Below are 144,179 nucleotides of genomic sequence, written 5' to 3'. Positions count from 1 at the left end.
ACAGCTTGTACCTGGGGTGACCACCCAATGGAACCTCCTGTGACCATCTCTCACATATACTGAGCGCATTTGCCGAGTATGGGATAATTATCTCGGGACAGGTGGCATGAGGTTCCCTGGTTGCCATACCACGCCTGGAGTCCCCTCAGCTCTGGGATTCCACGAGTCTCTGTGAGTCTGTGTGTGATCTCCTGGGAACCCCTCCTTCAGCCCCCTCAGCACGTGGTACCAAGGCCACCAGGGATCTTGTGAGGGAGACTGGGTGGCATCGTTCCTCTCAGGCACTCACTTTTCACACCCCTCGTGTGAGCACTCCAGTCCCCCTCAGGGAGCCTGGAAGCTCTGCATGTTTTCTGCGGGTGAGGATCGAGGGGCCACAATTCCGTGGCCTCACCAGCAGTTCCCAGAGCCCCTCACAAGCCCATCACACTTTCTGCCTCACACTTCAGGCTCCTGGGGGAGAGTGTGCCATGTTCCATATTCTTTCAACACTACTCATGTATCCTTTCTCCTTAGTGCTATGTCCTTTTAAATAGAAATGTGGATGTTGATCTCTGTTTCCTCAAATTACATTTTGTTATGGACTGAATTGTGTCCTCCCAAAATTCATATGTTGAAGCCTAACCCCCAGTGTGACTGTATTTGGAGATGGGGCCTCCAGGGAGGTAATTAAGGATAAATGAGGTCATAAGTGTGGGGCCTTAATCTGATAGGACTGGGGAAGAGGAAGAGACACCAGACACTGGTCTCTCTTTGTGTGTACGGAAGAAAGGCCACCCGAGGACATAGCAAGAAGGTGGCCGTCTACCAGCCAGGAAGAGAGGCCTCACCAGAAACCAACCCTGTCGGCACCTGGTTTCCAGAACAGTGAGAAATAAATCCCTGTTGTTAAAGCCCCCCAGTCTGTGGTGTGTTGTTACAGCAGCCTGAGCTGACTAATACACCTCTCATTTACTACTGACCACAGCCTGAAAAGTTTAACTCCTCCTTCCCCTGCCCCATGCTGGGGAAACTTTCCTGGTTTCTCAAAAACATTTTTTTTTTTTTTTGGTGAGGAAGATTAGCCCTGAGCTAACATCTGTTGCCAATCCTCTTCTTTTTGCTGAAGAAGATTGGCCCTGGGCTAACATCTGTGCCCATCTTCCTCTACTTTATATGGGATGCCTGCCACAGCATGGCTTGATAAGCGGTGCATATGTCCGCGCCCGGGATCCGAACCTCTGAACCCTGGGCCACCAAAGCGGAGTGTGTGAACATAACCACTATGCCACCAGGCTGGCCCCTCTCAAAAACATTTTTTATTTTACAAAGCACATCAAGTCCACTGCCTACAGAATCTCCCAAGGGGAGCAGAATGAAGTGGAACTTCAGTTGTTGTGCCTGCATGCACACACCATACACACCCCCCCACACACATACCTACCAAACACAAACACACCACACATCTCACAACCCCTTCCCCACGTCACACACACTCCCTGCACGGCCCTCTCACACACCCCCATGTACACATACCACACCCTTGTGCACACACGTGCATGTCCAACCCCACGTATATATCCCCACAACTGTGGCTTGGCATGTGTGTTCGGGATATGGTCATGATTAGTGACTGAGAATTTGCTTTCCTTTTTGGAATCACAGGTGTGGGGACTGGACTGCTCAGGGAAAGCTCTGTCCGTGGGCACCACTGACAGCCACCTGGTCTCACGCACTCACCTTTCTGAGCGCAGGAAGCACTCATTGCCATAGTGCTTGTAGATTCCTTCCTGGGCTGTTCCTTCACTCAGTCATGCCTGTAGAGGGTTGAATTGTGTCCCCCCAAAAGGATATGTGGAAGTCCTAACCCCTGGTACCTATGAATGTGGCCTTATTTGGAAATAGGGTCTTTGCAGATGTAAGTAAGTAAAGATGAGGTCATACTGGAATAAGGTTGGCCCTGAATCCAATGACTGGTGTCCTTAAAAGAGGATGGGGAGGGAGGTTTGGATGTGGAGACTCAGAGGGAAGAAGGCCAGTGCAGACGGAGGCAGAGGTTGGCCTGATGCAGCTATAACGGAGGCCAAGGATTGCTGGCAGCCACCAGAAGCTGCAGAGGGGCCTGGAATGGATTCCCCCTCAGAGCCTCAGAAGGAACCAACTCTGCCAATGCCTTGCCTTTGGACTTCTGGCCTCCCGAACTGTGAGAGAACACATTTCTGGTGTTTTAAGCCACCTCGCTTGTGGTGCTTTGTTACGGCAGCCCTGGGAAACTAATTCAGTTCCATAAGCATTTCTTGAGAGCCAGCCAAGTAGCGGCCACTGCCCTGGGTGCTGGGCGAATAGGACAGACCTGGTCCTGCCCTCCTGGGACTTGCAGCTCAGTGACCTAAAAAAAGATAAGAAGATAGAAGGTAAAAGTATCTCGCTGGTTGTCACCTGGGCCCCAGATGAGGGGTCTCCACTGCGTGCCCATGTGGATTCTGGCTTACTGGGTGATGTGTTCCAGGGCCTATGGATCTTGTGAGGAGAGGACTTTTCCAGAACAATCTAGAAGACCGGGGATGGGGGAGAGTAGACGGATGGCTGCCTATGTGAAGGCCCAGAGGAGTGAAAGGGCATAGTTTAGGGTTCAAGTTTGATGACATCATCCTGGGCATGCTGAATCAACTTTCAAATGGCACTGGCTCCTGGGTGCTCCCTGGGGGCCTGGTTTATGTTCAAGAGCCCCCCAGCCTTGCCTCCCTCAGCTGCACCTCTGTGTTGTACCTCGACCCACACATTCCGGCATCTTTCCAAAAGTTGCTTCTAATTAGCCTCACCTTTGGCCTGTGTGGCCGGAGGCCTGAGGTGGAGTCCACATTCTTATAAAGTGTTTAGAATTATTCAAAAACTGGAGAGGCTGCCCTTCGATCATAGTTTGGATTTGTTATTGTGTTCTGGGAATCATCAGTCTTGACAATCTTCTCCTCCTTCCCATCTGCTCCCTACCTCCCCCAGCCAGTGAACCCTGCCCCCTCAGAAAGTCCTGGATGGAGGGCCTGTGACCTCAGCCCACGTGGCTCCTGTCACAGGACTCGCTCCAGTCCATTCTCACCGGGGCCGTGGCGACTGTGTGCGGTTTTCAAGAGAACATTACTTTCCACTTGCACTGACTCCTCCTTGGCAGGACCTATCCCCCAGGCAGTAACTGTTAGAACTGTTCTGGTTCCTCTCAAAGGAAAAATGCATCAATTGCCAGCGGTGTTTTCTAGAAGGACTTTGAAATGAGGAGTTCTTCTGCCCCAGGGTTGATTCCCATCTGAATGGTGTGACCCTCCCTGGCTGAGCCCATGATGGGACTTGTGCAGATGCAGGAGCCTTGGACTGTTCTCTGATTCCAATATCCTCTGCCCCTGCTCCTTGGTGGAAGCAGGAGGGGTGTGAATAATGAACCAACGAATGATGGGTGGATAGGTGAAGGAATGAAACTTCTTCAAAGCCTTTGACCGGATGGGTTGGGGAGACTCTGGATGGGCAGCTGGGTGTGTTTTTTTTTTTTTGTGAGGAAGATCAGCCCTGTGCTAACATCTGCCAATCTTCCGCTTTTTGCGGAGGAAGACTGGCCCTGAACTAACATCTGTGCCCATCTTCCTCTACTTTATATGGGACGCTGCCACAGCATGGCCTGACAAGTGGTGCGTTGGTTTTGCGCCCGGGATCTGAACCGGTGAACCCTGGGCCGCCGCAGTGCCACCGGGCCGGCCCCCGGCTGGGCGTTTTTAGGCCCCTCCACTTCGTTCTCACAGCCTGCAGCCTTGCCTTGACTGACATTCTCCAAAAGTCTCAAACCCCTCCTGCTGCGCTGGGCGATTTAAAAAGTGTGCTGTCTTGGGTGACCCAAGTGTAAGTGATGTGGTGTGGTCAGGCTCTCAGAGCTCCCTGAACCCTCCAGAAAGCAGGAATGACATGCTGGAGGCACCTGGCGGGTGCCCATCTTGGGCGCTGTCCTCGCAGCCCACAGCCAGGAAGGCAGACGGCCCTGGCAACATGGTCCTCTCGTGCTCCCACCCAGGCCTCCTGACCCGCGTGCATGTGGGGCCGTCCTCAGCCTGCTCCCAGGCCCTGTGTCTGCCCTCTGGCTCATCTCTCCTTCAGGATACTGGAGCCCTCTTTCTTTTGGGCAGGATGTTCCTGGTATTTTCTGCCTCCTCCTCCCTCTGCAGTTGCCTGGTCCAACCGTTTGTGGTTGGACGGGCATCGGTGTGTGCCAGGTCCTGCTCTAGGCACTGGGACGTGCTGGGCCCTCAGGGAGCCCAAAGGCTGGTGGGGACACCGAGGTGGAAAAGGTGCCCCCATGTCTGATGTCCCTGTGATCCGGACCGTTCTTCTGTGAGGCTGGCAGCCGGCAGACAAGAGCTTCTCTGGTCCGTCAGCCTGCCCTTAACTGACACCTGGGGCCTGGACGAATCCTCGTCTATGTCTGACAGGGGAAGGGAGGCAGCCTCCATCTCCGGGAGCTCTCCAGGGACCCACGAGCACCCCCCAGCTGCCCCAGGCCTCCCCAAAGAATCTGCGGGGCCAGGGCACAACCCAAGGGCACTCTGGGCCACCAGCAATGAGCCTGCCAGAGTGGAGAAGGTCCCAGTCTCCATGAGCTTGCAGCTCCCATGGGGTGCTCCCTCCCCATTCACAGGGGCTGTCATTGCCTCGAGCGCTTGTCCCCACTGCAGATCTGCCCACTTGAAGCTCCTTGGCTGTATTCTGGGATATTTATTCATGTGTACCTCTTGGAAGTTGGCTTTCTGTGGTGTGCGTGTGTGTGCATGTGTATGTGTGTGTGTGTGTCACTCTGTTCGATAAAGAAAACAAAAGTGGTTTTGAAGAAATGAAAGTAGCTGAATAAAAAACTTTGAATATGACTTGAATGCTTCCAGAGCAGTGATTCTCAATTGGGGTGACTTTGCCCCCCAGGGGACGAGGTCATGGCTGGAGGCATTTTTGGTTGCTACAACTGCAGAGGTTGTATCCAGTGGGTAGGGGCCAGGGATGCTGTTCAATGCCCTGCAATGTACAGGACAGCCCTCAACAAGGGATGACCAGCCCAAATGTCAACAGTGTCACTGCCGAGAAGCCTGGTCTGGAGCGAGACACTTTGGAAACAGGCAGTGGGGATCTTGTGGAAGGTGTTTGCTTTTTTTCTCCTCGGTTTCTCTCTGAGGAGCAGGCAGTGCTGCCGGAGATCTCATTGGCCGGAAGTGCACATCCACACTAGGAAGGGCCCATGCCTTCTTTTCAGGCCCTCCATTCTGTCCTCTCTGCAGACCCTCCCCAGAAAGGCTCAGACGGGATTCAGGGTCTCCTCCCCAGGGAGCAGCACTTCAGAGGTACACAGGGTGGAATCCTTGTGCCTACAGACACACCTTCTTTGGCTGGCCTTCTTAGGTTCTCTTTTCTCTTGGCATTGTTCCTCTCTCTAGGAGCCTGAGCTGTTGGCATGGAACAGCAGGCCTGGCCTTCCACTCCACTGCCCTGGCGCCCAAAATGGCCTGGGACAGACCACTTAGGGGGCTTCTGCTCTTTGCTTATGTATTAACCACGTTTTCTAGTTTCTGTGTCTGATGTTTTCACCTTGTTGACTCAGGAGAGACTGTCCCTTCCACATTAGTCAATTCTAGCAAGCTCCTCACTGGTGAGCACAGCTCTGACATGCAAACCAGCCAATCAGGAGCCCATGCCCCTACTCGGTCTGCTTTATCTGGGCTCTTACACTTATGGGACACTAACCCTGTCCCCTCCCTAATCTATCAGTCAGGCATCAGACAACTAGGGGCAGCCCCTACAGAGCCCGCTAAAATTATTCAATCCAGCCAATCCTAACCTGGTCAGCCCCTTTCTTCTCACCCATTCCTTCCCTCCAAAACCCCAATAAAGATGTTCCCATAATTCCTTTCTCTCTCTCTCTGCCTGTGACTGACCTCGGTGTTCTCTCTTGTGGCCCCATGTGGCACGGTATGCCCCCTTCTCTTGAGAACTCTGAGTAATAAACTATCTTTTCAATGGCAATCACCTCCTGGTCTGTGGGCCTCCCCATGGCTGAGTAAAACCAAAATCCCAGATCATTTTAATGCAGCTTAGAGAGGAATGTTCTCTTGTGCCGTGGCGCTTTTCTCCTGAGCTTATTTGTACCTCTGTCTTCTCACTATCCTTCCTTCCTTCTTTCCATCCATCCACCCATCCACTCACCCACCCATCCACCATCCATCCATCCATCCATCCACAACTCTATGCTGGGCATGTGCTGGGCCCTGGATCCAGTAGAAAACAAGATAGGCAGGTCCTCTCCTCAGGAGCTTACATTCTAGGACACCCTAGTGCCCCTGTGGACCCCAACCACCTCACAACAGACCTCAGCAGGTGAGTGGCCATGCAGCCCCTGGGTGTGTGCATTTGCCTGGTGTGTTCTCAGTGTCTGGAGGCCCCCTGGGGACCAGTGGGGTGGTGGCCACAGTGGGAGGTGGTTCTGACAATGGCAACCTCACAGACATAGCTCACATTTGGAGTGGTAATTTTCTGGAAGTGCCAGGAAATATGATGTTTCGGTTCTCCAGGTCTCAGATGCCAGGACAGGCTCAGAGAGCTTTACCCTGAGGACGAGTAGATAGAGCCAGGGTGGATGAGGGGTGGGCAGGGGATGAGGCAAGGGCTGAAACCCTGCAGCACCATCGTATCTTTGCATTTCTGCCCTCTCCCAACTCTCCGGTCCGTCACACATCTCTTGAGGGTGTGTTTCCCAGTGACTTCGTGATTCACTTTCTCCTCTTCAGATTGGGTGCTCTCTATTTCTGGGGTTTGAGGGAGGATTGGTCAGCCCTCCCTCCCCTCCGGATTCTGAACCAATTGAGAAGTAGACAAAGGAGTCAGATGCGGATCAACATATCACCCTAACCACTTGTAGAGATGGACTGGAGAAACCAGTTGGGCTTTCTGCCTCTTCCCACTGGGACAGCTGTAGAGGCCCGTGGAGGAGAGGGGCTGCCCTGGCCGCAGGGAGGAGAGAGACAGGGACTGGGACCAAAGGGCAGAGCACAACCAACACCACGAGCCGAGGCCGGCCCTGGGACAAGGAAGAGATGGCTCACCCTGCAGCTGACCTGGAGGCCTCAGTCAGCCCTGCATCTGAATGGAACCTTCACCCCAGGAGCCCGTGCTGCTGTGTGGCCCAGGCCCCTCCCCTTCTCCTAGGACGGGTGGAGTTTTCGCCAGGCATCTGAGACCTCCATTACCGTGCTCAGGAGACGCTCAGATCCACGTCCCCAGAACACCTCACGCTCCACGGCCCAGGCACCGAAAACTCCACAAGCCCAAAACAGATCTCTAGGATGCCCCTCCCCCACCCAAACCTGGAGTTGTTCTGGATTCCTGGCACAGTCAGACCATCAGCAGTCCCTGACAATTTCACCTGCACCCTCAAGATCTCCTACCCTCTTCTCCCTGGCATCCCAGTCCAAGCTGCATCATCTGTCACTGGTCCCTCTTGCCCTGGCCAATACCTTCTGAAACCAAAGCACAAATCAGATGTTGTCATCCTCCTGCCTAAAAGCCTGTCCAGGTCCCTGTGGCCCTGAGGGTAGAACCCAGCCCACAAGGCCCTGCCTGCGTCTTCACCCTGACCTGCCTCTCCACGCTGACCCTCTCTGGGCTTCAGCCACAGTGACCTTTCCGTTCCCCAAACTCACCACGATGCCCGTGACCAGCAAGTTAAAGCAGGAGACATGGAGGACATGCTTTCCCTTCCCCCAAAGCCTCAAGCCTTTGGCCTCACTGTGGATTTGAAATCCTCTTCTGGTTGCCAGAAAATGAGCATCAGTCTCCTCTGTTAAAATTCCTGCTTAATCGTCCTGACTTTACGCATCACCCTCACCCACCACAGGGTAAGAAGATCATGAAGATAATTCTTAAAATAAGCCTTGTTAATGGGTTGGAGCCTCTCTCAGGGGTGCTGGGCTATTGATGCTGGGCATCCACCAGCTCGAGGGGCTCCAGCCAAAGGACCCCTCTCCAGCCCCATCAGCTCATGAGTCTCAGGCTCCCACGCCGGCCCAGGATTCTGAGCAGGGTAAGACCAAGCTGACAGAGGGGGCGGGAAGGGATCACCCAGCCTGTGGGAGGAGGCCAGTCCTGGCTTGGCGAGTGCCCTCTCAGCAGGGATCAGTGCTTCTGGCCAGAGGGAAGGCTTCTTCACTGCCGGAGCTCGGCTATTCCGTGCCCTCACAAACCAGCTCTGGGTAAAGGGTGTCCCCAACACCACACTCAGGCTCCGTGGTTCACTAGAAGGACTCAGGATTCAGAAATAGCTGTTATACTCAGGGCTATGGTTTATTACGATGAAAGGATACAGATTTAAATCAGCAAAGGGCGAAGTCCAGGAGAGACCAGGTGTGAGCCTCCAGATGTCCTCTCCCAGTGGATTCACACAGACATGCTTAATTTTCCCAGCAAGCTATGTGGGACAATACGGGTGTTGCCACTCAGGGAAGCTCACTTGAGTGCTGGTGTCAGTTAGTGGGGGTCAGTCACGTAGGCATGTAACGACGGTGTACCCGACCTCGGCTGCTTAGACCCCAGCCCCTAGAGAAAGACAGGCATTCACCATAGATCACATTGTTGTCATTAACCATCTGGTCACCTGGTACAAGCTCTGGACATTCCACTCCATGCTCACCTGCTCCTCTCATCTCCTACATCTGAAATCTTGTCTTCAGACCGTGTCATCAGTCCAGCCTGGGATGCTTCAAGATTTAGCATTCTCTCTCAGCTTGCCTCTAAAAGTTCAGATTCATTTTGTCCCCCTGGCCCCAATCTGCTGTCTGAATTCTGGAGTTATGGAAAGTGGATCACCTTTCTGATGGCAAGGCAGTCATCTTGTTTCATACACAAGCCAGTTGGTGGTTGGGGGAACCACTAACTGGGCTCACCCAAGACCCTGGGCCCTTTCTCTTTCCCTCAGAGGAGGCCCCCTGCCCTCCAGCTTCCCATGTCCCAGGACCTCCTCTCCTCATGGTTACACTGGAATCCCTTCAGGACACCTATGCCTCACATGTCCCCCTTCCTACTCTTAACTGTGGGGGATTGACTCTAGCTTATTCTCCCATTCTTGTCCTTCTTTTGGACTATGAGTCCACCTCCCCACCACAGTGGTACCTGCACAGCTGTCGCTCACTATCTGTGGGGGATTGGTTCCAGGACCCCCTGCTGATACCAAAATCCATGCATGCTCAAGTCTCTCATACACAATGGTGTAGTATTTACATATAACCTGCACGCATCCTCCCATATACTTTAAATCATCTCTAGATTACTTATAATACATAATACAATGTAAACGCTAGGTAAATAGTGGTTATACTGTAATGTTTAGGGAATAATAACAAGAAAATAAGTCTGTGCAAGTTCAGTACATATAGAACCATCTTAGGCCTTTCAGACTGCGATTGGTTGAATCCGCGGTTGTGGAACCCGCGGATATGGAGGGCCGACTGCATTCAGTCTGACCACGCCCTGATCCCCCGCCTTGGCCTCAACTGAGGGGTTCATGAACGTACAGTGTCAGGTCAGCCTCAACAAGGCCAGAGAGGAACTACTGGTAGTGATTGGTTAATACAAGGCTCAGGCAGGAGAGAGGATGATATGGAGCCCAAAGTCTCCTTTCCATGGTTATCCATTCATTCCCCAGCCAGTCTCAGCATCTTAGAAGAGGGGGCAATTTCAGATCATCCCAGTCACATGTTTCCCAGGTGACATTCAGGAAGAGGAATATGGTTTCCCATGTGGTTGTAAGAGGTGGTGGAAATGACAGCCCATTGCCAGGAAAGGGGGGTCAGCCCAGCAATGTGAGCTGCCTCTCCTGGTGAGGAGGGGCTGGATGAGCCCCTAGGGTGCAGATTTTGACCTTTAGTACAGTGTGGGTGTGAGGACTGCTGTATTGGATGCCGCATTTCGGACTGGTCAGACAGGGGCTGACCATGTCCCTCCCTGCTAAACTAGATCAAGTATGAAAACCTCACCTCTCTTTATGTCCCTTGACTATACCCCATTTATAATATCATTGTTTTAAATATTTCCTCTAAATATATTTAATGTCACATCACACAGTGTTATAATTTTGTTTCAATCATCAAACATAATTTAGAGAGAAATCTTGGCACTCAAGAGGAGAAGGAAAGCCTACTGTAATTCTCCATATCTTTTTCTTATGTGTGTCTTTCTTCCTTTCTGATGTTCCAAATTTCCTTCTTTTACTGTTTCCTTTCTGTGTAGAGAACTTCCTTAATCATTCTTTAGGGCAGGTCTGCTGGTGACAAATTCTCTTAGTTTTCCTTCATCTGAGAATGTCTTGATTTCCCCTTCATTTCTGGAGGATATTTTCCCTGGATATAACATTCTGGGCAGAAAGTCCTTTCTTTTTTCAGCTCTTGAAAAATATGGTGCTACTTTCTTCTGGCCTCCTTGGTTTGTTATGAGAAATCTGCTGTCATTCTAATTGTTTTTTCTCTATAGTAAGATGTTATTTTTCTCTGGCTCCTTGCAAGGTCTTTTCTTTGTCTTGAGTTTTCAGACACTTAATTAACATGTGTCTTGGCACAGATTTCTTTGGGTTTATCCTGTTTGGAGTTTGCGCTGCTTCTTGAGACTGGAGGTTTGTCTTTTACCAAATTGGTGAAGTTTTCAGCCATTATATCTTTGAATATTTTTCAGTCCCTCCCATTTTCTCTTCTCCTTCTGGGACTCTGATGACATAAACATTTGATCTTTTGTTATAATCCCATAGGTCTCTGAGACTCTTTATTATTTTTTTTTTCAGAACATTTTCTCTCCGTGTTCAGTCTGGATGATGGCTGTTGTTCTGTCTCCTGGTTCACTGAGTCTTTCCTCTGTCCTCTCCATTCTGCTGTTGAGCTTATCCACTGAGGTTTATATTTCACTTATTGAACTTTTTAGTTCTTAAATTTCCATTTAAAAATATATATTCTATTTCTTATTTGACACTTTCTATTTCCTTGCTGAGGCTTTCATTTTTTTTCGTTTGTTTCAAACATATTCGTAATTGCTTGTTAAAGCATTTTTATCATGGCTGCTTTAAAATCGTCAGATAATTCTAACATCTCAGCTATTTCATTGTTGACATCTATTGATTGTCTTTTTCATTGCTTGAGATCTTCCTTCTTGGTACGATGAGTGCTTTTCAGTTGAAGCTTGTGACACTGCTCTGGCAGGGAAGGGGTGCTGCCTCTTTACTGTGGTGGAAGTAGAAATCTGGGCTCCCCACTCAGCCTTTGCTGTCATGGGTGAAGGAGGGACCAGTTTTCTCTGTGGTGTTTGGCTGGTGCAGAGCAGTTATAGTCTAAAAGTTTTCTGTCCTGCTAGACTGCCTCTTTTCTGGTCTGTTGGCTAGAGAGAGCATGCTTTTGTTGGGGCTTTTTTGGGTCTTTGCCCATTGACCTTCCTGGGTTGAAGTCTTATTCATCTCCAAATCTGGAATATATGAGGCAAAAGAAAAGCCAGGGAAGCCCCCACTGTGTCATCCTTCGGGTCCTGAATTCCCTAGCTGGTCTACCGTCTTCTCTCCACCTTTCAGGGTGTTTTTTGTTTGTTTTGCGTATAATGTCCAGGGTTTTTAGCTGTACTTAGTGGGAGAAATAGGGAAAGGTAGATCTACTTCATCTTCCTGGAAGCAGAAGGAACATGAGTTCCTTTTATAATCAGAATAAATAAAATGCAATAGTGTTTCGTCAAGCATAGCATGTTAATTGGGTTGAGAGATTGGAGAATGAACAGAAAGCTGCCTTCAAGCAGAAATAAATCTTCTGAGAGAAAACTCAAGGGGCTGGTCATAACAGAACTGGATAATAAAATCACTCTTTTGCTCATAAACTTTTCTACTTAAATATTGTGACCAGAATTGCCAGTGAAGTTTTGTGTGTTTACATTCACGCATGACAAAGGAAGGTGGATGCCAGGAGAGATCGCAGCCCTGTGTAGTCCATAAAATTAATACCCGGGAAATTGAACTTTTGCTTCCCCATTCTTATTTTGCTCAGCTTTTAGCTGAAACAATGATTGTTTTTCATACCAGAAGTACTTCCTAAAAGGTCTACTTAAGTGTTCGAGCAGATCGGGAAAGCAGCAGAGGGGGGCACGCGGGCGATTTCAGCCTGTGACTGTGCCCGTGGGCTCCTCTCTCCGCTCTTCTAACCCAAACCATTTCCTCCCTCGGAAAGGGGAGCAGGAATGAGGTTTCCAGATTCCAAAGGAGGCTGAAAACGACCTCACCCATTTTATGGCACTTCCTTTCTGGGCAGCACCTGAGGGGAGAGCCAGTGTGTTCTGAGGACAGACCGGGAATGCGGCGAGCCCTGAAATGCCCCTGAGTCCCCGTCCTCTCTTCATGTTCTGGTGTTCTCACCCTGTTCCCTCCATTCCCATCTGCAACCCAGGCCATATCTACAGAGTAGAGAGAAGGATTCTTGTTTGTTCTCTTCTCATTATGGTGGTCACAAGGATAATTAGCGCCATTTGGCTCTAGGGGACAATGATATAGTTCAGGTTCTTGGATGCTCTGACTACATTCATTCATTCATTTGTTCGTTCCTCAAACATGTACAGAGTGTAGACCAACTGTGTCCACCCAGCTGATAGTCCTCACAGGACTCTGATCACACTTCTGGTGATAGCTTCATGGGGAAACACATAACCGCCCACTTAATATTCACACGGTGGGGCTTTTCATAGCTGGTGGTCAAGAGGAGGCAGAGACTAGATGTAGTGACATAAAAAGACCAGGTGAGCACCTGCTTGGAATGGCTTTTCCAGGGAGAATTGGCTTCATTCATGCACTACGCAGAGTCTTCACCTCCTGGTTTATTGTCACATCACATCTTTCAAAACTGCAAGTAGGTGCCTGGTCATATTCCTCCCTCACATCTATATAAATCGAAGAGCTAGGTTATATTTTGCTTTGAAAGATGTTCTCTTTCACTTCCTCCGCCTTCCCCTCTGTCTTCTCCTCCTCCAAGATGAACAAAAGCAGATGAGTGTATCACCTTCCATTTTCTTCCATCCTTCTTTGCCACTACATGACTTAAAAACCCGATAAGCTAGGGGAAAAAAGTGAATCACCCTGAACCCTGGTTGTAATTTCTACTCTGCCATGAGCCAGCTGTGCCACCTGGGGAAAGTCACTCCCCTTTCCTGAGCTTCAGTTTCCTAACTGTCACAATGGAAGGGCTGGGTCCTGTGGCAGCCCATCAAAAGGGCACTCAGTTTAGATGTCAGTTCGAATCTTGTTCTTTTCACCAGTACTCAGTTTGAAAAGTTAGAAGACCCTTTTCTTGAGCATAAAGTATCTTTTGATCACTTATATTCACTTCAAACAGGCTTTAAGAACGTTGGCTTCTATGGCTCCAAAGGGAGGTGGTGGGAATCAGCAAAGCCAGAAACGTCGGTTCTACTTAGGAGGCATGAGATGTATGGATGGAAGGTGCCAGAACTTGTGCCTCAGGCGTGTTCTTACTGGCTGGTTTCTTGCAGGAAACATTCTCTTCTCCACTTCTATGCCCCAGATTCCTGGGGCAATCTGCTCTTAGCAAGGAGGACTCTCAAATAAGACAAGTCTTATTGATATAGTCAGTTCCTGACCTTGAGATAGTGAGAGACTTTTTTCTTCTTCAGAAACAAACTAAACACGTGCACTTTAATCTCTGAGGGTGAATGGGGGCCTCACAGGATGGTGTAACCCCAAAAGTGCCAGGTCCTTTACTATTTAGATGGGTCTCCCTGATGATACTATGGGAGGAGGCTCTGAAGGGAGGGGAGAGGCGCAGACTGTTGTAGTCTGGGTGAGAGCTAGTGAGGGTTTGGTTAGGGCAACACAAGGAGAGGCGGATGCGGGATTCAAGAAGCATTTAGAAGTTAAGTGAGCAGGACTTGGACACTGGCTGTGTGAGGGGCTGAGAGGGGTTGAGGATGAGAGGCTTCTAGTCTGGATGACAAAGCAGATGGGAAGACTGAGATATAGGATGCTGGTGAGGAACAGATTTGGGGCACGATGGAGGAGTGCGTTCTGGTGCTGCTGAGGAGCAATGAAAAACGGGCCAAGGACAAGCACCAAGACTGTCCCTGAGAGGGGCAACAGCTGCAGCCTTGCTGGAGCTGGGTCTTGGGCACCAGGCCCACCCAGGCCAATGTTCAGTTGAGGGGGTTTCTGGCTTTCTGGACCAAGTCACCAGCCAAGGCAGATGTTCTCCATTGGGCTGGTGAGGCCACTGCTCAGGAGGATGGAGATAAGCAGTGAATGGGACTGTCTAAGACAGCGTTGGACACCACACTTGCAATGTGGGCCACTACCTCTGTGGCTAATTCTACTTGTTTCTTCTTACTTCTTTTTAATGTGGCCACTAGAAAGTTTAACATTACATCTGTGCCACGTTAAAACAGTAAAAAGAAACAGGTGATAGTCATTTTAATAATATATTTTATTTAACCCTCTCTCTTTAAAATATTATTTCACCCTGTTATCCATATAAAAACCATCAATGAAATGTTGTATGTCCTTTTTTGGTACCGAGTCTTCAACACCAATTTGTGTTTGATACTTACCGCACATCTCAATGGCCTCATGTGGCCAGTGGCCACCATTTTGGATGGCGCAGGTCTAAAAGGTAGGATGGGGCTTGGTGCTTGGGTGGCTCTGTGAGAGGGTCAGGTTGCCCTGAAAGGATGGAGAGTCTCCCTTGGGCGGATTCTCCTCTCAAAGAGGAGCCGATGGACAGGAAGATGAGTGGGAGGACACTGCATCTGACTAGGAGGGGCCTCCTCCTGGTCTAGTTAGCTACAGGGTCACATTTCCTCATTCTCTGCAGAGGATGGCAGAGCATGAGGGAGACACCTCAGTGACCCCCAGACTCCAGTGACTCTACCCCAGCGACTCCCCACAGCTTCTTGGAGAGCCCCTCCCCATTGGGACTGGGCTCCTGGATGAGGGTTCTGGCACACCCTCCGTGGCTCTGGTCAGCATGTTTTGGGAAAAAAATGGATCTCCTTTTGCTCCTGCAGGGAGCAGAGAAGGCTAGTTAGTTATGAAGGTGGGGTCAGGGTGAAGGCCCAGTGTCAGGGACAGAAGTTCCACTCCCCAAATAAAGACACTTGGACTCTGTCTGTAAGTCATGGACTCCCAACACCACCAACTCCTGCATTGCTGGTGGATGTCTGAATATTTAATTTACACTGTTCACATATGATAATCAAAAGTTGCTATTTTTCTACCAAAACCCAGTAACAGACCCCCTGTCAGCTTGGTAGCTTTGGTAAGCTCATGTTTCGTCTTTAAATACCAGTCATATTTTTATTGGTGAGCCATCACTCTAAAGTCTGGCTCCCTGCAAACCTTACTTGCAAGTCAAGTTTCTTTACTCAGTGCTTTGTCTCTGTCTTCCTTTGGCATAATCAGGGGCGCAGCAAGGACAGAATATCACAGCCCAATAGGGTGGCCAGCACAGCTGGGAAGCACAGGAGGGGACCTGACCACACGAGTGTGCCCGGCCCCTGTGGGCCTCGACATGTCCTGGGAACAGGGAATGGGGTGGCCTCGCTGTCCCACCCTGGAAGTGGAATGCTCCCGAGCCCAGGCCCACCTCGGGGACCTTGGGGTCAGCTCTCGGCAGGGTAGAGGCTGTGGCAGGAGGGCCAGCCTGGGAGGTGGGAGCATCCTACAGAGGCCCCCAGGGCGCAGTGAATGGGCCATTTGTGTGTTATGGACGGCCGGTATCACAGGAATGCAGCCAGTCCCACAGCAGGGGAAAGAACCAAGCCGAGAGCCGAGAAATCATAATAAAATACCACTCCCGGGAAACCACTTAAATGAATCACTGCTAAGGTAATAATAACCCTTTTGGCAAATGCGTTTTCTCTGCGTCAAGCCAAAATATATCCAGTCCTACAAAGGTCCCTGTGACAGGCACTGGGGCAGGCCCGCCAAGTGGAGGTTCTTGAAGCTCTTAAATTCTGTTCTTTTCACAGGGCTGAGCCTGACGAGGAATTTAGAGGACTCTGATGCTTAATGAAACGTTCTGGGGCTGTATTCATTTAACAGATACACGTATTTATTGGAGTCCTACTCAGAATAAAATAAGATTTTAAAAATAACTTTATATCAATCTCGTTTATAGTTTCATATTAAGTGATTTTTTGGGGCCAAGAGAATTGAAAATACTCTGAAGAATGCTATGTTGGCAGCCCGGCTAGGTTGAGGATATTGGAAGAGTTATTGATCATTTCCTCCCTGTTAAACTCAGCTCTATGCAGTAGGGTAGCTACTGGCTGGTGGAAAGGCCGAGGGCTAACAAAATCAGTTCCGCTCTTTTGCATGCGCCCAGTTCAGATTCGAGGTGCATGTAGCAGTCTGGGGGTGGCAGGGGCACTTCCCTGCAGCTGCCACCCCCAGCTAAGCGACAGGCCCCGAGCCTCACTCGTCTGCTGCAGGGAGACCTGCCTGGAGGTCGTTCTGATGACCAGCGTCGTGCCACACACTCTCCCCTCTTTCCTGACTGAAACCAAACTGGGGTCACCTTGAGGGCCTCACTCTCCTCTCTGGCCTGGGCTCCTTAGGGGAAGGGCTATTGAGGCCAACAAGTGTGAAGCCCCCTACTGCCACTGCCCCTTCCATGCCCAGGTCAGACACCATCGATCTATTAGCAACACCCCCTGCACGGAGGACAGACGGGCCTCAGGGTTGCCATCGACAGACCACCATAGGCCACCAGCTCAGGTGGTCAGGAGATGAATCTATTGGCCGTCAGGACACTGGGTCATTCATTCATTCATTCACACAGTCACTTCTATGACTTCATTACTGTACACTCAGTGCTGTGGGGGTAAAGGTCACACAGGGCTTCTAGCCTCAGGTTGTTAAGTTAGAGAGTATTAGAAGTAAGAAGAAAATATGTGAAGAAGTTTCAGATTAGTAAAGCATGCAATTACAGTGCAGGACTCTATGTCCTGGAGCCTTATCAGAAGGAATAAAATAATGATGGACAGAGTATATTATTCATTTACTTATTTAACAAATAGCTCTTGTTTGCCTATGGTGTGCAAGGCCCTCTTCTGGGCTCTGTAAGAAACATGAGTGTGGATTACGTGTGGACAGTGCTTACCCCGAGGGTGTGTGTGCGTCTCTGTGTGTGCTCTTGCATTTACGCACATGTGCCTGGGGGTGCAGATTGGGAGCAGATCATGTATGGAGCCCCGTCAGCTGGGCCCCGGGCCGGGGTCCTCACGTGCATTGTTTCATTGAAAGATGGTAGTCTATCGCCCTGGTTTCCAGAAGAGGAAACTGAGGCATAGAGAGGTTAAGTAATCCCCTGTGGTCATGCGGCAAGTGGCCAGTAGAGCCGAGATGAAGCCCCACTCTGCTTTGACTCCAAGGCTGGGACCTCTCCCACCTCGCAGTTTATAAATAACTTCAGCGTGCACCATTTCATCACAAGGAACGCCATGGAAGGTGCGATCCAGTGCGTGCATTTCAGAGAAGGAGAGAAGGTTGTAGACCGTCTGGGGATGGGGTTTCTAGAAGGTCTTTCTAGCGGCCCTTTTCTGAGTCTCCCGGGGTGGGAAGGCTTGGGTGGCAGAGGCTGTTTTAGGTTTTGTAAAGTGTGTCCTGAAGGCTGGGGCTGCTCTGGATTTCTGGTGGGGGGGGGGTGTTTGCAAACATGGGGACATGTGGGGAGGATGGCAGACCCTTCTCCACTCCCACAGCAGAGCTGGTGCTCCTCAGGGTGGCCCGTGGTCCATGTGCTCTCCTGCATGCAGGGGCTCAGGGGTGGGGGTTAGTACAGGCAATGCCGGTCAGAGGTAGGCAGGGGACATGGGGCGCCTTCCCAGAAACACTGTGAGGATCTTCCTAATTTTTCCACCACTTCTTATGCTGAGTGGTGTTTATCAATTGCTGCTTAAAAAGAAGCACAGGTGGTTGAACTACTCGACTATAATATAAAATACACGTATAGGATGGCATGACATTAGCCTTAAAAATATGAGTGAGTGCGAGTGTGTGTACAGTGTGTGTATAGTCTATCTACATATACACACATACATATATGATTTAATTTTTCTGATAGTAATTGCAATGCCTTTTCATTGTAGAAAATTTGGCAAACAGAAAATATCGAGAAGAAAATATCAATCTATCATCTGAGCGACTTTGTGAATATTCGATGCATTTCTTCCAGCCCCTGTGGCACACACACTCAAACAGTCGTGTCCCGTGGGGGCTCTGTGGTCTGGGCTTCTCCCCTACTGTCCAAGGGCCAGGGGTCCTCAGGATGTCTGGGGCTCTCCCAGGAAGATCTGCAAACCACCAGTCGTCCAGGACCGCATTGCTTGTTCTCTGCGCAGCCCAGGGAGTGTTGAGGCCACTCCACCCCTGTGTCCCTGAGCCGGCATCCTCTGCCCTGTCTCCTTGGTGGCTCCCCTCATCGCCTCGCTTTCTTAGTGTGCTGGCCGGCAGTGGGCCCCGACAGAGGTGTATTTCCTCCACGTCCAGGGTGGACCCAGGTTGCTGGGGTTGGCCGGCTATATAATTTGCAGGCCTCAGTGCCAAATGAAAACACAGAGCCCCTTGTTCAAAAAGCAGGAAAAAATCTTTTCCTGTGGCTTCCTTCTTGACCTGGGATGGTGTTTTTTATTTGCTATTTAACGTTGTGCAAGTGCAGACCCTCACAGGAGCTGGGGTCCACCCTGTGACTTGGCACCGGCCCCCAACCCTGTCCCCGCCTGCCCCCAGCCCTCCCACACAGGTTGCTGGGCTGGGGAGCTGGCATGCTCCATTGTCCCACCAAACTTCATTGACAAAACACAAATGCAAAGGAAAGTATGAAGACTCTCAAGACAGTGACAGCAGAGTATTTATCACGAAGCACAGGGCCCCCTCCGAGTGTGGAGTGCCATGTGACTGTGCTGGTTACACGCCCAGGGAGCCGGCCCAGTGGCTGAGGAGGTACACTGCCACGCGGAACTCAGGTCATGAGGGTGCCACCCCATTTGGGCCCAAATACTGTTGTGGGCTCAGGCCTTGGGCCTGGAGGGAAGACCCCCAAGGCCCCTGCAAGCCAGGCTTCCGTCATTGACCTGAGCAAAGCCCGGTCTAATACGGTGCCTGAGAAAAATCAATTTCTCTAAAACACGTGGGTTTGCCTGCTGATCATTTTATTCTGCTATTCTGTCCTTTTATTACCTTTTTTTAAAAATCACTTTTGCGAAACTGTAGAGTATAATTCTGGAATGCAGGGTGGGTGAAGTTTGGTGTAAATCTCTCACTTGGTCTGCAGACAGTCGTGTTATTCTTGCTCGTCATCTGCAGTGGGAGTTGGAAATAGTGATGGTTGCAAATACTTAACCCTGGGGTTCCGACACTCCCTGTCAGAGGAGCCCTCCTGCTCAGTCTGCTGTATTTAGAAGACCCAAGAGGGAGCTGCCCCAGGAGGCGCCTAGCTGGGCCCCAGGACCTGCATGGTCACCCCAAAGCTGTTTAAGGAAAAGGCCTCGGGCGCACCTCGCTCCTAGGAGGAGAGCGGCCAACAGCGTGAATGTAGCACGAGGGATGTATAGATAGGAAACACCTGTTCTCACTGCGCTGAGACTGGCCAGGCATTGTTTTATATTTGTGTGTTTTCCTTTCAGTTCATTCAAACTCAATATAGCGGTGAAATTAAGTACATCATCAACCTGAAGCCACCAAACCAAATACATAAATGGTAGGATTTAAAAAATATGTCGTGGCGGGTGAGCCTGGCCTCTGGCCAACCCGGGCTCGTGTACAATGGGGGCAGTGTGCACTCTTGACCCTGCGAGCACTCCAAGACCACAGGCAGGAGGGCAAGTTTCCACCCCGGGTGGCCTGGCCCGGGGATCAAGTCCGAGGAGGGCTCTGGTGGGGCCCGAGGGAACAGGAGGGCTGCGGAGGGCTCTAACCTGCAGACGTGAGCCCCCCAAGCCTGCTGTCGTCAAGGGGGCCCAGGGTGAGCAATGCAGTGTGGGGAACAGGCGGCCGAGACGTGGAGGGGAAGGTGTGGAAATCTGACACAAATGCAAATGTTTTACCTTCTAAATCACCTTGGTCTTCGCAGTGGAAATTCATCCTGAACTTCCCACCTCCAATGTCTCATGGCGGGGGGAGCCCGGGCTGCTTCTCGCTTTCCAGACTCACAAGTCGTAATTCTTTCTCCCTGCCACAGTCAGTCACAGGCTGAGCTCCGAATGCGCTGCTGAGATGGTGTGCAAATCCCCAAGAATATCCTGGGACCTGCCACCTCCACCGGCTCTCTGCAGAGAAGGACCGAGCCTCAGGCGGAGTTTCCAAGGCAGGTCTGGTCGGGGTGCTGCATTTCTAGGGTTCTCTTCAGCCCTGATAGCCTGAGGCTTGTCTCACCTCGATGTGGTCCCCTGACCACCTTCAACCCTACAGGCTGGCGTGTTGACCAAGGCCATGCAGACAGAGTCCTGCTCACCTCTGCCAGCCTGTGCAGTGCCCTGTCCATGCTGAGGGGACTTGGGCTTCCAAGGAGCCAGTCTCAAGCATGTTGTCAGATGTCCTAGAGGCCTGGACATTCCCTGGTGGACTCAGGGGCCGAGACACATGACCCTGCTCGGCAGTGCCCACTGGGGCACCTCCCGGTCTCCGGGGACTTACGAATCAGAACCACCCATGGACACTGGTCCCGTCCAGCCTCTCTCCTGGTTTCTTCTCTGTTCTCAGTCCTCTTCTTAAGGTCCCACGTCAACTGAAGGAAGGCTGCATCCCAGGAGTGGTGCATTAGTCCCTAGGGCTGCTGTGACAAATGACATTAATCACATATTAGTCACAGCCCATTCTGTATTGGCTGCTTGACATGTGTATTTCCAATCTCTGTACGTCTCTTGAATCACAGGGCCAGACTAATGACCCAAGAGGTTTATGTCTTCACTGCAAACTAGCTTTCATGGGCCCGTGATAGTCATGTCATAATTCCACTGACCACTGACCCCACAGGGGCGTCTCCACCTGGTTACTCCCCGCCACTGTAGTCAGAAAGGCGCGATCCCAGTTTTCCTCTGACGTCTGCTTCCTGTAGGTGACTCTGTTGTGACAAGCTTTGCGTGCCCAGTGTGCCGTGCTGTGCCTTGTCTCCAGGGAACTGGGAGTATGAAAAACCTTCTTTCAAATGGCATTAACCTTTCTGTGTCAGCACTCAGTTTCTGTTATAAATTAAGACCTGGGCACAATACACAAACTGCCACAAACTCAATGGCTTGCAATAACAGATTTATTCTCGCACAGTTCTGGAGGTCAGAAGTCCAAAATGGATCCTTCTCGGGGCTCTGAGGGGCAGGTACATTTCCTGGCCTTTTCCAGCTTCTGGAGGCTGCGTGCATTCCCTGGTTTGTGGCCCCTTCCTCATGTCACTCTGACCTCTTGCTTAGATTGTCATGCCTCCTACTACCAGACTGTGGAGGGCTGAATAATGGCCCCCGAAGACATCCATGTCCTAATCCTTGGAACCTGTGAATGTCACCTTATGTGGCAAACGGGTCTTTGCAGATGTGATTAAGTTAAGGATCTTGGGATGGGGACAGTATCCTGGATTATCCTGAATGTAGGCGGCCTCTCAGTGGCCAGAACAGAGTCTCCCCTGGAGCCTCCAGAAGGAACGCAGCCCTGCCGACACCTTGATTTTAGCCTAGCGAGACTAATTTTGGATTTCTGAGCTCCAGACTGTAAGATAATCAATTTGTGTTGTTTTAAGACACTAAATTTGTGATAATTTGTTACAGCAGAAATAGGAAACTAATACAGGTGGCCTCAGAATTTGGGGGAGGCAGTTTAGTTAAGATGGGCGAGGGATGAGGGGATTTGGCTTGAAGCTGCCTATCCTGAACACACAAACCGTTTTTACCTAGAATTGGTATTAATTCAGGGTCCCTGGGCTAGGTGCGCATGAGATATTCGGGGTGTTTGCGTAGGGCTGATGCTGGCCCCGACACAGCCGGCGCCCTGCCTCCAGGGCCTTTGCATCTTCACGCTGGGTGTTTACTAGCAATTGCTGAAAATCCTCAATTTCTACTCTTGCTCTAGCTTGACACTTTCCTAGATTTAAAAAAAAACCTTTATTTCTTAAAAAATTTAGTTGTTCTTTCTATTAGTTATACATGCAGAGAATTTAGAGTCAAATAGGCAAAGCAGCCCTTCCTCAGGGCAGCCCTTCCTCCAGGCTGTCCCACAATTCGTCTCTCTGAAGGCAAAGGCTTTCACTTTTCCAGCCAATTCTGTTGGTATTGACCCCGATATTGTTGAAGATCACGTTTCTATGGCTACTTCCCAATTTTTCAAATCTGTTGACTTCCCACCATGGGGGGCTCCAGCTCTCTCTGAACCTCTCACTCACGTCCTGTCCCCACTGCTCACGGGCACACACACACACACACACACACTTCCTGTCCCTCCATCTTCCCATTATGGCCGTCATAATTTCACTAAATGAGTAGCCTGTGTTTACTATTCGCAGCTAAGCCATGTGGAAAAATGAGATTACTTCTTGCCTGAATAACTTGTTGTTTTCTCTGGGGTTGGTGATTACTTTGTTTTTTGTGTATTTACCACTGTGCAATCCCAAGCTCTCCCTGAGTTGTATAAACACCATTTCTCAATTTTGTCCTCTGAGAGAAAGCTCTCTTGGACCTGTGGGCACTGCTCAGGGCAGAGTCATCTGTCGGGCAGTGGTCTTGGGGTCTCCCTGCACCCCTACTCTGTCTCTCTGTGCCTTGTCTTGGCCCACAAGGCCTCTGTCCTGCTCCCAAGTCTCCTCTTGGCTCATTTACAGCTGGGACACATCAGTGGAACACATCCTCCAGGAACTCTTGAGAGAGGGCACGTAGGTGGTAAATTGGGAAGATCCTGCAATTCTGAAAACCTCTTTATTTTACGTAGTGTGATACTTTGAGCTTAGAATTCTAGGTTGAAAACCATTTTCCTCAGAATTTTGATGGCACTGCTCCTTTTCTTCTTGCTTCTGAGGTTGTGATTGAGAAGTCCCAGTGCCATTCTGATTCTTGATCTTTTATATAAAATCTGCCTGTTTTCTCTGGAAATTTCTAGATTTTTCTCTTTGCCCCTGGTGTTCTGAATTATCATATGGTGTGTCTCTGTATGGGTCTCCTTTCATGCCAGTACTGCACATTCATTGAGCTCTTTTATGCTAAAAACTCAGATTTCCTCAACTTTATCTTCCAGCTTTCTCTTCCTTCTAAGTTGCATCCCCCTTCCCTATTCCCCCTCAGAGGCCTTCCTCAAAAGTTGGGTGATCTTTGACTGTCTGCTTATATCTAAGATGGAGATGTTAAAGAACAGTTTATAAGCTGTATGTGTGTGTGTGTGTGTGTGTGTGTTAGAGTGTGGGTAAAGTTGCCAGATTTAACAAATAAAAGTACCTTGAGTGCCTTCAGATCTTTCTTTTCAGGCTGCGACTTCTAGGCTTTAAGCTGGAGGGTAGGTCTGGCACCACCACTTGGCAGCCACTGGGAAGAAGGCTGCAGGTCTCTGCATGGGGACCTGTGTTTACTCCACGGTGTTCAGTGTGGTGCCCTCTCCCTCTGCCCTGTCCCTCAACCCGAGACCCTCTCCAGGGAGTAAGACATATCGTCTGCTGCGGCAGAGGAGGAGGACGTAGAGCTCTCCACACTTCTTATAGACTTGCAACCACTCTCCCATTGGGCCCCTTCCCCAACTTCCAGAGACAGCCATGCCGCCTGCGTTTGTACCTTCTGGGTGTTCGGTGGGGTTGACTGGTCTGCTTCCGGGCTCCTGGCTGAGGATTCAGCTTCCTTGGATCTGCCGTGCTAGTTCCACTTGTCCATCCCCGTTGTTCTTGTGGTGGCCTCTCCCGGTTCTCTTTGTCTTTGTGGATTTATGCCATTAAGAAAACCCTCTGCCGCCATCCGTGTCAGGCTTTGGAGGAGGTGGGTTAAATGCTTCTGTTTGTTATGTCACCTTTGACAATTTCATTTCTCAGGTGATCTGCCCCTTCAACGAGTGTGTTTTGTCAGCTGCGTTTCCACCACGCAACAGTTAATGGGTTATTCATCATACAGTAACTGTCATTGCTACCAGGCTCTGTCCTGGGCACTCGGCACACGCTCTAGATGCCTTCACTTTGCTCAGCCACCCTGGGAGGTGGGGCCTAGGTCCCCAGTTTTTAGATAAAAGTGGCTTCAGTGAGTTAGGGGCTTAGGTGCCCTGCCTAGGTCCCGCAGCTACTGAGTGGGCAGAGCTGGGCCCTGCGCTGGCTTCCGGCAGGCTGCGGCTCTGGGGACCTCTGTTTACCCGCTCTGGTCGGAGCAGTGGAATCCCCTCCTCTCAGTAATTCTGGCTGACAGAGCTGAGAGTGGTTGCACGGCACCTCCCCAGCAAGCAGAGGCTCGCTGGGGAGGGTGCTGGAGGGTGAGCACCCACTTGCCCGATTAGAAGGGGGTCCTGGAGGCTGGGAGGTGGGAGAGCAGAGGGCTGCCTCCGCGGTCCACCTCCAGCCACTTCCGAGGCCCTTCTCTGCCACTCCCTCCTGGGGGGGGGGGGCCTGTATGTGTTTTCTCTTAATTTCTTTTTTTTTGTGGGGAGTCTAAATATGTTTTTAAAAAAATAAGTTTTGTATCTTTTCACTGTTTGGATGCCACAAGATGGGTAGAGTATTAAAAAAAACACAAACTCTCCAAACAATAGCTTTCATGCACACGCTGGAGAAGACTGATTTTCAGAACTGAGTGGGTGATTTTGTGTTTCGTGCCCTCAGGATAAACACACTGAACGGTCTGAGCAAACTGAGGGCTCCTGTGTCCTCTATTTATGTCCCACCCTGACGGTTTTGTGGAAAAGCTCCGTTTTTACGATTCTGAAGTACCCACTTCTTTCCCTCTGTGTAAAATTTAATCACATCTTATTTATTGCACTGGGTATTAACACTCATGGTTTATTAAGGAATTTTCTCCAGGGCTTGTTGAACACGAGGGGTTGTGAAAGGAGGCCTCAGGGGACGGAAGGTTGTATTAACGTCCAGACAAGAATGCAGGGAACAAAACATGACCTGGAATCTGGGGGCCACATTCGCTCCCCGGCCCCATGGTCCCCGTCCAGACCTCACCTTCCTAAAGTTGGGATCCCAAGACGACCGATTTCATTTTCCCAGCTTGAAGAATGAGGTGGGAACTCAGAGCTGTTTCTTTTCTGGCCTTGGCCCTGTGGGAAGCGTCCGAGTGAGACGTATACGGGCTGTCCCTGCGGCACGGGGACCGAGCTCAGGCCAGAGAGTGGGAAGTCCACCCGGCTGCGTTCAGAAGGGACAGCACCTGAAGGAGGGCCAAGCCGATCCCTCGCCCTGGGGGTAGGAGACCCACGGGGGTCAGCTCCACACTCGTGGTAATGAGCAGCTTCTCTCCGAGGCCGGCCAGGCCCTCGGAGGAGCTCTGGCAGGGAGAGGGGACAATGGGTGACTGCGACGTCAGGATGGCCCTCCTGGAAAGTGGCAGGACCCCCGATCCTGGTGTCCAGGGCAGTGGTGAGGGCAGACCCACTGTGGCTGTTGTTTCAGGAGCTGGAGCCCACGGGCATGGGGAAGCTGTTGGGCAGGTGGGGGCGTGGCTGGAGTCCCGGTTCTCTTGATTCTGAAGCCAGACCCCAGGCAGCGATGTGGACATTAGTGGGGGGCCGGGCAGGTGTTCTCCACCTGGAACTGGGAGGACCTGGGCGGGCAGAGGGCACCCTTCTCTGTGGCGGGAGTGCTGACAACTCCACCGGAGCCAGGTGGGGTCTGATCCCTGGGCACGTCAGGGTTGAGGGGCCCCTGGCTGGCCCTGGGTCGGCTTCAGGGCTTTTCTGTTGACGCCGGCACAGGGAAGCGAGGAGGGGCAGGCGAGGCTCCAGAGCTCTGCCAGGATGTCCTAACGACCATCTCGGAGAGGGGCCCCTTGTGCAGGCAGGTGGCCACCCTATCCAGGCGTCAGGACCCAGGTGCCCACCTCCTCTGGGCGGTGGGTGGGCAGCTGCTTCGGGTAGTCGGTGAGTGATTGTGGACTGTGGGCTGCACGCCGTCCTCTGCTTGAGGTCCCGCTGCTGTGCACACGCTGCTCTGCTATGCACAGATGGCCCCACGTGACATGTGCCGTCCTAACACCCGGGACGTGAGGACGTGGCTCTCGAGAAAGGGTCTCTGCAGATGTCATTAAGTTAAGGATCTTCAGATGAGATCATCCTCGGTTAACTGGGTTGCCTTAATCCATGACAAGTGTCCTCATATGAGACAGAAGAGGAGAGACACAGACACACAGAGGAGAAGGGGAGGTGAAGACAGTGCCAGAGACAGGAACGATGCGGCTGCAAGCCCAGGACGCCAACAACCATCAGAAGCTGAGAGAGACAAGGAGAGACGCTCCCCTAGAACCTGTGGAGGCAGCATGGCCCAGCTCAGAACTGTGAGAGAGTGCATTTCTGTTGCTTTAAGTCACTTTGTTTATGGTACTTTGCTATGGTAGCCCTAAGACACTAAGACGACAGGCAGGAGAAGCAGTTGGGGTGATGCCATGTCGGGGCCACACGGTGGCTGTGGTGGTGGTGGGGTGTGTGTGTGTTTGTGTACATGTGTGCATGTATGCATGTACACGTGAGTGTGTGAGAGTGTGTGAAGGTGCACATGTGCACACACGTGTGTGTATATGTGCATATGTGAGTGTGCGCACATGTGTCTAATGTGTGTTAGTGTGTATATGTGTTTGTGTGTGTGCTCACACATGCACGTGCAGGGAGTGGGCATTCATGTTCCCGGGTGTCTGAGAGATTTGCAGGAAGGATGGTGCATCTGTGGTGGTCATGGTTTCGGAAGCCTTGGCTGTGGCTGCAGTTGGGATGTCCAGGGCAGGAGATGGACCACAGCCCATGACTGCCTGAGCTTCCTACAGCCATGGCGCTTGATCCCAGAAAGCTCCCCCCTCCTCATTCCTTGAACCTTTGGGTTCCTCAGCCATGACTTGTGGCCATGAGATCCCAGAAAAGGTCACGCAGGATCCCATTTTGCCTTGTTCCATCTGAGGCTGGGCAGAGCGGTTTAGGATTCTCATATCCAGCGTGATTCACGCGAAGGCTGGGCTGAGGTTACATTAGGGTTAGAGATGTGGGGATGTTAATCATGGGTACATCTGGAGATGAGCTATACCCTTTGCATAACACCTGACACAGTCAGTCTTCGAGGAGGGGCCCCTAATGAAGGAGTTGGGACCAATGGAGAAACAGCTCAGCTTGAGGCACCAATCAGACACCGAAAGAACAAAGGGAAGGCAGCTCTGCCCAGCTGCGGCCTGTCCCACGCCCGGGAGCCTGCAGCAAGGCCCATGGGCACCCTCTGTGACCCACTCAGCTCCTGGCAACAGCTGGGTGGCAGCTGTCTTTCTCCACCGTAGTCCTCTGTTCATATATCTCAGCCAAAACCAAGGACAGCCTGACGCTGAGGGGGACTGATTGCACAGAAGATGGGCACGCAGTTGACAAAGAGAACAACCGGCTCTGCGGAAAGCAGAACAGCTCAGGGAACGTTAAAAAGTGTTTAAATTAAATTATAGTTGAAAAAATTTTGTAACTATGTATGGGGATGGATGTTAACTAGACTTATTGTGGGGATCATTTCACAATGTAAACAAATATCAAATCATTATGTTGTACACCTGAAACTAATACAATGTCATATGTCAATTATTCCTCAATAAAAAAAATATGCAAGAACAAAAAAATAAATTATAATTAAAAATTAGAATGAGTTTAAATTAAGTTAAATTAAATTTAAAAATTAAAATTAGAATAAAAAAATTATATTAATGTCCTCAGAGAGAATTAGAAAGATATTACATCCGTAGAATAGGATGTTATTTAAAAAAGAACAATTTTAAAGCAAGAATGAGCTGAAAAAATGACCCAGATATCTGCCTCCTGCATGTCCCAAAGTCCGCCAGCCTCTGGGGTCACACTTTCCTTTGAAACCCAAATAAAATGGCTTGAGCTTCTGATCTCCATCCTGCATGGGAGTCTTGACTGTGGATCAATCAGCTTGCTCACTGGTTTATTTCCTGCGCTGCCGTGCCTTTTTTTTTTTTTTTTTTTGTGAGGAAGATCAGCCCTGAGCTAACATCCATGCTAATCCTCCTCTTTTTGCTGAGGAAGACTGGCTCTGAGCTAACATCTATTGCCAGTCCTCCTCCTTTTTTTCCCCAAAGCCCCAGTAGATAGTTGTATGTTATAGTTGCACATCCTTCTAGTTGTTGTATGTGGGATGCGGCCTGAGCATGGCCGGAGAAGCGGTGCATCGGTGCGCGCCCGGGATCTGAACCCGGGTCGCTAGTAGCCGAGCACGCGCGCTTAACCACTAAGCCACGGGGCCGGCCCTGCCGTGCCTTTAAAGCAGGGTTGAAACGGACGCTATTTCTCTACTTTCTCTCCTCAATCACATTTAACGCAGAGCTGGGTGTGTTCCAAAAGTTGCAGAAAGTTTGGGTGGAACAGAGCAACTGAACCACAAGGAGGAAATACCCTCAAAGGGAATGATTCACGGTCCAGGTCCCACCCCAGGAGCCTGGTTCTGTGACTTCATCATGCAGATTAACTTATTGCTTCTTTGTCTGCACCCTTCTCTTCCAGCTCTGTCCTAGGGCCAAACAGGCCCATGAAAGATATTTTCCTAAAGGAGCAGGCATGCACCATCCGAGGCCTGCGTGAACTTTCCCTCTCCCCTACATTGATGAACCCGCAGCCTCCTGCAGGGAACTATCGATACTCACAAGGTGAGAGTGTGTATTAGTTTTCTGTTTCTGCCATAACAAATCGTCACAACCTCAGCAGCTTAAACAGCACAAGGCTACAAGCTCACAGATCTGTAGGTCAGAAGTCTGACTTGGTTCAATTGGATTCTCTGTTCAGAGTCTGAAATTAAGGTGTAGGCTAGCTGGGCTCTTCTGGAGAGAATCCTTTTCTGAGCTCATTCAGGTTGGTGTCCTAACGCAGTTCCTGTGGTTGCAGGACTGAGGTTTCCTGGCAGGTCTTGTGCTTTTCCAAGGAGAAGTCAGAGAACTCTAAGTGTAAGCACTGAAAGGGGCCACATGGAAAATGTTATGAGGAATGCGGGCACCCTTGAGGAGCAAAGACTGGCCCCCCGGCTGACAGCCAACTGGGAAATAAATAAATAAAAGGCATCTGGATTGGAGAGGAAGAAGTAAAACTATCTCTATACAGATGACATGATACAAGGAATGTCGAAGAATTTGTGGCCATCTTTATTCTGCCCAGTTGGCCCTGGCTAGAACTTCTCATAAAACGTTGAAAAGAAGTGGTAAGGACAGATATCCTTGTCTTGTTCCTGAGCTTAGAGAGAAAGCATCCAGTCTTTCACCATCAAGTACGAATTTAGCTGTGGGCTTTTTGTTGATACATTTTATCAGGTTGAGGAAATTCCCTTTTGTTCCTTGTTTCATGAGTATTTTTATAATGAAAGGGTGTTGGATTTTGTCAAATGTTTTTTATGCATCTATTGAGATGATCATGTGATTTTTGCTTTTTATTCTACTGGTATGATGTATTAAATTAATTGATTTTCAGATGTTGAACCAACTTTGAATTCCTGGGACAAATCCTACTTGGTGTATAGTTCTTTCATTTGTTGCTAGATGTGGTTTGCTAGTATTTTATTGATGATTTTTGTTTCCATAATCATACGAGATATTGATCTGTAGTTTTCTGTTCTTGTGATATCTTCTGGTTTTGGTATCAGGACAATAATGGCCTCCTGGGATGAGTTGGGAAATATTCTCTCTTCTTCTATTTTTTGGAATAGTTTGTGATGGATTGTTTGGTAGAATTCACCAGCGAAGCCATCTAGGCCTGGGCTTTTCTTTGTGGGTAGTTTTTTAATTATGACTTCAACCTCTTCACTTGCTATAGGTCTATTCGGATTGTCTTTCTTTCTGAGTCAGTTTTGCTAGTTTGTGTCTTTCTAGGAATTTGTCTATTTCATCAAAGTTATATAATTTATTGGTATATATATATATATATATATATATATATATATATCGTAGCACAGTTCATGACATACAATAGTTTCTTTATAATACTTTTTATTTCTGCGAAGTCTGTAGTAACGTCTCTCTCTTCTTTCATTTCTGATATTAGTAATTTTAGTCTTCTCTCTCTCTTTGTTTTTTTTTTTTTTTGGGTTAATGTAGCTGAAGATTTGTTAATTTTGTTGATCTTTTCAAAGAACCAACTTTTGGTTTCACTGATTTTCTCTACTGTTTTTCTATTCTCTATGTCATTAACTTCTATGCTAATCTCGTTATTTCATTCCTTTTGCTTATTTTAGGTTTAGTTTCCTCTTCTTTTTCCAGTGTCTTAAGGTGGAAGTTTAGGTTATTGATTTGAGATCTTTCTTCTTTTTCTTTTTTTTAAGTAAGATATAATTGACATATCACATTGTATTAGTTTTAGGTGTACAACATAATGAGTTGATAGATGTATACATTGTGAAATGATCACCACAACAAGTCTAGTTGACATCCATCACCACACATAGTGACAAATTTTTTTTTCTTGTGATGAGAACTTTTAAGATTTACTCTCTTAGCAACTTTCGAATATACAATACGGTATTATTAACCATAGCCAACATGCTCTACATTACATCCTTAGGACTTATTTATCTTATAACTGGGAGTTTGTACTTTTTGACCATCTACACCCATTTTGCCTGTTCCCCACCCCTGCCTCTGGCAACCACCAGAGATCTTTCTTCTTCTTTTTTTCTTTTGGTGAGGAAGATCAGCTCTGAGCTAACATCCATGCCAATCCTCCTCTTTTTGCTGAGGAAGACTGGCCCTGGGCTAACATTTGTGCCCGTCTTCCTCCACTTTATATGGGATGCTGCCACAGCATGGCCTGACAAGTGGTGCATCGGTGCGTGCTTGGGATCCGAACCCAGGTCGTCAGCAGTGGAGCGCCTGCACTTAACCACTACGCCATGGGGCAGGCCCCAGATCTTTCTTCTTAATATAGGCATTTACAGCTATAAATTTCCCACTGAGCACTGCTTTAGTTGCATCCTTTAAGTTTTGATATGTTGTGTTTTTGTTTTCATTCATCTCATAGTATTTTCTAATTTCTCTTGCAATTTCTTCTTCGACCCATTGGTTATTGAGGAATGTGTCATTTATTTTCCTTAGTTGGTTTCCTCCACATCATGTAGTATGAGGTAGCAGCCTTTCCTGATTTCTGAGTAACTTTCTTCCTTTAAAAGGTTAGTGTGGTGGATTAAAGATGGTCACAAAGTCTTTGACATTCCTCTTATCAAGAGGTGGGATCTACGGCTCCCCTTCTGCTGAATGTGGATGGGGTCTATGACTGTTTTAGCCAACAGAATGCAGGAGAATTGATGCTGTATGACTTCAAGGCCAGGTGGGAAGAAACTTTGCAGCTTTTGCTTTGGTATCTTGGAATGCTTGCTTGGGAGGGGATCAGGGTGGACAGCCACTATGTAAGAAGCCCACCTACCCTGAGACCACCATGCTCTGAGGAAGCCCAAGCTAGCCATGTGGAGAAGCCACTTGAAGAGAGGGAAGTGCTGACCAGCCCTGTATTAGTCTGCCCGGGCTGCCATAACATAATACTGCAGACTGGGTACCTTAAACACAGAAATTTATTTTCTTACAGTTCTGGAGCTGGGAGTCAAAGATCAAGGTGTCAGCACGGTTGGTTTCTTGTGAGAGCTCTCTTCCTGGCTTGCGGATGGCTGACCTCTTGCTGTGTCCTCACATGGCAGAGAGAGGGAGAAATCTCCAGTGTGTCTTCTTATAAGGACACTAATCCTATTGAATCAGGGCCCCACTCTTATGACCTCATTTAATCTTAATTACTTCCTTAGAAGCCCCATCTCCAAATGCAGCCACACTGGGTGTTAGGGCTTCAATATGTGAGTTTTGTGGGGGACACAGACATTTAGTCCATAACAAGCACCCAGCTGTTCCAGCCAATCCATCCCAGGTACCAGATAGGTGATAAAAGAAGTCAGGCTGGTAGTTCTAGGCCCAGAAAATGCCACCGTAAGAAGAATGAGGCCCAGACACAGGGCTCCAGTTGGGCTGTCCCTGCCATCTCCTGCTGTTTGAGCCACAGTGGCTGAGACTGCAGACATTGTAGAGCAGAGACAAGCACTCCTCACTCTGCCTGCCCTGATTCCCGACCTACAGAATTGTGAGCATAATAAAATGGCTTTTACACCACTAAGTTTTGTGGTGATTATTACATAGCAAACAGAAACTGGATCAGTGAATTTGTCCCATTTATATTTATTGTTATTATAATTATCAATTAACCTTTTCAGGCCTCAGTTTCCTTATCTGTAAAACGGAAATAATACTAATTTAAGGATTAAGTCAGATGACATATGTACCATGCTTACTTAGCACAGTGACTTATATACATATAAAACACTTTAAAAGGTAGTTTGAAAAAAAAAGGCAGCTAGATGTACATATTTTCACATATTTTCTTTCATTTACTTGAGACTATGAGGTAGTTTTTTCCTGAACTTTAATTTCTTGCAGTCAGTGTTTTGAAGTATTCTCTTCATCTGCTTTCTTACTTGCTATATTTTGATGTTTTGATTTCAAACTTTTTCATAGGTTGAGATGCTGGATTTCTTCTCTTTACTCATCTTGGAGTGTAGTAGTTTCATTTGAGTTTTCCATTTGCCCCAAATCAGTGAAAGCAAAAATCCTCATCCCATGTGTCTGGGCCCTGTGACGCCTCCCTCAGCCCCAGGCCATGCGGTTTTGCCTGGAGCCCCCTCTACACATCCTCAGCTGGTTCCTCCATCGCATCCATCATGAGGTGGCAACTTTTCCTGATTTCAGAGTCCTTGATCTTTTTCTTTATTTTTTGTGGTAGTGGATAAGTGAGAGAGTATTTTGGGGTATGGCTTGTGTAAGAGTATGGTATTTTGATAAATGTGCATTATAATGCCATTTTTCTTTCTTTCTTTTGCTATCCAGAATGGGGCAAAACCCTGCATCAGCCCTGGAGTTTGTTGAAGCTAAGTAATGGAAAATCTCCTTGGTCCATTCATGGGGCTGCCACGTCTGTTAGCCCAAATGATGGCAATTCTCTCACATCAAAGCTCTTACGTTGTCAAGACATCCATCCAGCTTTGGAGCCGGAGACTCATCGGGAAAGAATTCCCATCTTGTTGCAGGTTCCGGACTGATGTGAATCGATAGACTGTTTCCTCAGAAGCCTGCCGTATTTCAATGGTTCTCACGGAACTAAATACCCTCTTAGAATCGGGAGGTTTAAACGGAAACATATACGGTTCATTGTTCGTACTTGATGGGATAGTAGTTAGCTCCTTCTACAAACGCTCCTTCTAGAAGCAGCTGCGAATCTGCAGGGATCACCCAGGTCCCCGGTGAGGGAGGCGGGGAGCTTGCTTCAATTAGGTTGGACTTTCCGTCGTACACATAGCTGCATCTGATTTTCGCTCCGAGGGCTTCCGCCTCCCAAGGCAAATGGAGGATCTGAGCACACCATGTTAAAACATTTCACACACACATCGATGTATTTACTTACACAGACATGCACTCGTGCACACACGCAGACCCACACACATTCCTGGCATCGCCATGTGTGGGGCAGATTTCAGCTCCATCCCCCTTCTCTCTGTGGAATGAAGCAGAGCTGGGCCGTGCTTCTATTTATTTTCACATGGAGGGATTCATCAATTAAGTGTCCAACTTTGAGATCTGGCCTATCAGGACCTGTTCCTGACGCGCTGACTCATTGCTTCAGTTTCCACCCTGGGCCCCTGTGAGCTATTATTCACTCAACAGCATTTGGACAAGAATCCTACAGCCTTTCTCATGCAGAGGGTGCAAAGGAAAAGTTGTGGTGTTCTCACCATCCTGCAGAGGTCCCCGCTGGCTCTGGGGTCCCATCTGCTCTCTGAGGAGCCCCGCCCCACCCAGGGAGGTTGCACCAGCCAGAGAGGCTGAGGTGTTGAACCCGAAGGTTCTTGATCAATTTTCAGTGCTGGGCCTGGTAGGGATCTGCTGAAGATCGCAGAGCCTCTTCCTGGGGATGTGTGCACAAACCCACACAGGTGTGCGCATGCACAAACACACACTCACATGTACACAACTTCTAGTCTATGGGGCAGTGCCTGACTCAGCCTGATATTAAAGACCCTTCTGGGGTCTTTATACTCAAGGCCCAGGGGGTTAAACAAGCCTCTGGTGCTCAGTGAGAGGCGGGACCGGAAGCCAGCTCTCCAGCCCCTGTCCCTCCTCCCATCTCTGTGCTGGAGCCTGTCCTCCCTTACCCAGAGTCTCCTTCTTATCCTGAATGGGTCTTTCCTTCTCCCATTTCAAGAGGCTGGTTGGGCCCTAGGAGAAGTGTCACCCTGCCTGCCCCACCTCACAGAGCCCACCTTACCTATGGCTCTGCCCTCTCGGGGCCCAGCCACCAGCAGCCCTGGTCCCCCGAGGTGATCGTGGCAGTAGGTTCCCCTTCCTTAGAGCCTGCCCCCCCTCCACAGAGCCCACAGGAGAAGCACACTTTTAAGGCCCTTGTAGGGGCAAGTCTTTGTACCAGGCAGTCCTATTGCCTCCTTTGATTCTCATGCTAACTACTTGGGAAACTCGGGCTCAGAAAGCAGAATCTATATGCCCAGATTGGTACAGATCTAGGTGATAAAGCTGAGACTGGGGCTCCAGAGCCCTCCCTCCCTGCTTCTCTCTCCCATGTTGGGTTACATTTGAAAAGTCATAAAGCAGGGTCTTCGTACACACGCAGCACTGCACTCACCGATCACAAAGGGAGAAGAGGAGGGCGTGTGTGGTCTGGAGGCCCCTGCCTTCCTCTTCCCTGTCCTCTTGCTTGGCCTGACTCCTCGATGAGAGAGGTGGAGGGGCACAGAGCCCAGTTTTGTAGCTCTCCATACTCTGGGTCTGTGCCGGGCCCCTGTTCCTCATCTTTACAGTGAGTACGGTAAGATGAAAACTGGGAATCATTAACAATCATGAATCGTGAACAAATCCAATGATTTATTAATGATTAAGTAATCTGGTGACCTTGATAAAAGCCATCTGGGTGTGTGGTGGGGATGAAGTTTGATTGTAGTGATGGAGAGAAGTGGGGATGTTGAGCGCCGACACCAATCCAGGGGGTTTGCTGGACAGGGAAGCTGAGAAATGGATGGGGGCTGGGGGAGGAAGAGAGTCAGCAAGGAGAAATCACAGCATGTTTTCCTGTTTTGGAGAATGACTCAGCAGGGGGGAAAGACTGAAGATGCAGGAGAGAGGGTGGACACATCAGGAGACTGTCTTTGGGGAGGTGAGCTGAGGGGTCCTGGGCCCAGGCCAGGGGTGGCTTTGGGGAAAAGCATGGATGGGGGGAAGGCCCAGGATGTGGACACAGATGCAGGTGAGGGGTGCATATGGTGATGGAAGGTGTAGACATTCCCATGGCGTCTCAGAAACTGCCGAGAGTAAGGAGCAGGCGGGACTGTTAGAGGTTTCAGAAAGAGAGGAGAAGGATGTTATTCTACAAGGGAGTTTAGTGAGCATGTTACTAATATATTACATGAAAAAGGCAGGACACAATATGAATCTTACAGTTTGGTTGGTAAATATGTATATATTTATTATATAATAGAAGAAATACAACAACAAAAACGCTGAGTAATTATATAAGTGGTAAGATTTATAAGTGTTTTTTGGGGGGAGCTTAACTCTGTTTCCTGAACTTATTACTATGAACATGTATTAATTTCATAATTAAAATGTTATTTAAAAATAAAATGGAACAGTTGAAGAAACTAGTCTGGAATTAAAAGAAGTTGGGGATACATGATGATTGTCTTAAAATATTTGAAGTAATATCACATGAAAGAGGGATGTTGACTTTTTTTTTGCTGATGGGGAAGGGGAGGCTGATTACAACTGAAACAAACAAATAAATAAGGCAAAGAGCTTTCTATTAGCAAAATTGTCCATAAATGGGATGGACTGACTCAGAGGATTGTGTGTTCTCTGTCACAGGAAGACCACTCGGTGAGATGAGGTGGTTGCAAGACTTCAAGTGCAGGACTGATGATGGTGATGATGATGGTGGTGATGATGGTGATGGTGATAATGATGGTGATGATGATGATGGTAGTGATGATGGTGATGGTGATGTGATGGTGGTAATGGTGGTGATGGTGATGGTGTTGGTGATGGTGATATGATGCTGGTGGGGCTGCTGATGGGGATGGTGATGTGATGAGGGTAAGGATGGTGCTGGTGATGATTAGGGTGATGGTAATGATGGTGGTGATGATGATGGTGGTGATAGCGATGATGATGGTGATAGTGATATGATGATGGTGGCAGTATGGTGGTGATAGTGATATCATGATGGTGGTGGCGATGATGGGGATGGTGATGTGATGATGGTGGTGGTGATGATGGTGATGGTGATGTGAAGATGGTCGTGGTGATGATGGTGCTGTGATGTGAAGATGGTGGTGGTGATGATTATGTGATGATGGTGGCAGTGATGATGATGATGGTGATGTGATGGTAGTAATGATGGTGATGATGATGGTGGTGACAGTGATGATGATGGTGATAGTGATACGATGGTGGTGGTGATGATGAGGGTGATGATGACAATATAATCCTTTATGTTCATGTTATGCTGACAATGCACAAAACATTCCTTTTCATACTCAGCTGATACTTGCCTGATCCTCTGAGGAGGCACTCAGGCGTTATGTCACTCACTCAGCGGAGTGGATGAGGCCAAGAGAAGATGTCACTGTTGACCCAGAGCTGAAACTTCAGGCCCTATCCAGTGCTCTGCTCCCCTTTGATGCAAGAGTGGTGGCACCTTGTGTAAACCAAAGGCATCTGGAAAGGTATTTTCTGTGGATCCTACCGCACAGGCCCATATTTCTACAGGCTTGGGGAAGTGTGGCAACAGCCTGAGCCCCCAGACGGGGATGATGTGGGATGAAGAGCAGGTTTGCAGGGATCCAAGTGGGGAAGAGTGTTTCTGTCGGAGAACTGGTCTATGATGAGAGTGGAACCTGTGCCCATACGTGTTGTGACCTTGCCCTCCCCCAGCAGCTTGGGCCCCTGGACAGGTGACTGTGTTTCCCTATGGCAGCCAAGCTACCCCCCAGGACCCTCTCCTGGCATTCTGCCCACTTTCCCATTTCTTAACCCAGCCCTTGGATATGGATGAGCCCTGGATTCTCTCCATCTGCAGCCTCTGCTTCCCAAAATTCATGAGGCTTCAGGTCCCACCCAGCCTCCAGCCCAGATCACCCTCCTCATCTCTCGATACCACCTGCCCTCTGCCTGGCCACCCCGCCACCTGTTTCAGTCCCTTCACTCTGAACGCTGCCAAGTTGAGCCCCTCTCCCATGCCACTCCCACCCCTGCGTTCAGAGCCAAGACCATGGCAACCAACAAGGCAAGCACAGGCCCTGCCCACCTAGAGTTAGAGCACAGACCTGAGGACTCCCAGTTCAGTGCTCTTCCCAACATGCTGCAGAAGGGGCACAAGGCTAACACGGCCCTGCGGGGCATTTTGCACCATCAGCTCGAGTGAGTGAAGTGGGGTCAAGGGCCTGGCAGCCCCAGGTGCTTGAGCCACACACCCTGCCCGGACCTGTTGCTGACATCAGAAGCCTCATCATTATTTACCTGTTTTCTAGCAGCCAGTGCAAGAAGGAAGACACCCCAGAGGGCTGACCAGCTCCCCCCGCAGAGGCCTGCAGGCGACAGGAGAGGGGGCTCCAGATTCCCTGCCTAGGGCCCATCAAAGGGATGGTCTGGTAATCGGCCTGGAGCACGAGATGACTGCTGGCCCAGCGCGGGAAAGCCAGCCTTGCTATTAAGCAACTGCACCAGACCCCTTTGTTTCTCCGCTTCTTCCAAAGTGGCAAAAGATCAAGGCCCTGAGCTTGAAAAAACAAAGGGAAATAGCTTGCAGGCCCGCATCTGGAGGCCAGAAGGGGTTTTAATAGCTGTGCCTGGGGGGAAGGCAGTGAGGGGTGCAATTCCCAAATTCTTCTCTATGGTGTCCCACAGCCAAAGCAGGACGCACGTCCCTCCCAGTTCAGGAGGCAGGCTGGCCCCTCCTCTGTTACCTGGGAGGGCGGCTCCTTTCACATCTGCTGGGCACAGCGCCCACGAGTCCTCACTGAGGGTTCTCCGCCACGTCCCCCTTGGATTTCTCAGTCTCTGATGCCATCACGCAAAACTTCCTTAGGTACAGCCCTCCTGGCCCAGGGTTAATTAGGGCATCCAGCAGGGTCGTGGCAGCCTGGCCAGGGTCAGGTGCAGACACATGCCTGTACTTCCTCGGGGCTGAGGAAAGCCAGCTCCAGAGCAGACTTCCCTGGCGGGCAGGCAGGTGACATGGGCCTTCTCCAGGGGGATGTCACACCATCGCCACCATCAGTGTCGGGGGCTGAGTGGCGTCTTACTTCACAGAAAGGAGGCCTCTCATTCTCTTGTCCAACTCTAGATCTACAACTTGTGGAAGGCACTGCAGTGATGAGTTTACACAGCACGTGATTCTTGGGCTGAGGTCTTCTTAAAGTCAGTGAGAAGGGACCCTACAGTTCCTGGGAAGCTGGGTGAGTAGAGAGGGCCTCCTGTTCTCTATAATATCCACCAACTGCTACCCAAACGGCACCCCACTAAGAGGGAGCTACAGGGAACATCCACGGCTGGGCCACAGCCGACGCGCACAAGCACAGTGCCGCTCGCTGAGCATCTACTGTGTGCCAGGCGTGGCCCACCCGGGGTCATGTCCCTGTACGCTGTTTCCTGTCTTGTCCAGGAGAAGCTGGTGCTGGGAGAAGGTTGGTCAGTTGTTCCAGTTATGCAGCTTGTCAGAATCAGAGCTGAGATTTGAATCCAAACCTTCCCGACAACCAACACTTGGACTTTCTGGAACTCCTTGTCTCCTGAGATCTCAAGTGAATGAATTACCCAACTTGGTCCAAATCCCTTCTCAGAGAGCATATTTCTTTGAAATACAATTTGGATCTCATCACTTCCCACCTCAAATGCTGGCAATAGCTCCCCTTTCTGGGCGGTTCTTTTGGATGGCTGGACTGACAGATGACCTGAGATGCTGAAGCTGCTCATAGATCCAGGCTTTGGCGGGAAGGCTACGTGGCAGAGGGAGGCAGATGGATGGGATGTGCATGTCCTCCAGCTCTGAGTAGGTGGGTGAACTCAACCAGCCAGCTGTCCCGGTTCCTGGGCTGTGCTGATTGGGGGGCTCAGGCTGCTGGATGGGCCTTGAATGGTTGGACGCAAACGATCAGCGCATCCTGCGCAGACAACCCAACTAGCAGAAGGTCCGGCAGCCATGGGCAGAGGGAGGAGGCAAGGCTTGAAACCGAATCTCATCAACACTTCCTGAGGCTGTCTGAGCTGGGGTCGGCCCTGGGTTCAGCAGAGCAAGGTGGCCTCTGGGGGGCTCTGAGTTGGAATGGGGGAGACCAGCCATCCCAGCAAGATAACCCCCAGGAACTCAGGAGAGAAGGGGAAACGCCTGTGCGTGGTGGGACTCCTGAGTCAATCACATAGTAGGAGCAAGAATTGTGCCCCCTAAAGGTGGAGGGGAGGCAACACGGCGGGAGGCAATTACAGGATATAAAGTATGGAAGCATAGCATTGATTTGCACTGACTATATTCCAAGCCCTGGCAAACACAGGTGGCTTTTTGGATCTTCAACTAACTTCAAGTTAGCACATTTTCAGGCTACTCTGAGGAGTAGGATGTGTTTCCCTTTCCCTAGAATGGAGGGAGTGGCTGCTGCTGCTGATTTAGCAAGACTGCCAAGCCAATAGCTTAACGGCGCCAAGGGGTAGAAGTTGGCCCTGTGGGATCCTCTGGTTCTTGCACTGCAGTTCTTGGGCCAGTTTTTAGTAACTGAAATTATTGGAATGTCCTGGATGTTAGCAATTCCTGGGAGGCCTTATCCTGGGGTGACTGGGCCACCCTCCCAAGACTTTGTTCCCTTGTCTTCCTCTGTTTACGTTGGTGATCGGGAGAGAACTGCTCCATGCCTCTCTGTGGCCATAGGCCCTGGCTGTGGCCCCTTGGGCAGGTCACCCCCTCACTTAGCCTGGTCCGGGGGAGGGGGTGTCTTAGCCAAGCTCTTTACATATTCCAGAGGTCCTATGAGGTCTTCTCTGACCCCCATAACTGTCCCATGCCTCTCTCCTGCTCAAAGCCACAAATGTCTCCAAATATGAGCTTCTGCTGAGGTTCCTCAGAGCAAACCAGTCCACCTTCTTCCTAAGGGCCAGTCCCAAACCTGTGCTGCCCTCTGGGCTTCTCCCCTCTGATTGCACTTTGCATCAAAGTAATGTTCTCCACTTTGTCTTCCAGAATTGCGGCATCATTCCCTCTTTTCAGTGCTTCGGGAAGTGTCCTCCTATTTCCATATTTATTTTGTCATTTTAGTGGGGTTTGTGGTAGCTGTAAATGTTGTAGTCTGCCATTTTGAACTGGAAGTCAAGCGAATTTTAAAATCAGGAAAGAAGAATAAAATTCAAGGAAACACACACATGCAGATTCTTTTAGACAATTAAACTGATTAGGGCAGAACAACGTTTTCCAATATTAACCAGCTGTATTTGCCACCACTTCCCGTCGCCTTCTTCCCCCAGCGGCCCCTCCACCCTTCGTCGGAAGGAGTCCTGGCCCGAGCAAGGGAGGCCACAGCAGAGAAGACCGAGCAGCTGGGCCTGCACGCTGTGAGCTGCTGGAGCGGGGTTCCTCTGACGCGGACCAGCCACGGCTGCAGCCGCAGCTGCTCCTCCCGCCCCAGCCCGCGTGCCGGAGCACCGGCCAGGCCTCTGGCGGTGTCGGGAAGGCGCTCGAGAGCAGAGCGGGTCTGATCTGGCGTTTTCCACCTCAACAGTCTCAAGGGCTGTCCTGGAGTGAGGAGTGTTCCCTCCAAGACTCTGCTTCTCCATCTTCCGGGGTCAGTGGGCTCCCCAGGAGTTTCTGTCGCTGCCCTCTTCTGGCCTTGTCATCAAGCTTCACTTCTTGTTCTTCAGGTGGGTTTGTCAAATCTCTTTAACCTTCCTTGGAAAAACTTTTGGTCCATGTGAGTCCTAACCCCAGTGTCTGCTCATTGCAAGGTTTCTGATACCTTTGTCCATCTCGCACACACTGACCTGGAGTGAGGCCCCTGGCCTGTCAGTATTATGTACGTCTGGAGTAGACACTGGCTCGAGGAGGCTTGGGTGACAAGTCAAAGAATATCCCCAAACACACTGAGATTTACAACAACCCCATAATTTCAATTAGCTCATAGTCACCAATGCACAGATTCCAGACAGGGATTCCATGATATGGAGGAATTTGTCATTTGATAAGGGTGGCATTTCAAACAAGTGGAAAAACTGAATACAAGAATTTGGACAATTGGCTATCTATAGGGAAAAATGTTACCTAAAAAGTAACATCCTCCTCCATCCTAGGCTGGATTAAAGATTTAAGTGTAAGAAAGGAAGACGTAAAAACTGCAGGAGGAGATATAGAAGAGTTTTTGTATTCTTGGGGAGGAGAGAATACTTTTAGGCAAGACATACAAACAATTGATATTAGGAATGAGATAGAACCAACAATGGTGTCTCATGCTTAACACCACACAGATTTATTTCTCCCTCAGGCTGCGCGTCCAGCGTAGGTCAGCACGGACTCTGCTCCGCCCAGACACACAGGGACCCAGGCTGATGGAGACTCTACCATCTGGGATATCAGAGCAGGGAAGAGACAACTGGAGAGTCACACCCAGGCTCTTGTATATTTTAGCCCAGAAGTGACATGTCACACCTGCCCAAAGCCCATTGGCCAGAAGCAGTCATGTGACCCTGCTGAACTGCAGTGGGGTGGGGCAATGTGGGGAGCTGGTTGAATGTTTATGAACACTACCATTCTGGCCACAAACTCCATCCTAATACATTGAAACATCAGATGAAATGGATGACTTTCTTGGGAAGTGTAAATTAGCAGAAATCGTCTGAGAAGTCAGAAGTCAAAAGAGATGCGTAGGAAGAAATGGGAAAAGATTCCAAGAATTATCTTCAAGGACTGGGTCCTGTCCAGGTGGTTTCATTGGAAAGATATTGAGTGTGTCTATCTGGGAGGAGGGGTGAGATGCTCCCGGAATTCAGTGGGGGCTGGGTGCCAGGTGTGGAATTAACAGAAGTGAAGGGGGCTCTGGAAGCCAGGAAACAGGAGGCAGGAAGTGCCCCAGCATGGCGTTAGGGGAGGGTGTGGACCCCCACACCTGCCCTCCAGTTCTTCCATCTCTAGTGAGAGTGCACTCAGGCGCCTACCACTTCTGTAAAGGAAGCTGATTACCTAGAATTATCCTCCTGTGATGGTTAATTTTATATGCCAACTTGGCTGGGCCACAGTGCCCAGATATTTGGTCCAACATTATTCTAGGTGTTTCCATGAAGGTATTTTTGGATGAGATTAACATTTAAGTCTGTGGACTTCGAGGAAAACAGATTGCCTTCCAAAACATGGGTGGGCCTTATCCAATCAGTTGAAGGCCTGAATAGAACAAAGACTGATCTCCCCTGAGCAAGAAGGAATTCTGCCAGCTGTCAGCCTTTGGGCTTTGGACTGCAACTCTTCCCTGGGTCTCCAGCCTGCTGGCCTGCCCTGCAGATTTTGGACAAGTACCTCCACAATTGCATGGGCCGATTCCTTAAAATAAGTCTCTCTGTCTCTCTATACGCATTTTGTTGGTTCTGTTTCTCTGGGGGACCCTGACCAATACACCTCCCAACAGACCACAGGCAACAGGGGAGAGGTGATTCCCCACTAAGAAACTGGGGTGCTGTTCCAGGCAAGGAGAATGGGCACTCAGCAACCAAAGAGGCTCTAAAGAGAGCAAAGAGAGAGACAGACACCCATGGGGCATCAGGCTATAGAAACTTTGTCGGAGGCATGGCAATCTCACAGTTCGTGATGTGTGATGTATGAAGCTAATGGAATCACAGGAAAATGTTATTAGATGTTATTTATAAATGTATACATTTAAAGTTAAGGAGTCTTTCTGTTAGTCACTGGACATGGATGTGATTCAAGGTCCCTAGCTATTAGGCACCTACTGCATTCAGGGGCTTTCATAATGTTAGCACCACTGAAACTTCACTTCCATGGTGGGGCCGATGGCCCTGAGGCTGTCACAGCTGTGCCCGGCAGGGAAGAGTGGATGCGTGTGTCTCCAAAGGTAGAAATGGACAAGATGGTCCCTTGGAGGGAAGGCGAGGAGGGTTCCAGGGTGCTGGTGACTTCCGAGCCAAATGGCTGGTCACAAGAGCCAAGGTTGGCAGAGAAAGAAGGTTTTGAAAGGTAAGAGTTTCATTTCAGAGCCTCCCTGACAGGTGCCCCGAGGCATCTGCCTCTTGAACTTGAGCGCCAGAGAGGAAATTGCTGGTAGACAGCTCTCTCCTGACTGCTGAGCAAAATGGGTCGGCCAGGCCTGGCACTGGTTTGCCTTTTTGAACAAATATCCTGGGCTCACTTCTCACCCCGTCTCTCTGCTCTCAGGATACCATGACCTCTGTCCTATCCCATTAAAGATGGGTAGAAGAGAGGGCCGAAGAATCCCAAATAAGTCCCTGTTCGGCCTGGACAACGGTAAAGGAAGGAATGCAGAAACGGGAAGGACAGCTGGGTGGGAGAGAATGAATACCAATTTGTGTGCAAATTCAATCAGCAGCAATCTATGAGTCAGGGGCTCTTAACATGCTCCAAATCCAAGCTGGGTAAATACTGCCACTTTTTGTTTACCTTGAGAGTTAGCCGTCTGTAGGCATGTTAGGAAACCACGGCAAAGAGCATTCCAACTGCATGTGGTGACTTTGAGTTTATTTATTTGTCTCAATTTATTCCAGTTACGTTTGAGCATGGCGTGACTACACATCTCACCCTGATTGAAAACCGTGGCCTGTGTGCTGGGCAGGGGTGGGCCGGGGGAGGATTTCCTAGCTCCATCTAATTTAAAGCACCTTTAGCTGAGTGGTGCAGTGAAAAGGATGTGGCTAAAACAAATAAAAATCATAGCAGGATCAAAGAACATGCACAAATCTATTCCTTCTGGAAGCAGCTTCTCTCTCCCATTCCCTCTCTCTCCTGGCCCTGCTTTTTTTCTTGAGTCCCAGGGATTCATCGGTGGCGAAGCTCCAGGACGTCCTCGTCTTCTCGGAGTGCCGCCACGGTTTCATCCCTGATTGATAGGGCGAAGGCAACAGCATGGCGGGGCTGAAGAAGATCTAAGGGCCCTGCTATTTTTGGGGTGGACATGTGAAGTGTGGCATTAATCAGCACTCTCTCGAAGCAGTTCAAAGATAGTCAGAGACGTTGGTAAGGTGCTTGTTTGAAGCGCAGAGCCGAGGGAGTCCAGGACGGGTCAACAATCTGCGGCTCCCACCCCGTCTCCCAGCATACTTCTCACCCGCTGCGCTGTGCAGAAATCCACATGAGAATCATACAGAGCAAGAGGAACTCAGGCATCGCCCAGCCCTGCCCCACACGTCACACACCAACCGACGGAGGCCTGGAGAAGCCAGTTCTGCTCAGGATCTCGCAGAAAGCACATCTAGTCTGGAGGCAGTGGGTGACCCAGACTTCCTGTTGCCTGTGACAACTCTAATGGCATCAACGTGAAGGGGTGCCTTAACTCCTTCCTACACACACACACACACACACACACACACACACAACCCCACACATATACCACGTACACACACCACATACACACACACAAACCACACACACACATCTGTGTGTCTGAAGTCCCAGTGGGGGACTGGCTTCAAGCACAGTGGACCTGGGGTGCAAAGGTTGTTTCCCCTTTCTGTCCCCTTTCCCTCAGCCTGCCTGTTGGTGATTTTCCTTGCATGGTCTGTGGTCAAGAAAATGCCACCAGGGGGCCGGCCTGGTGGCACAGCGGTTAAGTGCGCATGCTGTGCTGCGGCGGCCTGGGGTTCGCAGGTTCGGATCCTGGGCGTGCACCAACGCACCGCTTGTCCAACCATGCTGTGGCGGCGTCCCATATAAAGTGGAGGAAGATGGGCAGAGATGTTAGCCCAGGGCCAATCTTCCTCAGCCAAAAAAAAAGAGGAGGTTTGGCAGATGTTAGCTCAGGGCTGATCTTCCTCATACACACAAAAAAAGAAATGGCCACCAGTAGCCCAAGCTACATCATGGCTCACAACCCAAAAAGAAGAGAGACCCTCTCCTGCACCATGTATCCCGTCTCAGGGTAGCACCTGATTGGCCCTGCCTGGTCACATGCCCAGCTCCAGACCAATCGTTGTGCACAGGAAGATGGAGTTCCCTGTTTGGCCGGGCTGGATCACATGCTCACCCCATGCCTGATGAGGTGAGGGGGATTGTGATCGACAGTGCCAGCAAAACTGCTGTGTGGGGTGTGTGTGGTGTGTAGTGTGTGTGTGATGTGTGTGGGGTGTGTGTGTCGTGTGTTGTGTATGTGTGGTGGGTGTGGTGTGTGGTGGGTGTGTATGTGTGGTGTGGAGTGTGTTTTCCTCTAGTTTAGAAAGGGGCTCTGGGTGGGGACACAGCACTGGCTGAGAGTGAGGAGGGTATTTCCTGCAGTGCTGTCCGTTGACGGAGGAGATGCCATGGGCGGTATCTGATGAAGGGGACCTGAGGTTGACGTTCTGGGGAAGTCTGGACTGAACAGCAGGGAAGCAGTGCGTCTTGTGCTAATGTGCATTTCTGAATCCCCAAGACAGGGCTATTGGTGAGTGTTTCCCACACATGTGGCACCAAGAAGCCCTTTCTTTCCTAGAACGCTAGAAGGGAAATGAGGCTTTAGGATAAAAAATTTAAACCAGAAGAAATTTCAGGTACCATACAGTCAAGCCCTTTCCTCTTACAGATCCCAAACAGTAATCTGGCCTCCTCCAGACAGTAAACTCGCATACTATAAATGATGTCCTCTGCCCATCATTTCTTCCAACATCCCCGTGCTCAGATCTGCAGTTGCAGTGGAAAGAATAATCCACAATTTGGTGTGGTAAGATGCCAGGTCTTACCCTGCTTGGTATGGTCCCTGGAAACTTTCTGGAATCCTTGTCACTTTGGCAAAGCAATGCTGAACTAAGTGTTTCTGGGTTTACATGGGACCTCCGAAAAAAAGATTCCAGAACAAAAAGAAGGATAAAACATATCATGCAACAAATAAAGAACATGGTTTTAAAGATTATCCAGAAAATAGAAAGAACAATTTAGATGGAAATTAAATGCTTTGCACATGCAAAGCAATTAAAGAAAATGTAGACTCCTTAAAAAGAGATGAAATATGAGATGAGAAAATAGATGCCATGGGAGCTGATGAAGGAAAGCCCTTAAAGAAATTAACAGGCTAGTGTAGATTTAAGTTATTAGAGCAGTAAGGACTGTGTAAAGGAAAAACACACTCTTGTGTGTCTCCTCACTCCCACTGCTCTACTCAACACTCCTTCACTTCTGACGCCAGACGTGTGGGTGTTCTACTCATCAAGAATTCTGCAGCACCAGCTGGGTGTCCTACAGTTTAACTCAGTTCTGACACTAGCTATCTGGATGCTGCTGTCATCCGGCTGTGTCCTTCTACTGATGGTCTCTGGCTCTTCCCCCCTTGAGAAAGGACTGCTGCCCAGCCATGGGGCGTGGTCAGCACGTGGCTCCCACCTGCCCACCTTCGGGGTTTGCCCGGTGGCGGACACCCACCTTGCCTGGATCGAGCTCTTGGTGAGCGGCCCAGTGACCGAGAAGGGATTCTGGAGGCCTGGCCCGTGGGCACCCTTGCTCCAGAGCTCCCCCAGGTCGCGCCCGTAATGCAGTTCGACTTCACCTGCCGCCATCCTGCCTCCTTAATAAACACCTGGCACCTGAACTTCGTCTCAGCTTCTGCTTCTGAAGAGCCCAGCCTATGATAGCCAGCCCCCTCTCTCTAGCTCCCATTAATGACCCCCGCTCCCCCTCCCCTTCAGGACTAGGGTGGTTATCTCCCAGCTGTCGCTAGCCCCAGAACACTGCGCTATCTCTTACGGGTTCCTTTAAACTTTCTGCTTATGTTTTTATTTACAAAAACAGTTTTACAGTTCCTTTAAAAATACTCCTCAAATTACTCAATCTGAGAGGTCCTCTGTCACCTGCCAGGACCCTGCCTGTTATTGTATGAAACACAATCTAAATAAAAAATGGTGCACTTTCTATGCAAAAGTGGCTTTAGGACAAGCCCCCGGGCCACCTCTGCCCCCCACCACCCTAACTGCTACTCCTCAGACAGTCCTCGAACGAAATTCTGGAGTTGTCACTGTTGACAAAGGACTCCCTTTAAAGACGCAGTACTGGACACAAGGGTTCATGCTGCCCTTCTGAAATCCCACTGACATGAGGAATGGGGATGGACAAAGAGAAGAGGAATGGGGCCATGGGCATAGGAAGGGTGTGAATCAAATCGTGGAGCCTGAGGGTGGGAACAGGTGGGAGTGGTCGAGTGGAGGGGCCAGCTGCAGTTTGAGCCCCGCAGGGCCAGACGCAAGTCCGTTCAGGCAGCTGCAGCTCAGGGCCCAGTGAGGAAGGCTGGTGGCCCCGTGCAGGAAGGGTTGGAAGGAGGACTGGACGACGGCAGTGCAAGAACAGTGACACGGTCCCTGCCCAGCGCCCCATCACCAGCCGCAGCGAGGGCGTGGTGAGGGACAGGCCAGGACTGCAGGAGTTAGGGGAAATGTGCAGAGTGGGTGGTGAGCGGCCCCACCCCAACCCCCCCCCCCCCCCCCCCCGCTGCTCTACTCAGCCCAGCGCGCGGGGTGGGGGGGGTGGGGGGGCAGGCTTTCGCCCTGGGTGTGGCCGCCACACCCAGGATGTCCCAACAACTGCCCCTAGTCGGCCACTAACCTCAGCAGGGCAGGTCAGCATCTCCTACTGGGTCCCAGGGGCAGGGAGGAAGCCGTCAGCAGCAGGGAGGCCCTGAGCAGGACATTCTGTCTGGGTGCACGGAGCAGGCTTCCTGAAGGGGCTGTTGGGAGGGAAGCTGGCCTGGAACTGGAGGGGCGGGCTCTCCACTTCCCCGCGCTGTGTCTGGGACTTACTGGTTTTAAGACTGAAAGGCTCACATTTGGGGACGCCCAGTCTCTGGCCAGGGGGATAAGTTGGTTACCGTGGAGCCGGTTCTGGGGACACAGAGGCGTGGCCCCCCGGCGACGTGCGTGGAGTGGGGTGGGGTGGGGGCTGGCTGTACTTCCAGAGTGGAAGGACAGGCTGAAGGACAGGTCGGGGTGGGGTCCCGAGGGCTTCCCACTTGAAGCTGACTTCATTAGGTTTCATGTAAGGTTTCGGTTCCCTGTTGAGCTCGGCAGCTACTTGCGTGGATTCAGTCATATTTTACGGTACCAGTTTCTTGCATTTCTTAACTTGTCCTGCCTTGTGCAGCTTGGCCTGGGGGGGTGGGCCCTGTCCTGGGGTGCAGGAGCCAGCCACCTGCCCCAGCTCTGCCTTCACTCTGTGAGGATCGGTGGGCTGCGCTCACCTCTCTGGATCTTGGTTTCCTCCTGTGTAAAGTGGGCTGGATTCTGCAAGCCAAGGTGCTGGCCAGACCAGCCCTTTCTGACTGTTGTCCTCGGTCCCCTATCAGGCCCTCGCTGGGGTCACTCAGCACACACATTGCACTCCGCAGGGCTCCATCACCTTGGCGGGGAACCAGGGCTCTGAGCTGCGGCCGGGCCCATCTGGCCTTCCTCCCACTTTTCTCCACTCGTCCTCCTCTCTCTGTCCACCTGCCCCAGGAGCTGGCCTCCTTCCTGCCTCTTGTCCTGGCCGGCCTCGGCTCCCTATTTGTCCCCCTCCTTCCTCAGGAGTGAGATCCTTCCTGGGACCCTCGGTGCTCCTGGGGACTGGGGTCCTGCCTGTCCATCCCAGTCCAGAGGCCCATCCCCTGCACCGGTCAGTGGGCCCCCCGGCAACCTGCGGGCTTCCTCTACCCTCCGTGACGTGTCCTCTCTGGGGAGCCCTTCCCACCTCCAGGTGAGCGGAGCATTTTCTCAAGTGCTATTAACCCGCAGAGAAAAAAAAGTTGAGGATGGCGGAAATGAAGTGAAGTGACTTTAGGGTTAGCTGTGCTTTTAGAGATCATCTCAACTGTTTTTCTCATCTGCTTTTCAAATTAAGAACAAGAGGTATTAAAATAATCTCAAATGTTATCCACAGCGTGAGGATTAGGCACACTGGTCAGGACGAGGCAAGGCTTTCTAACGCGTCATTACAACGCTCTGCAAAAACGGACCTTCCATTTCATTTCTAGCTGCAGTGAGAGCCCGGGAGGAGAACTCAGCACCCAGCCATCAACCCTGGGTGACCTGGGCCCCCGAGAAACAAGCCAGAGCAGACCCCCGAGAGCGTACCTGTGTCAGCACTGCCAAGGGGAGGATTACACGCGGAACACGCCTGCTGGCGCTTAAATCCATTACGCTAAGTGCTTTGGGCTTTATATGCTGTGGGACCCTCAGTCTGGGAAAAAACCTTTTAATAAGTCATCATTAAAGCCATTTGCCTTTCGACTGTTTGCATATATGATTCTTGAAATATCTCCTTCCTGATTGTCCAGGATATTGATATTCTGCAGAGTTCTCTCTCCTTCGAGGCCCCCGGCCCCGTCATAAAGCTGCCACAGTGAGTTTCTGGTGGCTCATGCAAGGATGGAGGGCTGTGGGGGATGAGCCCCCACCTCCACGCCTCGGGGCCCACTGTGACGGGGAGAGGTGGTTGCAGCCCCCCTGCCAAGCCTGGAGGGTCAGCAGCCCCACAGCATCCACCTGAAGTTGCAGGGAGAGTGCCCGGAATGTCCTAGCATTTCTCATTATAGTGGAGGGCTCCACGGAAGGAGGGGAGGGGAACAAAAGGAGGTGGGCTGCATCTGCACCACTCTGTCCCGTAGCAGTGGCCCCCGGAATCCCCCGGGGCCACCGGAGAGACAGCGCCCCCAGGCCACGAGGAGTCAGGCTACGGGTCCCCCATGAGCCGGTCTGCTCCCATAACAGCACATGCCACCTACGGAGACCTTCCGTGCACCTGCTGGGTGCAGCCGCTCCCACTGCCTTCTCGCGGTGTGGTAGGTGTTAGCAGGTCTGGTACACAATTCGTGGGACCCAGGGCAAAATGAAAGTGTGGACCCCTTGTTCAAAAAGTTGTCAGACTCTCAAGACAGTGACTGCGGAGCGTTACACCACGCGTGGGCCTTCTGGGCCAGCGGCCCTGGGTGAGTGCCCAGGGACCATGCCCCGAGCGTTACTGCCATCCTCCTCCTCGCCCTACCTGCCCATATTTTTAGGTCAAGAAACAGGCATGGAGAGGCCCTGATCCCACTGCTCCTAGTATCCGAGTGGGGCCTGGAACCCAGCCATCTGACTCCAGGGTAGAACCTGGGGGACCCACACCCCCAGCCACAAGGCCGTTGGGGTGCTCTTGGGAAGCATGGAGGGTCTGAGCACCTGCCCTTTCCCCCCAGAAGACACCAGCATGTCCCTCCCACCCTTCTCCCATTGCACAATAACACTGCCTTTCATGTCCACTAGGAGATTTCCCCCGTCAGGCACAGAGGGCCGATGTACTAATGCAACATTCCTCAGTTATTTATTGTGCCAGACCCTGCTGGGAGCTGGGGCCAGAGTGGTGAGGAAGGGGCAGTGGTCCCTGCTCCAAGTAGCTACTTTGTCTGAGGGAGACAGACATTACACAAGGGATTTCATGGTTATTTAGTCATGACTTGGAAAGTGCTGGGAAGGGTCACAGGGACACGGCAGAGAGTGCTGGTGCTCTCTCGGGAGACTGGCCAAAAGGAGAAGGGGCCAGACTGGGGAAGGGAAAGAAGGAAGAACGCTGGGGGCTTGAGCGAAGGCCATCAGGTGACCTCGAGCTTGGTGCAGTCCAGGGAGCGATGAAAGGCCAGAGGAGCAGGGGGTGGGCTAGGGAGGGGCTCAGGGTGGTGAGAAATGAGACTGGGGTGGCTGGCAGGGGCCAGATCATGAGGGCTGCAGTAAGAGTGTTTCATTTAAGAGCAACTGAGAGATGATGCCATGATCACATCCATGTTTTACGAGGCTCCTGCTGGCTGCGGCGTGCGGGCCGGCTTGACTGGGCCAAGCGGGAAGCCAGGAGACCAGAGAGAAGGCTACTGCATCAGTCCAAGCCTCCCCGGAAATTGAGAGGGGCGCAGAGGGTCCTCAGACAGTACAGGGGAGCAAACGCTGGTCTGGGTCACTCCCTTCTTCCAGGATGAAAAGCAGAGGGAAAAACCCAACGGGGGACCGAGAATATGAACCTGCAGCTTATACACAACTTGGAGACGAGGAGGAGAAGACAAGTTTCTCTGAAAACACCAAACACCTTGTCTCATTTAGTTCTTCTTGTCTTGGATTCTGCCGCGAGGGCATTCCATTTTAATTTTAATAGCAGTTGCCACTTTGCTTCCAAAAAAGACCCGAACACTTCACATTCCCACCAGCCAGGTATCCAAGACCCCTTTCTCCATACCCCTATCAGCAACGTGAATTACAGTTTTTAATTTTTCACTTTTTGCAGTCTGATGGGTGTAGCAATGTCTCCTTGTTGCTCTAATTTGCATTTCCCTGACTTTTAGTGATTTTGAGCATCTGTTCATATGTTTGCTGGGCATTTATTCACTCTGATTCACTTCTTTTGCCCGTTTATATCTTTTGCCCACTTTTCTATTGAGTATTTATCTTTTTCTTGTGAATTCATGCTTACTGTATATTTTAGGCATTTATGCTTTATTGGTCATCTCTGTTTAAATATATTTTGTCCATTTCTTCTATTCTATTTTTTTGTGGTATCTTTAGCCATATATACATATATTTTAAAGTAGACTTTAAACATTAAAGTACACAAAAGTACAGAAATCTACACACATTATAAGTGCTCAGCTTGGTGAATTTTGACAAAGTGAAGAGGCCTGTGTGATGTCCCCCAAATCAAGAAGTGGAATGTTACAGAACGCCAGACGCCAGAGGCGGCCTCTCCCCTCACTCCCAGCCGGCAGAGTAGCTCTGCCCATCTTGGAACTTTATATAAATGGATTCATACAGTCTGTACTCTTTTCTGATTACGAAAATAACATGGTCATTTGAAAAATTTAGAAAATATAGTAAACTACCGAGAAGAAAATATTGGTTAGCATGGTTTAATATATTTTTTACATTTATTGGCCATTTCTGTGTTTTTCTTCTGTGAATTGCCTGAGAAGAGGTCATTGCCTCTTTTTCCTATTGGAAACTTGCTTTTTTTCTTTTTTAAATTGTGTTAAAACACCCTTTCTGGAGTAAGGATATTAACTCTTTGTTACCATATTTTTTCTTGATTTGTCTTCTGCTTAATTTTATCATCTAGGTTACAGATACTTTTACACTTTAGATAAAATTTTCCTCTGTTATTTAATTGTTTTCATACTTGAAAAGCTCTTTCTTAACTTACCATGAAGTCAGTTAAATATTAGACTCTATTTTCTTTAAAAACTGTTATTGTTTCATTTTTATGTTTAGCTTTTCAATCTATTTGGAATTCATTTTGGGGTATGGTTTGGAGTGAGGGACTAACTTGAATTTTTCCCCAGAGTCAATTTTTCAAACACCATTAGTTGAACATTCCATCCTCTGTCTAGTCGTCTGTAATGCTTCTTTTATCATATATTAAGTTGTGCTACGAGTTTCTTTTTCAGGCATATTTTATACCCACCATCGGTCTACTGATTTTTGCACCATAAAGTTGCTGTTTTTGTTGTATCATTCTCATGTGTTTTAATATCCCAAAGGGCAAATAGTCTTCCTTGCTCCTCTTTTCCAAAATGTCTTAGTTATTCTTGTCAGTTTATTCTTTGAAATGATATATTCTTTCCAAATGATTCTCTTTGGGATCATTTTGTCAAATTTTTGGAGTGCCATTAAACTCACAAAAATTTGGAACAATCTGACTTATTTACAACATAGTTTGCCAGAAGCACAGTGTATCTCGCCATATTTTCTTTCTTCTCCTTCACATCTTAAGTGAATCACACTTTTCTGTTTATTGCTACATCTCTCCCAGTGGAGACGTGTCAGTACTTTGAGTGCAAAGGCAAAATCAGATTGGATGTTTTTATCCTCAGAAATAAACACAGCACTTGGCACGTTGGGGCTCACACATACTTCTCATGTGGATAAATGCAGGCACATACTGGGAGTGATGCTCTGAGCTGTCCCTCTGTCCCTGCGGGGAGGCTGGGCACGTCCACCACGGGGAGGGACTCCATCCCTCGTGGGCTTCAGGCCGCACCCTCCTGAGCTCCAGGGCTCTGGGAGCTGCTGGGGCCTCCCCAGGGGGCGAGGAGGCTCTGAGCCCACCGCAGCCAGAACTCCACTCTATTTTATAAACTAGGTGGCTGTGTAAGATTTCATTTTACAAATGATTCTTCTGCTTAACGATGTTTGAAAGCTCATACCTTAATGCAAAAGACTGAACTTTCAGGAGTGAGATGAAGACCCCAGATCCAGGAACGGAGAGATGTGAAATCTGGGAATCCTTCTGGCAACTCCAGCTTCCACCATGTGGGTGGCCCGAGGATCCCCTTACACGTAAAACCTAAGGGAAGTTGAACTCTTTTAAAGGGAAATGGGAATGATGTAAGTGGAACTGATCGTGAGGTATCTCTTTTTCATCTGGAACATTCCAGTTAGGCAGTCTCCCCATCCTTAAGGAAGAAGGTGAAGGCAGCAACGGTGGACGGGTGGTCTGGACAAGGTGAGGTCACCCAGGGGGCTCCCACCAGCTGATATAGGTGGAGAAACTGTCCTCACCTCTCCAGAAGCAGCGAATGGAGAATATTCTCTTTTATTGATGGCTTTGGAGAGTGCGTGGGTATTTCCTGGATAGAAGGGCAAATTCACTAACAGTTCTTGATCCTTTTTCCTTCTGCCAAAGGAATTTCCATTCTTTATCTGCTATTTGGGCAGAGTTCATTTCGAGCAACACGTTTCCCGAGAAGTGCGGTTGGCAAGTCCAGGGTCCTTTGATGGATCTTCCTTTTGAAAGGAAAGCAGCCCTTTTCTCCCTCTTTCCCTTCACTTGCACTGATTGGAATTGGCTGCTGCCTCTTGTGATTTTTCCAGAGAAATGGAAATAGCAGCTCAGAGTCTTAACACAATCTCCTTTGATCTCAATGTTCCAGGAAATAAAACACCTTTGCAGTTATGGGGTCCAGACAGGGACGCAATTTCAGGGGGTCCCTGGGCTGCGCTCCTGCCCTTGCTTGTCAAGAATGGCATCCCCGGTCCTAACCGGCATGGAGTCCTCTTGTGTAGCGTGGCTCTCTTCCCCGTTTGTGATGTCTGCAAATGAGTCTATGTTGACATGCACCCTCGCGGCCCATGCCTCAGTGTGTATCTTAATTACTTATCACCACCCTGGCCTCTTCCTGCTCAAATCCATCCTCCCCCACATGACAGACCCGTTGCCTGAAATCCACGTGAAGTGTGGATGCTCTGCCAGAATCCACTGTGTAAAGACAGCTGGGGCAGGGGCTGCTCGCCCAGGTCTGGTCCTCTGGGTACCGGAAGCCTGGCTGATTCAGATTAGGGCTCTTCTTACATCATATTCTATTCTCATGAAGACAGAATTCTGTAAAAGGGGCCCCCCAGACCCAGCACCAGGCATCTCTAATAGTCAGGTAAGAGGCACCTGGGTGATATGGACTGAGTTGTGTGCCTCCAAAATTCCTGTGTGGAAGTCCTAACCCCTAGTACCTCAGAATGTGACTGCACTTGGAGACAGGTTCTTTAAGGAGGTAATAAGTTAAAATCAGCTTATTAGGGTGGGTCCTAATGCAGTCTGACTGGTGTCCTTGTAAGAAGAGGAGATTTGGACAAAGACAGATACAGAGAAAAGAGCATGTGAGGACACAGGGAGGAGACACCTGTCTATAAACCACAGAGAGAGGCCTCAGAAGAAACCAGCCCTGCCAACACCTTGATCTTGGACTTCCAGCCTCCAGTGTAAGCCACCCACTCTGCGGTACTTTGTTATGGTAGCCTGAGCTGACGCACACACTGGCCGACTAGCCCTTGAGAGGTTCTTTAACTTTCTGAATATGACAAAAGGATTTGTTGAGATTTTCTGAACCCACCCAGTAGAATGGGAAGTAGGGACCGTGTATCTACAACAGTTATAAGGATTATAGAGCAAACTCCTAGCCATGGTCCTCCATCCCACTGCATAAGGAGCCATCTGGGCAGCTTTAACAAACAGGATACCCAGGTTCCCTGGGCCCACCCTCGGAGAGTCTGATAACTGGTCTGGGGTGTGCGCCGGTCTTCGGGCTTTTGCAAGCTCCCAGATGATTCTAATGAGCAGCCAGGGTGGGGACTCTGATGCTCTGGAGGGTATTCCATGTGTTCTGTGTCAGCCCCAGGTCTCTCCATCAAGGATCCACTGTCCCCACTGGGATGACAAGAACACGTCCAGCGTGCTGGACCTCTCCTCAGTGAGGCCGGACCTCCCTGGGTGGTGTGTGTCTGTGAGGGGAGCTCTGTACGGGGCTTTCAAACCCTTGTTGGCAGGAAGACTCATTTCCTGTGCAGTGGGAACAATATTTGCATAGGCCACACACGCAAAGTTTAAAAACTAACTCTTTTACGGGTGTCTCCAGTTTGTGAAAGATTCATTGAGCCCCACACTTATGGTATGCACACTTTACTGTCTGTACAGTACACTTTAATAAAGAGTTTCAAAAAGTAATTATTATTTTTCTATAACCAAACTTATTTTTGGAATCAAGGCTCCGCACAGCCTGATAACAGAAATAAAATCTAACATCTTCCAGATCAACCCAGTTGTTTAAGCTTTCAGTTCGGGGATTCTTTCTCCTGTCTCCCTGGGCTGGGCTGGGGTGGGCCCTGCCTGGCATGGGTCGCGGGAGGTGTCCCACCTGACTCTCTTTGTCCCCGCTGGCCTGTGCCGGGGCGTCTGCTGGCTGGCACTGATCCTGGCCGGGCCGAAGTCCATCTCGCTGATGTTGCAGGTCCTGGGAACACCTGCAGATCCCAGCTCAGGAGTGAGTCTCTGCATCCCCACCTGTGGAGACAAAGCTGCTGAGTACACGGCTGAGCTCCAGGGGGCTTGAAAGCTCCTGCTAAAGGGAAGGCAGGAAGGCGAGACAGATGGACCGTGGGGAACAGGAGCTGCGGGCTGTAGTGGTCAGCCAGCACGGGCACAGGGTCAGGCAGTGCCCGAGGTCCCCACGGCGAGCGAGTGGACAACTGTCAGAGGAAGGCGCCGGTGTGGGTTTCAACAGTCCCTCATCTCCTCCCACCCTAGAGACCCACGGGTTGTGGGGTGGGGGTGGGCATTGAGCGGTGCAGAGGAGGAACGGTGAGGAGGCCGACCACCCCTCCACTCTGCCCGGCTGCTGTGAGGGCTTTGTGGTCAGGCCTGAGCTGGAGCAAGGAGAACCTTTAAACAGGGTAAGAGGTGCAAGTTTTAATTTAGATGAGACTGGACCCATTGGGTGGGGAAGGAGCACCCACAGCACGCGTGTGAGGACAGCTGGGGGAGGTCTGGCTGGCCCCTTCTGGGTCCTCTCCTTCAGGAGTCCAGTGGCACCAGTACCTCCATGCCGGCATTATCTGGGGCCCTCTGGCACCCTGGGATCCAGGAATCAGAGACCTCTGCTGACCACTCAGCCCCTGACGTCCAGAAAGGACTCCCCCTAGCCTGGGAGTCCCAGCAGGCTCGCCTCTCAGCGCACACCATACCCCTGTCGTCTGCACTGAACCCCGAAGTGCGTCCCAGAGCCCCTGAGAACACACTCAGTGAGGTGTGAAAACAGCTAGACCTTCCCGAGAACTCATGGGGGTTCCCTCACAGCAGCTGAGCATCCACTAACGGGCTCCCTCCACCACATCCCTTCGCTGTCCCAACGCTCTCCAATCTGTCCCAGGCCCTGGCTGTCTTGTTGATGTCAAGGTGAGGACACCGCGGGACCGTCTGGGTGCCTGGAAGCTCTGACTTCTGGGCAAGCCCTGCTCAGCAGGGGGTGGAGGCGGGGACACCCTCCTTCCCCCGCCGGGTGGTCCTGAGGCCCGGTCTGTACAGCCGCAAGGTGTGGTCTGCTGCGTGACTCTGTCTCCACCTGTCTCTGCTCCTCTCATCTCTGGCTCCTGTTTTGGGGTTATATTCCCTAATACAGACGCTGGACGAGCTCTCTGCTGAGGCTCTGCTATGAGCAGAATCTGGTTTAAGTCACGCTTCTTGCTGTTCTTGAATCAGCTGGTGCTGGCCCGCAGCTCCACGGCCTGAGGTCGCGCCCCGTGCCTGGGTTCCCTGATGTCCCACAGGCACAGCAGATCCTGGGGTCCCTGGAGTGGCTGATCCTCTCACTGGGGCCACTGGGGCTGCAGCTGCACCACGTCCTATTCCAGCCTCCAAGGGCTTCGCTGGGGAGCCCCTGAGAGCCACCACAGCTCTGCCTTTTGCCTCGATTTCTCTAACTGGGGGGAGGGGCTCCCAGGGGCCAAAGAACCCCCACCCCGGGGTGGGGTGCAGATTGTGAGACCCAGATTCTCAAAACAAGCTGCACATTTTGGCATCCCAATTCTTCTTTGTATCTTTAATCCTTATTAAATTACTTACAAGACCAGACCACTCTTCATAGCAGAGTGGAAGTAAAACAGGCTTTGGAGCCAGAAGAATTGAAATATAATCCCTGCTTCCCCGCTTCCTCGCTGTGTTACCTGATACAAGTCTCTCTGCCTCTCTGAGCCTGTCTCAGAATTTTTAGGAGATAATAATACCTGCCTCAGGTGTGGCTGTGAGGACTAAATTAGACCAAATGTCCACAGCACTGAGCACAGAGCGGGGTCCATGCTGGCTGGATCAGCACAGGGATCACAAGTGTTTGGCCAGAGCAAGGGGCGAAGCGCAAATTCTGGGTTGCTGTCCCGGTCTTTAAGGAATATAAAAACGTGGGGAGCATTTAGTCCCCTACGGCTAATTTCTTCTAAACAGAAACTGTGTGAAGCCAAACAGAGGGAGATCTCTCTTTCCAGAAGAGTGTTATTGAACCGAAGCCCGGGTGAGGATGCCCCCCATGTTGGTGCTGGCAGGGAGCACGGCCTCCCATGGAGCACCCCTCTTCAGAGCCAGCTCGGCTCCCACTCGACCACGCATGCCTTGGGGGGAGAAGGCAGTGCAGTTGAAGGCTTTCTTTCTGGAAAAATAAGAATTATGGGGAATGACATTAATTTAAAAGCTTTTAAGGAGCCAATTCACCTGTGAAAGTGCTCCCCAGGTGAGAGCCTTCCTGTGCGGAAAAGAGCCTGGTCTTTAAAAGGATTTTAATTAATGTTGCTGAGAAACATACCAATGGCATTTGAGTCAGAAAACGAGAGCGAGGGTGCCAGCCAAGAGTTTTATGACCTGGGGCTAGTTTTCTTAAAGGCAGTTGAAATAATATTCCCAGGCACTTAGTTCTCGTCACGGCCAAAAATAAGTGCTGGGGTCCTCGGCGGCCTTGCCCCCTGCCCTCCAGATGGAAGGCAGGCGGCCTCTGCCGGGACCTACTCGGTTGAATTTTCAGGAACGCGGCGCCTCCCCCACCAGTCGGGTACACACCTTGCTGGGTGGCGGCCAGCTCTCACAGCAGGCCCGCCCAGCAGGCTCACATCTGAACTCTAACTGAACTGCTGTTGAGTAAATGCCAAAGGCAGAGGAGGACCTGGAAGAGGGGGGAGGAAGGGCGATGGGGCGCAGATCCTGGTCGCCCATCTATACAGTGGGCTTGGAACTGCAGGCTCTGGAGTCATCATGGCTGGACACAGAGGGGCATCGTGCATCTCCTTGTGCAGTCAGACACTGTGATCCTCACCAGAGCTTCAGGACAGGTCCTGGGGTCGGCAAGGACAGCGGGGGAGGATGTCTGAGGCGACTGTAGCAGCAGAAGGGGAGGGAGGCTAGCAGGAAGATGATGGGAACAAATAATTAGAGACGAGTCCGGGACAGAGGCGGAGCTACGGGGCAGGCTGTTGGAGAAGGAATTTAGTACGAGGAGGCTGCAGGGGTTGAATGGTGTCCCCCGAGGGCCTTTGAGGCTATATTTAAGGTAGAGGTCTCAAGTGGAGATCATCCTGGATTAGGGTGTGGCCTAAATCCAAGGACGGTGTCCTTATGAGAGACAGAGAGGGACACACCAAGACATGGGGGAGAGGCCGTGTGCAGACGGAGGCAGACTGGAGGGATGCAGCCACAGCTGAGGGGCACTTGGAGCCCCCAGAAGCTGAAGAGGCAGGAAGGATCCCCCCAGAGCCTCTGAAGGGAGTGTGGCTCTGCCAACACCTTGATTTCAGACTTCTGGCCTCCAGAACTGGGAGAGAATCAATTTCTGTTGTTTTTAAGCCGCCCAGTTTGTGGCCATTTGTTACAGCAGCCCCAGGAAACTAATTTAGGGGTATAGTCACCCAGAAGAGACCTTACCACAGTGGGTTCCGCAGTCCTTGTCCAGGGCCCTTCCTAAGGGTTACATCAGTCAATGAGTTTGGGAGACGCTGGGTTGACTGAAGGTCATACGCCAAGCATGGTGCGGATCTCCAGGGGGCATCAGGATGTAGGTTTTCAGACCCGTTAACAATATGACTGTTCTCCCACTGTGTGTCTCCTCATCCTGTGTTCCTCTAATGCGCTTTGGGAAATACTGGTCTAGCCCAGTGGGGTCGGGGTCTTGGGGAGGTAGAGCACTGCAGGGGAACCAGCCTGGACGGGGCTGGGGGCTGAGCTGCCCCTGCTCCGCTAGTGACAAGGCAGTCATCCTGGGCAGTCACCGACCTTTCTTGACTCAGCTTCTGTCTCAGCCCAGGTTCCCTGGAAAACAGAGCCAGAAGCCTAACTCCCCGTCTATAGTGGGGGTACAAGTCCAGGGGGGTAAGAGTGGGGAGAAGGGGCAGGTGTAAGGAACTGCCCGAATCCACACCAGCTCTGGAGTTGCTGGGTCTTTCTGGGACACTTGCACTGAGGCAGGACGAGCACCTGTGTATCTGCTGGTGGTCGGCTACTGCCCCCTCCCACTCTGTCTCCCATGTCCCATTGGTCGCAGTCGGCCAGTGGGATATCGACTGCCCCGTGCTCCAGGCTGTGTGGCTGGCTGCCCGGGAGCCCCTTCAGCCCAAGCACAGACATGGTGGTTGGTCCTTGGCGTTGGCATCACAGAGGGGGCTCCCAATCGTTGGAGGGGCTCCTGATTTTAACAGGGGCTCCTGATTGTGGGGCGGGGCGCTCCGGCGGCAGCAGCTGAGCCCCAAGACTGTGGAGTGGCATGAGCCATCGTTCCAAATGCTCCACCTGGGACAAGCAGCTGAGGTGGGCAGGACGGAGCAGGCCTGGGTCGCGATGACTGCCCAGGACAGTGTCCTCATCCCTGAATCTGGGGGATGGGAGAGACGGTCTCTAAGTTCCCTACTGGCCCCAACATTCCAGGAGGCGTTAGGATCTGAGCCGACTAGGAGAGCAATGCTGAGGACTGGGGACCTCCTGCCTTCACGGGGGTGTCCTCGGGACAGGCACGGGCCTGCCGCGCCAAAGGCACCTCCGTTTATTCACTGGATAAATGAGCACTTTTTAATGTTTCATGGAGAATTTTCCCCAGAATGAAATCACCTTCTCAATACATTCTTCCCACCTGTTCTTACTTCCCGAGGGAGGGGCAGCAGAGCTCAGTGGCTAAAAGCACGGAGGCAGAGGGCTCAGGATCCAATCCTGGCTATGCCACTTACCAGCTGGGTGACCTTGGGCGAGTTCCTTCAGCTCTCTGTGCCTCAGTTTCTCCATCTTTATTTATTTATTTATTTATTTTATTTTATTTTATTTTATTTTTTTTTAAAGATTTTATTCTTTTATTTTTTCACCCCCAAAGCCCCAGTAGATAGTTGCATGCCATAGCTGCACATCCTTCTAGTTGCTGTATGTGGGACACAGCCTCAGCATGGCCGGAGAAGCGGTGCGTGGGTGCACGCCCGGGATCCGAACCCGGGCCGCCAGCAGTGGAGTGCGTGCCCTTAACTGCTAAGCCACGGGGCCGGCCCTATTTATATTTTTTTTAAGTTTTAATTTTTTGTTTATTGTAGTAACATTGGTTTATAACATTGTAAAAATTTCAGGTGTACATCATTATACTTCTATTTCTGCATAGATTACATCATGTTCACCACCAAAATACTAATTACAACCCATCACCACACACATGTACCGAATTATCCCTTTCACCCTCCTCCCTCCCCCCTTCCTCTCTGGTAACCACCAATCCAATCTTTGTCCCTATGTGTTTGTTTATTATTGTTATTATCTACTACTTAATGAAGGAAATCATATGGTATTTGACCTTCTCCCTCTGACTTATTTCACTTTGAATAACACCCTCAATGTCCATCCATGTTGTCACAAATGGCTGGATTTCATCGTTTCTTGTGGCTGAGTGGTATTCCATTGTGTATATATACCACATCTTCTTTATCCATTCGTCCCTTGATGGGCACTTAGGTTGCTTCCAAGTCTTGGCTATTGTGAATAATGCTGCAATGAACACAGGGGTGCATGTACCTTTACAAATTGGTGTTTTCAAGTTCTTTGGGTAAATACCCAACAGTGGAATAGCTGGATCATATGGTAGTTCTATCCTTGATTTTTTGAGGAATCTCCATACTGTTTTCCATAGTGGCTGCACCAGTTTGCACTCCCACCAGCAGTGTATGAGAGTTCCCTTCTCTCCACATCCTCTCCAACACATGTTGTTTCCTGTCTTGTTAATTATAGCCATTCTGACGGGCGTGAGGTGATATCTCGTTGTAGTTTTGATTTGCATTTCCCTGATAGTTAGGGATTTTGAACATCTTTTCATGTGTCTATTGGCCATCTGTATATTTTCTTTGGAGAAATGTCTGTTCAGGTCTTTTGCCCATTTTTTAATTGGGTTGGTAGTTTCTTTGTTGTTGAGATGCATGTGTTCTTTATATATTTTGGAGATTAAGCCCTTATCAGATGTATGGTTTGCAAATATCTTCTCCCAATTGTTAGGTTGTCTTTTTGTTTTGTTGATGGTTTCCTTTGCTGTGCAGAAGCTTTTTAGTTTGATGTAGTCCCATTTGTTTATTTTTTCTATTGTTTCTCTTGCCCGGTCAGACATGGTGTTTGAAAAGATGTTGCTAAGACCGATGTCGAAGAGCGTACTGCCTATGTTTTCTTCTAGAAGTTTCACAGTTTGAGGTCTTACATTCAAGTCTTTAATCCATTTGGAGTTAATTTTTGTGTATGGTGTAAGGTAAGGGTCTACTGTCAGTTTTTTGCATGTGGCTATCCAGTTTTCCCAACACCATTTGTTGAAGAGACTTTCCTTTCCCCATTGTATGTTCTTGGCTCCTTTGTCAAAGATTAGCTGTCCATAGATGTGTGGGTTTATTTCTGGGCTTTCAATTCTATTCCATTGATCTGTGTGTCTGTTTTTGTGCCAGTACCATGCTGTTTTGGTTACTATAGCTTTGTAGTATATTTTGAAATCAGGGAGTGTGATACCTCCAGCTCTGTTCTTTTTTCTCAGGATTCCTTTAGCTATTCGGGGTCTTTTGTTGTTCCATATAAATTTTAGGATTCTTTGTTCTATTTCTGTGAAAAATGTTGTTGGAACTTGGATAGGGATTGCATTGAATCTATAGATGGCTTTAGGAAGTATGGACATCTTAACTATGTTAATTCTTCCAATCCAAGAGCATGGAATATCTTTCCATTTCTTTGTGTCTTCTTCAATTTCTTTCAGAAATGTTTTATAGTTTTCGGTGTACAGATCTTTCACCTCTTTGGTTAAGTTTATTCCTAGGTATTTTATTCTTTTTGTTGCAATTGTAAATGGGATGGTATTCTTAATTTCTCTTTCTGCTACTTCGTTGTTAGTGTACAGAAATGCAACTGATTTTTGTATGTTGATTTTGTATCCTGCAACTTTACCATATTCGTTTATTACTTCTAAAAGTTTTCTGGTGGATTCTTTAGGGTTTTCTATATATAAAATCATGTCATCTGCAAATAGTGACAGTTTCACTTCTTCCTTTCCAATTTGGATCCCTTTTATTTCTTTCTCTTGCCTGATTGCTCTGGCTAGGACTTCCAGTACTATGTTAAATAGGAGTGGTGACAGTGGGCATCCTTGTCTGGTTCCTGTTCTTAGAGGGATAGCTTTCAGTTTTTCACCATTGAGGATGATATTAGCTGTGGGTTTCTCATATATGGTCTTTATTATGTTGAGGTACTTTCCTTCTATACCCATTTTATTCAGAGTTTTTATCATAAATGGATGCTGTATCTTGTCAAATGCTTTCTCTGCATCTATTGAGATGATCCTGTGATTTTTATTCTTCATTTTATTAATGTGGTGTATTACGTTGATTGATTTGTGAATGTTAAACCATCCCTGCATACCTGGACTAAATCCCACTTGATCAAGGTGTATAATCTTTTTAACATATTGTTGTATGCTATTTGCTAGTATTTTGTGGAGGATTTTTGCATCGATGTTCGTCAGTGATATTGGCCTGTAATTTTCTTTTTTTTGTGTTGTCCTTGTCTGGTTTTGGTATCAGGGTAATGTCAGCTTCGTAGAATGAGTTAGGGAGCTTCCCCACCTCCTCAATTTTTTGGAAGAGTTTGAGAAGGATAGGTATTAAGTCTTTGAATGTTTGGTAGAATTCACCAGGGAAGCCGTCTGGTCCTGGACTTTTATTTTTGGGGAGGATTTTCATTACTGTTTCGATCTCCTTACTGGTGATTGGTCTATTCAAATTCTCTATTTCTTCTTGATCCAGTTTTGGAAGGTTGTATGATTCTAAGAATTTATCCATTTCTTCCAGATTGTCGAATTAGTTGGCATATAGCTTTTCATGGTATTCTCTTATAATCTTTTGTATTTCTGAGGTGTCTGTTGTAACCTCTCCTCTTTCATTTCTGATTTTACTTATTTGTGCCTTCTCTCTTTTGTTCTTGGTGAGTCTAGCTAAAGGTTTGTCAATTTTGTTGATCTTTTCAAAGAACCAGCTCTTGGTTTTATTAATTTTTCTATTGTTTTTGGTCTCTATTTCATTTATTTCTGCTCTGATTTTTATTATTTCCCTTCTTCTACTGATTTTGGGCTTGGTTTGTTCTTCTTTTTCCAGTTCCTTTAGGTGCATTGTTAGATTGTTTATTTGAGATTTTTCTTGTTTGTTGAGATAGGCCTGTATTGCTATAAACTTCCCTCTTAGAACTGCTTTTGCTCTATCCCATAAATTCTGGCATGTCATATTTTCATTTTCATTTGTCTCCAGGTATTTTTTGATTTCTTCTTTGATTTCTTCGTTAACCCAGTCGTTGTTCAGTAGCATTTTGTTTAATCTCCACGTATTTGTGGCTTTTCTGATTTTCTTCCTATAGTTGATTTCTAGTTTCATACCGTTGTGGTCAGAAAAGATGCTTGGTATTATTTCAATCTTCTTAAATTTATGGAGACTTGTTTTGTGGCCTAATATGTGATCAGTCCTGGAGAATGTTCCATGTGCATTTGAAAAGAACGTGTATTCTTCGGTTTTTGGATGGAATGCTCTGTATATATCTACTAGGTCCATCTGTTCTAGTGTGTCGTTTAAGGCCAATGCTTCCTTATTGATCTTCTGTTTGGATGATCTATCCGTTGGTGTAAGTGGAGTGTTAAAGTCCCCTACTATTATTGTGTTACTGTCTATTTCTGTTTTTATGTCTGTTAATAATTGCTTTATATATTTAGGTGCACCTACATTGGGTGCGTAGATATTTACAGGTGTTATATCCTCTTGTTGGATTGTTCCCTTGATCATTATGTAATGCCCTTGTCTCTTTTTACAGTTTTTGTTTTAAAGTCTATTTTGTCTGATATGAATACTGCTACCCCAGCTTTCTTTTCATTGCCATTGCGTGGAGTATCTTTTTCCATCCCTTCACTTTCAGTTTGTGAGTGTCTTTAGGTCTGAAGTGTGTCTCTTGTATGCAGCATATATATGGGTCTTGTTTTTTTATCCAATCAGCCACCCTATGCCTTTTACTTGGAGCATTGAGTCCATTAACATTTAAAGTAGCTATTGATAAGTATGTACTTACTGCCATTTTTTAACTTATTTTTTTCTCAGTGTTTTAGTAGTCCTTCTCTGTTCCTTTCTTCTTCTATACGGAATTGATGGTCACTTTAGTTTGACCTCTGTCTGAAAGCTGTACTCTTTAACTCCCCTCCTCCCTCCTTTTATGTTTTTGATGTCATATCTAACCTTTTTTTTGTGCATTTGTATCCATTACGTTCTTATCATGGAAATAGATAATTTTTCCTATTTGTGGTATTCTCTTTTCCCCTTAAATCAGTCCCTTTAACCTTTCTTGTAGCACTGGTTTCTTGGTGACAAACTCCTTTAATTTTTGCTTGTCTGGGAAAATTTTGATCTCTCCTTCCATTTTGAATGATAACCTTGCTGGGTAGAGTATTCTTGGCTGTAAGTTTTTTCCTTTTAGCACTTTAAATATATCGTGCCATTCTATTCTAGCCTGTAAGTTTTCTGCTGAGAAGTCAGCTGATAGCCTTATGGGGTTTCCTTTGTATGTAACTTGACATTCTCTTGCGGCTTTTAGGATTCTCTCTTTATCTTTAATTCTGGACATTTTGATTATGATGTGTCTTGGTGTGGGCCTCTTTGGGTTTATCTTGTTTGGCGCTCTCTGTGCTTCCTGTACCTGGATGTCTGTTTCCTTCCTTAGGTTAGGGAAGTTTTCATCTATTATTTCTTGAAATAGATTCTCTGCCCCCTTGTCTCACTCTGCTCCTTCCGGGACACCTATAACACGGATGTTAGTGTGCTTGATGTTGTCCCAGAGGTCCCTTAGACTGTCCTCACTCTTTTTAATTCTTTTCTCTTTTACCTGTTCACCTTGGGTAATTTCTTCTAGTCTTTCGTCCAGCTCACAGATCCGTTCTTCTGTATCCTCTACTCTGCTTTTGAGTCCCTCTAATGAATTTTTCATTTCCAGTATTGTATTCTTCACTTCTGATTGGTTCTTTTTTATATCTTCCATTTCTTTGTTGACATTCTCACTGAGTTCATCTATTCTTCTCCCCACATCAGTGAGCATCCTTAACACTCTTAGTTTGAACTCTCTGTCAGGTAGGTTGCTCATTTCTGTTTCACTTAGTTCCTTTTCTGGGGTTTTGTCCTGTTCCCTTACTTGGAATGTATTCCTTTGCCTCCTCATTTTGCCTCTTTCCCTGTGCTTGTGTCTGTGTATTAGGTAGGTCAGCTACGTCTCCTGCTCTTGGATAGGTGACCTTATGTAAGTGATGCCTTAGGAGGCTTCCAGTGTACTTCCCTCAGCTCTCGATGTTCCAGGGGTGACCCCTATGTGGGCTACATGTGTCCTTCTATTGTCGCCTGTTTGCTCTCCCTGTAGGCGCCCAGGGAGGCCGAGTTATGCTCCTGGCCAGCTGTTGTAATGCTCAGCTGCTTGTAGTTGTTGTGGGCCCTTCAGTCTCTTTATCAGGGTGGAGAGCCCCAGCACAGTTGGCTGCAAGTTTTAATACCACATTTGTGTTGCAGTATTTCTTTTAACCAGCGTGGCAGGTTGTTAGGCTCAGGGCCTTACAATTGCTGTAAGCCTCTAGCCTATTAGGTCTCTTGTTAGCTCTCTGAGGATTGCAGCTGGGTGGGGCTGGCCTCAGGCACAGGAGGACCCAATTGTTTCAGGCTTTGGAAGGTGGGGCAAACCCCCTATGTGGGTCTTTGAGAAGCACAAGTCTTCTGCAGCTGACAAGCCCTGCTGCCCACAGGTCCACACACACAGTCAACACAGTCCAGCCCGGTGTGCGCGCCCCGACCTCCCGAAGCGGACCTAGTCTCTCCACGGCGGGAGCCCCACACACTCCACCACCACCCCACACTCTCCACCCACTCCTTGTGCACGCCCTGCCCCGCTAAAGTCGGCTCAGTTGCCAGGCTGCAGAGACTCCAGTCACCAATCTATGCAGGCCCACACGTTGCCTGAGGGCTTGTTGTTGGGTGGGGCCAGTCTCTAGGGTGGGCTGCCTGCCCTGGCTGAGCTGGATTAAATCGGTGCTCTAGCGGGTGGGGCAGACCCTGGGCTAGCAGGCCTCAGGGAGAACTCCAATGGCGTCTGTGTCAGCACGCCCACACCAGGCCACAACAATGGCCGCCGCCAATGTCCCAGTCCCTGGAGAGGTCTCACCCCTCACCGAGATGCACTCAGGGCCTATTAGGTGAGTCTCTTTTCACCACAGCACAGTGCACCTTTCTTTCTGGTGATTTTAGGATGCTTTCTGAAACGGGTGTGTTTGCGCGCAGGCCCTTTAAGAGCCGGTTTTAGTTTCTTTGTGAACCGGGTTTTCTGGGGGTGCTCCCCAATGTTTTAGTAGCAGGCAAAGTCAGATATTATGCCACTGGTCTCGATTGTGCTGGGTCCACAAAGTGCCCCCAGCGGGGGCGCTCCCCGGCTCAGGACCCCGCGCCTCCAGGGAGGCTGCGGACCTGTGTGCTGCTCCCGGCGGCCGTGACGCTGGCGGCTTGTGAAGGCGGCGTTTTTCCTCTCCAGAAGGGAGTCTCTGCCTCTTCCACCTCAATTAGGGTTGTCCATTGTTGCAGGAGTTCCTCTTATCCAGTTTTCAGTTCTGTCTCAGGGGTAATTTTTCCATGAGTAGTTGTAAACTGGCTGTGTCCGCGGGAGGAGGTGAGTTCAGAGTCTGCCTACGCCGCCATCTTGACTCGAGATCTCTCTCCATCTTTAAAATGAGGATGAGACTAGTACGTCCTTTGTGGGGTTGTGGTGAGAATTAAATGTTTGATATAAGTCAAGCCCCTCAGACAGCCCCCGAATGTTGTGAGCAGGAGCTGTGTGAATATTTGCTACAGAAGTCCTGCCCGTGCACTGTTCTGAGGAAATGAGATTTGACAGCTCCAGCAGTAGCCTCCCCCATTGAAGCCTGAGGCACCCACAGTGTGGTGGGGTGACAGAGGGGATGTATCTGTCAGCGACGGGCTAGGTCATGTGTGGTAACAAACACAACTCCAATCTCAGCAGCTTAAGCAACAGACATCTATTTGCCATTTGCTCTGTCTGTCTGCCCCCTGGGGAGGGCTCCAGCCGACCGAGCTTCACCATCTGGACCCTCGTGCATCCTACGTGCAGGTGGAGGGGGTGGGGTGTGGAGTCCCTCACTGGCTCTTCAATGCTTCCTCAGGAAGTGACACAGGGCATGTCTGCCCACATCTAACTGGTCACGGTGAGTCACTGCCAGGTATAGAGAGGTGTAATCCTACTGTGTGGCCAACAGGAAGAGAACTGGAAACGCCAAAGGTCTAGTGCCCCAAGCCCCTCCCCCAGCTGCCTGGGGACTGGGGGACCTTGCACTGGGATGGCCCCTGTGCCACTAGTCAGTGCTGGGGGCTTATTGTGGATCCTACCTCCCCACTCCTTTCAGTCCTGTTGGCCCTTGCCCTCCTCCCACCTGTTACCTTGCTCAGGTACCCTCACCTCTCACTGTTTCTCTGCTCGCCAACCTCACTTCCAGTTCCTCGTGCACATTGCCTTCTGATGCCAGAATCTGGTCCTATCCCTTCTCCTATGGTTGAATGTTTGTGTCCCCCCAGATTCATGTGTCAAAACCCTAATTCCCAATGTGGTGGTCTTTGGAGGTGGGGTCTTTGGGAAGGGATTAGGGCTGGATGAGGTCCTGAGGGTGGGGCCAACGGTGGGATTAGTGACCTTATAAGAAAAGGAAGAAACATGAGGTCTCCCTCTCTCTGAAGGGGGCTTTCACCACAACCTGACTGTGCTGCACCCCGATCTTGTCCTGGCCTCCAGATCTGTGAGAAATAAATGTTGCTGAAGCCCCCAGTCTGTGGTCTGTTAGAGCAGCTAAACAGACTAAGACAGCGTCTTTCCTTTAAACACCCCACTGGCTGCCCAGTGTGCTTTGTCAACAGGGCCCTTCTTGAGCTCTTGGAAGCCCCCCTAAACTCCATGCTTCCTCCACACTGAACCCCTTTCAGTTTCCCAGGCGTTGGCCCTGCTGTTCCCTGAGATAGAAGCATTCTGCTCCCTGCCTCCCCTCTGCCCCCAAACACCCCTCCACCCCCACACCCAGCTAGCCTCACCTGGTGACCTCATGTTCTTCTTTCCGATCTTGCTTTTTGGATCTCATCGGATCTCATTCTTCGGAAAGCCTTCCTGACCAGCCACATCTCTGCCTGTGTCCTCCCCTAGCCTGGCTGTCAGACCTGCCCCCTGGCTTCCACACTGCGCCGGATGTCCCAAGAGGACAGGAGACACGTCTCCTGGTCCCCACTGTGCCCCAGGGCCTGGCACAGCGTGGGGAGGCTGCAGGCACTCCATGAGCGCCGACTGTTGACAGAGGGAACAGATGCCTTACCTGTCCTACAAAATTCTAGGGCCTCAGAAAGGCCTTTTTGCTCCCTGAAATATGTACCTTGCATATTTTTTTTGGAAGTACTAGATTTTTCTCTCTCGAAATGTCCCTTCCCCCTCCCCCACAAGAACCCAGGTCTTGCACAGTCTGGGTGGTGGGGTCATTTTGTCGGATTTCCACGTGCGGAGTGATCAGTTCCCACCCCTGTAATGCCTCTTCCTGCCACGTGGGGTCGCTGTTTAAATCTGGTGGTCCAGTGCCCAATAGGCTCCCTGGCCACCCAGAGGCCAGCTGCCTCCTTGGGCCAGCTCCTAGGACAGGTGGCCTCCGCCTTGTTGGGGAAGGCAACTTTACAACTTTCCACTCCCTCTGTTCCCCCACTTATGTTCCCTAGCCTCTAGATTCTCAATTCTTTCAAGCCCACACTCTGTTGTCTCCCCAGAGCCTGGCTTTCTCTCTGGGTTACAGGATTACAGAGCTGCAGTCACCCCGCTTCTCTTACTTGAAGATTTGCACCTGACATGGTCAGGCTGAATTTCCTTTCCTCCTCCCCCAACTTTTATTTTGAAAATTTTCAAACTTGCAGAAGGTTGCAAAGAATAGAAGAATGAAGACTGAGATTCACCAATTATTAGCATTTTTTGCAGATTTTCCTTTTCAGTCTCAAAGCATAGACATTCTGATTATGCTCTTTTCCTGGGCGGTGGAGCCCCTTCTACCCTCTTCAAGGTCATTGCCCCAATTGTCTGCCCCAAGTGTTACCAGGAGCCCCTGCTCATCCTAAGCCAATGCAAGCTGACTTCTAGCATGAGTTTATCGGCTCCAGAGGGAAGAGAAGGAGAGAGAGACAAACTAAATCTCCAGGGCCACCTCCCCTCATGCGCTTGTCTCAGTTTCAATGTTATGTGGCATTTTCGTTCTTGAGACTTCTTTCTCAGGTGTTCTCTCCTTTCCTTCTTAGGAACACCTTTCTGATGTCTCTGTGCCCGGCTGTGGTCACGCTCACTTCCTCAGTCACTTCACTCCATCAAAAGGGCTTCCCACGCTCTCTCCATTCTTCAGGCTCCACTGTTGTCCTCATTTCTTATTTGAAAGTCCTCATTATCAACAAGAAGTCCTCGTTAGCCAATTTACAAATTCGCTTGCATCTACACCCATCCGTGCTTGCTGCCCACCCGTCACAGAGGATGAGCTCTCTCTGCTACAAGGACAGCCCCCCCGTTTGCAAACACCCCTCTCACCTGCGCAGGGCTCTGCTCCTCAGTGACTCTCTTCTACAGCATCGTCTTCTCTCCACCGGATCTTCCCCTTACCTTAGAAACGTGCTGTAACACCACCTGTCTGGACAAATACTTTCTCAGCTCTGTTTCCTCCTATCCCCTGGGTGACGTCTCTGTGCTCTTATAGCAAAATTTCTTGCAAGTATTGTCGATCTGCTCTCTCCTCCCTCCACTTCTTCGCTTCCCACTGGTTCCTTAATCCACTCCAATCGGCTTTCACACCCTCAGCACCACTGTGACTGTCTCAAGGTCACGGAAGATCTCTCTGCAAGTTCCATCTCAGGCCTTGTCTCGCTCATCCCCACAGCACATTTGATCACAGCCCTTCCTTGAAACACAGTCGCCTTTTGCTTCCAGGATCTCTCATTTTCTGGCTTCTCACCAGCTTCCTCCCAGCCTTTGCAGGTACCTCCTCTGTTTCCTAGCCTCTCAATGTTGGTGTGTCCCAGAGCTCAGCCTGTGGCCCTGTGGCCCCTTTCTCTTCTCTAGCTGCATTTAGTCTCTAGGAGACCTCATCCACCCATGGCTTTATATGTCAGTACAAGGTAGCGTTTAGTGGCGTGAGTGCAATGATGACTCCTGTATTTATCTGGACTTCTCCCCTGAACTCTAAATTGTCTGCTCACCATCTCTAACCCAATGTCTAATTGGCACCTCATATTTAAAATATCCAACCCTGAACTCTTGATTTCCACCCCTGGATGAAATCCTATTCTTTTCCCCATGGTTCAGCCATACCACCTAATGCTCAGGCCAAAGATCTTAGGATCAGTCTTGACTCCTCTTTTCCTCTCACACCCGTAGTTTCAGCTATCCATTGGTGTGTAACAAAGTCACCCAAAACTTAGTGGCTTAAAGCACAGCAACCATTTATTATCTCTTGAAATCTTTGGGTTGACTGGGCTCAGTTGGGTGGTTCTTTAGTTCCATGTGGTTCTGGCTGGGGCTTCAGTCACCTGGAGGATCCAGTGGGCTAGAGTCGTCAAGATGGCTCGCTCTCATGGCTGGCAGTTGATGCTGGCTTTCAGCTGGGAGCTTGGGGGTGGGGGGCGCTGTCAACCAGAGTTCCTTGGTGGTTCTCCATATGGCCTTTCTACATGGCTTGGCTTCTTCACGAGTGGAGTGGCAAAGAATGTGGGGCCGTCTTTAACCCAGTGCAGTCTTCTCTACGTCCACAAATTATTTACATTCATCTCATAAGCAAAATACTTTCACCCTGTTCTATTATAGCATCAGACTCAGGCTTGAGGTCCAGGATTTCGTCAGTAAATCAGGTCCAGATATGGGTGGGGCTCCTTGGTGAAGCTCTTTGGGTGCTGCTCCCCTAAATCAGTAAACTATAAAGATAATACTTAGTGTATTGGAACAGCAACCACCACAATTTATCTTCTCTCATGATTCTTTGGGTTGACTGGGCTCAGCTGACTGGCTCTTCTGTTCCCCCTGGTATTGGCTGGACCCTCATCCTCTGAGGGCTGGGACATTCAGAGTGGTTCACTCACATGGCCAGAGGTTGGTGCTGGCAGCTGGCTGGGAGCTCAGCAGGGGCTACCAACCAGAGCTCTCTTGTTCACCCCCAAGTGGCTTTTCCAGATGGATTTGGCTTCTCACATCTTGATGGCTGGATTCCAAGAGGCAGTGTTCTAAAAACAAAAGTGATAGCTGAAGATCTGAGGGCTCCACCTTGGCATTTACTCAGCGTCACTTCTGTCACATTTTCTTGGTCAAAGGATGGAGCCAGTCTAGATTCAAGGGGGAGAAAAGATCCCATCTCTTGACAGAAGAATTTGTAGTCACCTTTAACCACCACACTGATCTGCCGGTAAATCTTATCAGTTTTACATCCAAAAAATATATTTAATTGTAACACTTATTATTATTTTTTACTACATCTGCCTACCACCCTACCCTACATCACCACCAACTCTAGCTTAGCTATTGCAATGGCCTCCTGACTGTCCTCCCTTCTTCTTCCTCATCATCTTACACAGTCCTCACACAGCACACACCCCTGGGGATGGACTGGGACTCTGCTGAGATCAGATGGGCTTGCTCTAGGCTGAGAGGTGGCTCTGGGTCTGCTCCAACACCTCCTCATTCTGGGACCTCTGGCTCCCCAGGACGTGCTGCCCTCATGGAGGTGGCAGAGGTACAAGAACCTTTTGAAGCCTCTGCTCCTGTCGTGCCTGCTCACATTCCACCGGCCAAAGCCAGTCACCGGTCAAGCCCAGCTCCAATGGGATGGAGGAGACGTGCATGTCCAGGGGTGGGATGAGCTATGGGGGGAAGAGAAGAATGTAGACCAATAGTACAATCCGCCACAGACCCACACCGGGATTGTTTATTACATCCATCAGCGCGAGCTCAACGATATACCATATGTCTGCACATCTCTGTCTTTTCCTTTTTTTTAAGTGTCTCTATCTCTTCCTCTAATATCAATGTCACCCAGCGTCCACAGGGTTAGGCGGACTGACACACACTTTTACCGACTGACAGTCTGAAAGGCATTGTGCATATAAAGCCTTGAGAATGTTTGTACATTTGACCCAGTAGTTCCATGTCCAGTTACTGATTTTTAAAGAATAATCAGAGACACACAGACATTCCCATGCCAGCAGGTTCCTGGCAGCATTGTTTATAAGAGGAAAAGTCTGGAAGCAACCTCTTTGTCCTCACAATCCTCCTTTGGCCTTTTCCTTATTCTGTGCATCCAGCTTTCTTGCAATGCATAATTAAATGAGAACTCCCGAGATGCTAGATTTCCCAGATTCATTCATTCATTCATATATTTATTTTCCCAGTAGGGGAATTTTATTGAACACTTACTGTGTACTTATGTGCTGGGTATAAAAAGTCTTCTGGAGTCTCATGGGGTTACAGTTTCTAGTGAGGGAGACGTAGCAGACAGGTAAACAGACGGTAAAATACCTAATTGTAGTTTGTGATAAGTGCTATAAAAGAAAGAGATAATGTACAGTAAAAGAACACTACCTAGATTGTGTGGTCAGGGCAGGCCTCCCCGGGGAGGTAAGATTTATGTTAACTCATAAGAGTTAAGGTGTTTCCAAACCATGATAAGTGTTCCAAGCAGAGGGGACACAGGGCATGCAAACGTCCTGAGGGAGTGAAGACCCGGGTGTGTTGGAGATACTGAAAGGGGCTAGGCGGGGAGTGAGTGCAGAGAAGCATGGTGGGAGGTGGGCTTGGAGAGGCTGGCTGGGCTGGATCGTGGGGGCTTCATGTCTTGTAAGGCGGCTGTGTTTCACGTAATGTACTACGGGAAACCACTGAAGGCTTTAAGCGCTGCCCAGTTTAAGCCTGACAAAAGTCACTCTCGCCACTAGAGAGAGAATGGACGTTGGGTGAGTAGATGAGAGAGGGGCAGGGAGAGACCAGGTGGGAGCTTCCAGCAGTCTAGAAAGAGATGGAGGTGGCTGGGACTAGTGCGGAGGAGGGGGCACGGTGGCTGGACTGAGGGGTGGGTCTGCAGAGTGCTATTCCCTTCTGGCAATGACTTTTTGTCAAATGACCCATCTCTCAAAATCCTGCAGCAGTGAGCCTTGTCAAGATCTCTGTCTCACAGAGATTGGATTGGTGATTACCAGAGGGGAAGGGGGGAGCGAGGAGGGCGAAAGGGATAGTTCGGCACAAGTGTGTGGTGATGGGTTGTAGTTAGTATTTGGGTGGTGAACATCATGTAATCTATGCAGAAATAGAAGTATAATGATGTACACCTGAAATTTATACAATGTTATAAACCAATGTTACTGTAATAAACAAAAAATTAAAAAAAAAAATCCCAGAGCATTAAAGGAAATTAAAACTCAAAAAAAAAAAAAAAAAAAAAGATCTCTGTCTCAAAGAAGGCAGGCCCCCACAGAACAATAGAAAACAAAAGAGATTATTTTCAGCATTTGAGTTTCAAAATAACACTTAAAAATTCCCAGATGTGACAGTGCATTGAGAAAAGGTCTTTGTGGTCTTAAAAGGCTAAAGTTTTGCACACTCAATGTTATGAACATATTTGTGCCACAAACAGCAGATTTGGGAAGTATGCGGCATGAATGTGAGAGACAGTTTTTCCACCTCAACTTGGTAAACTTTCCCCCGGCTGGGGAGAGAGGGGGGAGAGTCGGAGGAAAAGCAAATGAACCAGGACCTGAAAACGGGCCTCAGCCCCACCTGAGGCCCCCGCGACAGACGCCGCCTCCCAGAGAGAGCTGCCAGAGCACCGTGGGGCTTGCAAAGGAGGGGCAAGGAAACCAGTTTTATAATCCTAAGTGGACCACCCATTCCCAGCCCACAGAAGAGGTGAAGAGCCCAAGAAAAGGATCATTGGGGGTCAGAAGTGGATTCCTTTGGAAAGAGCTGTTTGGGGAGCCATGCCCTGGGAGGGAAAGGGGTGCGAGGTGTCTTATTCTGACCCTGGGCTTAGTGAGAGCAGAATCAGGGATGTTACCGGGAAGACTTGATATGGGTCCCCTGTGCTTGAGAGACCCTGACCTCCCGTAGGGGTGAGAGGCAGTATGGCGGAGCAGAGTAGGGCCTTTTGTCTGGAAACAACCACACTCCCAGAGTGCTTTGGGGCAGATGAAGAGAACTTGTATGGGTTCCAAACCACAAGAGAACTGGCTAGGGGTCAACCATGAGAGAGCTGGCTTGGGGCCAACCTAGATCCTGTCTGGGAGGGCCACCCGGAGAGTGAAACGACCCGGGCAGAAAGAAGCTAGAAGTCGTGCCACCATTCTAGGGTAAGGGAGGGATAAGTCACACTTGCCTTTGCTAAGAGAACTGAGGTGAGAGATCCATTGATGAGATCAGAGCGGTTCTCCAAAGAACTCACCAAAGGTGAAGAGTCAGCTTAAAGCACCAAGAGTGCTGACCCTAGATCAGCAGGACACGAGCAGCCAAGGAAGACCTTCCCAGGTTCCTCTGTCTCTTTCTTCTCCTCCCCTCAACTTAGACCCAGCAGGAGTCCAGGGTAGCAAGGGGAGGGAGGAAGCCCTTTTCCACTTCCATCGTGTTCCTTGTCCCTACACTTACCCACCTTGTACTCATCCTTTGGGACTTAGCTTGGTTGTCACTTCTTCTAGAAACACTTTCCTAATCTCTCAAGAGTCAGATGCCTCCTCTAAGAGCTCCCAAGACCCCTGTACCTGCCCTAGTGTTTCACATTCTACCATCATTGCCCGTGGACTTGTGGGTGTCCCTCACTAGATTACTGCCTCCAGAGCCAGGGACTGTGCCTTGTAGCTGGAATCTGGGAGGCAGCAACACTTACTTTTCAAGAGTGAGTGGTTGAAGGGGAAGTGATTAACTGGATTGTGGTACATTCATACCGACAATAGTGTGCAGCCATGTAAAACCACGCCTTAGAAGAATCTTGAACAGCATAAGAAAAGTCTCATTATGGATAAAAATGTTAAAAGTGGCTACTTCTATACCAGTATTCGTTTACCAGAAGGGCTAAAATTAAACAGACTGACAACACCAAATGTTGGCAAAGTTGGGAGCCACTGGGATATATTGTGGGAATGTACATGGTATAATAACTTTGGAAAAAGTTCTGGTAGTTTCTTACCCTATGACCCAACAATTCCTTTCTAGAGATCTAAGAGAAATAAAAACATACGTTCACAAAAAGACTTGTACAAACATGTCCACAGCCATTTTGCAAATAATAGCCCCAAATTAGAAACAGCCCAGGTATACATCAATAGGAGACAGGATGAACAAATTGTGGTGTATCCACAGGATGGATTACTCCTCAGCAGAAAAAGGAATCAACTATTGATACGTACAACAACATGGGTGAAACTCAAAAAATTATGTGGAATGAAAGAAGCCTTGCAAAAAGAGTCCAGAATTTTGACTCCATTTACATAACATTCTAGAATAGCCAAAACTGTTCTACGGTAGAAAAAATCAGGCCAGGTTTCCTCTGTGGAATGCAAGAGACGTCTGGCTGGGAAGGGTGATAGAGGTATTCTTTTTTTTGTGTGTGTGAGGAAGATCAGCCCTGAGCTAACATCCATGTCAATCCTCCTCTTTTTTGCCATGGAAGACTGGCCTTGGGCTAACATCTGTGCCCATCTTCCTCCACTTTATATGGGATGCTGCCACAGCATGGCTGGACAAGCGGTGCATTGGTGCGTGCCTGGGATCCGAACCCAGGTCGCCAGCAGCAGAGCGTGTACACTTAACCGCTACGCCACGGGGCCGGCCCCTGATAGAGGTATTCTGTATCTTGATAGGAGGTTGGATGACACGTTTGTCAAAACTCAGCAAGTATACACTTAAGATTTATGCATTGTATGTAAATTTTACATCAAAGGAAAAAAACTATTATTAAATTCCAGTTAATGATAAGTATACTGAGGTAGTTGGGGGCAGTGTACTAATATTTGCAATCTACTTTGAGTTGCATAAAAAACCAAGATAGATTAATGGATGGACGGAGGGGTGCATAGATGGATGCACAAGCAATGGAGTGTAGTAAGGTGTGAGTGGTAAAAGCTAGGGGTGACCATCTGGGGACTCACTGTATGTTAGTGTTCTGTGGCTACTGTAACAAATTACTGGGTGATTTAAAACAACAGAAGTTTATTCTTTCACAGTTCGGTAGGCCAGACGTCTGAGATCAAGGTATGGGCAGGGCCACACTCGCTCTGAAGGCTCTTCTGATTCCTGCCTCTCCCGTCTTCTGGTGGCTGCTGGCATTCCTTAGCTTGTGGCCACATCACTGCAGTGTCTGCCTCTGTGGACACATTTTCTCCTCCTCTGTATCAAATCTCTCTCTGCTTCTCTCTTCTAAGGACATTGTGATTGCATTTAGGGCCAGCCCCAATAATCAGGATAAACACCACCGCATCCCATCTTAAGATCCCTAACTTAATTGTAACTGCAAGAACCCTTTTTCCAAATAAGGCAATATTTACAGGGATCCAGGAATTAGGACTTGATATCTCTGGGGGTCATTGTTTAGCCCAATACAGTCTGTAAACTCCTTTGAGTTTTGCTGTATGTTTAAAAATTTTCATAATAAAGTGGGAAAAAAGTGGTTATCTCTGGATGATAAATTGCTATTGACATTATTATTATTTTTTTAAAAATGGACTTTTTAAAAAGAGCAGTTTTAGGTTCATAGCAAAATTGAGGAGATGGTACGGAGATTTCCCATATACCTCCTGCCCACATACCCACAGCCTTCCCCATTATCAACATCATTCACTGGAGTGGTACGTTTGTTACAACTGATGAACCTTCACTGACACATCATCATCACCCAAAGTCCATAGTTTACGTTCAGGTTCATTCTTGGTGTTGTACGTTCTACGGGTTTTGACAAATGTACACTGATGTATACCTACCATTACAGTATCATACAGAGTATTTTCACTGCCCTAAAAATCCTCTGTGGTCTGTCTATTCAGCCCTTCCTCCTCACTAACCCCTGGCAACAACTGATCATTTTGCTTTCTCAATAGCTTTGCCTTTTCCAGAAGGAAACAGATCCAGAAGGATCCAGTTTCATTCTTTTGCACGTGGCTGTTCAGTTTTCCCAACGCTATTTTTTGAAGAGACTATCCGTTCCCCATTGAGTATTCTCAAAGTATTGTCAAAGTGAGAATTTTAACTTTATTATTAGTTTGTTATTAGTTAACTGTATATGCGTGGGCTTATTTCTGGGCTCTTTATTCTGTTCCACTGGTCTACGTATCTGTTTTTATGTCAGTACCATACTGTTTTGATTACTATAGCTTTGTCATATAGTTTGAAATCAGGAAGCAAGATGCCTCCAGCTTTGTTCTTCTTTCTCGAGATCACTTTGGCTATTTGGGGTCTTTTGTGGTTCCATATGACTTTTAGGATTGTTTTTTTCTATTTCTGTGAAAAATGCCATTGGAATTTTGATAGAAATTGTATTGAATCTATAGATGGCTTTGAATAGTATGGACATTTAAACAATATTAATTCTTCTGATCCATGAACATGGGATATCTTTTCATTTATTTGTGTCTTCTTCAATTTCTTTCATTAATGTCTTATAGTTTTCAGTGTATAGATCTTTCACCTCCTTGGTTAAATTTATTCCTAAGTATTTTATTGTTTATACTGCTATTGTACATGGGATTGTTTTATTTCTTTTTCAGATAGTTCATTGGTAATGTATAGAAATGTAATTGATTTTTGTATGTTGATTTTGTATCCTGCAACTTTATGGAATTTATTTATTAGTTCTAACAGTTTTTTGGTGGAGTATTCAGGATTTTCTATATATAAGATCATGTCATCTGCAAACAGAGACAATTTTACTTCTTCCTACAAATTGGACAACATAGAAGAAATGGATAAATTTCTAGATACATATAACCTACAAAGACTGAATCATGATAAAATAGAAAAATCTAAACCAATCAATAATAGGTAAGGAGATTGAACCAGAAATCAAAAACCTTCTAACAAAGAAAAGTCCAGGACCAGAGGGCTTCATGGTGAATTCTACCCAACATTTAAAGAAGAATTAGTAGCAAGCCTTCTCAAACTTTTCTAAAAAATTGAAGAGGAGGGAAGACTCCCAAACTCATTTTATGAGGCTAGTATTACTCTGATACCAAAGCCAGGTAAGGACACTCGAAGAAAACTATAGACCAATATCCCTGATGGATATAGATGCAAAAATTCTCAACAAAATATTAGCAAACTGAATTCAACAGCCCATTAAAACAACATACACCATGATCAAGTGGGATTTATCCCTGAAACTCAAGAAAGGTTCAACATACACAAATCAATAAATGTGATACATTACATTAATTGAATGAAAGATAAAAATCATAGGATCATCTCAATAGGTGCAGAAAGAGCATTTGACAAAATTCAACGTCCTTTCATGATGAAAACTATCAACAAAGTGTGTATAGAAGGAACATACCTCGAGATAACAAAAGCCATATATGACAAGCCCACAGCTAACATCATACTCAACAGTGAAAGGTTGATTTCACCATTGATACAATCACTCAATGGTAATTATATATATGTATACATAATCTAATACATTGTTGCTATTATTTTGAACAAATTGTTGTCTGTTAGTTCAATTAGGAATAAGAAAAATAAAAGTTTTTGCTTTACTTCACTTATTCATTTGCTGATGGTCTTCCTTTCTTTACGTGGACCCGTTTTTGACCTTTATCATTTCCTTCTCTCTGTAGAACTTCTTTTAACATTTCTTACAAGGCAAGTCTACTGGAAAAAAACTCTCTCAATTTTTGTTTGTCCAAGAAAGTCTTTATTTCTCCTTCATTTTTGAAGAATGATTTTAGAAGGCACAAAATTCTAAGTTAGTGGTTTTTTCCTCTCAACACTTTAAATATTTGGCTCCACTCTCTTCTTGCTTGCATGGTTTCTGAGAAGTCAGATGTAATTCTTATCTCTGCTCCTCTGTGGGTGAGGTTTTTTTTCCTCTGGCTTCTTTCAGGATTTTTTTCTTTATCTTTGATTTTCTGCAGTTTGACTGATATACCTAGGTGTGGGTTTTTTGGCGTTTGTCCTTCCTAATGTTCTCTGAGCTTCCTGGATCTGTAGTATGGTGTCTGAAAGTAATTTAGCGGAAATTTTCAGTCGTTATCCCTTCGAATATTGCTCCTATCCCTTTCTATCTTTCTCCTTCTGGCATTCCTGTTATGTGTATATTATACTCTTTGTAGTGGTCCCACAGTTGGATATTGGGACTTGAACATCCCAGACTTGGATATTCTGTTCTGTGTTTTCAGTCTTTATTCTCTTTACTTTTCTGTTTTGGAAGTTTCTATTGACATGTCCTTAAGCTCTGAGATCCTTTCTTCAGCTGTGTCCAGTCTACTAATGAGCCCATCAAAGGCATTCTTCATTTCTGTTGCAGTGTTTTGATCTCTAGCATTTCTTTTTGTTTCTTTCTTAGAAGTTCCATCTCTCTGCTTACATTGCCCATCTGTTCTTGCATGCTGTCTACTTTATCCATTAGAGTCCTTAGCATATTAATCATTGTTGTTTAAAATTCACAGTCTGGTAATTCTAACATCCATGACATATCCGTCTAGTTTTGATGCTTGCTCTGTCTCCAAACTGTGTTTTTTGGCTCTTAGTATGCCCTGTAATTTTTTCGTGGAGGCGAGACATGATGGACTGGATAACAGGAACTCTGGTAAATGGACCTTTAGTGATGTGGTAGTAAGGTGTGGTGGAGGAAAGCATCTACAGTCCTATGATTAGGTCTCAGCCTTTTGTGAGCCTGTGACTCTGGACTGTGAACTTCATAAGTGTTTCTCAGGTTTTTTTCTCACCCCTTAGGTAGGACGGATGGCTAGAGTTGGCTGGAGTTGGGTGTTTTCCTTCCTCTAGGTCAGTTAGGCTCTGATAATACTCCATCAGGTTAGGCTCTGGTTAAATGGTTTTTCCTGAGGTCAAGCCTTGTTAAGAAGAACAGAATGCTCTTGTGTAGTACAAAATGGTTCCTTTTCCCTCTCCCTGCCAGAAACACAAGAGGATTTTTCTCCCATCTTTACTGTGAGAACCTGGTGGAGCTCCTGGACATAAAACTCACAGAAACGTGGGGGCCCCCAATGACTGGATCCCCCTGGAATTTCTAACTCTCAGGCTTGTCCACACTGAGCCTCCAGCAATTCATTAATTACAGTTCAGGTTTTCGTACCTGGCACTTGTTCCCGTGGAGGTTTCTGCTAATGGGTTTCTGCTTGGGTAAGTGTGAGTCTGTGTCTACCTGCTGGTCTCTCCAATTTTGGGACCAATGCTTTGCCCTGTGACCTCACTTCTCTGATGGATCCAAGAAGAGTTGTTGCTTTTTCAGTTTGTTCAGCTTTTTACTTGTTTTTTTAGGATGAAGTTATGACTTCCAAGCTCCTTACATGTTGGACCAGAAACTGGAAATCTAGCACTATTTTCTTACTTAAGTATTTTTTCTATGATTAGTATGTGTTGTTTCTACAAGTATTAAATTTTAAAGGGGGTGAGGTCATACCTTTGACCCAGTACTTATGCTTTTGTGTATGGGGAGACAAGCTTTATGAACAAAGATGTCCATGGTGGTCATCCAGAATAATCTGGAAATAGCATGTGTCTAATGGCAGGAGAATGCTTGCAGAAATTACACTACAACAGGATAATAGCATGCAAATGCAAAAAGTAGGTGTAAGAAGCGTTTTAAAGCACCATGAAAAGGCATGACTTGGGCTTGTAAATTCAATCAGTGTTTGGAAAGTTTTATAGATTCCAAATTTTCTGTAATATAAGTACTTGTTAATTTATATTTAGAAAAAATGTTATAAAATGTCACTTCTTGGAAGGTTCTCCTAGTCTTTCTGCCCTCCCCAGTGTCCCGCAGCGGCTGTCTTATTGTGGCCAGGCCTCCTGCCTTTGAGGGAAGGGAGCAGGGCTGAGCTCCCCGAGAAGTGCAGTCTTGTCCACTCCCAGCTGAGCTGTGTGTAGTAGGTAGTAGAGTTTTGGGTCAAGTCCATCTACTCGGGGGAAAGTGGTTTCCGTGATTGCTGAGTCTAACCTCCAGCTTCCACTGTTCAGTTCAGCAAATTTCCTCATTTCCTGTCACCCTGCTATCAGCCTGGGCTTCCGCCTGATCCGCGGCTTTTACATTCTTCCAATAACAAACCAAAAACAGTAATAAGCTGGTTTTCAGAATGCCTGAAAAGTTGTGAGGGCAACCGGGCTGATGGAGGTCTCCGTCGTGGAGTGGTTTGGACGGCAGGGCCAGGCGTGGGTCTCCAGGTGGAGTGGCCACAGACCGTGGCATGGCGGCCCTTGGGGGATGGGAGCATGTTACGTTGGCGGGCTGGGGGAGGCACGGCTGGCCCACGAGGCTCTGTCCACTGGCAGGCACTGTCCTCTCCCACATGTGGGTCCAAGGCAGCATTCCTGCTTTGATGACACATTTCCCCGTTGGAAGGAAATCAATCCGTGCAAGTCTCTGCCTCAGACTGCCTGTTCTTTCTCCACGTGCTGCACACAGCGGGTTCCCGTGTGGATCATGGAGCCCATGAGCTATCCACGTGAATACTTTCAAACATGAAAAGAAGGCATGCTGGCCTCTGGCTTGTGTCTTGAGCCTTTGAGTTAGCAACTCACCCACCAGGAACGTGTTCCGAATGGCTGTTCTGCGTGGCAGGGGCTAGTTCTCTGCGGATTCGGAATCTAGATTACTACCAGAGAAAGTAAAGCGTCTGGTGATTTGGGAAGTAAACCTTTCCAGACTTAATTGAGGACCCATGTGACTCCCCAGCTACAAAGAGCACATGTTAGCTGTCGAGTGCGAGTGCGTCTAAAGTGGTACCATTGCCTTGTGTTATTTTGGGTGACCCTGAAAACAGACCCTGCCAGGAAGGCCTAGATGCAAGTGGTTGACTTGGGAGGGACCCAGGTGAGGAGTGGGGGTGGGGAGGAAAGCCAATAAGGGGTGGCTGGTGAGCAGGGTCCTACTGTGGACTTTGGGGCTGAGTTCCCAGGTCCTCTGAGGAATGCTGCTTCCTCAAGGTACTGGACAGCTGGGATCTCTGTTCACTGACTCCCACCCCTCACCATCCGGCTTTAAGTCTCAGTGCTTCTGGGCTGCCCTAAGAGGGCTAAGCAAGCTCCCATGGCCAGAGTAAATCTCCAGGCAGAGAAGCAGGGAGAAGGGACACCTGAGGTGGACATGCCTGGGGGCTGTCCCCTGCTGAAAGGGTATAATGTGTTTGGGGCATACATGTGTGTATGACACCCCTGTTCCCTCAGAAGGAGTGAGAGCCCCGAGACACAGCAGACAACTGAGTTCTAGATGATTCCCCAACTCATCCATCAGTTCAGTCATGGAGCATCAACTGTGTGTCGGGCAGTGTCCTGGGGGCTTGGGAATGGCAGGGAGCAAAAGAGACGAGACCCCCAGCCTCTTGGAGCTTCCATACACACACCAGATATGGAAGCCGTATGGCATGTGAGATGGTGATGAGAGCTACAGAACACAGAAAGGGGAAAGCTAGAGTGGGTTGGAGGCACAAGGTCTGCAGAGGGAAGGAGGCTGCTGTGTTAGATGAGGGGTCAGGGGCACTGAGAAGGGGACGTTTGAACCAATGCTCAGAGCTTTAACCACAAGCAGATCTGGGGGCCATTTTGGTGGTGGCATTGACCACGAGAATCGCCATCAAAGCTGTGTCTCCCGGGAAGCTCAGTGCCACCTCGTCCCATCACAGGACTGCCTGCCATGCCAGAGCATCCTGCTCGAGTGGGGCCAGGAGCCTGGGTCTCTCAGGTCCGGACGCCCACCCTGGGCTTCGTCCACTGAGCGAACTCAAGTGTCTTCCCTGTTTCAATGCATCCTGCACCCACCACAGAGACTCACCTGAGATTTGTCCTTTTCTGGAAGCCTGATCACAACTGAGAGTTCGAGGAGAAAAGTGGGTCAGTGAGTGGGTGGGCAGGTAGCCATTTGTAAGATTAATGAGAGAAATTTTCCACCGAATGGGTGTTCTCGAGTCTGTGCCAGTGGATTAGTTTCCTTGAGTTTCTGTAACAAAGTACCACAAACTTGGTGGCTCAAAACAACAGAAATTTATTCTCTCACAGCCCTGGAGGCCCAAAGTCTGGAATCAAGTCGTCTGCAGGACCCGGCTTGCTTTGAAGCTTCTGGGGAGGATCCGTTCCGGGTCTCTCCAGCTTCTGAAGTGCTGGCATTTCTTGGTGTCCTGGCCCTGTGGACACATCTGTCCAGTCTTTGCCTCCGTCTCCACGTCAGCGTCTCTGCTGCGTCTTCTCCCCTTCCCTCTCTTTATAAAAACACCTGTCACTGGATTAGCGCCCCCCACCCCTCCCCGTCCCCACAATCCATGGATGGCTTCGTCTCGAGATCCTTAACTTAATTGCATCTGCAGATACCTTTTTATTAAATAGGGTCACAGTCACAGGTTATGGGTGGACCTATCTTTTGAGGGCCACCATTCCACCCCCTGCAGCTGGCATGGGAGACTTAGAAAAGCCCCTTTAAAAGCTATTTTCTACTTTTTTTTTTTTGTGAGGAAGATCGGCCCTGAGCTAACATCTGTGAATCCTCCTCTTTTTGCTGAGGAAGACTGGCCCTGGGCTAACATCCATGACCATCTTCCTCTACTTTATGATCATCTTCCTCTACTTTATATGGGACGCCGCCACAGCATGGCTTGGCAAGCAGTGCGTCGGTGTGCGCCCGGGATCCGAACCGGCGAGCCCTGGGCCGCCGCAGCGAAGCGCGCGCACTTAACCACTTGCGCCACCAGGCCAGCCCCTATTTTCTACTTTTTAACTAATTAATATGGAGGCAGTCTCAGGGCAGCCCAGGGGCCACCGCAAAGGCCTGGAGAGTCCACCAGGCTGGCAAGGGCAGGCTCGGGCTCCTGATATTTCTGTGTCACCTATGCACCTCCAGCCATCCCAACCCCATTCCTCCCCACCTCCACAGCCTACACCAGTTTGTACCTGCTTCTCTTTCTCCTAGTTGTCAAATGGCCAGGTAATATAGTGAAGTAAAGAAGCAAGACTTCAAGCCTCAGCTCTAGCATTTTCGAGATTTGTGACCTCGAGCAAGTGGATCTCTGAACCTCTTTGTACCTCATTTTTCCCATCTGTGAAATGGAGATAATTTCTGCTTTATCCTCTTTATCTATGGTCAAGGATGCGAAAAAATCATATGTTAAAAGTGTGTTGGAAACAATAAGGTGCTATAAAAGCATTATCTCATTAGAGACCAAATCTCAACAAAACTCAGGCTTTTCAACTGTAAAATGGGAAAAGTCTTCATATCTTTGATAATTAAATAGGATAATCTGTGTGATAATAGCTGACATATTAAAGATGCCTAAGCAATATCAATTATAATAATAATACTTCAAAAACTGTGTCACCCCTCCAGGATAATGTTTTAGCTTGTAAAATTTTAACTATTCCACACTTGTAAGAATAAAAAGCAGAAAATACAGATTAAGCAAAAATAAGAAAAAATGACATTAGAGATAATCTACAATTAACATTTTATTATTGATCTTTTCAGATTTTTCCCATATATATGAATATATAATTATTTCATAAAAATTGGATCCACAAATATATTTTCATACCATTATTTGTAATGCTTGCTCAGAATTCTAAGTAACTCTATTATTGAACATTTAGATGGATTTTTTTTTCTCTAATAAGACTTATAAGAACATGCAGCCAAAGACTTAAAGGTTAGTCAGGTGAAAGAACCAACTAGAAGTGGAAATGTTAGGTCAAATGATGTGCATATATATATATTTTTAATTGTGGTAAAATATATATAACATAAAATTTACCACTTAACCATTTTATTTTATTTTATTTTTTTATTTATTTTTGCTGAGGAAGACCGGCTCTGAGCTAACATCTATTGCCAATCCTCCTCCTTCCCCCCCCCCAAGCCCCAGTAGATAGCTGTACGTCATAGTTGCACATCCTTCTAGTTGCTGTATGTGGGACGCGGCCTCAGCATGGCCGGAGAAGCAGTGTGTTGGTGCGCGCCCGGGATCCGAACCCGGGCCAGCAGTAGCAGAGCGCACGCACTTAACTGCTAAGCCACGGGGCCGGCCCTTAACCATTTTATTTTATTTATTTATTTTTGTGTGTGAGGAAGATCAGCCCTGAGCTAACATCTGATGTCAATCCTCCTCTTTTTGCTAAGGAAGACTGGCCCTGGGCTGACATCTGTGCCCATCTTCCTGTACCTTACATGGGCCGCCGCCACAGCATGGCCTGGCAAGTGGTGCGTCGGTGAGCACCTGGAATCCGAACCTGTGAACCCCGGGCCGCCGAAGCAGAGTGCGTGCACTTAGCCGCTTTGCCACCGGGCCGGCCCCGCACTTAACCACTTTAAAACGTGCAGTTCAGTGGCGTTAAGTACATTCACATTGTTGTGCAACTATCACCACCATCCATCTCCAGAACTTTCTCTCCTTCCCAAACTGAAACTCTGTCCCCATTAAACTCTAACTCCCCCAGCCCCTGGCAACCACCCTTCTACTTTCTGTCTTTATGACTTTGACTACTCTGCGTCCCTCGTGTAAGTGGAACTATACTGTATTTGTCCTTCCGTGACTCACTTATTTCGTTACTATAATATCCTCAAGGTTCATCCATGTTGTGGTATGTATCAGAATTTGCTTCCTTTTGAAGGCTGAATAATAGTCCACTGTATACATAGACCACATTTTGCTTATCCGTTCATCAGTCGATGGACACTTGGGTTGCTTCTACCTTTTGGCTAATGTGAATAATGCTGCTATGAACAGGGGTGTGCAAATATCTCTTTGAATTCCTGCTTTTGGTGCTTTTGGGTGGATTTGCTAGATCACATGATAATTCTATTTTTAATTTTTTTGAGGAAATGCCATTCTATTTTCCATAGAGGAAAACATTTTGCATTCCCACCAACTGTGCACAAGGGTTCCAATTTCTCCACATCCTCACCAACACTTGTTATTTTCTGATTTTTGACAGTAGCCATCCTAAGGGGTATGAGGGATGATGTGCATATTTTTAAGGCTCTGAAATTAATTGCCAAACTATTCAGCAGAAAAGTAATACTTCGTGCTCTTACCAGCAATGGATAGAGCAACTGTTTCCACCCTCTTTATGAATGCAGAGCATCCTTGATAATTTTTGGTTGGGTGTTTGCAAGAGGGAGCATGGGCATGGAGACAGGAGCCCAGAGGACTAGGCCCACCTGCCCAAGAGAAAGACCCACCCAGCTGAGACCTCCCCCAGCTGATTGCCCTCTCGGGTTAAAAATCCCATGTTTGCAGCTCCGTGAATTATGTCTTCGGTGTTTTCTTTCTGATGTGCACACTGAAACCTTTACAAGAGGCGAGAGGAACTCCTCTTAAAACCAAGCAGTACACAAAATCATATCACAGAATACAGAGCCCTCTCCTGCTCCTGGAACCCCTTCTTCCCAAGAAATCTACTCGAAAAGATGGTGAAAATTTCTGCCTGGGCCAGCACTTTCTTCGGCTGTCACTGGATCTCTTCGGTGCTCTTGGCACTGAGGAGATGTCACCCCAAACAGAGCTACTGTCGCCATTTTGATCTCATGGCTGAGTTTGGGGAACTGGCAGTTATCTCCATACGATGTGGAAATAGTGGCTAATTCACATAAAAAGAGGTTAATTAGATGAAAAACATGCAAATCGTTGTGCAGACTGGACCTTTACCAATGACTTCTCTCACAGCTTTCCTTACCAGCCAGGTCGGTTGACTCCTTGCCTGTGGTCTTCTGGACTGATCCTGCTAGATTTTCCCTCAAAGCCAGAGGGGACCCTCGTGCAAGCTGAGCCCAAAGCCCTGCAGAGCAGCCCACCCTCGGCAGCACCCCTAGAACCCATCTTCGCTGCCATAAGCACTGCCTGCCCCCCTCCCGGGACTGCAGCTCTAAGGCGACGAGAAGGCAGGCTCTCAGTCCCCGCTCTGGAGCAGAAGTTTGGTTAATCTCTACAATGCAGTCGATCCTCATTACTCGTGGGCTCTATATTTGTGACCTGGCCTACCTGCTGATAGTTATTGGTAACCCCTACATCAATACTCGTGCTACTTTTGGGGTCATTCTTCAACACGTGCAGAAGGGTGAAAAATTGGAGTTGCTCCACACACACGTTCTGATTTGAGGGTGACAAGGAGAAAGTCTGCCTTCTTGTTTTCTCTCTGACTTATTAATGTATCTTTTTCGTGGTCTATTTAGTGCCACGTTTTTGGCATTTTTGTGCTTTTTATTGGTGTCTTTGCTATTTAAAATGGCCTTTCAAGCCTAGTGCTGAAGAGCTGTCTAGTGTTCCTAAGTGCAAGAGGGCTGTGTCGTCCTCATGGAGAAAACATGTGTGTCAGATGAGATTCATTCAGGCGTGAATTATAGTTATGTTGGCCGTGAGTTCAACACTCATGAATCAACAACATATATGAAATAAGGTGTCTTTAAATAGAAACACACATAAAACAAGGTCATGCATTGATTAGTTGATGAAAATGTTGTGACGAGGCTTGTAGGAGCCTCCCAGGAGCAATGGTGCTGTATTCACAAATTCAGTGTTTGCAGTGACTTCATAGACCATAATTACTGCACATAATGAGAATGCACTATATGTGTTTTGCCTGTATTATCAAAATTTTTCTTTGTTTGGTTGAAGACTCAGAGCAAGGTTTTCACTGTGGCTCAGCCGGCATGGTATTTCCAGTACTTCTAGTGCTAGAAAGTACATCTAGCACTCTCAGTACCTCTAACCCTTCGAGTAATTCTAGTACTTCTGGTACTAGCTTCCAACTCTGCTCCATTCCCCCCTCCCAGGGCACCTGCAGCCTGTGTTGGGTCCCAATCACTTAACTAATTGGATCTCAAGATTCTTAACTAATTACGTGTGCAAAGCCCTATTTCCAAATAAAGTCACGTTCATTTCCAGGTGGAAATGAACTTTCGGGGGACACTCTTCCACCACTACAGCGTTATACAGAGACCCGTCTTCCCAATGGTAGCAGGCTCTCATGGCTGCCTATACACTATCCATCCCCCTTCTTCTTGGACAGCCAGACCACAGTTTTGCTTCTAATAGCAATGAGCCCAGCCCCAGGCAGGGGAGCATGATCAGTCAAGGGCAATTGTGTGAGTCCTCTTCTCTGATTTCCCAGCTTCCCTTTTGGCTAGGGGAGGCCACGTGCTCTAGTCTGGCCAATGAAGCTTTATGTGCTGAGCGGGTTTCTGAGAGAGCTTGTGCTTTCCTATAATAGGGGACAGATGTGGCTAGCACAGTTCCCCACCCCTTCCCCTATCTTCCTGCCTGGAATGCAAAAGTGATGTCTGGTTCTGCAGCAGCCACTTCCAACTATGAAGGAACAAGCATGAAGGCAACAGCAAATTTACTGGGATGGTCAGGGGAGATAACAGACAGAGCCTTGGTCTGTGTAGGCATCACTGAGCAGCCAAACCTACCTCTTGTGTTCTTCTTATGTGAGAAAAACAGGTCCCTGCAGCCGTGATGGCTACTTGTTCACCAAAGCCTTTTCTCTTCTTTCTGGCCACATAGTGGGACTACATTTCCCATCCATCCTTGCAGTTAGGTGTGGCCGTGAGAATGGATTCTATCCAGTGAAATGCAAGTCTGGCCCCTGGACACCCCCTGCAGTGGCTTTCTGTCTTCTTTCTCCTTTGCCTGCTGGGGGTGCACATTACTGCGAGGCCCAGGGAGGGTGAAGCTGGTCCCTGAATTACTGGGGGGAACAGCGTGTCTGCTGACTGGGAACAGCTGCCTTGGACAGTTGCAAGAACAAGAAATCGGCTTCTATCATGCCAGAGCTAGCGTGCGTTGTGTAGTCTGTTCTCATGGTCAGTGATGTGCTGAAAATAATGAGCTTTGGGCTCTCACACCAGGGGCCTCTGGAGGCAGCAGAGGCCCCCATGTGCAGGGCAGTCTCTGCAGGTGGAGGGTTTCTGATAAGGCCCTTACAGTGTGCTTCCTCGGTGGGCAGAGTCCCTTCCTGTGGCTCAGTTCCCACTTGGCTGTCCCTGGCCTGGCCTGGCAGATGATCCTGCCTGTGGCCACACCGCTTTCCCAGGCGGGCCAAGACTGGCCTTCTGCTCCCAAGTAGTTGGCTGTGATGCTTTCTGCTCGGGCTGTGGAGCACCGTGGTGGCCTGCCAGGCCCTGGCACTGGCACGCCTGGCATGGTCTGTGACGCCTTGGCCAAGCCCTTCAACCACCCTGAGACCAGCTTCCTCATCAGAGCTGGAGTCCCTCCCATGGAGGGCTGGGGAGAGGACCCCAGGGATGATGCTCGTTCAGGGCTCAGGACCTCGTGAGAGCTCAGTAAAAGACCATGATTCTTGGTGATGGCGTTAGCATTAAACTTAGGGACAGAGCCTCAGGGAGGCCTCAGCATCCTTTGCTGGGACGTAGTACCTCCCTGAGAACTTGGCCCTTCAGCAGCAGAGGGTCCTCCAGGGGGAGGTGATGATTGGATGGAGATAACATTGAAAGTAGATGCTTCTGGAGTGGCGAGGCAGGTCGCCATCTATTACTAGCGGGGTGGAGGAATGGTCTTGGCTCTTGGGTGCGCTCGTTATCCTGCCCATTTTAGAGACAGAGGAACTGAGATTCAGAGAGGAAGTTAAGGACCCAAGATCACCCAGCCAGGAAAGGGCAGGGTGAAGGTGGGGCTTGGTGTTCTTAACCCAGCTCGCCCAACTTTCTTCTTCTCCCGATGATAGAATGGTGGAGTCCCGCTCCCCACGGCATCCTGCTCTCGAGGGACCAGCAGCAGGTTTGTGAGGGGCAGCTGCCCGGAGGCGGGGGTGCCCTGCGACCCTGCAATAAAGTCCCAGGACACAAAACAGGAATCCACTCCAAAGGGGAGCTGCTAAGGAAGGTGAGTAGCCATAAATAAATAGTTGGCTGAGCCCACCTGTTTATTCTTGCTAATAATCCTGCAAATCCAATCAGAGCCGTTTCCTGATAGGAAACCACTGACCAAGGTGTATACTGGCCGAGCCTCTGCCAGCACGCATTATGCCTTTTTTCTGTTTAAAGAGCCAGCTTTCAAATGTTCTTAATAAAACGTTTATATCTATCATGCAACGTATAAATAAATATTTTAATATAATTGGAAGAACGCAGAGAATTGTAAAAATTCTAGAAGTTTTACTCCTGATTGGCTGAGACTCAATAAACTCCGGTTTGATGTACTCTGATTTATAGGTGTGCAAAGCCAGCTTTTGGGCATTGAGAGAGGCTGTTAATGCTGTAATGATGTTTAAACGCTGACAAATGAACTGCTTGGGCCACACCTTTGACACCGAGAAAGGAATTGTTAGGGCTGGAAGATCTGCCTTTCCACACTTTCCTTCCTTCCTCTGAGCTGATGGAGCGGGTTCCCGGACAGAGAGGAGTGCCCATCAGGGGCATTGGGCTCCCCATGGGGCAAGGTGTGGGCGCCACGAGAAAGCGCGGTGTGGCTTCTTTCTCGATCTGGCCCCTAATTAGGGACTTTCTCATTAAAATAACAAGGACCGTGTCAGCTAGAAATACCAGCACATGTTTTTACTTTTCTCAGTTTCAATGGAAACCACATGTAGAATCTGTCCCTTCCTTTTTCCCCTCCAAAATACAAACGGAGGAGCTGGTCCAGGGGTCCACCTCATTGCTCAGTGCCGAACAGAGGCTCGGGGGAGCCCCTCTGCCTCCCGACACCAGGATGTGAATTGGGCTTCTCCAGGCACCTTCTCGCCAGCCCTGCCTGGGGAGGCTGGCCCGTGCGGAGCGGCATGCTAATTTTAACCTCCTGATTGATCACATATGGCTCCTGGGCTCCAGGTCTCCTCTGCTATCCAGAGCGGGGCGTTTTCCCATGGCAGGCGCAACCCGAGCAGACCTGGGTGGTTATTTATAAACCCTCCCAAATGCCAAAGCACCACGAATGATCCATTCCCCCAGTTCACAGGAACATATTTTCGGCATAACTCATCACTTTGAAGATGGGTCCAAACTTTTGTTCACATTTATTGACAGGAAGTTGTTTTTCAAAGCTCCAGGCAGCGGGTGGGCCCCACGCCAAGGGGCTCCAGCACCTTCTCAAGCTGGCGCGGCGCTGTGGGCCCTGGAATTGCGCCTGCCCTCCCACCTACCTCTCCTTTCTGTAGAATTTGCCTGGAGGGTAAAGAGTACTCTTCCCTTTGTCAGTGTTCTCTTTTTCTTTCTTTTTAAGGGAAAAACCACTTATTGGAAGTGTGGGAGGTTCGTTTCCTCTGAATTCTTCAAGGTTTCTAGGGCTCTCCCAGACCCCCGCCCAGCACTGGCCGTTCTCTGAGGGCTCCTTCCCTGATGGGTCTTCTCTGGTCAAGCTTTCTCTTCCCTGCACCTCCGACTTGAGCAGAATCCGAAGGCCGCCGAGGCTGGACTCCTCGTGTGGATTCCCACACTGGGGCTGCTGGACCCCGCTGTGGACACACTTTCTCAAGTCAGTGACAGGGCTGTCCATGGAGAATGTCCTCACCTTGTGCTCAGAGTTCTGAGTCGCGCACTGTCCCCAGAGCTCTCTCCCCTCAGCTGGGAAATAGGAATTTGAGGGTTGTTTCCAAGGCCTTGTGGGGCCTCCTGAAGGAGGATCCGGCAATGTGGGATCTCCCATGGCTTCACCCTATACTGCCCCTGCCGAGGCCCACCTGGGTGTCTGTGACCCCTGGGTCCCTTGGGCCCCAGAACCACATGTCCAGTCCTCTGCAGGACAGCTCCCCCGGATGCCATGTGAATGTCCCCAAATCATCTAGCCTGCAAAAGAACTCCTCATCTCTCCTTTAAATAACCCCCAGTGACCCCAACCAGAAGCCCAGTGGTCTTCCCAGAGCCCTCCCAGCTTCCCAGCCCTCACTGGTCATAAATATTTCTTTGATCTCGTCCCTCTTCCCCCCCACCCCCCACTGCCCGTTTCAGGCCCTCCTCACTTCTCTTCTGGATCATTCTCAGACCTTGGTGGATATCTTCTCTGGGGCTCAAATTCCTTGTCTGTAAATTGGGGTTAGTACCAATATCCCCCCTCCCTGGGGGTGACGAGCATATCATAAGTTATACTTGAAAGCACTCAGGATGGTTGCTGGACATCGTAAGCGCTAGATAAGGTGTTGTGGGGTTATTTTCCCACTGGTCTCTGCATTACCTTCTCGCTCCAACCCAGTCCCTTCCTCACACAGCCACTGAGAAGATCCTTTAAAAACACACCCCTGGTGCTATCATCCTATGCTGGCACTCTGTGGTCACTGTTGGAACCAGGGGTTCGGTCCCCCATCCTTGGCATGGGGCGCAGGCCCCATGATCACCTAAAACGTGTGGGTTGAGAATATTGCGGGAGAGGCTATGGTGCCCGTGTGGACCAGGGACTGGGTGGTCAGGCCCCCACAGTGTTCCCTCTCCTGAGTCTTCTGATTCTGTGTAGTGACCTGTCAATCCATTGTTTGGCTTTAGCTTCAACAATGCCCAGATACCATATTGCACTGAAGTCTTTCTGTACCGGTATGCCTCCAAACTTTTGAAACCAGAAGGCTTCGAAAGCTAACGTTTTTGGTGTAACTGGTGGGGAGGAGCAGGAAGGAACGGTGGAAAAAGTTAATGGGTCCATTTGTCTTGGAAGAAACAGGGAACATAGTATCTTATAGAAGGGCCGCGGGGCTGGCCCTGGTCCAGTGGACAGGGCCTGATGTTCGGAGTGGCCTGCCACCTGTGGCTCTGCCTGGGAATCCTGCAGCTGCCTGCTGCTGGGGGAGGACGATTTGGTTCTGGAGACAGTGGGCTTGGTGTAGAGAGGCCTGACCACAGGCACTAGGCATGGCAAGAACTGGGAGGGTTTGGCCCTTTCCAGCGGCTTTGTTCATTTTGTTTTCAAACATTAGCAATAGGACAGAAGGCCCCAGTCTGTTAACAGTCCTCGCTGAGCCTTCTGTGCTTGGAAAGGCAGAGCTGCTGGTGGCAGCGGATACTAACTTAATTAAGCTAGTCGGTGCCTAACCAGCCACCTACGTGAGGTGATCCGCCTGCCCTCTCGGCGTTTCAGCTCGTTAATCTGGGAAGTGGCGGTTGGACTGGTGGGTCCCTGGCCGTTCTGGGCAGGTTTCCATGCCCACTGCAGAGCCTGCTGATGCCCCCAGGAACATAGCAACTGATCTGCCGCGATCAAGGTGGCTGTGATGGGAACTGGAGTGTCTGGGGGCCCGTCAGCCTCCCTGGGGCTGGCCTTGCTGGTCTCCACAAACCCCGAGTGGCAGAGAATGTTCAGCAGCCAGCCATGCGCCTGCAATAGTGCCTAGGCACTCCGGTCACCCGCTGTCCCCACTGCCAGCCTCTCGTTGGGGGGGGGTCTCTGGGCTCAGCATTGCGCTGCTGCCTCCGGAGGACCCCTCCTGCCTTCCCACCTCAGGGGACCCTCTGTTCCCCTTTGTCTTGGCGTGTGCAGCGTCACACTCTCTGGTCCCTTTCATCACTTTGGGGGGTACTCCCTCCACATTCTCAGGTGGAAGTGTTTAGGCTCAGTCCCAACAGCCACCCCTCTGAATTTCCCCACCCCAGCGCTGTGCCCCCCTGCAAATGGGGCCCACATGTACAGTGATGCAGGATGGAGACAGGCCCGGCCTGCCAAGAATGTGGTGGGAAGCCTCCCCGGGCGTGGGTGACGCCGTTGAAGGGAGCTCTGCGTGAGCCCACAGGGAAAGCAGTATCTTCCTCCTGCTTGGAAACGCGGGAGGAGACCCCCTCAGAGTGGGAGGGCCTGCCACGGCTGCCAGATGCTGTGAAGTGGCGCTGGGACAGGAGGAGGAGGTGATGGGAGGGGATGGGGGCAGGACCAAGCTGCGTGGCCTCCACCAGTGGCTGCAAAGTGGCCCATCTCAGTGGCCTTACTTTGGCCCAAGTAGAGTCACACTTAAGTCTCCCCAGCTCCCATCTTCCAGGCTGAAAGAGAACCGAGATGCCCCTCTTGTGGGACCTGGCAGCTCCCTGCCTCCCTGGGACACCACAGAAGGTCCACATCCAACCTTGCGCTGCCCAGTAGTCTTGGGAACTGCTATGTCCTTCTTTCGCCATTCTGCTTGCGTTTCTCTAGAAATTACTTTAAAAATGTACAACCTTGTAAACATATTATATTCACTTCCATTTGATCCCCACAATAACTCCAGAAAATGAGTTTATCTCCATGCTAGAGGCTCGTGGAGGTCAAATGACTTTCCTGAGTCCATGGGATCTTGACGGTCACGGAGGGATCGGAACTGGTCTTCTCACCCCATGGCCGTTCTTTGTTTTTCCTGTTTGAGAGGGCCTTGGAGACGGAGTCTGTGCCTTGTCTATCTCACAGAGCTGTCCGTTTTTATTGGTGGTTCCAGATTTGGGGAAGCGGCAGGGGATTCGGGTGTGAAAATCAGCTGAGCTGGGTTTGAGCATGACGGGCAGGGAGGCTGGGGGTCCTCCTCTTGGACAACCAGCTGGTCCAAGCTCAGGACCCAGGACAGCCCACAAACGTACCCTTGGCACCCAGACCTGTCCTCGGCTCCATGGCACCCTGAGCATTTGCTGCATGAAGGGTGGACAGATGGGTGAATTAATGTTCCAGTGAGTATGGAGTGTTCATGCTCAGCGAAGAGGCTGGGCTGGCTGGGAGCCTGCGGAGTCTCTGTGCCATCACCCTGGTCCCCTCTGGGGGAGCAGGAAATCAAGCCAGGAAGATGAGCACAGAATTCCTCAGGGGGAAGACACATGCATACATCACCAGTCATTCATTCTGGACATTCCCATCCTGGTGACCCGGTGGCTGCCTGCCCATCCTTGCCATATCGTGCTTGGACCCACCAGTCCTGCTTTGTGCCCCAATATCCGAGGGAAACCAGCCAGCAACCACAGCATCCATTGTAGGGAACCTCCTGGATCCCCTCTGCAGGTTCCTGCCTCTCTTGTCCTCAGACCAGTGGGTCTTTCCCCCAGCTTGTCCATCTCTGCTGGCCCCTTTGTCTGGCCGTCCTGGGCTTCTGTTCCTGCGTTGGTTCTTGCCCTGCTGCTCTGCTACAGCTGGTCTCTGGAGAGAAGCCCCGCCCCCGGCCAGTGAGGTGTGAAGAGGCTGGGGGTCAGTTCTTCCCGGTGGCTAACTTCCTGTCTGTGTGCTAAGACTTCCAGTCCTTGACGGGAAAAAGCCAGGAAGCCATGACTCAAATCATAAAACCTCGGATTGGAAGCTGGTATGAGCTCTTTCTCCTTGAGGAGCAATTTCAGTCGATGTATCACCCTAAACGGATTGGGTCATAATGAGTTATGGTACAATGAAAATCATTCCTGCCAAGAGAGCAAATGCAGATGAAAGGCAGGGTGAGTCACCCCAGCTCTCCATGTCCCTGGCAGAAGTGAGACACCTCTCCCTGCGACCCGAACAGCCCGTGACACAGGTGCCAGGCACAGGCAGCTCCGGACGCCAGCATGTCCTCCCAAGACTGTGGGACATCCAATTCCTTCAAGCGTCACCTTCCAGGACCCGCTTTCCAATGCCTGGACACCTCTTGCTCTCTTCTTGTTTGCTTCCAAGCTCCAGACAGTCCACCCTTGGCCTAGCATCACTTGGCCGGAAATCGCACAATTTCCATTTTAGGACAAGATTTTAAAAGCTGCTTGATTTAACGTTCAACGTTGCTTGTGCTCCCATAGGTGGTGTCTGCGATGATGTGACAGCAGGGGAACAGATTCTGGCTTCTACTCTTACTTACAGGAACATATGAACACTATTTTCTTTCTGCTAAAAATAGTCAAGTCCTGGCGCTGCCGACCACAAGATGCTGACCAGGACAGGTCACTCGCTTAACCCCTTAGTCTCATTTTCTTTGTCTGTAAGGTGGGGACTTCCACAAGACAAGGCACATGGAAGTGCTCTTTAAACTGTAAAGATGATGGCTGCTTTAAAAATATTGTTGTGACCAAGGTGTTGGAGAGACATTTTGTTAGGAGGCAATGCCTTAAGAAGAACTAATTTCTCTGGTGTTTTGGAAACACCAAAAAGGGCAAAATTCTAGCATTGTGAAAGAGTTGAGTAACTGCTGCCTCACTAGCTGCTCTATTTCCTCTCACTATTATTTTTGGCGTCTCAGATGTTAACTGACATAAATAGATTATTTCTCCCATGTCCCCCATCTCTCTTTCAGGATTTACAATGATAGGAAAATCTCAACGGCAAGACCGTGAGGCAGGGGCCTAGGAATGGGATGGGAAATGTTCCTTACAATGTGGGAGGCCCTTTTCCCTAAGTCAGACATTTTTTTTTTAAATAATCTAGGGAAGAATTCATCTGGATATTAGAGTTTGCTTTATAATGCTTAAAATAGTTTGGTGTTAATATATATTTTTTACTTCTGTTGAAATCTGATGAAACAGAGAACGTGCAAAACATCTTGATACAAAATGCCTAGGAATGTTGGCTAAAATATAACACATATAATAACATGACTTACTAGAAGGTATCTTTTATAAAGACCCAAACCAAAGAGGGAACAGCAACCGGAAATACGTGGGAATTGATGCCAGAGCTGCACTGGGGCAGGTGCGAAGGCAGGAAAGACGAAAGTTGATGTTACTTTGTATTTCTTTTTAACTAATGAGTTCTTTTCTTGGGTTTTAATGATTGTGTAGAAACAGGAGATGAATCTTTGAGCTCATAAGAGGCTGGAGGTTAGAACCGAGCTTCCTAAATATGAGTCGTCCCACTCCTTTGAAGAGCTACACTTTCAGTGAAAAGGTGGACCAGAAAAGAATCCAGCCGTTGGTACACGGAGATGACAGAAAGCCTGTCAACCTTGGTCTGATTCCAAAGAGAAAAAAATGGTTGCTTTTGAGATTTGTAGCTGGTGGCTATCCTCAGGTATATTTGGGGTTTGAATTGATACTATCTGAGTGGCATAGAGCCTCAATCTGACAGGTTAGGAAAAAGTTAACTGTGGGCTGGTAATACCTCTGGATCACCTGGCAGGAGAGAATGCAAAACCTCTGTGGATGGGCACAGCGAATTCTCACAGATAAACTCCAATGAAGATGAGCTCAAAGTCCAAAGGTGCCAATGGATGGGAAAAATAAACTCTTAAGTTCGTAGATATAACAAACAGTAGGATTAGATCCCTAAGAGCTTCATGTAACAATATTACCAAATAAAGATTATAAAATAGTTAAGATTAAAGACACAATGGGGGAAAAAAAAAAGCAAAAAGAACAAGCCACCAACAAAGTAAAACAAAAGACAAGGAAGATTTAAAAAGACCAAAAGAGAACTTCTCGGAATAAAATATACAGAAATTAAAATTTACCAAAACCCTCAATGGTTAGGTTAAAAACTGATTAGACACAACAAAATGGAGAGTTAGTAAAGTGGAAGATCACTGTGAGCTCATGGAGATAAAGAGAGGGAAAATTTGGAAACAAGGTTGATAGACATGGAGAATGGGCTAAGAAGGTCCAAGTGAAGTACAGGAGGAGTTCCAGACGGAACACATAGAGAGAAGGGTAGCGAGATCAAAGAGATGATGACTGAGAACTTTCCAAAATTGAGGGCAGTTCTGAATTCTCTGATTCAGGGAAAAAACAGTTCTAAGAAGGATGGGTAAAAGGAAATTTACACCTATATATACATAACAGTAAGCTATGTTAGCAGACTGAAAATGAAGAGAATACCTTAAAAGTGCCAGAAATAAAAGATTACCTAAAAAGGAATGGCAGTTAATTTCGCTGCCACTTCTCAACAGTAACCAGAGGGCAGTGAAATTATATCTTCAAAGTGTTGAGCTAAAATAGAAATTTCTACCTAACTAAACTGTCATACCAGAGTTAGCAAGAAATGATGAAAAACAAAACCTTAGAGAATTTATCACTAACAGACTCTCACTAAAAGAACTTCTAGAAATGTACTTTAGCAAGAAGAAAACTGAACTCAGAAGGAAGAAGTGAACTTCAAGCAGAATGGTGAGCAAATAAATTAGTAAACAAATGGATAAATCTAAACAAGGATTGACAATGTAAACAGTAATAGTATTAATGACATTTTAAATGTTTAAAAACATGTAGGATCTGAAATAGTGGATGAAATAACATGTAAGTTAGGAGGAGAATAATCCAATAATAATAATAATAATCCAATAATAATAATAATAATCCATAAAATCCTTAAATGGTCATATGAACAAATGGATTAACTTCAGACTTTGTCATGTCCAGTACACATGTTAAAATTTTAATCATGACACTAAAAGAATAGAAGTAGAATTTGTAACTTTCAAAACAGTAAAGGAAAAATGGAAAAAAATAACCTCTCTAGTCCTATAGGACAAGGGTCAGGTTTTTCTATAAAGAGCCAGATGGTAAATATTTTGACTTGATGTGCCATACGGTTTCTGTGGCAACTGTTTAGGTCTGTCATTGCAGTGTGAAAGGAGCCATTGAGAAGATTTAAACAAATGGGCATGGCCGTGTTCCCATACAGCTTTATTTACAAAAACAAGCATTGGACTGGGTTTAGCCTGTAGGCTGAGTTTGCCAATCCTTGCTCTAGAAGATAGGAAAGGAGGAAAATGTAGGAAGATAGAAAGCACAAAATGGGAAAAATAATCCAAACAGGTTAATGACCACAAGAAATAGAAATGAATTGAATTTGCTGGATAAAGACACAGACTGATACATTAAGATAAATTAAAAAATATATATGACTCTATGATTTTAGTAAGACAAATACTTAAACCATAAGGAGAACAGAAAGGTGGAAAGTAAAAGTGGGGAGATAGATATCCCAGGCAGATGCTAGTGAAGAGAACAGTTATTAACGACATTAGCACACAAAATAGACTTTAAGGAAAAAACCATAAATAATGGTAAAGGGGGTCATTATAAAATGGTAAAAGGAAGATTTCACCAGGAGAAACTTATAAACTTATATACCCCAATAACATAGCTTTAAAATATATAAAGCAAGATTTGATAGAATTACAAGGAGAGGTTTATAAGTCCACCCTTGCAGTGTGACAAAGAAAGGATATGGACTTTTAAAAGACAAATTAAGAACTTTGATCTAATGATATATAGCATGTTGCACCTAAAAATAAAGAATGCATATTCTTTTCAAACACACATGGAACTGTTATAATGTTCATATATTAGGTCGTAAAATAAGACTCAACAAATATTAAAAAACTGGGATTATGCAGGCCATATTTTCTCTGCCCAATGCAATTGTTAGAAGTCAATAAATTTAATAAAGTGATACATTTGGGTATTTTAAAGCACAGTTATAATAAGTCATGATTCAAAGAAGAAATTAAAATAGAAATAAGAATATATTAAGAATTGAGTGATAATGAAAATACCACATATCCAAACTTGTGGAATGCGCTTCAAGTGGGACTTAGAACAAAATTAATAGCTTACATACGATGCAGAGAACCCATACAACCAAAAGCAGGTTCTTGAAGAGACTAGTAATTTAGAAAATTTTCTGGCTATGTTTCTCAAGGATGAGAGAGAGAGGGGATCGGGGAGAATGAGAGAGAGAGAATGAGAGACAGTGAGAGCCAAATAAACAACTACAATGGCAGGAATAAAAAAGGCACAGATATACAGATAAGAATGAGTTTTAAAAAACGATAATAGGATTCTGTGTAAACAATAGTGTACACCTGAAATTACACAATGTTTTAAACCATTGTGATCTCAATAAAATTACTGGAAAAAAAGTATAACAAAAAGAATAATAATAATATCTTGTGGATAACCTTGAAAATTGATAACAACATTGTCAATCCCCTAGAAAAATATAAATTACCAACACTGACTTAAGAAGGAGTAGAAAAACTGCGTATGCTCATTAATAAAATTGAATCAATAGTTAAAAAATCTACCCACAAAATTCCTGCCAGGTGCAGACAGTTTAGAGATAGGTTCTACTAAATATTCAAGAAACACTCTCAACTTTTACAAACTGCTCCAGAGAACAGACAAAGGTAGAACAATGGGCTGCTTCATTTTGTATGTGTGTATGACTTTGATGTCCAAACTAGACTGAGGGCCAGATGAAAAAATCAAATTATTGGCCACAGGCACCCATGATGGCGGATGCAAAAAATTTAAACAAAATATCAACTGACTGAATCTAGCAGTGTATATATAGAAAACAGATCATGACACAGTTGGGTTAGTGACTATTCAAACCCAAATCTGTGGCCTTTCTTAAAAGAGCCCAATTTCTGTGGCATTATTCACCATGATGCCATGCTTAGTCACTGCCAGAACAACGATCACTTGGTCCAGGTCAGCCTCAAGCTAGATGACCAATGGAGAAAAATGCCCAGCCATTGGCCCAGGGAAGTGCTTACCAGGATGACCAGGTCAAGGGTCCTTTAGCATCATGCAGGTGGAAGTTCGAGCTTCAAAGCCTGCTGGGTTCTTAGACACACATTCACTCCAGCCTTTTGGTCTGTCTTTTGGTCCAGCTCCCCCCGAGCTTACCTGAACCTGTAAAGATCCTACCTGAACACACCTGAGCTCGTCAACTCCGACAGATTCAGATCATGTCAGGTTCTCAGCTCCCTGCTTCTATCCTCGTTAAAAAAATAAGAAAATAATTATTCTATTTTACCTGTTACAGAATTCTTGTTCATTATGTTCATTGCACAAATGTTGGAAAATAAAGAAGAAAATGAAAACTCCCTTTGATCCAATTGTAGAGAGATAACCACCAGTAACATTTTGTTATACCTCCCCTCACTAGACACACACACACACACACGCACACACACACGTACACACACAATAACATATCATATTATAAAATATATTCTATGTTTCTTCTTTTTTCGTTATGAGGAAGATCAGCCCTGAGCTAACATCTGACGCCGATCCTCCTGTTTTTGCTGAGGAAGACGGGCCCTGGGTTGACATCGGTGCCCATCTTCCTCTACTTTATACTGGACGATGCCACAGCATGGCCTGACAAGAGGTGCATCAGTGAGCGCCTGGGATCCGAACTGGCGAACCCCGGGCCGCTGAAGCAAAGCGCACGCACTTAGCTGCTGCACCACTGGGCCAGCCCCTCTATGTTTATTCTTTATATATTATAACACGTATTATGTATTTTGTTTATTCTCTCTCTTTCAGTATTTAAGTATTTGTGCATATCTATAAGTATATATAGACACTTATTAAAATTAGAATTTTATGAACATACACTTTTTCAACCCTTTTCTCACTAAATAATATAACGTGAACGTTTCTTCAAGGAAGCCTGCCCCCCAGAATCTGTGAGCAGTGCTGGGGCCAAGGCTCTGTTACAACATATTGCTGTTGCATCCTTGCCCTGATCCCACCAGGCTGGGGCTGGCACTTTTTAATCAGGTAGCTTCAAAGCTTTGTAGCCCAAGTGTCAGGTTCTGTCTCCCTGAGTCTCATGTCCAGCCCTTCCAGATCCCTACCATTGCCAGATTCCTGTGCAGGGATCCACACACCTGCAGCTCACCCTGTATCTGGAGTTTCCTCAGTTAGTGGTGCTGCGGCAGGACTGGTGCTGTGTGCTGTTTGTCCACGGCACCAGGTAGATCTACTCAGCTCATGCCCTCCCTTCCTTACGAGCCCTGCTCAAATGTCACTTTACCGCAGTGGACCACCTGATGGAAAATACCCGATGGAAAATGATGAAAAACAACTTTCTCCAATCCCTGCACTGGCAATCCTTATCAGGTTTGTTCTACTCAAATTTTTACATACACTTATCAAAACCTAACATAGAATTTATATATGTATTTAAATTTGTATATATTTAACTGTATCTACGTATCTAACTATGTATCTATATATCTTGGTGCCTATCTATGCTATCTATCTATCATATATTCACCTAATCTATATATGTATGTATGTATTTATTTATCTATCTATCCATCTATCCACCTAACGTATGTCTATCCATCTGTATCTATCCATCCATCGACCTAATGTATGTATGAGGTATGTGTGTGTGTATCTATCTATCCATGTATCTATCCTATCCATCCATCTACCTCACTATTGTTGGATCCCAAATACTTAGTACACTGCCTAGCATATGTTTGGCAAATATTTGTTGAATGAATAAATGTATAAATATTAATTTTTTTCTCTTATTTTCTGTGTTATCTAAAACAAAGTACACCTGAAACTAATATAATGTTATATGTCAATTATACCTCAATAAAAAAACCCCAGAGTTCTTAGTGCCAATGTGGTTTTAACACCCAAAAAAATGTAGGCACTGAGGTCATGTGGCATTACTCGGTCCAAATCTAGGTATTCACGTGACTCAGGATATGCTTACATCAAAATTTTTCTAGAGCATTGTCCAAATGGACAACACAAAACACTATTGTGAGTAGGGTTGTAAATTTACTCATATAATACACTAAAGTGCAAACAAAATATTTATTTCTTCTGTAACTACTCCCCACCCCCCCACCATGGTGGGTTGCAGGGAAAAGCAATACAGTACTCTACAATAATTTCAACAATCTCTCAGCTTCTACTTGGATGACTCAGACGGACTCTGCATCTTTAGAACATCACCATCCCTGCCTTGCTTGCCTCTGAGTTGGCATCAGGGATTGGGGACAGGTGTGTGGTGGGTCCTTGTGGGTCCCTGGAGCCTTGCTGGCCTCTGCTGCCGACTGGCCCCTCTGCTGCCTGGACTGGTCCCCATGAGGCATTGCTGGTATGTGTTTCTGAATGCTGCGACAGGGGTCAGTGCTAGTCTCTTTCTTGTGCTGGGATGTGTTCCTCGTGGTCGCTGCCATCGCCCCTTGCAGCCTGTGACCTATCCTGACTGCTACACATGAGAGACCCTCTGTGTCTGCCCCTCATACATCTGCCCTCCTCCTTTGTAACCTTGGAGGCAGGGTCATGCAGTCCCCAGCCCACCCCCAGTGGCAGCACACTGGATCTGAATCCAATACTCTTCTGTTGGCCTCCACAAGGCATGCGGGGATTCTGGGTGTCTTGATGACACAGTCAAGCTGGAAGGCCTCCGTGTAGTCATCTAGAATAAATACTCACAGCTTACTCATTCCTGACCCATCATCTTGGATGTCCAGAACTTGACATCTCTACAGTGCTTTACAATAGCATACCTTGAAAAATTTTTTCAAGTGTGACAGTGATTATGATCACACAATGACAGCATGGCCAGGCAAAATGTTGAAAGGCCGGTGAATTGCTGAGGTGCTTAATTAATGCTTGTAAAATCCCAAAATATATCCATTGATACCACAACGATTCATTGAACATTCCATTCAAATACATTGGCATCATATATAACAGGGGTTGGCAAACTCTGGCCTGTAGGTCAAATCTGGCCCTCTGCCTGTTTTTGTAAATAAAGTTTTATTAGCACATAGCACCCTGTTTGCTTACACATTGTCTATGGCTGCTTCGTGCTAGAAGGGCAGAGTTGAGTAATTGTAGAAAAGACCACATGACTCTCAAAGCTCAAATTATTTACTATCTGGCCCTTGACAGAAAAAGTTTCTTATCTCTGCTTTATGTCTAGTGCAAAACAATAGTTATCTTTAGCTCAGAGACATGCAGCTGGGGATGAAGAATTTTAAACAACACAGTGAACAAAGGGTGACAGGAATGATAATCTCCTGTATACAACAAAAGAAAACCAAAACAAGGAAAGCTGGTTTGCTCCAAAGTTTCTATTTTATTGTTTATCACTGAGCTATGTTTTTCCACAAACACATGGTGATGGTTAAAAAAATAAAGTTTTTGAGGAGATGATTTTCCATAAACACTCTACCTTCATAAAATGGAGTCGGCTTGAGCAACAGAAGACATGTTGTAGACATTTTTAAACCTCCGTTTTGGGATCTAATTCCCTCGTGGTCTGAAGACTGTGTTCATATGATTTCCAGAGAGGAGAAGTAGGTTTGGAGTCTGAAGACCTGGATTCTCATCCCAGTAAGGGAACCAACCCCAGTGACCATAGATAAGATGAGTCTCCCACGTGGCCTCTGTTTCCCTATCTGTAGAATGGACCCATCTGAGAAGTGGAGCTCTGATGCCCCTTCTAGCTCTAAAACCCTGACTCTGTGGTTCCAATCTAATGGAAAGGTTGGACCCATTCTGACTCTACCCCATGAGAATGTGATGGTGTGACATTAAAATAATGAGGAAGCTCTAACTACGACATTCCCACTGTCTCAAACACGCCATTTGAATATATACTGCACCTAAGTTCTGAAGAACCGGAATTGAACCTAAGTTCAATTTAACCAGCTGAGCGTGTAGATGTCACCAACACTTGGGCTTAACAGCTACAGCTTTTCTGGAAACAGACCTCCTGGGGCCTGGAGAGAGGAGGGCGTTCCAATCATGGAGATACCAACTGGAAGGCCCACTTGGACCTCATGAACAGTTCTACACGTGGGCCATGGCTCTCAGAGCAGTGATGCACAATACACCAGAATCTGTTTTGTATTTAGGGAAAAATTACAGTGAATTCATAGCATTTACAACATACTCATGGGCAGATGATTTCAATTGTGTAGTTTTTAGACGTTTGCAAATCCTAACACCTTTCCAGCCTCCGGCACAGTTCTGCTCTGAGTGGCAAGTCCAATGTTGTCTCTTCATGAGTGCATGAGCCTTTGTTAATTTCACAGTCCTTGGACCCCTGGCCTCTGGGATGGAGAGTGGTGGCCGTGAGGTGACTCAGCCCAGTGTGCACTCAACACAATACTGTGATTCTGTTTCTTACGAGTAAGCAGAATGCAATTCACACAAACGCCTTGCTGGTAACACCCTGCATTGAGATAAAGCAGCTCTGAGGTCATGTTGGCCTGCCTGGGTGAGTTGTTGAGAGGGTACAATAAGACAAAGATTTCAGTGTTTAGCCCAGTGTCTGGGTCTTAGGAACAGCTCTGTAAATGATGGATATCCTTACGGCAGTGGAAAAGCCGTTTGAAAGAGTCAAGAGATATCCAATTAGACCTAGGTATTTCTGTGTGTTTTAACCGTGATCTATCCTGTGTGCTCCAAGAGTTGTGAACACGTGGGCTGTGATAGCTGGAAGCGATCATAGAAATCAATGTTTGTTTGGACTGGGATACTGAGAGCCAGAGAATTGAAGTGGCTCATGAATGGCCACACAAGTAATTAATGGCAGGAGGGTCTTTAATTTTTTTCTTATTTTTAATTGAAGATTCAGAGAAAGAACAAAGTTTTCCAATCTATGTCCCTTAAGAACACGCATGGAAATGTGAGATGTTTGTGATGTAGCCACAGCTCAGATTCCATGGTCCACCTGGAGGCCTTTCCCAGGTGCAGCCACGAGCCTTAGGACAAGCCGCAGAGCGAGGAGCTCTCACACACCCAAACCCACACACTTGTGGTGTAAGTCCCACAAACTGAGCAATGAGGTGCAGTGGGAGACTACATTAAGGCAATGCCAATCACCCTTGTCAGTGGCTGATGATGAGGGAACCAGATGATAATTTACTGCCTCTAAACAGACACAGCAGCAGAATTTGCACGGATGGCAGCAGGCGGTTGGGACTACATTCAAAGCTGACCACGGTGTAGGCGATGGCATTGTTCTTTCCTGGGAAACTGCAGGTCCAGCTCCAGGCCAGGTCTAGGAAGTGACAGGAGTTGGTATCTTCCAGCAAATTTGGGAAGAGCATGCCCACTGACTCTGGGAGACAGCTTTGTTTGTTACCTTCTGGAACTGGCATTAGTGGAATGCAGAATTTCCTAACCTTTCTTCTGTTGAATGAACGGTCTCCTGGGATCCATCCACAGATGGCTTCCCACCACCTCCATGAACACCCACAGGCAAAGGATGCTGGTGGCCCAAGAAGTCTACAAACACTATATTCTATTTCCCTCCTGAAGCTTTACTATGTTTATGAGCACGTTAAAGGCTCTGAGAAGTCCTGCAGTGAAAAGAAAAGCGTTTAGCTTTGGATTAAACAAGATTTCTCAAACTTAGAGCCCGAATACTATCTTTTTCATAGCACCGTTGTGAGCATCTACTCTTCTGAAGACTTCAGTTTGGGAAACGCCGGTGGAATGGAATCCACGCTTTACTGCTGTGTCCTAAAAATGATTCTTCCTCCCAGGGAATCTTGGATGATTTTTAAATTTGTTCAACGTTTTACTCTAAATAATATATTCTTTACTTTTTCATGCTCCTTATTTATTTATTTAAAAAATTAAAAATACCCTTGCTATTTCACAGGGAAGCATGCATATCGATTTTATTACTTAATGAAATAAACTCATCTCTGTTCATCTATCCGAAACCAGCACCCAGATCACGACAGTTCTAAATCATTTGGAAATCGGTGTTTAGGACGGTTCTTGTGAGTAGGGGCTCTGTGCACCATCTCGGGCACGTGGATGCTTGACCTAGAACGGGACTCTATGGTGAAGGCATGCAGATGTGGGACAGGAGACGGAAGTGCTCGGTCACCTCCGCCCCCTACCCCAGGCCTCCTTAGCTCTCAGCAGGCTGCCCACTGCTCCCTTTGCTTCCCACAGCCTTCTACATGAACCTGGCATGTAATGACTGGAATTAATGCACAAATCATCAGCACCTCACCCTGATTAAGAACGTAACTTTTGAAGCCAGACAGACCTGGGTTTGAACAGAGAATTCCCCACAGTGAGACCTGAGTGAGGTTAGGGAACCTCTCACACTCTGTTCCCGTGGTTCCCATGGCTGCAACACGGTGATATTACTTCATGCCTCACCGGGTTACTGGGAGAACCAAGTGACAACATGGCACAACCCTGAACAGATGGGGCACGGGGTGAGCACCACACGTGTGGCATCTATTAACGTCGCTGCCCTCGAGGAGGCGTGTCCTCAGAACATGCGCACCCCACTCCTGCCAGGCCCCTTTCCATGAGGGGCATCCCTGGGTTTGCAGTTCTGCCTTCATTCCCTCTGGCTGCTCAGTTAATCTATCAGACGTGGTCCTGGGGCCCAGAGGAAATGCTTGTTGTCTCAATGTGGGTCGATACCTCTTCTTCCAGGTGGGGCAGGGGCTCCTGGATTTGATTAGGGCTGACACCCACCGCTGCTCAGAGACAGGTGTGAGGGAGGCTCAGCAGAGCTGAGGGCACAGCCACTACTGACAGAAAGGCAGAAAAACCGGTTGGAGCCAGGAGACTTGAGTTCTTCTCCCGGGTCTGCTGCTGAGGGGCTGCGAGGCCAGGCTGGGTCAGTTAGCTGGTTAGGATGGGTCCAGGACCCGATTTTATTTTTATCCCCTTTCTAATTGTTTTCAAATTGCCCCAGTTTTGTGTCGATTTACAAGTGTCCATAGGAGGGAGATGGCTGATATTTTTGGAGTGCTGACTTGGTTTCTGGCATAATGTCCTTCATTAACACAGTAATTGTGCCAAGGAAGGGCTCTGCTGTCTTACAGCTGAGACCGAGGCTCAATGCAGGGGACATGTCCATGTCCCGTGCCAGGGAGCGGCAGAGCTGGGGTCCACCCCAACTGGTGAGGCACTCAAGGCCCAGGGCTTAACCACAGCCTGTGGCTGAGGTCCCGGCCCTGAAACATGTGAGAGCTGGGCCTTCCTGGACACCATCCACCCTGGGACGTTGGTGCTTTTCCGGAGAAATCGATAGTGTGCAGGCGAGAGTGAGAGCAACGAGCTGATCCACGAACACTTTGGGGAGGAGGCAGCCGAGCTATTCTCAGGGGATGCTGGCACCAGAGAGCTGGACAAGCCCTTCCAGGCACGGACAACGGCCAGTGCAAAGTCAGCAACTCAGAGTGTGCTCGGGGAAGGGCGAGGAGCCAGCGTGGACTGGGCAGAGCATGCGCATGGACGGACAGTGGGGGGTTGTGGTCTAGTTCTGAGGGACACTGGCCATCAAACAAGACCCTATCCCAGGACCAGAAGTTTCTCACTTTGTGGTCGAAGGACACCTCCTTAAATGGGATCTTATGTAGAAGCCTAGTTTTTCTACTTGAAGAGGGGAGAGTGGGTCTGGAACCCCGTCTGCTTAGGCCAATCCCTTCACTCCCCTGACCAGGTGTGTGTGGTGTGTGTGTGTGAGTGCGGTATGTGTTGCGTGTTTGTGTGTGGTGTGGGGTGTGCGTGTATGTTGTGTGTGCGTGTGGTGTGAGTGGGATGTAGGACTCCCTCAGGCCCCAAGGAGCAGCCATATTTAAATATGCTGAGGAGCCACGGAAGCTTCACGGCCCAAGACTGTGAAGTGACTCTATCCAAGATTAAATTCTCTTTTAGAGTTACTCAGAGCAATACCTCGTTCTACCCACACAAAGAAGAGGCTCTCTGGTTATTCAGCTTCCTTCACTTTCCTCTCCTTCCTCTCTCGCTCCCTCAAGTTCAAGGGGAGAGCCCACCTGTGCAGTGGCCGCTGCTGGGGGCTTGTCTTTGCCAAAGCAGCTATTTCTCCCTTTTGGACTGTTGAAATAGTGGGTCTTTATCAGTATAAATTTTAATCATTTATTGTGTATATTTTACACATCTACCACTCAATCCGTATTTTAGATATTGGTAAAGCTTAATTTCTTGTTTTTTAAAAATCCAATATTTCCCTCATACCCCAGAGTCATCTTGTGCCCTCAGGGTGTCACTTCTTATTTGGGGACTACTGACCCAAGGAACTCAGCTTGTCCCATGCTATTGATTCTAATTGTGTCATCTTAGATCCATGTGCATTGAATTGTCATCTTGCAGCCAGTAGTAAATATAGTCGAGTAAAATGCAAAACCATATCTCAGCCCAGACTCCTTATGTACTGAGACTTACAGTAAAAATCCCGCTGGAAAATTTACTCTGATGGCTGTGGAAGCCAGATCTGCGGCTCTGACCCAGTCACCAGCTGTTAGAAGATGGATGTCACAGAGACACCTGGGACTCCCATGAAGGTCACCATCACCACCTCCTCCATGAACGAGGCCATGGTGGACCCAGGTGCCCAAGGCCCACACTGAGAGTAACTCTGAGCTTTTTCTCTCTACCCAGTTAGCCACCGAGTCCTGAAGAATTTCCTTGCTCAGTATTCTTCAGACAAGTCCCTTTGCTCCACTGCCACTGTCACACCCTAGTTTCACACACCAGCGGCTCTTGCCTGGGCTCCGAGTGCCCTGAATCCTCCACGTGTGGACTGAGCGGGCTGGTTTGCAAAGTGCTCTCCTGGGAGTAGACACAGTCATCCAATTGTGCCTGGGTGCTCCTACAGCAGAGGTGACTGTGTCCCTTCAAAACGCAGGGAGTCCCCACAGACTCCGCTTTCTGGGACATACACAGGACCCCGAAGCCATCAGAATTTGCATCATAGAGTTCTGCATCAGGAAGGGGCCCTCAGAAATGAGTGGATGTGACCAGAGCGGAGAAGTGGCTTGCTCAGGGCCTCCTCTGCAGTGAGAGTCGTATCTCTTGACTTTGTCTCCTTCCCTCTCCATCGTGCCTGTCTTAAAAGTGCTGGAAGAAGAGCAAACAATTGTTTTATCACACGGCATATGGACAGGGTGTATTTTTAACGTCTTACCCCAGAGCAGAGATTTCAGATATGCACCTGGTTTTGCATGGATCCCATTTGAACGGAAGGGCTTTGGGTCTGAGATGACACATGCTGGGAGGCAGAGGGGGTGCAGGTGTGGTGGGAGGAACTTGTGTTGGGAGGATAGGGAGGATAGGGAGATGAGGCGATTTCTCTGGGACCAAAAGGAATGAAGGCCCTCGGGTGCCTATGATCCCAGGGAACCTGCCTCCTCTTTGGGGCCAGGCAAGGACATCATGGCCTTTCCTGGGCTCCATTCTGTCTTGGACCTGTGTCCCTTTCATGTCTGGCTACAGAAAGGGTTGAACGGGGGTCCATGAGCTGGAGTTTGGTGAACACTCGATGCTTGAACACAGCCCAGCAATCTCATATGGGTTTGAGGAACAGGGTCTTTTTGGAAGCGGAGACTGCTGGGAGAGTGGTGTGTTTACTAAACATGGTTTGCAAACTTGATGGGTGCCTGGTAGAAATTATTCCCCTTTCTTCCTCTCGCCTGCTTTCCCCAGCTGAAATGCTGCCCTGGAAAGCATCAACGTTGCTCTCACATGAAGCGGCTTTTCAGGCCTGACATGCAAAGCTCTGATGTAGAAATTGAAATTTCACACTCTGAAGGGCCCAAATGGCTCCAGAGGTCAGTAGGCGGCTCTTGCATCCACCCACTGGTGAGTCATGGGGAGAGAGGCTGCCGCGAATTAACATCAGCAGACACTCGTGCGTCAGAGGTTCTGTGCGCTAAAAAAGTTTGCTTGACATCTGTGCCCCCCCCCAATAAAAAAGCACACACTCAACAATTTTAAGCCGAGGGGCACGTCCCACTCATCTGGTGAATACATCAGCTGAATGCAATCTGCTTTCACAAACAGATGTCGGGGGTGGGGGTGGGGTGGGGTGGGGCGGGGAGCGCTGAACACTAGTTGAAAGTTGCCGGAAGGTTCTTTATGAGGTTCTTGTTTTGTGGGATGGGGAGTGGAACCGCCAGAGAGTTTAATTGAAACACACCTAATTTGGTGCTCTAGCTGGTATCTAAAAAGATTTTTTCGAGTCCCCGTCCATAAGGGGGATTTCTGTTTCTGATCTGCTTACTTGGGCTTCTCAATCGGCTTTCCTGAGGAGAATGGCAAGAGGTGGACAGGGAGCGCCGCCTGACTCTGGCTGGCTTGAATGGGGGACCAGGCTGTGGGCTCACAGAAGCCTCCGTGCGGTCTAAAGGGTGCCTGTGTGAGTGGAGTCACTGCTGCCATTTTGTGCCGATGACACGGCCATCTGAGCCGCAATTGCTTGCTTGTCCCTGTGTGTTTGTCCTTGTTTTGTTTGGGGCCCAAAGGTGTAAACGCTGTCCCAGGAGCAGCGCACACCGCAGGGAGCTCCGTCACGTGGGTGACGGAGAGGCCGCAGCGACATCTGGGAATGGCATTCAGAACCTCACTTTATGGCTCACATGCTTCTTGTGTTAGCAACTTTCCCCTCCTTGACACAAGCCTCACATGGCTTAGAGCAATGTTTAAATTATGATAGGATCCCAAAGGAGATTGCTATTTCCTTGTTAAATTTTCCCCATCTTGCATTGTTCCCTCGTGAAGCGTCTCCCTGGGGAGCTCCCAGCTGAGGGTTCTGTTGTAGTTGTTATCAATATGGACAGAACCAGAGGACGGGTGACGCCGATACAGTCCTCGAGAAGGTCTATACCTGCTTAGATCTTCCAGGGAGCCAGGTAACAGGACCTCGAAGCCAGCAGTTTCCTGTGGCAAAGGAAGGACAGAGTGGGGGAGCTAGTCCAAAATGATGGATGACGCCGACTTGTCTCAGGTGGCCTCAGGCAAACTGCCCCTTACTTAGAGAGATGGCAGAAGCACGGCTTCTTGCAGGAGTGCAGTGGAACAAGGCGTCCTGGATTTCACTCCCTGTCTTGACCCCGGCGGGATCTGTGAGCCTTACAGGAGCTTTCATTCTCCCTAGACCTCCCCTAGCCCAGGTCTAAATTAGGGGATGGACTTGACAATCTCCTAGTTCCCTCCAGCGTTAACGTTCTAATTCTGTGGTCTTGGGAGTTTGTGTTCCAAAACATCCCCAAAGGAGGAAACAATGGAGACCAATGAAGCCACAAAGAACACCTGATACAGGGAGAACGGTGTGGTGGTGGACCATGGTCCCAGCCTCCTGGTATCCACACTCTTGTGTGATCCCCTCCACCCGGACGTGGGGGCCACCTGCAGCTTGCTTCTAACCAACAGAAGAAGGCACAGTGATGGGATGCCTCCCTTCCGTTGCGTTATGTAAGACTCTGTCATAGCAGACTAGCGAGAGACGCTCCCTTGCTGGCCTTGAAGAAGTGAGCTGCCATGATGTATGACGGTCTAGGGAGAGGACCATGTGGCAAAGAGCTCTGGTCAGCTTCTAGGTGCTGGAGTGGCCCCTGGCTGGCAACCAGCAAGAAAACAGACCTCAGCCCTGCAACCACAGGAGAAGAATTCTGCCAACTGTAGGGAGCCCAGAAGAGGATCTTTTCTGAGTCTGGGTTTGCAGTTTGGTGAGATCCCGACACAGAGAACCCAGTTAAACCATGCCTGGACTCCTAACCCAAAGGGACTGTGAGACAGGAAATATGTGTCATTTAAAGCCACTAAGGATGTGGTATTTTGTCACTCAGCAAAACAACACCAATAAGATGGACAGCTTAATCTCCCCCATGGTGGCCTTTCACAAGTGACAGCCTGTTGGCCTGTGCCTGTGCAAGAGAGCCTCTCTCTCTCTCTCTCTCTCTCTCTCTCTCTCTCTCTCTCTCTCTCCCTCCCTCCCTCCCTCCCCCTCTCCCCCTCCCTCTCTCTCTCTCGGGTTCACTCTCAGGCTGGCTCACACTGTTCAGATCTAAAAGGACATCACCTAAGCTCCCACCAGGATGTAGATACAATGTGGAAATGGGAGCAAAAGGTTAACAGTCCCAACAGGGCACTTAAACTGGAGGACTGGTGATTGTACCAACCAGAAGTGGAGACCAAGATGAATTGCTCACGGGGCAGTGAGAGCAACCAGCACGTTAAGCATGCCCTGGAAGCAGGGGATATGCAGGGGGCATCTGGGGGGTAACAGGGGGCTGGAGAGCATGTTCAGATCAGCTGCATGTCTGCAGCAGCTCAGGGTGCCAGACAGGTTGAGGGCTGGGAGCTCCAGGAATGTCATCGAGTGTCAAGAGTAACGGATTCAGGCAAGAAGATGGAGCTGCCTGGGATTGGAGTGGACACTTGGTGGGCAAGCATGGAGACCGGTCAACAGAATGGCTTTTACTCTAAGCTGGAGGACCCAGGGCCATCCAAGCATCCCCCGTCAAGAGTGGGAATGCATGTCTGGAGATAGATGGGTGATCCAAATTCTGCAGCGAGAGCCGAGGTACAGTCATGTCCAGTGGGGCAAGAGGAATATAAGTTCCAACACAGTTTGTCACAGTTGGAGTCTAACTAAGGATGGAGGGGAAAATATTTACCAGCCCACCAGTCATTTTGCCTCTGGCCTATGCTATTTGCACAAGCCCTTAGGTAAGCAGTTGCTTACCTAAGGGGCCTCTCTGCAGGACACAGTAGTCTCCTGGGGACGGTTTATATGATGAGGAGTGTGAGGGGGCAGCAGAGGAAATGCTGCTGGACAGCCAGGGTGGGTTTTTTTTACATGTAAATGATTCAGATGCACGAACCCATCCGCTTTAGGAAGGCCTTGGTTTCAGAATTCTACCTTGCCCTCGAAATTTCTGACACTGGGCTCCTGGGTGTGTCTGTCCCCAAGATTCTTCCGTCCTCTGTCCTGGGGGCTTTGAGCTGGCATGGCCCCGCGTTGCCTGGGGGTCGTTTCGGGCTGGCCTGGCCCTGCTTGACCGGCGTTCTAAGAAAGGCAAAGCCTGCGGGTTGGAGTTTGTTCTTCTCCTATTGAGCTTCCAAATACTGAGTGTTGCTGAATATAAAAGAAATGAAGAAAAACCAAAAATGATCTTTTTGGGTGCAATTTGGGATTCTCAAAATCTTTTTCACATGTAACCTGGTAAGGTGGTGAGACTGGCATTATCCTGGAGACAAGAAACCGGAGACTCAGAGGAGCGACTTGCCCAGAGTCTCAGAGGTGGAAAGTGGCCAGACCCGGGCTGATTTGAATCTGAGGCTGTTGGCTTTGTGTCACGGACCCACCTACTGCTTTATGCTGAAGCCACACGCACGGATGAAAATACTTATCCCGCTCGGCATTCTGTGAGAAATAGGCAGAGGTGCGTCACGCCTGCCTTTTGAAGGCTTCAGGAATCTGTCCTCTGTGACCTTTCTTTTGTCCTGACAACTGTCATTTGGACACTTAACAGTCATGTCTGGCTACAAGTGGATGTGATTCAGACCAGCGCTTGATTGATAGCTAAATTTTCTGCAGCTGGCACTCGCCGCGTCGGGTGCCTTTGCAAGTTTTCCACCTTCAGAGCGCTGAGCTCCTACGGAAGTGGAGCCCCCGGGAAACATCAGGTGACAGAGCCTGGCAGTGGAACAGGGCACTTTGAAGATGGCACTCTTCCTCTAGAGTGGCTCGTGGGCTGTCGGCACCGTGATACATCACATCAGTTGAGTAAAGGATGGTTTTTCAGGAGTTTCTAACCCAGTCAGGTGAGATTTTCCCCCCCAGGATGCAAGTCCTAGGCTCTCTCCTGGGCACAGGACTCACTTCCACCTGTGGGACGGGGCTGTCTTGAGGATATGAGACAAGGGGCACCTAGTCTAGCTGCTGCCTTCCCTTTGGGTTGAAGTGCATGTATGTGAGAAATGGGATTTGCTGTCAGAGGCCAAGAAGATGGACCTCCATCAGGAGAGATGGAGTCTGCAGATTCATGACTGCCTGTGCTCAAGTAGTGCAGCGTTTCCTAACGGGTTCCTGACCACCTCTGTGTAGATGCAGAGTCGAGTTTCCTGCACCTAAGGAAGGCATTCAACCACTTCGCGCCTCAGTCACACACATCTCAGCTGAGCCAGTGGGACAATGGGCTCCAATGGTTTGACAGGATAGTAACACCAAGACACTCTCTTTACAGGCGAGGAAGAGAGGCCAGGAGAGATGAAACACACTGCGTCGCCAGGTGGCTTACACAAGAAAAACGACATTGACGTCTCCACAGGCAGGACAGGTTCCTCAGGCTGTGTTTTCAGAGAAACTCCAAACTTATGAAAAATTCAGAACTTGTTTTCCTTGCCTGAGACCTTTGGCAAATCTCCCCTTTGAGGTTCAAATTTTCTCTGCTTGATCTCACCGGAAGGTGAGTTTTCTGGGAAGTCTGAGTGAGATGTGCTCAGCTGCTAGATGTTATTGAGAATAAAAACAAGACATCTTTTCATCATCAGAGCATTTGCTCCAGACAGCTCTTGACAGCCTGTGTTATGAATATTGACTTTTCTCAACGTTTCAGTTCTTGTTAAGATAGAATTTCCTCTCCATCTCCACCTTGAATCTAATGTTTGTGGAAAGAGGCATCATAGCCAACAGTTAGAACTCAGTTTACAGGCAAGAGATCTTGAAACTAGGAATTCAAATGGTGGAAGTCTTCAATGAAATGGAAAAGAAAATTCAGTTCATTGCACTTTTTGGATGGAAAAGCGTGAGGAATAGAACTTATGTTGAGGATTCACTTAAAAGAAAGAAAACTCTGATGCATTTACCATGATGTCTACTCTTTCTGTAGCTACCTGCACAGTGCTGGGGAGTGTTCATTTCCCTATTCCTGTGGACTCACTCAATAAATGTGATTATCATATAAAGTTTCAGTGACCTTTCCTATACAAATTAAGGCAGAGAAGTGAACTAAAGTATTTTAAATGAGAAAGTTGAAAAGAAGTGTTTTCTGGATAGCTCCACTTTTCCAGAAGTTTCTATCAATCCACATTGTGACTTTGTCTGCGTGTCCCCATGTGTTGTGATCTCTGGTATAGAAAAGTCTGGGCTGACTTTCATATTTTTCTGGTCAGCTCTCGGCCACGAGTCTAAGGAAGTGGAAGAGAATGCTTTTGGTTTCCTTATCGAACTGGTCAACTTTGGTGCTTATGACTGACTGGATCCATCCTTAGAACACTTACCGGAATGGGGTGCAGGGGAAGGACACAGCTCATTCCCAGGAACCAGCCTCATCAGATTGCCATTCAGATTACACCATCCCGACAAAACGCCATGAGGATGGATGTTTCCAGAGAGCCAAGAAGTATGACTTGCTCTTCTTGATCGTCCTGGTTCTGGTAGGTCACATGACGCCAAGTACTAAGTATAAAGGTAAACAGTTTTGTCCTCACATATACCAAGTAAAGAAATTCCCAGTGTACAAGGGCACATGGAACATCTCAGAAAAATTATTAATTCACCTCAAATCCTCCTCCTTCCATTCATATGTAATACTGAGCGCCAATTGCTAAAAATCAAACAAATGGACATGCTGAAGATATCAACCAGTAGGAGACAACTTTGGGGGGAACTTGTAAATAAACGTCTTCAGATGTGTTGGAATTCTGCGTGGTGAAGACATTCAGAGTTTCCATGACTGTAGCAACAATGATTGCTGTTTGCTTTAAGGGCGAGACACATGTTTCAAAGATTTTGTTTTGTTTTGTTCGTTTTTCCTACAAAACTAGGCTTTGCAAGACAAACACGGATTATCCTTTAGAGACATGGGATTTAAAAATCTATAATTAAAATGCCAAATTTACAAAAATTTTTTGAATGTATTTTCTTTCTGATTTCATGACCATTCCCATTACAATGAAAAGATCTCATGAGAGTATTACATTTCTGGTGACCTGAAAAATCCTAAGCAACTCTCCTTGTTGAGGAAACTTGAGGTATGGGGCATCTCCACTACTTGAATAAAAAAAATTCTAGTTTTGAATCCTGGGTCTACAGTTAATGAGCCACAGACTTTAGGCAAGTCATTTTCTTAATCTGTAAAGTGCTTAAAAAGAATTCTTATCTCGCGGGGTTATTGCGCTTTGAAATCCTACTTTGTCAGTTCATATTTCTTTCAACTGTGGCCACACCACATCCAGGATCCTACAATACCCTAAACTCTCTTCGAATCAGAAAGTAAAGAAAAAGAAAGAAAATGAAAGATTGCCCTTTTCCCTGACCCCAGTATGGCCAATGACCAATAACTGATATGCTTGGCACTGAAAGGTGAAGAGCAACTGTTGGGTTTCAAACGTGACCTTTCAACAGGAATCCTTCATCGATGGATGTGTATTCTTCCATCACAGGCACGTACTATCTGCTTTTCTCTCTGTGATGTTAGCAGCATGGATGATCATTGCTAAATCTGTTATTTCACGTGGGGTTGCAAAATGATCATATTCTTATTCTAACATTCCTTTACTTAATTAGTTGGAGTATCTCCATAAAGGGAAACATCGCCTCAGTTACTCAGAGGAAGAGTTTGTAGAGGAAAAGCAGGATAGATGCTTTATTCTTTCCTTTTTTTAGTTTGCAAAGTAATGCATTGATTTACTACCATCCTCCAAAGCTAGAAATGAGTTTTTTAAACAGTATCATTATAAACTCAGATATAAATATTCTTGGTGGGTTGCAATCCATTGTAGCTTTCTCTGTATTGATGCTCCAATTGTCTCATCTTTGGGTGGTGGAAGCCTCTTCTGACTCCTTTTGACCCCACCCCAGTGGTCTTTGATAGCTTCCTTGCTTCTGGCTGTCCAAAGATGTTCTGGGCTCATCCTATAAATTTCCTGCTTCTGATCTGGAATCAGCCACTTCTCTGAGTAACCCTGGTTTCTTTTAGAGGGAAATGGTATTTAGAGATCCATGGGCCTTTGGAGTGATCAGTGCTACTGGGGGGACTTAGTGTCTGGGGATTTTCAGAAGACAAAGCTAGTAATTTTTTATTTTATTTTATTTTTTTTAAGATAAAATGCATCATGAGTTCATTCTGTTATTTCCAATTTAAATTCAGGACAAATTTAGGTTTGTTTATAGAGATGGATCTTAGATTTCTGTTTACTAACATTATATTTTGGACAGTTGCACTGATATTTACAAATGAAATGGGACTATAGTTTGCTCTTTGCCCTGATGTATTCTTTATCAGGTTTGGGAATTAATGTTATTCTTGCTTAATGTATAGACTTTGGATGTTTTCTTTACTTTTATGAATCTAGAATAATTTATGTAGCAGTGGGATTATCTGGTCTTTAAAGGTTTGATAGAATTCTCCTGTGAAACTATCTTTTCACAATGCTTTTTGAGGGGAACACTTTACTTCTTCTATTTCTTCTATGGTAATTGGCTTGGTTAAGTTTTCTGGTTCTCCTGGGGTCAATTTTGGTACATTGTATTTTTCCAGAAAATTATTTCATCTGGGTTTTTAAATATATTCGAATGGAATTGGGAATTTGTGATTCGTCTCTCTCAATTTTTTTCTTAATTAGAATGGCTAGCGAGTTGTCTATTTTATTGAATTTTGAAAAGAACTAACTTTTAGGTTTATTCATTAGTTCCACTGCTTTTCCCCCCCGAACTTATTAATTTCTGCTTTTATCATCACTAACTTCTTCCTTCTGCCTTTTTTGGGGGTTTATTTTTTGCTTCTTTTTCTAAGTTTTTGAATTGTATCTTTACTTCATTTATTTTTATTTCTATTGAGAGATATGTATCTCATATATATTGGATACTATAAATTTTCCTTTGATAATTGTTTTAGCTATATACCATAGATTCAGATATGTCATGTTTTCATTATTCTTCTCCAGAAAACCCACAATATTGGTCTGTGTTTTCTATTTGATCTGAGAGTTTTTAAATAGCGTTTAAATTTTTTTTTCTAGATTGCAGGGCCTTTTTATTTTTTGATTTTGTTATTAATTTCTAGTTTTACTGATTGTGGTCAGAGAATGCCTATTTGTATTATTTTTATTCTTTGGGATGTATTGAGGTTTTTGTTTGTAACATCCTATATGTGCTTGAAAAGAATGTAAATCTGCAATATTGGAGTTCAGAGTTCTATATGTGTATCAAATTTTCTTACTGTTTATTGGTTATGTTGTTTAGGTCATCTATATCTGTACTATTTTTTTTCTACTTGGCCTTTTATTGAGAGAGGTGCATTAAATTCTCCTATAACATATTTCTGTTTATCTCTTCTTGCATCTCCTCAAGTTTGAGCTTAAGTTGTTGGTGTGTATATCTTTACTGCAAACTGTAGACATTAGTTTTATAAAGTGTGCTACTTTGTCTCTTTTAATTTTGTTTTTTTTGAATTCTATCTTTTCAGATCCCTAGATTTCTATCTCTATTTTCTTTTTATTTGACTTTGTCTGGAACATCATTGTCTGTATTTTTATTTTTACTTTTTCTGAATTTCTTTGGTTTATATGTACCTCTTGTATACATGGTGCTAGATTTTGCTTTCTTGGTCAAGCTCAAAATCTTCTCCTTTTATAGATGGGTTAAGCCAGTTTATGTTTATTTAATATCATTAATGTCTGCCCTCAGTTCTACCTTATTGTCTCTATAAATGGTCTTTCCCTATGTAGCCTATGTTATTTGTTTTCTCTCTATTTTTTGGTATACATTTTTGCATTTGGGGAGGTTTATATATTTTTTCCAAGTTTCCCTTTAACTAAGACTTTCACATAATATCATTTGTATCATTCAGGGTCCAGGTAGGAGACAGAAACACGCCAGTAATTTGATTAGGGAACATTTAAAATAAAGAATTATGAAATAGTAAAAGAGGTTAAATGCTAATGGGTAAAGAGAATACGAGATAGCAGATATAGGGAGCCAGCACTACCTCTAGGGCTGAGGCAGAACACTCGAGGAAGGAACAAACTTGGAGAAAGCACACCCTCCCTTATGACCTCCTTGGAAAGGGTGAGGCACAGTCCTAATGGATGTTCCATTCTGTAAAGACCAGATTATAACATTAACCTGCAACAACTTGTACATAAAATGATAATGGTAATGAGGAGAAAGAAAAGGAAAATGGTAACATATCTATATTAAATTCACACGTAACCAGTAAAGAGAAAATATGCAAAGCTACTAAGGTCCTGGTTTCTGTAGTTGGCCATGGACGTGCTAAGAGACATGGTTATTCTTGGGGGAGATGGGGTTGCTGTGCCATGGTGGGCGTGTAGATGTGATTAAGTTATTGATCTCCAGCTGAGATCATCCTGTGCACAGGAAGATTGGATACCAAGGGTTAGATTTGGGTTAGAAGGAGACAGTTCCTCTATTAAAGCTTCCGTCCAAGCCACCTGCTCCAAGAGAACTTTACTAAAGCCCTCTGATACCACCTGTGGCCTTGTTGCCGTCTGCTCCTGTTCCTTTGGTTTGTCTCATAGAGCCCTCTCAGGTGCATGGCGGCTGGCAGGGGAGTGTTGGCATCCTGCTCAGGTTGAGCGCCAGCAGCAGGAGGGCTGGGAGGAAGTGCAGGGGAGTCAGAGAGCCCACTGGCTGCCTGCCTTTCAGGTTGTTTTTCAGAAGCAGAGTTAGATTTGGGAGAAATTTTCAGAAGACAGTAATGATGTTGATTTGTTCATGGAGCCTTTTTGGTAAACTTGAAAGCTGTGGAGAGCCACAACTGGGGCAGATGTGGGACAGCCCATTTCAGATAGCTAGGCAAATCGAGCTTCTAAGTTCTTTTTGAAGAGGACTCCATCCTTTGGGGGATTTCCTCTGAGTGGTTGATGATATGAGTAGAAATACACCTGTAGAGGTAGCATAGGCCCTGTGTTGGTACCCTAATGTCCCTCACCCTCACCAGACAGGGAGAATAGGTGCCTTCTAAGTTGTCCCTGCTCCAGAATAGCCATCCTATTGAGCTCTCCTTGGTGCCATAGGCTCCATTTTTGGAGATCTATAATTCTGTTGTCCAGTGCCAGAGAAGAGTGAGCCTGCAAGGGGGACCTAGTCACTCACCTGGGTGGGACTGACCCTATCAGCCGCCTTTTGGTGACAGTGTACTGTGCATGGGTCTCACTTGGGTCGGAGGGTGGGCCTCGAGGCACCAGCAAGCTGGAGAGAGGCTTGAGGAGGTGAAATCAGGTCCTACAAGGAGAGATGGGCCTGGGGAGTGTCCTCCTCCAATCGCTGACAGGGCTGACCAGCTGCACCCACTAAGTCAGGTCCTGAAGGGCCCAGGGACACTCAGGGTGGACTCCCCACCCCATAAATCTGTGAAGAGTTGCTACTCTTAACTGGAAGTTGCTCTGACCAGATTTACTGTCTTGGCTCTTAGCACACACGCAAATTCATATCAAGGGAAACAAGATTTATCTCTTACTGAAATATTTGTAGAAGAACCATGTTTGAATAATTATTCCAGATTTCACTTCCCTTTCACTCTGCTTTGCTTCACACACACACACACACACACACACACACACACACACACAACCAATGAGTCATACGTTAAGCTCTCTGAAAGTCAAAGAAGAGAAAATAAACAGATGTCTCAGAAGAGATGGAAAGCTGGTATTGTTTTAATCAAAATTGTGAAGACAAAGGAAGGAACAGAAAAACTTAAATATTTAAAAGAGCAAATCTCAATGGCAGGCGATTCAAGGATCTTTCCAATTCCCCACTTCCACCTGGGGAAGCACATCTTAAGAAAGATGGAGAGAAATATCTGTAGCTTCTGCATGGTATTGCACAAGAGTCCAAAACTAGGGATTGCTTAAAAAGTATGGAGATCCAAAAGCACTTTGAAAAGCATATATAAATATGAAAAGGGATAAAAGGCCATACGTTGAAATGTAAAATGTCATCTCTAAGTAGTGCAATTATGGATAATTTTTATTTTCTTTATTTTATATATATATTTACAACATATTATTTGATTAACTAGAAAAATTTATGAGTTATTAAAAAAAATGAGTTCCCTGGCCTCATTGGACCAAATCGCATTGGTAGTCCACCTGCCCCAGGTCACCCAACAACTTCAGAGCAGCACTGGGAAGGGGACCCCAGTCTGGAAGGTGCCAATTTCAAGCTTTGCTTGCTGGATCATAAACCATACATTCCCACCACCCTCACCTAAAGTTGATAAGCCTTGCAAGCCAGAGGGGAGATAACTTTGAAATGATTTTTAAAATAATATATTGAGGTGAAATTCACATAACATAAAATTAACTATTTATATTTTATTTTTTTTGCAGGGGAAGATTCACCCTAAGCTAACATCTGTTGCCAATCTTTCTCCTTTTTTCTTCCTTTTCCCCCACAAAGCCCCAGTACGTAGTTGTGTATAGTTGTAAGTTCTTCTGGTTCTTCTATGTGAGCCGCCACCACAGCATGGCTACTGACAGATGAGTGGTGTGGTTCTGCGCCCGGGAACCGAGCCCAGGTCGCTGAAGCAGAGCGCCCCGAACTTTAACCACTAGGCCATCAGGGCTGGCTCAAAATTAACTGTTTTTAAAGTGAGAAATTTAGCAGCATTGAGTACACTCACAATGTTGTGCCACCACCCTCTATCTAGTTCCAAAACATTTCCATCACTCAGAAGTAATACCTGTTACCCGATAAGAATTGTCTCCCCCTCTCCCCTCTCCACAGCCCCTGGCAACTACCAATCTGCATTCAGTTGACATGATTTTTTTTTTAAAGGGAAAAGTTTTACTTTCATTTTGTAAAGCAATTTTGGAAACTAATCATAACTCGGTGTCAACCCCTGTAGAGACCAATATACTGCTGTTGTCCAAGAGCAGTGGGAGTGCTGGGCAACCTTTCCCAGGTGCACCCCCCTCCCCGCCACTGACGCTGGCTGGATTTGTAGCTGTCAGAGCCTAGAGTCCAGAGGTCCAGAGCCCAGGAGAGGCTGCGTCTGCCCAGCCGCAGCGTTCTAGCGTGAGCACGGGCTGTCTCCGGTAGGCTGTGACACTTGCTGTTTACTCTTGCAGGAAATCTCCTAATTCTTAGCTTTACAGTGTTAACTGGTGAGCTCAGGACTAAAATTACCTCCTAAGAAAGCTTGCACGTGTTGCAGATCATGGTGTGTGATTTACCTGGTTAAAACTGACAATGCTGACAGTTTCTAGGGCTCTGTCATATCCCCCAGAAGGGCCCCAATGTGGACCATTTCATTTCAGACAGGCTCCAAGGATGCTTCGAAACCCTATCAAGAAAACATTGCATATGAGAGATTTTGGAACCAACTCAAGGACTTTGAAGGTGAAATTTCCTGACAGGCTTAAACTTCCACTTCAAACATAAGCATCTTCAATAATTTAAAATAATGAGACTTTAAAATTTGCAACTGCCTTTGGAAGGAAGAAAGTGTAAATACCTCATCCCGGCAATTGAAGGAGAGGAGGGGAGGGAGGCTCAGAGTGAAGGCGATGGGAAAGGACGGGACAGGTGCAGGAAGGCGTGACTGGTGGCCCATGTGCAAGGCATCAAGGCTGATGGCCTCCCGGCTGCAGAGGTTTCCGTCCACATGTCTGTGACGTCGTTGCAGCCTCATAGCATCCCTTTGAGGCAGGCAAGGACCCTATTATCTCTGTTTTAGGGCTAAGACTCCAAGTCTTGGAGAAGTTCCATGGCACCCTTGCCAAAGCTCCAAGGTAACCAGCTTAGTAAGTAGCAAATCCTGGTTTAGAATCCACCCCATACTCATTGATCCTTACAACACCTTGACTGGCACTTTCAAAATGCTTTCTGAAACCAAATTTGAGTCCATTGTCTACAGTGTCCTCCTCTTCCCCATTATTTCTCTCCCCACTTACACCATCCCGAGACCACCATCTTGGCCAGTACTGAATTGCTGTTGGGGACAAAGTGTGAGTGTTGAATTTTTCTTTCAACTTTCTAAAGGACTATAAGAGAAGGGTCAGAAAGAGAAGGGAAGGAAGGCTCCAAACTGCTCAAAATTAGCCTGGACACTCATCTATCCAGTGTCATCAGTAGATGTGACTCAAGGGGACTCCTGCTTTGCTTTTTGTTTGTCTCAAAGAAGTCAAGCATCATCATTGTGGAAAACATGGAAAATACAGAAAGATTACAAAGAAGAGAATTGAAATGATTTACAATTTATGGGGAAAACTAGAAACACTTTGGGGAATGCTTTCCTGGTCTTGTTCCTATGAATATGTATGTATATGCTTTTACATTTCCTGAAAATGGGAGATTATATTTTGCATGTTGTCTTGGTGGCTGCTATTTCCACTAAGCATTAACAATGATTTGAAATATTCTCCTAACACATTATTTTTTTTTTTTGGTGAGGAAGGCTGATTTAACATCTGTTGCCAATCTCCCTCTTTTTGCTTGAGGAAGATCCCTGAGCTAACATCTGTGCCCATCTTCCTCTATTTGTATACGGGATGCTGCCACAGTGTGGCTTGACAAGTGGTGTAGGTCTGTGCCCGGGGTCCCAAACCAGCGAACCCTGGGCTGTCAAGGCGGAGTGTATGAACTTAACCACTATGCCATGGGGCAGGCACCTCCTAACACATTTTTTAATGATTGCATACAGTTTTATCAGCTGGATTTACCAAAATTAATTACCTGATCCTTTGTGTTGGGACATTTTGGTTGTTTCCATTTGTGCTGTAATAAAAGCCCCTGAAAGGACCACAAAAAGATTTTTCCAATCCTGTTTGTACCAATCTCTCTGTTTACCCAAGTAAAAAATCCTGTGTGCACTCATCTTTCCTTTTAACGGTAGTGCTATATTCTGAGATTTTATATCCAAAATGTTACTACTGAATTTCATGACATAAGCATTATCTTTTCCAAGAATAATTGTAATATTTTCATTACTTTTTGTAAATATTCCAACAGTACTTATTTAAACTCATGTTTTTTGAAAACTACTTTTATTGATCTCCATAAGTTAAAAAAAATCACATCTTCCATACTTTTAAACTCTCAATATTGATTATATTTTAATTCAACTGTGGATATATTCAAGTAGTTTTTTTCTTTTGTTGAGGAAGATTAGCCCTGAGCTAACGTCTGTGCCAATCTTCCTCTATTTTGTATGTGGGATGCTGCCACAGCATGGCTTGATGAGCAGTGTCTAGATCGGCACCTGGGATTCAAACCTGCGAACCCCGGGCCGCCGAAGCAGAGCGCACAAACTTAACCACTACGCCACCAGGCCGGCCCCTTCAAGTAGTTTTTAAGGAAATATGTGTGTGTGTGTGTAGAACAATTTTTGAGTGTTCATGTCTAAAAATATCTCCCTATTACTTTCATGTAGGTACAATAGCTGGTAGAATTCTCTGGCCACAATCTTTTCCCTCAAAGATGTAAAAAGTTTGGTAGTTTTCAAATTTCAGGTGCTTTGTGATATTAAGAATAAGTCTCAGGGCAGCCTGATTTTTTTACCTTTTTAAAAACGCTTTCTAATCAAAGTCATGCAAATACTTGGTTTTAAAAGTCAAACAAGACTTTCTTTATCATTCCTGCACCCGGAGGCAGCCCTCTGTAATTCTTGGAGCTCTTTTCTTGGGTACTGACCTCCATGTTTCTAAATAACATGCTCATGGCTTTTCTTTTTGGGTATCTATTGACTTCCAGCTGTGGAAAGAACAATCCTCCTTCCACTCCCGACCCTTCCCTCCTGCATGCCTGCCGCACGCCCACCGCACACCCCTCCCTTCACCAGTGAGTACTCCCCATTGAGTCACAATTTTTTGTCAAATCAATATTTGGTGTTTGTTATTATGCTCATATAAATATTTTTCACCATTATGGCACATTTTGCACCAAAATCGTATGTCCTTTTATTTTTTAGACAACCCTTTTGCTTTCCTTGAAGGAACCAATTGTCCCTCCCTGCCTTAAATTCTGTTTTTCTATGCACTTATTTTAAATTCACCCTCAAACTTTACCACAAACTCTAAAACTTCTTTTGATACTGTCACCACATTCTGGCAATTCTTGGCAATGTCCCTCCTGGTGTCCTCTGACCTCCTGTTTCAGTCTGGTGCTCTCCAGGCTCCTGGACAGAGGTCCCACTGGGGCATCTTCACCGTCATCTTAGGAATTCTCTTTGCCTGTCTACTGTGGGCTTCTCTGTTTTCTGGATTTCATGTCTTCCTCTTTCTTGGTTTAATCCCTTACTTCTATGGAAGATATCCTTCAATAATTTCCCAAGAAAGGATACAGGGGAAATAAACTTTCTGATAACTTGAATGTCTGCAAATATCTTTACTCTGTTCTCATGTGTGATTAAAAGTGCGATTGGGTGTAGAATTCTAGGTTGGAAGTCCTGACACTTTCTTCTTGCCTCTGGTGTTGCTGTAGGGGCGTCTTGTGCCACTCTTAGTTCCAGTCTCTTCTAGGTGACCACTTTCCTTCCAGTCCGGAAATATTTGGGGCTTTTCTTTATCCCTGGTGAAATAGCTCAATGATTCACGTCATGTTTGGCTCTTTCCGTCATTGTGCTGGGCACGTGGTGGCCCCTTCATTTGGGACATTCATATTCTTCCGTTACAGGAAAGTTTTTGTAATATTTGCTGGATAATCACCTCTTCCCTCTTTCCTTGGTTCTTTCCTGCAATTCCAATTAGTTAAATGTTCTTGGGTTTCTTTTCTAGTGCTCTTGTCTTTTCCTCTCTTGTTTTTCAACTTCTATTTCTTGTTCCCCTTCTGGTAGATTTCCACAACATCATGGTTTAAATATTGAAACGTCATTGTTCCCTTTGAAAAACTCTGCTAGTATGTTTCAATTTCCTTTTTTATTGCATTGTGCTTTTGTTACATGGGCGTCTGCCTTCTCTTGTCTCTCTGAGGGTATTCATTATATTTCTTTGAATTTTTTCTGGCTTTTTGCTTTATCTGTTTCTTTTGAGTTCCTTTTAATCTTTTATTGGGTTTAGTTTCTGCCTTCCTGTTAAACTCTTCACTCAAAGGAATGGCGAACCTTGGCTGTGCATTCGTATGAAATGCCATGTGTGGTGGGCTCGTTGGCCAGCAGGCCTCACCATAGGATGATTGGGAGGGATGTGACTCTTCCCCTAACGTCAGTATATGTGGGTTTTTTCTCTTGTGCCGATCAGTTTCTGAAGAGGGGAATCCTCTCGTGTCCTATCAATGTCCTTGGAACTTCATGACAAAGGAGACTGGAAGGATCTTATCATCTAGTGTGCAGAATGACACCCTGCTCAGACTAATTCAAAACCTTCACTGAAAATACGCTGATGTCAAGGCATTGTGTGTGGCTCTGGAAATACAAAGGTAACCCAAGGATTGGCGTCTCTAGGACCGTGTTTCTCAAATTTCATTGTGGGTAGGAATCAACAAGGGGACTTGTTCAATAAGAGTTCCCAGGCTCCACCAGCAGAAACTCTGACGGAGTAGGACTGAGGGAGTCCCAGAGCCTGCAGATTTAGCAGGCACCTAGAGGCTTGATGTGTGGTCTACAGCCACACTTTGACCCTGACCTAGAGACCTCCTCTAGTCGTGGAGACATAGGGGTCAAAGGTGGTCACGTGACAGGGAGAAATGGGGCAGGTATGGAGAGACCACACCAGAAGGGCAAGCTCCTGTCTGGGGGGGGGCAGTCAGAATGGGCTCCAGAGAGGAGGTGGGGTGCAGCCTGTGTGAAGGGCAGCAGGGCTCAGTCAGGGAGACACAGGCAGGTGTGCTTCCAGCTCCAGGGGGAACAGAGCCCAGACGTCCAGACCTGTGCCTGCCTGCAGCCCATCAGCTGGGGGGGACACCACCTGGTCCAGCTTATCAAGGCCTTTGTAAGTCAGTGTCAGTCAAAGGCTTGGCAGGAAATAGGACTCAATCCAGTGAGAACTATGGTGGGGAGGGCGGGGTGAGGGAGCCCACAGGGAAATCCAGGTGCCCAAGGACCCCACTGGGGAGCCGCTTCACCCCCAGGGCTGAGTGGAGCCCAAGAGGAGCTGGGCCCTGAAAGAGGGGCCTCCTGGCAGGAGTCGTAGCTGTGGAGGGAGGCAGATGCCGCATCGACGAGGGGAGGGCCCAGGGAAGACACGCCCTGACCTCTCGGCCCCCCTGCCGCCCCCTGCCTTTGCCTCCCACTGGCTGGACCCGAGAAGAGCAGCCCCAGGGATCTGGGAGGTGCCGCCAGCAGCAGTTGGCAGGGAGGTTGAGGGGACCGGGCATCAGCTGGGGAGTGGCCGGCATCCTGTGCGCTCTTTATACCCAGGATCCATTCTTGCCCATTGTTCAGATGAAGAAACTTCCATCCACTGCCCGGGGGGACACCAAGTCTCATCAGCCACTGTGTCATTGCAGGATGATGTCACTCAGTCATTCCCCTGCCTGTACCCGACATCTGGCACCATTGGTGTCCCCCTGTAGGGTGTAGGCGAAGGAGAAGACGAAAGAGGATAAAATAACGGAAACCACGCACAGCTGCTCTAGTCCCACCTCTGCAGCTGGTCATCCGCTGAGGTTGATAATCCTAACTTCCTTCTCCCACTCATTCCCGGGAGTCTGTGACCATCACTCCCGGCCCCAGACCTCCAAGTGCAGCCCCTGCCTCTGTCCCTGCAGCCTATCCCCGTCGCGTGTGGTGTGCCGGGGTGGGCAGTGCCAGGAGAGGTCTGCCTGCTGGGGGAGAGCTTTCTCACTGATGTTCTTTAGAACTGCCAGCGCTGGGTGATAACCAAAGCAGATAAACTTAGACGGTGTCGTTATCGTTTTAAAATCCTCCACCAACAAAGCATCCCCTACTGCCTGCACCCAGAGCGGATGCTCCCACTGTCTCCACCCCATCCACCACTAATGGTAATTGTGCTCATCTGACCTCCAGGAGCAAAGCAACCCGGAGTCTGTGACCCACTGTTGTCCCAGTGACCAGGCAGCCTTGTCCTCATCCAGCACGCATCCCGTACCATCTCCAATGATAATTTGGATGACTGTGACCCCACTGCCTGCCACCGTTTCCTGGATCCCACTTTCCCCAGTGAAGGGTCATCCATGCATTCATCAGTTGTGTGAGTGTCCACTCCCAGGATCCCATTTTGAGGGTCTCTTCCTGGGCACTTCCGGCCAGGTTCCCAGAAGAAATCAGAAATCATCCTGAAGGGTTCAAATGAGGAGACTTTAATGAGGGACTACTCTAGAGAGAGGGCAGGGAACATGGGGTGGGCAGCACCCCGAGACTGGCAGCAGTGAGAAGTTGTTAGCACCCCAGGGCTGAAGGAACGAGGCGGGGGATTGGGGAAGCCTTTTTTCTGGAGGGAGCTGTGGTCTTGGAGAGTTGCAGACCTGCGGAGTGATCTTCTAGGGAACAGACCTGGGCAGAGAAGGACAGAAATGGGACTGGAGAGGCCCGGGAAGAAGAACCAGCATAGCCACCATGCTGAGGAATTTCCGCTTTCTCTCATGGGCAGCTGGGAGCCATCAAGGATCTTGAAGCTGGAGAGAGACATGATCACTCTGCTGTAGGCAGTCAGGTGGCTGTGATCAACAAAGTCAGTGAGAATTCACAGTTACTGGGCCTTGTCTGAGGTCCAGGATCCTCGCTGCGACCCTGTTGGCAAAGGTACCATTCTAGCCCTTTAGAGGAAGGGAAACTGAGGCACGGAAGAGGTCCAGGTAGAGCGACCATAAATCCTGTTTTGCCCAGGACCATCCTGGCTTATGCCAGAAGTCCTGGTGTGGCTGTTAATAGTGTCCCTCCCGTGTTCAAAAGTGTCCCAGTTTGGGCAGTAAATTGTGTGGCCTCACAGGTCACGGAGCCAGCAGTGGTGCATGGGGATTCTCACCTGGCCAAAGGTGGGGGCGAGCAGTGGGCTTTGAGAAGCGCGAGTGGGAAGGCTGGGTGCCCGGAGTGGAGGGAGGCAGAGGAGCACAGACAGGGGCAGGCCATTGGGGAGGGCTAGTGAGTGAGTTTAAGGCATATTTACACATTTCAGGTCCCCGTGGGTCCCAGATGGAAGAGTGCCCTGCTGGGAATGGGGTCTGGTTCTGTGACCCACGCTTCCATGGGCTGGTTCTCTGATGGTGGTGAGCCACAGCACCTGGCCGAGCAACAGGTGAGGTGAGAGTCAGAGCCAGGGAGCTCAGCACTTGTGTTTCTCTTGACTTAACTCAGTGTGGTAGGTGGACAATGACCCGCACAAAGATGCTCATGCCCTACTCCTCGGTACCTATGATGTGAGACCTGGCATAGGGACTTTGTGGATGTGCTTAAAGTAAAGATCCTGAGATGGGGAGATTATTCTGGACCACGCGGGTGGGCCCAGTGTCATCACAAGGGTCCCTAAAAGTAGAGAGAGAACAACGAAGAAGAGTCAGAGACATGACCTGAGAAGGATTCCACGCCATGCTGCTCCTTCCGAGATCTCTGGGGCCACGGGCTGAGGCCAGCAAGGAAACAGAGGTCTCCATCCTACAACCAGATTCGGCCCTGGAGCCTCCGGAATGAAGGCAGTCTGCTGACACCAGTGAGACCATCTCAGACTTCTGACATGCCAGAGTGTAAGATAATTGGGAAGATAAAGGAAATTTGTTAGGGCAGCCACAGGACACAGAGGGCGCTGTGCCGCCTGGATGCTGCTGAGGGCACAGGCATCAGACACCTCAAAGCCAGCCTGTGTCCGCCCAGATGACACGCTGCAGATGACAACTTTCCAAGGAGCCCTCTTGCACCCACGTGAGCTCAGAGGACACTCCTGAGTGAGGAGCAAGTCCTCTGTGAGGGGGAGGTGGTCTGGCCCTGACTGGGTCTCAAACCCCTCCCTCTGCCCCTAGGGCACCGAGCCCCAAGCTCTGCCAGGTGGTGACGGCAGGCAGGTGGCTCCAGCAAAGCCCAGGGTTTCTGCTGGATTACACACAGCTGTGCAGTGTGGCGGCGGCTCGGGCAGAAGTCTGGGCTGGGGGTGAAGTTCTGATTGTCTTCCCCAATCGGTGTCGACGCAGGATTGAAGTCAAAGTCTTGGTTTCTCCTCTCATCCCCCTTTGTTTCGGTCTTTTGGTTTTCCTAGTTGAATAGAGTCTAAAATAATCAAAAAGTACTTTATAAAAATCTCCAACAACCAGATGAAGTCTTCCTGGCTTAGCTTCCTGACCGACATCTTCCAAACCCTCTTCAACCTCAACCCAATGCTTGCCACTCTCCCCAAACCCTCACCCTTCTCAGCCCAAGTGTTTCTGTCGTCCGCCTTGTCCTGCCTGCAGAGAGACTGCCCGGCCCCCCTGGATCTCTGTTATGGGAGAGGAATGGGAATATTGAATTAAACTGTGTTTAATTCTTTAGAAAGAAAGTAAATGCATGAGAAAGAAAGCTGACATTCAGATTATCTCCCAATCCAATGTCAAGGGTTCCAGTTCACTCACCTTTCTCAGGAACAACTTCTTTACAGGAACCATGTGGGGGTTGGGCTGTGATGACACATTGGAGACACAGGTGAGCTGGTTGAGTGTCCTCCATCGGTTAAGCTGGGTGGCCCCTGGGCATGTCCTCTCCCACTCCCCATCCTGTCCTCCAAAGGAATTTACTTGGACCCAGAGGATGCCTTCATCAAAGCCAGACAAGGGCGCCTCAGGGCTTGCCCTTCCCAGAGCCACCAGGTCTGCCGCTGACAGCTGCCGTCCTGCCTCAGGCCAGTATATTCCTGAGTGTGATTCTGGAAGAAAGGGGAGGCAATTCAGGATCCTCCACCATCAAGGAAAGATTCAACTGGGCTTCTTTTCAGTGCTTTCTGAGGCTAAGGAAGGAATCCACAATTTTATAAGATTTCCAATAGCAAAAAAACAGAAGAGAACAGTTTTACCTTTTAGCCAGAACACTCAGATAATCAGATTGTATCCGTCCCTAGGTGTTGGTTAGCTGATGATCAACGCTTTCCTGGAGGTCTCGGGGCTTCTTGAAAGCAACCAGTGGGGTCCCTGTGCTTGGTTTTCTCTCTGCTGTGTGCCCTGGCCCGCTAGTCCCCATTCCCCAGAGTATGGGGACAGGCGTGCTGGTGCTGGCCAAGGTGTGGCCGCAGTGTTTGTGCTTCCTCTCACATCTCGCCCCGGGCGCTGGTCTGCCCCAGACTGCCTGTCTGTGTCTGGGCTTTGAGCAGATTGTTTCTAGCAATGTTCCTTTTCAAGGGGCAGGAGGAGCCGGTGGCCATCAGAATTACTCCCCACCCAACACCATATGGTGTAAAAAGCCTGGAGTTGGGTTCTGGGGTGTCACTAGTTAGCTTCAGAGATGTGTGTTTTAGAAATATCTGAAGACTCCCATCAGGCAAACCAGCCACTCACTGCTGTTCTTCGTCATCCGGAGTGGGTAGGACGCCAGGGGCTAAGACAGAGTCCTAGCAGTCAGACCCAAAGAGGGCCTGGGAATCCTTGACCAAACTCATTCATTGAAATATGGGGAAACTGAGGCACACAGGGATTAAATAGCTTGGACAAGGCCACCAGTAGGGCCAGTTTCTGGGTCCTGTTAGTGACTTTCTATGATATTATGCTCCCTGGCTCCCCACTCCTCCTATTATTTGTCTTTTCTGTAAAGTTGGCATATTTTAACTGGTTCATTCTCTTGCTAGGACCTGGGCCCACTATTGTGGGGGAAGAACCAAAAGCTCGTAGACTATGGCAAGAAGCAATAAGACCCCAAAGGAAGTGGCCACGGAAGCACATGGTTACCTTGCCACCACTCCACAGGCACCAAACAGACAAGGATGCTCAGTGGAGCTGAACGTGGCAGTTCATTCCCCATCACTCACAGCCCAGCAAATAGCAGGAGCAGAGCAGGCGGCACTGGGTCCCGTCCCCCATGTCCATGGGGCAACATCATGGGCCCAGATGGCGGCTGCCCAAGGAGTGGGTTGTGCTGCAGTTGAAGGAGGAATCCCGGCCAAGGACCCATCATCTCTGTAGCAAGCCGCAAATAAACACACCCACTCCCTGGGGAGTCAGCAGACCCAGTAGTCACACTGTGACTTAATTACCTAGTTGCTTAGTGACCAGCTACAGAAACTGTTCAGTGCCAGGGAAACTAAGGCATCAGTTTGGCCCACTCAGCAGGGACACTCAGGGAATGGTGGTCTGCCTCTCCCAAGAGTGCTATAACCCTGCACTGTGCCCCTTCTCTAAGTTGCTCTTCTTAAGATTCTCATTTCAGACACGTCTTAATGCATTTGGACACTCCTTGGCAACACTTGACTTAGATGTCACTGACAAGTCCTTTCTATCCTAGTATGTTGCAGTTGGAGCTACATGAGTTTCTGTCCTATTTCTCTTGCAACTCTGTGTTTATGCTTTTGAATTCCTCCTTAGAACAATAACTAGGTGAGGAGACTATTCCCAAGAAATGGCTTTCCCTCAAAAGATCTTTTGATAGCCAAAAATCAAACTCAAAAGTTGACATTCATTTGCTCATGTTAAATCCAAATTTGTCAAATCCAGAGGTGAAAAGTTGAAGGGTTTCCCCATTACTAGGGATGGCCAAGTCAACCACCAATGATTATGCAGCATTGTTGGGGGCAGTTTTGAAGGGGGTGCGACTCCTGCCCTTAAGAATTTGTAATCATTCTGGAGTGGCAATGCAATCAAATAAAAAGTGAAAACAAAGAAACTAACAACCCAGTAGTGAAAGAATATAGGATATTTAACAAAGTTAGAATGATCCTTGATGTGCAAATAAAATGTAGTGAAAAGGATCCATTGAGACCAACTCAAGTGCTGTGTTCTCTGGGAAGCCTGCCCTGCTCGACCCCTTTGCCCAGTCTGTGGGGATAAATCCTTCCCTCCCAGTGTTCCTGCAGTACTTGCCTGTCACTGTCCCTCTGTTCACTTGCCTCCCCCTCAACTGGATGGGGAGCTCCTCAAGGGCAGGAACCTCCTAGGACTATGCACCTTGGCACGCACCCCTCAGCATGGGGCCTACACCAGAGTGGGTGCACCACAAATGTAAGTTGAATGGACTTGAAAGTGTCAGGGACACATACTAGCCAAGAAGGACAGACCCAGAGACACACAAGCCTATGGGGACAGACCAGCGATGCACAGCCAATGGGGACAGACCCAGAGACACTCAAGAGTCAATGATGACAGACCCAGAGACGCATAGCCAATGGGGACAGACCCAGAGACGTCCAAGAGTCAATGTGGACAGACCCAGAGACACACAAGCCAATGGGGACAGACCAGAGACGCACAGCCAATGGGGACAGACCCAGAGACGTGCAAGAGCCAATGTGGACAGACCCAGAGGCACACGACGGTCAATGGGGACAGACTTTCTGCAAAACTCATGGACAAGGCATTTGAAAGAGAGAAATGTCCTGGGTGGATTGGCAAGGGGCAAGGAGAGGATCTTGGCTTTGATTCATGTTTAGAATAGGTTTGGCTTGGTTTTCTGTTACAAACCATCAAAGTGAGAATCTGTAAAAAATAAAGGCCATTATCTTCAAAGTCATGCATACTTTCCTGTGTCGCTACTCTCTGTTAGTGCGTGTGGAATATGCATCACCAGACCCAGACAGTACCTGTACAGAAGTGTGGTCTCGGTGAGTCCCAGCTGGGAGTGAAGAAGCGAGGAGAGAGGACACTCATCTATTCTGCTCAGGATGCACATGCTTTGCAATTAACATCCATTCTGTTTCACACACAAAAGGCTCCAGAGAAGGGCATGTTTCTGAGTGTTGTTTGATTTACTACTTCATTACAAATGGCGTTTTATTACACAAGGTTACTGCAATCTGGGAACCAGCGTGGACTCAGGCAACAAAGTCAATGGTAAACTATTTGTTGATGAATAGATTTTATTTTTAGCTGAAAAGTTGGCCTAGTAGGAGGCCACATGGAGGAGATTAAGGTTTAACAGGAACCATCTCATCAGACTGGGGCGGAAAATGATTATGAATGCTAATAGGAATCCCTTGCGTGCCTTGGAGATGTGGGGCTTTCCCTGGGAGGATTTTGTTGTTGGAGAATAAAGCTTTTTGGTCTTAATGATTTGGAAGAAACAAATGTGTCCTTCCATCTCCCAGCCTTCAGCCAGCTCAGCTGGAACCTCCTGACTGTTTGCCAAATCTCTTCACCCTCCACTCTGGGCCTCTGAAATCTCTGTTTTCTGAATTCCTTGTTATGCAGAATTCTTCCCACTGTGAACACAGAGACTGCCATCACATTAGCAAAAGCTCCTTCCAGGAAAGGGCCCAGGCAGGGGGCTCCTTGGGGAGAGGGGGGCAATGTTCTCACTCCACTGATCTCTCCTCCGCATGGCCCTGTTGCCTAACCTGTCCCTGTTGTTACACCTTAGAGGTTTCCAAGTTTTGGTCTCTTTCAAGTAGCCCTTGGCAAGGAAGGCTGTGAGACTCCATCAGCCTGCACTGCAGCCAGGGCACGGCACAGCTCCAGGGAGCCCTGTCACCTGTGTCCCAGGTCATGGGTGCCCTGTAGACTTGTGCAATGCAGCAGCTCTGCCCTTGGAGGGAATCAGAGTCAACAGGATGAGAGCTAAAGGGACACAATGCTTCTGATGCTGCAAAGTGGGCTGGACCTCTGAGATGAGGCTTGGTCCTTCTTGGTTGTGCTGAGTTGGTTCTGGGCTTAGTTTGTTTCCACAGAAGCAGCAGTAAGAGATCCAGATGGCCTGTCACTTGCCTAGCACAACAGCTGGTGCACAGAGAGCTCCAGTGGCTTTATGTCCTTGCAGTGGGGATGTGAAAGATGAGAGGAAGGATGGAGATCCCCCCCACCCCTCCCCATGCCCACATCCAGATAACTTGAGTATTGTGGTTTGTCCCTCTTTTCCCTGGAGATTATAACGTTTTAATGCACACTTCAGAAATGCTAGCGTGTGGCTCTTTGACAGGTCACTCTGTTTGGCCCCTGCGAGTTGAAGGCAAGGGTTAGGAGAAGAGCAAGGGTGGTACTTATTCAGGATGGAGGGGTGTGCAGGGCAGTCTGTGGGCTTCTGCAGGCTGCCAAAGGGGATGAGACCTAAGAGCCCAGGAGGGCACCATTTAGGGAGCTCGGGTTCTAAGGTCTGAGGCCCAGGCTCGACTCAGGCCCTAGGACAGAAGCCCAGTGCTGCCCGGGGCTCAGGCCAGGAGTGTGACATCCCACAAGCAACAGCAGAGCCTGAGCATCATGTGGCCCCTCCCAGGATGGCTCTCAACTAGGTCGGCTAACTCTCCTCTCAGATTTCACAGAAACTAGTTAAGAAGGCCCACTCTGCTCCCAGACACTGTGACAAAATCTTCTAGAATTGCCAATGAAAGGAAATCGGTAGAGAGCACACAGGCCAGCTGGTCTCCCCACGTTCCTCCTGCAGCCTCAACGACACATTTTCCTGGACACACTGGACCCTCCCATCTGCTCCCCCCACCGAGAGCCCCTGTGTGTCACTGTTCCTCGCCTCCAGGTCCCACCCTCTCCCCCACACCCAGGAAACCCATGCAGGCCTTCAGAACCTCCTTCAGACCCTCCTTCCTCACCAGCTTCCCTTCTCTGCCACCCACCCTCACATCCACACTCTCCTACTAGCCTCCTAATTCCCATAGCGGCTCCTCCTGGTGAGAATCCACAACCTTGGCCAATCCCGATGAGAGAGCTGAGTTCTGTAGGAGAAAATAGTGTTTTCTACCACCACCATCTACTCACTACCGCTGTCTTCCAATGGCTTCTGGGCATCAGTGCCGTCCATCCATTTGTAAACCTGACCCTGGTCACCATTCCTCACTGGAGTTGTTCCGAAACCCCACCCTTCTCTTCTGGCACCGGCCCGTCCCGTCCTTCTCACCCTCAGGAGGTGGGAGTGCCTTCTTCTTACCATTAGGTGGAATGATAGGAGACTGACATTTTCGTAGGTTAAAACCTAGCTGAATATGGGCAGTTTCCTAGAATTCAACCTGCTACATGCAGCCACACAGGAGGCTGTGTTCTATGACATGCTGGACTGCCAGTCTTCTGCTGTGTGCGTTGTGTGGTTAACAGCTTGTTAAAAAAGATCTGTCCTGCCGTGAGATCAAGATTATACTCTTATGTTTTGTTCCAGAATTTTTAGTTTTGCTTTTCATGAAGTTAATTAATCCACTTGAAATTGATATTTTTCATAATTATAATGATATATTTGTGAATGGTATGAAGAGATCTACTTTTTTTCCTTTCATATTCCAAGCACTCTCATTGAGTAGTCCATCCTGTTCTCCAGTAATGGGCAATGGCCTCTTGGTCATATATTAAGTTTCCACTGTCCTATGGTCAGTTCATCTGTCCCTGTACAATCTATCAGCTTTAAAATGTCTCGACGTCTGCTAGGACATATCCCTTCTCCTTATTATTCTTCTAAATAGTCATGCTAGTTCTTGAACTTTAACTCATCCTCATCCTTGTTATTTGAGGAACAACTTGAAAATTTCCAGGAAAAAGACACTCTTTGGGATTTTGGTAGTAAGTGCATTTAATATAAAAAATTAATTTGATATCTTTATGATATCATGTTTTCCCATCATGAACATGATATTTTTTAAATATAAAATTATAAAATATAATACTTTTCTTCATGTAGATCTTGCTCCAATTTTGTTAGATTTATTTCTTATAGTTTTATTGCTATTTTGAATGGTATGGTTTTTTTTCCTTTTTTTTTTTTTGTGAGGAAGATCAGCCCTGAGCTAACATCTGCCAATCCTCCTTTTTTTGCTGAGGAAGAGAGGGCCTGGGCTAACATCTGTGCCCATCTTCCTCCACTTTATATGGGACGCCGCCACAGCATGGCTTGACAAGAGGTGCGTTGGTGTGTGCCCGGGATCCGAATCGCCGAACCCCGGGCCGCCGCAGTGGAGCGTAAGCACTTAACAAATTGCGCCACCGGGCCGGCCGTTGAACGGTGTGTTTTGATTTTTACAGTTTTTAATTGGTTGCTGCCATAAATAAAAAAATGTTAATTTGTATTTGTCTTGCATTCTTAGATTTTTCTATGTATAAAATCATATTGCATGTGAAAAATATTTTCTTTTTTTCTTTTACAATCCTCATTTATCTTTCTTGTCTTGTTGGCATGTCCATACCTCCAGAATAATATTCAATAGATGCGTAACGGGCATATCTTTGTCTTGTTCTTTAAAAAGAACAAAAGGTCTCCCAGCTTTTCATTTTGAACCATTTTTAAAACCTCAGAAAAGACAAAAGAACAAATATGCACAAGTTCTTCATCTAAATTCATCAGTTATTAACATTTGTCTACTTGTTATTATCTCTTCTTTTTTCTAAACCACTTGGGTGTTATTTACAGACATCATGGTATTTCACCCTAAATATTTCCATTATATGTATATATGTATATAGAATCTCACATCTTTTTTTTATCCATTCATCCATCAATGGACATTTAGATTGTTTCCATATCTTAGCTATTGTGAAGAAGGCTGCAATGGACATGAGGGTGCAGCTATCTCTTGAAGATCCTGACTTGGTTTCCTTCAGCTATATACCCAGAAGTGGGACTGCTAGACCATATTGTAGTTCTATATATACTGTTTCCATAGTGACTGCACCAATTTACATTCCCACCAACAGTGCATAAGGGTTCCCTTTTCTCCACATCCTCGCCAACACTATCTCTTGTCTTTTTGATAAAAGCCATCCTAAGAGGTGTGAGGTGATATCTCATTGTGGTTTTGATTTACATTTGCCTGATCGTTAGTGATGTTGAGCATCTTTTCAGGTACCTGTTGGCCATTTGTATGTCTTCTTTGGAGAAATGTTTATTGATGTCCTTTGTCCATTTTTCAATCAGATTATTCGTTTTTTTGTTATTGAGTTTTTGAGTTCCTGATACATTTTGGATATCAACCCCTTATCAGAAGCATGGTTTGCAAATATTTTCTCCCATTCTGTAGATTGCCTTTTCATTTTGTTGATTGTTTCCTTTGCCGCAGAAACTTTTTCATAATTTTCTTTTTTTTCTGCCTTATCTTGTTTTGTTACCATAGGGATACTTGCCTCATAAAAGCAGATAATTTTCCCTCCATTTCTAGTCTTTGGAGCATATTAGTTAAAATAGAAGCTTCAATAATTTCATTTTTTAAAGAAAATTGTCCACCACATATAAGATTTCAGATATGTGAATCCAGAATTTTTCATTTATTTTTGTATTTTAATTATTACTTATCAGTAATTATTATTCTTTTTCATTTCTAGTATTTATTTTTGCCTTTTTTCTTGATTAATCAAGAAAAAAGAAATTAGTATTTTTTATCAGCTCTTTGCAAAGAATCAGCTTTTGATTTTTTTTATTTCTCTCTATTGCTTCTTTATTTACTATTTCCATAATTTTGACCTTTATTATCTTATTCTTTTGTTTTTCCTTGGCTTTACACCGATTTACATTATCTAAATTCTTAAGTTGAATTCTTAGCTCATTAAAGTCTGTCTTGTTTGCTAATATATATATATATTTAACAATACAAATTCCCTATCATACCCCTTTCATCTACATTCCACATATGTTTGTGTATGGTTGTTTTCTTGTCATTCAGTTCTCAGTATTTATAATCTTCATTACAGTGTCTTCCAGACCCAAGAATTATTTAAAAGTGTTATTTAGTTTTCAAGTGTATGGGTACATTTTAACTGACTTTAAAATTTTATTTCTAAATTCATTGTGGACAACATGTTTTCAAATCTTTGGAATTTTTCAAGACTTCCTTTGTGATCCACAATGTATGTAGTCAAATTTGAAAAACATTTTTTATGTGTTTGAAAAGAATGTGTAGTCTGCATTTGTGGGAAGCTGGGAGATCTCTATTTCTACCTCTCTTTCTATCTGTCATTTATCTATGTCCCATAGATCAATTACGGTGTTTGAATCTTTTCTATTCTTACAAATATTTTGAAAGCTTGTTTTATCCGTTAGTAAAAGAAGTGTACTAAAATTTTTTACTATGATTATGGATTTGTCAAGTTCTTATAGTTCTGTCAATTTTTGCTTTGTGTATGTTGAGGCTACCCTATCAGATGTTTGTGGGGTGAAGATTATTACTCTTCACAGAGAGTTATTGCTTTTATCGTTAAAAATGATCTTTTTATCCCCAATAATACTTTTTGCCTTAAAATCTATTTTGTTTAATGTTCATAAGTCCATTAAAGCCTTCTTTTTTTCAGCAATTGCCTATATCATTTCTCTCTCTTTACTTTCAGCCTCTATGTTTTCTTGTATTGGGCGTGTTTTTCTCATAAAGCGTAGGTAGCTGAATATTGTGTAACTAGTATGTAAAACAAACACAATTCATGCTGTAATTAAAGGACTTTTTGTTCCCTGTCTCTTTCAAGTGTGTTTATTGGCAATCATCTTGCACAGTCACGGGCTTGGGCAGGTTCCTAGACTCACCTCTGACTTCCAGGTTGCCGCCTGAGGTCCTCAAACATGTCTCAATTCAGAAATCAATTAAGTGCCGCCGAGCTCTTGATCAAAACTGTTATGTTCATTCACCTCCACATCCTCCCAGCTATGCCTTGTGGTTGGTGAGTTGACAGCCCTCAGGGAGGCGCTATCCTCAGCCCAGCTGAAGTGTGTGGAAGGAGGAGAGGAGTGTAACGGTGTTTCTGCCTCGTGAGTCCAGCAGAGGTTTTAAACTGGCTCTTGTGGGGCATTTTGGGGCTTCTTCAGGGTGGCTTATGCCCTCACTGGTACCCTTGTGCTGGGCCATAGGGGTCCACTCTCCATGGCTTCTGCTGTTCAAGGTCCTCAGACCCTTCAAGTGGTCCTCTGCGGCAGGACCTGAAATGGCTCCTGTGTGTGTGTGTGTGTGTGTGTGTGTGTGTGTGTGTACATGCCCACGAGTGCATCTATTTCTTTCTTGTCTGCCTCTTGTCCCTGTCTCCCCCGCACCCTCCAGCCCCATCTCTTTTATATGGCCCGCATCTGCTACAGGAGAACTGTATGTGCCTACAAAACCTGGTTGTATAGGCATTCTCCATCTAGCAGCCCTCTCTTCACACACCTGCCAAAGCAGCTGACCAGCCCCTTGGTTTGGGGACAGGAGAGTGTCATCAGTCTAGAGTGACTCCTCACAGATTCAAACCTGTATCAGGCTCTCCAAGGGCTACAATTGAACCCATTCTCCTGGAGTCGAGGAGCTATGACCTCCCTCACCCTTCCCACTTGGGAGGGATTGAGCTACAAGCACCACTTTCACCAGTGACATGCTCCACAAATCTATGCTCTCTTCATTCTTTCAATTCTCGCCATATTCTTGAGAGTATGGGAGTTCGGAGGCAGTGGACTGGTTCTCAACAATTTCCTTTGTGAATCTGATACTTCATTTAGTATTTTCACATCTATTTATCTTAGTGTCTAGTCCAAACTTAAATTTTAGGATCTGTTGTAGTTTTTAGAACATTTGTGTCTTTAGAAAGGTGATTTAACTCATTTACATTTATTGTGATTACTGAAACATTTGGACTTACTTCTAGCACCATGCTTTTTGTTTTCTATTTGATATTATTTTCCATATTTCTTTTTATCTTTTTTGACTTTGTTAGGTTGAAATTTTATTTATTTTCCTGTTCCTTGCTCCACCATTTGAAAGTTAAACATTTTGTATCTGTCCTTTTAGTGGTCACCTATAACTTTAAACAAGTGACTTTATATTTTTCAAATGAATTTAATCATTAATTCTAAGCCCACTTCACAAAGAAGACAAGACTATAGGGACACTTTAACTTCCCTCTGAACTTCCTGCTTCCTATCTTCCACATTATTATTTAGAATTTTAGTTCCTGGCATTTTTCAAATAAATATGTTTTTTGCTATTATTATATTTTATAATGAAGATCCAATTTGGACTGTTTACTGTATTATTTAAAGGTCAATTATTTAATTGACTAACATATTTTACTGATTTTTTTGCTCACTATATTTTATTACATTCCTTTATTATCTTTTTGGTTCAATTATCTTTTTGTTAAAGTTCATTCTTCAGTAGTTCATTCAAGGGTCTATGGCAGTGATTTCCAGCCTTGTCTGCACATTAGAAAAATCCCAAAGCCCAGGCCACACCCCAGCTCAACTAAATCATAACCTCTGGGGTGGGACACAGACAGCAACATTTACGAAGCTTCCAAGGTGATTCCAATATGTGGAAAAATTTGGAAACTGCTGATGTATGCGCAGAAACTCTCTTAATCATTGTGTGTCTGAATACCTCTATAGTAGTTTACTTGAGCATAGAATCCTAGGTTGATGGTTGTTTTTCCTTAGCATTTGGAACTATTACTTCAAGGCTTTTGCGTCTATTTGTATTGGTAAAAACTCTACTGCTAATCTGTCATTTCTTTCTGGTATTTTAAATATTTTACTTTTTCCTCGATGTTTCTCATCATACGTCTATGTCTGGATTCCTTTACAAAAATTTAATCCTTTTCATCTCTCAGTAAACTTCTTCAATTTAAGGACTCGTATATTTCTTCGATTATGAATAATTCTATGCTGTTAGCTGCTTAAGTGCTTCTTGCTTACCCATTTTCTTCTTCTGGAACTCTTATTAGATGTATCTCAGAGTCAATCAATCCTTCATGTCTCTGAACTTATTTTTCATCTCTCTATGCTGTGGAAATAGCCTTAGTTCTAAGTTCTGGGTGATAGCCTTAGTTCTAAGTTCTAATTCATTGGTTTTCTCTTCAGTTAATCTAGTACACAATTTAGACTATCTATTGATTTTTAAAATTTGTTTGTCTCAATGAATGCATTTTTCAGTTCCAAGATTTCCAAATGGATCCTCTTAAACTTGAAATTTCTGTTCTTACATAATGCTTGTTATTCTCTTTGTTTCTGTAAATTCTACAATATAATTTTAAAGTCCTTTTCGAGTTGCTCCATTTTTGTTCCATTTCCTTAGGTATGAATTCTCCTGTGATTTGGTTCTATTAGCTGTGTCTTATGGCAATAGTTTTGTCAAGTGTTTTATACTTTTTATTTGAAAGTTTACCTTGCCTAGGAGTTTTCCCCCATGCAAATTTGTGTGTAATTAAAGAAAGAGAAAACAAACATCAGTGAAAGATAAAGGCTAATATCTAATATCCTTATTAAGAGAAGAGCTCATGCAGGTAGATGAAGAAAAGAACTAAGTTTCCAAGAAATTCAAAACAAGTCATCAACAGATCATCTATTACAGTTCAATCTCACTGGTAGTCAAGAAACACAAATT

At 47.5% G+C, this 144,179-nt stretch overlaps 1 long non-coding RNA gene across 1 annotated transcript; it reads left to right on the top strand.

Annotated features, from left to right (window-relative positions):
- Positions 1 to 67,427: 67,427 nt before the first annotated feature.
- Positions 67,428 to 135,575, top strand: LOC147912284 (uncharacterized). Its single transcript, XR_015550047.1, has 3 exons — positions 67,428 to 67,505; positions 91,238 to 91,395; positions 133,566 to 135,575. It is a non-coding gene; the product is annotated as an uncharacterized LOC147912284 (long non-coding RNA).
- Positions 135,576 to 144,179: the final 8,604 nt, after the last annotated feature.

The sequence above is a fragment of the Ceratotherium simum genome, chromosome 37 (genome assembly GCF_057802395.1).
Source record: "Ceratotherium simum simum isolate JZ-2026a chromosome 37, ASM5780239v1, whole genome shotgun sequence".
Lineage (NCBI taxonomy): Eukaryota > Metazoa > Chordata > Mammalia > Perissodactyla > Rhinocerotidae > Ceratotherium > Ceratotherium simum.
Note: the sequence above shows the minus strand (reverse complement) of the source record. Positions and strands in the feature narration are given on the sequence as shown.